Source organism: Salvia hispanica, chromosome 5 (genome assembly GCF_029641045.1).
Source record: "Salvia hispanica isolate PSC_SH4W2 chromosome 5, Shi_PSC_v1, whole genome shotgun sequence".
Lineage (NCBI taxonomy): Eukaryota > Viridiplantae > Streptophyta > Magnoliopsida > Lamiales > Lamiaceae > Salvia > Salvia hispanica.
Window position 1 is genome coordinate 5,769,927 of NC_142696.1, and position 144,179 is coordinate 5,914,105.

Here is a 144,179-nt window from a genome sequence, read left to right on the forward strand (position 1 = left end):
CTGTACTACAAATTAAACAAACTGCTTAAAATAGAAGTAGTACATGCTAATTTGTGTTCAATCATCCAAAACATAGTACCCAATGTAATTGATCTTGAATCAGGCGGCGGGACATCGGTGCTAATTAGTGTGAATTATTTGATACAGTAGAATAGTGCAAAAAATGATAAAAAGAAGAAGATTGTTATAAGAAGTAATAATAATATGATAAAAATATGATTCTTGAAGAGAGAGACTAGTAGTGGCGGACGTAGAAAAAAATTATGGCAGGGGCTGCATGATATACTTCTTCCATCTTGTTTCATACTCCGTACATTCTTTTTCGTTCGTCTAAGAAAAACTATATCATTTACCCTCTTTTATTATTTTTCATAATTGGACTCCATATTCTACTAACAGCCCTTATTACATTTTTATTAAAATTAATAGTATATGAAAATATGACTTAAATTTTTTCACTAACTTTTTTAACAGTTTTTCAAACCTAAACAAGAGTTAAAGTAAGATACATAAAATAATAAATCACGAATGGAGGGAATGATTTTTTAGTAATATACATATGAAAAAATATACGTAGACAGAATATTAAAATTTCAATTAATTAAATCAAAATTGTCTTACAATAACATTATAAATGATAATAAATATACTTACTTTGAGACAAACTTCAAATTATCCAAACTAAACACATCAAACTCTAAGAGCACTCCCAATGGGCTCGGCGTTAAACTCGGCGATTTTTCGCCGAAAATCGCCGAGTTTTCGCCGGCCAATGGGACGATTTCGGCGAATTCTCGGCGTTATTCCTCCCGAATTAACGCCAACCGGCGATCCATCGCCGAAACATAGCCGAATCATCGCCGCCCACTGTGGGCGCGATTCGGCGATGTTCGGCGATAATTTTTTTTTTTTTTTTTTTTTAAATGGCTATATCTATAATTCCACCACTATAAATACTTCCTCTTCCTCCTCCATTCATCACACACAATTCTCTCAATTTTTCAATCTCTTATCTCAATCTTCAATCTTCAAAATTATGAGCTCTAGTAGGAAAAATTCTCGAAAAAGTAAGGGTAAGGGCAAAGAGTCGAGTTCGAAAATTCCCAACACTGATGAAGCAAATGAGCAGTGGTTGAGCTCGTTGTTGTCGATGGGTTCTCCTCCCGGCCAATATCCATATGCGGGTCCGTCCCCATTGCAGACTCCTACGCCACGCAGACTTTCTCCGTACTTCCAGTCTGCCCTCAGCATGCCCTCTCCAGCCGACGATGTGTATCGCCCCCAGATAGTCACATCGTTGTTCGACACCCCTGGATCAACCCCAGGCGACGAAGAATCTCAGGCCGCGACGTACACAACGGATCCGACACTCAGCACGGACGACTACGAGGTGGAAGAAACGCCCTCCGAGCCGCCTTCCAGGAGCGGGAAGGGGAAGGCACCGGCGTCGACGGCTGCGACTGATACGGCTTCCGATGAGAAGCCGAAGCGGACAAGGACTACTTACACTCTCGAAGAGTCCGAGCTGATAGCCAACTGCTGGGCGGACACGACGCAAGACGCGGTGCGCAGCAACTACCGGACTGAGATCATGTTCTGGGCGCAGGTTACGGAGAAGTACACGACCAACAAGACTGCCTCGATGAAGGACCATGGCAGTGAGGCGATCCGCCGGCATTGGGAGCGCCTCATGAGGGACTGTGCCCATTTCAACGGTATATATTCTAACTTGATGACGAACATGACGAGTGGCCAGAACGAGCACATGGTCCGAGATGAGGCCATCCAGATGTATAGTGGCCAGTTCTTGTCGAAGGGCTTCAAGTATTGAAAAATCTATGATAGGCTGAAGGATCTCCCCAAATTCCGGACGGAGATGCACAGCGCGCTGCACGGGAAATCGGTGCGCTCGCGACTTAGCGGTGCAGAGAGTGAGGGCAGCGCGATCCCCATCGACTTGTCTGAGGATGGTCCGCACGACCGCCCTATGGGAGCGAAGAAGGCGAAGCGGAGGCGGAAGGGGAAGGGCACATCGTCAGATGCCCAGTCGGAATCCCCGTTCTTACAACAAGCCACGTTCTCTTCCAATGCCGCCACTCTGGCGCAGTTTTACATGCTGTACTTCACCGGCGGCGGCACCCCAGAAGAGAAGCAGTCCCTCTGGTCGACCATCCAAAATATGAAGATCAAGATGGGCCTCTCGCCGGACGCCCCTCCCTCTTAGTTTTTTAAATCCTTGTTTTTTATGGTTTTTTATTTGTAGTTTTTTTTTCCTCGTTGTATTATATTTTCCAATGATTAATACAACGACGAATTGTTCATTTATAAATCTATTTATTAAACACATTTGTAGGGAAAATTAAATAATATTAAAAATGATGATGTAAAAATGAAATGTTGAGTTAGGGAGAAATAAGGGAGAAACCATTGGAGCAGTTGGCTAAAAGTTGGCTAAAAATTGGGAATAAATTTTGGTGCTGATGTGGCGCTGATGTGGCAGGAGTTAGGGAGAAATAAGAGAGTTTTTAGCCGGACCATTGGGAGTGCTCTAATCCTAGCATTACAAACTCTAACCCAAACATAATAAACTTAAATCACAAAATTCTAACATTCAATCCACCATAATTTCTTTTATATTTTCATGCTTAATATATATAGTCCAGTAAATATTAAAATTTGTTAAAAAATTAAACTGAAAAGATGAAAAAAAAGAGTTAAAAGTTGAAAAGTCAAATACACACGCACTCTTTGAAAATTGTACTACATTTTTAAATTTTATTACGTATTGTACTATTTATTTCTTGGGAGTTGGGTCTTCTTCTTCCCCAAGGCTAAAACCATGACAGCTTATTTCTTCATTTGTCTTTGTATATTTTACAAGCTGAAATTCATTTCAGCCCCTTCCATCATTCAATCTCGAATAATTTAGCCTTTAATAGCACTGATTTAGGAAGGGTTGAAGACTGTATATTGAAATTTTTAAAAAATTTAACAATAGAAAATAAGAAAAAGAAAATTGTTGGCATGTGCTGAAACCCCTCCCCAGCTCTATGTGTGTCCGCCACTGGAGACTACTAGCTATTCTTTGCTCCTTATTCGCCTAGTAGTACAATTATTATACTACAAGTATTTAGATATAATAGGACATATGTTGAAAATTAATAATCTCTAGCTTGATATACATTGCTATGGAAGACTACTTTGTACCTCACCTAATCGAATTAAATTCAATTGAATTATATATGGAGCTTGCATTGCAATATTGCATGATGTTGTAACACATGCAACTAGATATTAACAATCTTCGGTTTACCCCCATTAATTAATTATAACGATAACCAAAACGGTTGATATATGTAGACGTATATCTCTCTTTTTTGTTACATACCTAACTCTTTTGTCTACACGTAGAAATCAGTAAATTAAATGCCCAAGTAGATTTAATTTATACAAAACAAATCAAATTCATGAGATATTCCTAGGAATTTAAGTAGCATCGTTTTATCGACATCGAGAATGTGTTTAGTTACTGGATTCAGTTCCATGGTTATATAACTAAAATTAATTCTTACTAATGGAATTGCAAGTACATATAAGTATAAAATTAGGTATTAATTTCGCACTTAATTTATTGCAGCAAGAAAAAGACGATTCTGTCGTCTTGGCGGCCCCCACACTCCGCCCGACATCATGTGACACTTAATTTATTATAACTCATAAGCTGGTCAAGTATCGCGTGATTTTCTTTGAACTTTGCCTTTTTATAAAAACTAGCATTCCTCACTTTGCCATGAGCGGAATCTCAGTGCTTGGATTTGGGTCCACGAAAGATACCAAACATTGCTGTATTAATAAATTTGTGTGTTGATCAAAATTGAACTATTACATAAATGCACGAGCATACGTTTTTGTGCATTCATATATTAAGCGAGTGTATTTCATTTTGATTAGCCCACATCTAGTGTGGTTTGAAAATTACTACACAAATAAGAATTTAAATACTAAGACACACATATAAATAAGAATTCTCAATGACACGCGTGATTTTCAGTTTAGCCAGAATAGTAACATACTTACATTAATTACGACCAGTGGCAAGTAATCCTCAAATAAATACTCACTTAGTCCCACAATAAGAGTTACGTTTGGCGTGGACACGAATTTTAAGAAATATAAATAATAGTGTGTTCAAAATGTTAATGGAATATGAGGTCCATTTTTTATATTGGTTTTATAATAGAATGTGAGACCTACTTATCATTTATGGTAAAAGTGAAATGTGACTCTTATTATGGGACAGGCCGAAATGATCAAATGTGACTTTTATTTGTGGGACGGAGGGAGAAATTAATTAAATTGAGTAAACTACAGTATTTATTAATGTCATAAAAGATCATAAAATAAAAGTATAAAACGTCAAAGAATCTTAACTTAAAGCCTAGGCATTTAAAGTAGGTCTCATAGCGTGTTACAACCTTCGTTATGGTGGAAGAATTTAAATGAGTACTAGTAAAATTTACATCACTTATTAATAATTTTATAGCTTAATCCCTAAATTGATTATTCTATAGGAGTATTTCTTATGTGAATGTGTTACGTCCCCCAATATATATTGTCTCCTCCAAATTCTATTTTGAGTGACTTAAATAATATGATTCCTTATGTTGTATATTAATGAGATCAATTAAATAAAGAAAATAAAAAATTAAAACAGTGAGCTATTAATTGCTATCAATTTACATAAGATGATATTAACCTCTTCTACAAAATACTTGCTAACAAATTTTTACTCTATTTGACTTCACACCGAAAACGAGTATTTGTAATTGCGAGACCAATTTGAAATTAAAATAGTAGACTTAAGAGCATACTCGTGTGTATCGGGGATTTGAGAGAGGAGAAGAGAAGAGAAATTGAGTTGAATATTTGCAGTTCTTTTAATATTTGACAGAGAAGAGAAGACGAGATTGAAGAATGTTTCGGGCCTTTCTTTTTTTTAAGCTAGTTGGGTTCAAATTTGGGCCCAACTATAACCAGCTATGGAATCATATTATTAATAAGCTCCGTGACTGCATTGATGCGCGACTAACATGGGTTGGGCTTCTGTGGGTGGCTGGGTGAAGTGGTTCTTATACTAGATGGACTACTAGTTTTGATGATTGATTTGTGATGTGAACTTTAGGAGTGGGATGATATGGTGCACAATTTTTGAAGTTAAATGTTAGCTCATTTAGAAAAAAAGAAAAGAAAAGGGTGCGGCTTCGTTATGTAGAGACAGATGAGTCCACATGTTGTTATGGCAAGGAATATTCACGATGTCAAATTGGCTGCTCCTGGTGGTGAGGGGGTGAATCGAAGTGCAATTTTAGTCGGGTTAAAAATTATAGGAATTATTATCATTTAAATCATACATTTGTTTAGATAAAAGTTCGAGCCTACTACGACCGTTAATTTGGGGGCAATCTTGGATTTACATAAACCCATTTGTCTAGCTCAAACCCATTTTGTTTTGGTTTCTCTACTAGCCTGAACATTTATGTAACAAAATGGTAAGTAGTATAATTAACTAGAGCTAATTACTAAATTGGACTTGTAGTGAGTTTAACTCGGGCTTCTAATAAGCATGGTTGAGTTTGGAAAGAATTCAATTGAAGCACGTAGCTCAAATCATTTTTTTTATTTGATCATAGATGTACCCAAATCTATTTTATTTCTCTAGTGGATCGATTTTAGGCCGATCTTTGTTCTGGACTGAGGTGGCTTGGGTCAACCCTATTTACTAAACAAATCTATATGTGGATATATATTATTCTCCACTACTCTCATTCACAAATAAAAAACAAGATATTTATAGGTTATATCAAATTCATTTACTTCTCGCCAATAAGATCATTTAATTGACAAAGACATGATATGGAAGTCTACAATAAATTTGACTTTAGTATCGGAAAATGCATGTAAAGAATAAATAAATAAACTTAAAAATATATAGCAACTATATTGGAATTATTTACAGCTTTTAAATTGATCTTCGATAACAATACTACATGTAGTCATGGTTTTAGGCATGAATTTTATACACGGATTAAGAATTTAATTTTCGATTTCATCATTTTTTGACAATTAATCCTTTTCTATAGAGTAATTAATAATTACTCCATATAATATACCTACATGCTTATATAAAATATAATGTACCCACATGATCATGATCATATGAACTGGTTTCGAGAACATAAATTTGCAGCTTGTCATCTAGCTACCTTTATTTAACATTGGTCAAATCGATTGATAAAAAATACTAAGTAGTCACTTAGACTTAAACTTTGAAATGACAATGGCATGAAAGTAATAATTAAGTTTCGTTACTAGGATATGTGTGTTTGTTTTAAAATATACCCACTTGAACAAAGTATTTTATATCCATGTTCACACAGCTGGTTTCAAATATAAAGTTAGCAGTTTACTAGCTACGTTTACATAAAATAAATACCTTGAGATTGATGGGTCAGGGTCAGGGTCATGGGTGGATAACTGGATATACTATCAATCTTTCTTTTTTGTTGCTAGACAGAAAAGTAATTTATGAATCAGTATTATACTAGTAATAACTAAATTTGCAATATATTATCTCCGTTCCATAGTAGTCGAGTCATTTTTTCATTTACGTTCCATAATAATAGAGTAATTTCTCGTTTTAGTAAAAATCAACACATTTCTTCTCATTTACTTTACTCCCTCTTACTTTATTCGCTCTTCAACTCTCTACCTTTTTCATTCCCTACTTTATTCTTCCTTTACTTAATACAATTTTTCTTAATCTTCGTGCTAAAAAAATGTCTCTACTATTACGGAACGGATGGAGTATGTAGGTAGCAAGGTTTTTTTCCGGAGAATTTAGTAGGCTTTCGCATGTATATATCAATCACATGGCAGGAATGGTTATTCTGTTTATCAACTACTATATTAAAATAAATGTAAGTTTTTGTTAAGCATTAATCGAATCAAATCAAACATATATATTAATAACTGAAATTTATTAACATCGTTTAGTTCTTTTCTATTCGACAAAAGATAAATTTATGTAAATAAGTCTCCTTATTTTTGATTAGATCGAATTGATTTTCTTTAACTGGTTTTATTTTTTAGAGACGTAATTTCATAGTTAACTTATCCTCAATGTATAGTTTAGGATATTATTTTCACACTACTACTTTAGGAAACAAATCATTAGTGTAGATTATGAATTAATTATGCCAATAGGAAACACGGAAATCGTAGAACTGCATATAGAAAATCTGATTTTCAAGAAAGATTAGTTATTATCTCTTTCTTAATTAATGTCTTCATTCATAGAAATGCGTGGCTGTTGTATTAAGGAAAGAAAGATTACTCGTTATCAGCTAAAATAGATATTCGATTAAAATGGATAAATCCCTTAATTTTCGAAAATATTAGTAATAGCAGTAGTATTTATGCGAAATGGTCTTCTAAACTTATCTGCTAGGCCAAAAACATTCAAAGTCAACCTGTTAACACATAACATTAATCTTTAAGCAAATAAAGACGCTACTCCGACAAGGACATGGGCCCACACTAAATTAGTTTGGACATTATCGGAAATTTATTACTCCTCTACAAAGAATATGCACAACATAGTCAACCGTTATCGGAATATAGCAATAAAATAGTGGAGATAAACAAATTAGCAAATTGAAGCTGTGATTTCGCTATTATAATTGACAAAACAGGCTGTCATTTCTTTCCAGTCCACTATATTAGGTTTGAAAAATCTTGATCTTTATCATTTAGAGAGTAGAGAGAGAGAGATGGCGGGTGGGGGAATAGTGGATTCAAAGGGCGGAGCCAGAGCTCATCTCTATGAGTATACCATCACTCCTTATTTCATCTTCGCTTGCATTGTTGGCTCCATGGGCGGCTCCTTGTTCGGCTACGATCTCGGTGTTTCTGGTAGCTTTTCTTTTCCCCTTATTTCATCAATTCTTAAGCATTCCTAAATCCTAATAATCGAGTTTGAAAATTGCAGGAGGAGTGACCTCCATGGATGACTTCTTGTTTGAATTCTTCCCCAAAGTATACAGAAGGAAGCAATTGCATCTCAAAGAAACAGATTACTGCAAATACGACAACCAGATTCTGACCCTCTTTACATCCTCACTCTACTTAGCCGCCTTAGTCTCTACATTCGGAGCCTCCCACGTCACCCGAAACAGAGGCCGCAGGGCCAGCATCATCTGCGGCTCCATCAGCTTCTTCTCCGGTGCAATCATGAACGCCGCCGCTCAGAACATCGCAATGCTCATCATCGGCCGCATCCTCCTCGGCTTCGGCATTGGCTTCGGCAATCAAGTCAGCAAACCAAACACTAGTTTTTTTGGGAATATCTCGTTTTATATGAGCAATTAAATTAATGATGTGAAAGCCTTATGCTGTGCAGGCAGTGCCGTTGTACCTTTCAGAGATGGCGCCTGCGAAGATACGGGGCGCCATCAACCAGCTCTTCCAGCTCACCACGTGCCTCGGGATCTTTGTGGCGAACTTTGTGAATTATGGAGTTGAAAGGATCCATCCGTGGGGGTGGAGGCTGTCTCTCGGGCTAGCAGCAGTGCCGGCCTTGCTCATGTTCGTGGGCGGGATTGTCCTCCCCGAGACTCCCAACAGCCTCGTTGAACAAGGCAGGTACGAGGAGGCGAGGAATGTGTTGGAGAAGGTAATCCATTAGAGGAGTGGCTCGTTAGACTTATATAGTGGTTTCAGTTCTTTGTTATAAGTATTTCAATTGGCAACAGGTGAGAGGCACTCCAAAGGTTGATGCGGAGTTCCAAGACCTGATTGACGCGAGCAATGCGGCTAAGGCTATAAAGCATCCTTTTCGGAACCTGTTGAGGAGGAAGAATAGGCCCCAGTTGGTCCTTGGTGCCATTGGTATACCGGCGTTTCAGCAGCTTACTGGGATGAACTCCATACTTTTCTACGCCCCCGTGTTCTTCCAGACCTTGGGTTTTGGCTCAAGCGTGGCTCTCTACTCTTCTGCCATCACCAGCGCCACGTTGGTCGTGGCCACTCTCATATCCATGGCCTTTGTTGACAAGTTTGGTCGACGAGCTTTCTTCTTGGAAGCTGGCTGTGAGCTCTTCCTATGCTCGGTATTCATTTCTTCTAACGTCACCAGTTCAGTCATTCTTTATACGTTTCTATTTTACGACTGAGCCATACAAGTGCAAAATATGATTGGTTTTGTAGGTTGCAATAGCCATTACTCTAGCACTGAAATTTGGAGAGAGAGAACAGCTGCCCAAAGGTATTGGGATCTTCCTGGTGGTGGTGATATGCATATTCGTGCTGGCCTACGGGCGATCATGGGGGCCGTTGGGGTGGTTGGTCCCTAGCGAGCTGTTCCCATTGGAGACGAGATCAGCGGGGCAGAGCATTGTGGTGTGTGTGAATATGCTCTTCACGGCGCTCATCGCTCAGTGCTTCCTGGCGGCGCTCTGCCATCTAAAATACGGCATCTTCTTACTATTCGCGGGCTTGATCTTCATCATGACATGCTTCATCTTCTTCTTGTTGCCGGAGACGAAGCAAGTCCCCATTGAAGAGATACATTTGCTATGGCAGAACCACCGCTTCTGGAAGAGATTCACAACCTGAAAAGAATATGGATAACCATTGATAATTAATGAATGTGTATTTACAATTTCATATAGATGTATGTTCACAGTTTGTTTGTCTCAGGAATTGTAAGCTTGCCTCACAAAAATCAGTGATTTTTTTTGTCATTCTCTACAACTTGTTTCTACACTTTTTGTACTTATGATGTATCGATGATATTGCCTTTATTAATCAACTACTCCTACAATACAGTTTTCAATCAGTGAACTCCTTTAACCTCTATGCACATTGCAGTGCTACTTTTTCAGAAGCGGTGGAATAAAGCATGCTTCTATTGTTCCTGAATTCATCAGGCCATCCACAACGTAAGGGGTGTGTAACGTGACCACGATTGGCCTAGTTCGTAGAGCCAGATTTGATATCGTTTATCATCCTAATTCCTACCGTTTATTCCCCTCCTATAAATTCTCAACTTCTTTCCCTACTTCATCAACATCTCAAAATTATTATCTTCTTCAAAATGTTCTAATTTCTTAACCTTTTACTTTTCAAATTCTACCATTCTAGTAATAATCTCATGTTTTGAAAACTAGCCTTTGCATATGCATAGTGGCCCCTCTTTGCCCACGCGATCAATGCATCGTCTTGACCCTTGTTTCGCCCTTTGCTTCGACCTCAGCCCCCAATCGAACCTCAGATATGAAGTTGCACTGGATGTTGAACATCAGTGTTCGCATTAGGAGATTTTCTCCAATGTTTGCGAAGTACACCGCACAGGAAGTCAGGGAACTATGCGAATATTCAAAGTCTACGTGTGTTAAAGCATTCACATTAATGATCACCACCAAATCTATCAGGATTCTTGGGCAACGAAATACCCTCAGCATTTAATAGGTCATAGTATCAATTAATATCGTATGCTCGATGTTATGTCAAAAATTATTAACAAACGATAATCACCGAAACCTCGTTTTTCAGTAAATAGCCAAGAAAGACTTATCTCACTATTTGAGCCTTCAGTGCTATACCACACCTAAGTTGTTCATTTTCTTAGGTAAATAAACTTTTGGATTGACATTGCAACCTTTCACGATAGATAGTCAAAGCTATCTAAGTCGTGAAAATTCTTTTTCTTCTGCAAGAACCGACTTAATTACCTACTCTGAACACCAATCATAACTAGACTACTTGCAGATGACTTAGATTTATTTACTTCTTATGCATTTCAATGTAAATTAAAACATCTCATATTACAAAAGCAAAATATATTATAACAAAATATAAAAGAACTATTACATGTACAAGGATTCGAATTTTGTGTTTATCAGTCCAAACAAGATGATGCCCACAAATCAATTATGGTAATTCAAACTCTGTAGTCTATACTATCTGATGCTGTAAGTTAGAAGAGGTTTATTAATCTCCATACGATATCTTGTCTAGATCTTTATACGATACTCCTATTATATTCGGTAATGATCTTATAAGCTCCAGTAGATGATTAACCCAAATAAGTTCTAATCTTAAGTTATGCTCTTTCATTTAGAAATTTGAGTACAAAAGTCAATATGTAGTCCTACCTCCCTCTCATTATATACGACACATTTTTTCTGGGCAATGGTTATATAAAAGAGTGAACAACAATTATGGAGTTATCTTGTTCATAGTTTCTGGACTTTAAAAATATCGTCAGTATTCCTTAGAATTTATTTTGAAATTGGTACTTTTGGCTATTTTTGATCCGAAAATACTCTTTGAGCATTTGGGCAATTTCATCTTTTCACATTTTAACTGTTTCAATATGATATTATTTCAATAATGTACTAAATCTGATATTTTAAAATTATCTTCTTCTTCCCTTTGACATCCTTCACTTTGTTTTTTTTTTTATAAATTTCAATATTAGATTTAATTTTATAAAATTAAATTTAAAATTTAGATTTTTAAAAAATTATTAGTTTATGTATTCTTTCTCGTCTTATAGCTATATATATAGAAATAAAACTATGTAGCCAACTCACACAAAACTCTTTTATAGTAATAAATACATAAATTAATAATTTTAATTAAAAATATTGGTATTTAAAAATCCAAATTTTAAATTTATTTTATAAAATTAAATCTAATATTGAAATAAAAAAAAAGTGAAGGATGTCAAGGGGAAGAAGAAAATAATTTTAAATTAATATCTAATTTAGTACATCATTGAAATAACATCATACTCCCTCCATCCCCAAAGAATATGCACTTTGGGTTGGTCACGAGTTTTTAATGCATAATTGATAAAGTAAGAGAAAGATAGAGAGAAAAAATAAATAAAGTATTGTTAGTGGAGAATGGGTCCCACCTCATTAGAGGGAAAAGAGTTCCAAAATTAGAAAGTACATATTCTTGTGGGACAAACTAAAAAGGAAAGAAGTGCATATTCTTGTGGGACGGAGGGAGTATTGAAAAAGTTAAAATGTGAAAAGACGAAATTACCCAAATGCTCACAAGTGCAGTTTTGGATCAAAAATAGCCAAAATGACCAATTTCGAAATAAACCCTTAGTCCAGGGACTACTGGCGATATTTTTAAAGTTCATGGACTATAGACAAGATAAGCCCATAGACCATGGACCATTTTTGTAGTAGTTCACTCTAAATAAAAAGATAATAAAATATAAGTGAGAAAAAGTATGAGAGCGGAAAGTAAGAGATAAAGGGTTGCTCTTTTGCCATAAAAGGAAATCTCTCATTTATCATGGGACGTGTAACGCCCCGCTTTTTCGAACACTAATTTTTGAGACGTGAAATTTTTTGCATTAAATGCTTTTAATGCTATGATATATGTGGATTAAATGATGAGTGATTTAGTGCAATATTCTTTGTGACCTAATTGCGATATGAAGTTGAGTTTGAGTTGAATAGTCAAACTTGTTGAATATGTGACGTGGCTATTGAATAGTCAACATTGTGGAAAATATGACGTGGCTGTGGGATGGTCAAAATCGTTGGAAAATGTGAAGTGGAGGTGGAAATTCGAATATGTGAATATTTTGATGCGGGGAAAATAATATTGGGGTGAATTATTTTCCTAAGGGATGAGTGGGAATTTAATAGGAGCATTATTTAATAAAGTGGAATTTTCGACCCCTCCTATTTATTGGAAAGAAATCCTATTTTTCTTGGATTTAATTATTGCTTGGGATAATTATCCGAATTAAATCCAAAGTCCGAATTTCGGCCCCTATGATTTCTTTAAGGAGATTTTCGAAAATCTCCTATATTATGGGAGAAGGGATTATTTTATTCTATTATTTGATCCCTTGTTTATTCTCTTCCATAAATAAATTCAAATATCCTAGCATATCTTGCCAATAGAAGAAGATCTTGTCATATCCTAATTAAATTAGGATTTTAATTAAATTCCTTCTAAGGAATTGAAAATCACGCCTACTTCTATATTTTTGGGGAGATTTATTATTTTTATTCTTGCTCCGTGATATTTTATTCTACTCTGTCAAATATCTAAATTAAATCATAGGCTAATTAAATAGCCTAAATTCCGAAAATCCCCTTTTTTCTCAACCTTTTTAACACCACTTCTCCCACCATATCTCTATAAATCTTGATTTATTTAATTATTGGATTATATCTTGCACTCTATAAATAAGAGTGAGAAATCAAACCCTAGCATCACACAAAAATCGCCCCCCCTACCTCACGTCGTCTCTCTCCCTCTCCCACTCTCTCAAATTTTTCTTCTACTTTCTCCATTAATTCTTTATCTTTTGGAGAAGAATTGAAGTTGCAATTCGAGAATTTGTTGAAGAAACAAGATCCTACTTGTTTCCTACCGATTGTTCTATTGAAAAGGTATTTTTATTTTGATCTTCTCTTCTTCTACCGATCAATCGGTGTTTTTGAGTCCACATGCATTTAGAATGAGTGAAGGGGAAATTAATCGATGAATTTGGGATGCATGTGTATGTGTGTGTGACCGTGTGTGTGTGGGTGTGCATGCCTCAGTAAGCGTGCGCATGCGTTGTGTGTGTGCGTGTGCGTGTGTTGTGTGTGGAAAACACTCATGCGTGTCACGATTTGATGATAAATCTGGAGTTGTTGTGTGAATAAAAACGATATGATAATCGTACTTTGATTTTGAATGGGAATATTGAAAATAATCGATGGGAAAAAGGGAAATGTGAGAACATGCATGATTTTGATCCATGATTGAGACTTATTTGAAATACATGAACTAAAGGTGATAGCTCGCATTCTCGGTGTGATAACAAGAAGAAGTACGTACTTGAAATTCGAAGGAAATCGAGGTGGGCTTTATTCTTAAACTCTCTCTTATGTTGCAAATATATGAAAGTGGAGCAATAAGGGTGGATTAAACTGTTATGCCATGCCTATGATTATTTTGGTTATTGTGTGTGTCTGATGCCTAGTTTGCGAGTGCGCTCCATTAGGCTATAGGGCTATATAAACGAATTCGGGTCTGAGTAGGGCCGCAAACCCTATTAGGCTAGTGTACACTGGAGATCGGGAGCCATCCTTGCTAGTCGGCCGGTCTCGTGGGCGAAAGTGTGGCCACACTTCGTCGCACCTTGATATTGTTGATTGATGAGAAAATGGGAGATATTGTTTGACTGGCCAGTCCATGAAATATTTTGTGATACTCGATGCTATCTTTTAAATTAAATGCTAAACCTCGAGTTCACTATGGTAAGGGTGGCATAACTATTAAAACGTTTTGGCATGAGTCTACTGAGTATGCTTAAAATACTCAGCCCTACATGTGTTTTACCTATGTGCAGGTTGAGCGGCGATGGGCGGTCGGTGGTGTTGAGACAGTTGAATCCAATAAAATGGATGTTTGGAACTTTAAGTGTAGACGTGTCTTCATACATGGCTCCGCTTTCTCTTGGATTGCTTCCGCTGAATATTTGGGAAAACTTATTATCTTTGGTTGTTTTGAACTTATTTCTTTGATTTGGAATGTTGGGAAATATTGCGTTTTGTTGGAGTTACAGTAAACCCTTGACTTTTGAGCTTAGCCTATGTTATCTATTAAATCTTGATTTTCGTGAGTAAGCCGTTGACTTATTGCCTTGATAGTTCATTAAACACTTGGTCAAATCTCTTTAAATGAAACCCTAGCCTATGTTCTTGTTGCATTTAAGTTCGCTTAGGTAGCATTCGCCGTATTTATTATACCCTAGAAATCCGGGCTGTTACAGTTGGTTTCCGCTCTGGAACCAAGAGTCTTTTGAATTGAAGTCTAAAAATGTGTAAATTGATTAAGTAATAATCGTCGAAGACTCAACACCACGACTCGTCTCCGCTCAACCATGAAGAATGAGGTAACCCGTATCTTTGAATATTGATTTGAATTATGAACTGTTGGAAGTTGAAGCGAATGGGAGTTGTTGTGATATTTGGAAATTTGTGTTGGAGTATAAAATGATGATTATGCATGCATGCGAAATTGCAGATTGTGATTATGCAAAACAAATGATGAATGTTGTTGAACGAATAAAATTCTATGGAAATTCTATACGATTTGTGATTTCGTGATTGTTCGATGAACAACGTTATGAGTTGAACTTGAGCATGCTATACTTAGTTGTAAATCGTGTTCCGAATGAGAATTTGTATGACGATATCGAACTTGGAGGCATAAAAACGCCGAATGCGAGGCGAACGACTTACGAGAACGAAATTACGAACTACCGTAATGCGAAAAAAAAAATATATATATATACAAGCCTTTTGCCTCGGAAATGAAATTCCGTTCATTCTTGATATGATATTACCTTCACACCTCCATCGCTCGACCCATATATATATATATATATATATATATATATATATCCATCATACTCTCAGCATCAATTGAAACCTCATACACTATTGATATTCTCTTCGATCCTTGTGCTGATGCTGAGATTTCTTTTGTAGATGCTTAACCGGTATTACGCACCGATGCGAGACCGTTACGTGAAGAACAAGGTTTTCCCTGTCGAGACCTACCAAGATTTTGAGTGGGATGGAAAGTCTTTTCTCCTAACCTACGTCACTGAATTCTACGATCGCTGGATGGATGCATACGCGTATGGGGGAGCTACCCATTACGCGGGGATCTCGAAATTGATCCACAGCCTGCCTTCTCCATGGAGTGAATGGACTGCTCAAGCTGCGTTACCGTTTACGTGGTTCGGTCCGCCCGAGTACAAGCCTCGAGGCGATATGATCGGCTTGATAGGAGTGCTACTCCCAGCCATGGCAGCTGCAAGGGATGGACCGCCGCTTAGTCCCCCAGCGCACAAGTATCCGCCGAGTCAGGCCCGTCGATGGAGATATCGTCATGATAAGGAGCCGCATGTTGATCGTGTCCCTACTAAACCAAGGCTTAGGACTCGTACGTCCAACCCGTTGGTCATAAATAGGAATGTGGAGGACATGCGTGCGATAACCCCTCCGCCCCCGGATGTTGGTGGATCAAGCGAGGACGAGGAACCTTACGAGGAAGGACACGATTTGGACATGGGAAATGTTGATGAGGATGAGGACCCCGAGGAGGATATGAATGATATTGACTAGGAGTGTCGGTCGTGGAAAACATTGTTTTGCTTCCCCTATATTTTTTGATTGTTTTGCTAAACTCTTGCCGTACCTTTCTATTTCTGCTCTTTTGATTTCTATTGATACTAAGACCTCATTGAGGCAATGTTTTTGATTAATATGCTATGGGGAGAATTTTTTTTATTACTCACTACCTTATGATGCAATGGATTTCCATATTGTTTCCCCATGCCATTGTGGAAAATTATCTATCACTATGTTATCATGCCATCATATTATCACACCACTCTCTTTGAATACCTTATTGCGCCCTATACTTGCCACTTAAATTGCATAATTGCCTCTTGATTACAATTACCTTGTTGATAAGGACCAATGATTCCTTTGATACCCTATGGCGCAACCGATTTTGAGATAATAATGCTTTGACACTACTTGTGAAACCCATCTATGTGACGAACTTTTGATACCTTGCGCTTGGCCATATACTCCAAAACAATTGTCCCATGCACCTTGTTATACCACGTGACTGTTGCTAGAATTTTAAGAATAATCCGTGTTTTGACAAATCAGAATGCTGCCGAGACGCCATAATCGTCAACCGACACCTCAGCCTTCGAGCGAGGAGAGTGTGATGCAGTCGATTCAGACACCGCCGCCTCCCCCACCCCCTGTTAATCGGGAAATAGTGAAGCTGTTCTTGGAGCAGAAACCACCTGTGTTTGATGGACTTGGAGAACCGGCCAAGGCCGAATCATGGATCCGCGCGATAGAGCGTATCTTCGCAATCTTGGGATGCAATGATAGGGAACGGATGAGTTGCGTTACTCACCAACTAACCGAGGCAGCCGACTTTTGGTGGGATACTAGAACGAAGACCCTGACGCGAGACCAAGTAGAAGCAATGACGTGGGAAGATTTCAAGACTGAATTGTACAACAAGTATGTGCCGAAGAGCTACCGGAAAGCAAAGACATCCGAGTTCCACAATCTGACTCAAGGACGTATGACTGTGACCGAGTACGATCGAGCGCTCAACAGCATGACCCGATACGCCCCTGATCAAGTCGACACTGACGAGAAGCTGTCTGACAAGTTCCGTGAGGGACTAAGGTCCGAGATAAAGATGTCGTTGGCCAGTCGAGGGAGACTCACCTACACTAAATCTTTGGCACTCACGTTGGATATTGAAGCAGCGATGCCTAGAGAGAGAGCCAAGGAGAACTCTACACCGTCCCTGCCCCCATCGCATCACTCCCGGGAGAAGAGGAAGTGGGAGGATGCTAGGACTTCCTTCGACGGAAAACGGCACCAGTCGAATCAGCATCGATCCCAGCACGGAGGAGGGCAACATACGTCTAGCCAGAGAGGAGACTATCGACCCAGGGCACCGCAGTGCAATGTGTGCTCTAAGTACCATTTCGGAGAATGCCGATATCAGAACGTCGTCAAGTGCTACACCTGCGGAGGAAACGGCCACTTCTCTAGGGAGTGTGCAAATAACAAGGTAGGATCGGGATCAAGGCAGAACGATCAAGGAACCCGTCAGCAATCGAGGGCACCGCAAAATGAATCAAGAGGAAATCGCGACCCATCGTCGTGGCAGCAACAACCTCACCGCCCAAGACTTTCTCCACAAGCTAGAGCGTTCGCACTGGAACAAAAGAAGCCGAAGAAAGAACAAGATGATCGTGAGAAAGGAAACTTGACAGGTATGGGCGAAATTCTCGATACCCCCGTTGTTGTGTTATTTGACACGGGCGCATCGCATTCATTTATATCTGAGCTATGTGTGCACACTTTGGGCTTGCCTACTAGCGAATCTGAACATAGAATGATGGTGTCCTCACCAGTAGGAGGAATGATAGAAATATCTAGAACATGCTCGAACATAGAAATTGTTATGGGAGAACTTAAGTTAGTCGCTCACGACCTGCAAGTTATGGCGATGAGAGATACCGACGTAATCCTAGGAATGGACTGGTTGGCCGCAAATTTCGCGACGATTCGTTGTAAAGAGATGCAAATATCTCTACAAGCTCCGGGAAAAGAACCTATCGTGTATCATGGGATCTCGATGAACCGGCGCACCGCGATAATCTCTGCGCTGCAAGCTACCTCGATGATGAGAAAGGGGCAACCTGCCTATCTTGTCTATCTTCGCGGAAATGAGAATGATGAAAGAAGAGTAGAAGACGTCGTTGTTGTGCGGGAATTTCCAGACGTTTTTCCCGAAGTGTTACCTGGACCGCCGCCAGATCGACAATTGGAGTTTACGGTTGATCTCGAGCCGGGAGCTGCACCCGTGTCCAAAGCACCATATCGAATGGCGTCTAAGGAGTTGGAGGAACTCAAGATACAAGGAGCTCATGGACCTAGGTTTTGTTAGGCCTAGTGTCTCACCATGGGGCACACCGGTACTTTTCGTAAAGAAGAAGGATAGGTAGATGAGGATGTGCATCGACTATAGGGAATTGAATAAATTGACTCTTAAGAACAAGTATCCACTACCGAGGATAAATGACCTGTTCGATCAACTTCGAGGAGCCGAAGTGTTTTCGAAGATGGACTTGAGGTCTGGATATCATCAACTAAGAGTTCGAAGGGAAGACAGACCGAAGACTGCGTTTCGTACAAGATATGGATACTATGAGTTTGTTGTGATGCCGTTCGGCCTAACGAATGCCCCAGCGGTATTCATGGATTTGATGAATCGAATATTCCACCCATACTTGGATAAATCCGTCCTAGTATTTATCGATGACGTTCTAGTCTACTCGAGGAACGAGAAGGAGCACGGGGAGCATCTACGAATCGCTTTGGAGACTTTGAGAAACGAAAAGCTCTACGCCAAATTCAGCAAGTGTGAATTTTGGCTGAAAGAAGTAAACTTTCTTGGACATATTGTATCGGCGGAAGGAATCAGAGTGGACCCCGCCAAAGTTGAAGCCGTGCAACAATGGAAGTCACCATCAACCCTAAACGAGATTCGGAGTTTCCTAGGCTTGACAGGATACTACCGAAGGTTTATAGAAGGGTTCTCTAAGATAGCGAGACCAATGACGCAACAAATTAAGAAGGGAGTCAAGGTGAATTGGACCCCAGAGCGTGAAGCAAGCTTTCAACTTTTGAAGGAGAAGTTGACCACCACGCCAGTTTTAGCTGTGCCAGAGTCTGGAGTAAACTACGTAGTCTACACCGATGCTTCGAAGGTTGGACTAGGATGTGTGTTGATGCAAAACAACAAGGTGATCGCATACGCGTCACGACAGTTAAGACCACACGAGTTGAACTACCCAACACACGATTTGGAGTTAGCAGCAGTAGTTCACGCCCTAAAGATTTGGAGGCATCATCTCTACGGAGTTCGATGTGAAATCTTTACGGACCACAAGAGCTTGAAATATTTCTTCGAGCAGAAGGACTTGAACATGAGACAACGAAGATGGCTCGAACTAGTGAAGGACTACGATTGTGGTATCAATTACCACCCCGGCAAAGCAAATGTGGTGGCAGATGCTTTGAGCCGAAAAGACCATTCGCAACTAGCTTTCCTGATGAAAGAGGAAAGTTTGATACGAGAGTTTAGTAAATTGCGATTGGAAGTGATAAGGGCACCTGAAACGAGGGAAGGACGAATCGCCATCTTGGTGGTGGAGCCAGACTTGAAAACAAGAATCGTTGCAGCGCAACGAATGGATGCGAAACTCGAAGAGATTCGAGTGGAAGTGAGAACGGGCAAATCGGGAAATTTTAGTGAGGAATCCGATAATGCTCTCATCTTTGAAGGAAGACTATGCGTGCCCGACAACGAGGAACTCAAGAACGAGATCATGAGTGAAGCTCATGAGACTCCATACACTGCTCACCCTGGAAGTACAAAGTGTTAGGTTTGGTATACTGAAAAGCATGTTTCGAGCAAGTTTCGCTCGAATAGAATCTTGCTTGTATACGTAAAACTCTATAATCCACTTTTAACCCGATTCGGTATTATTCGAGCAGTTTCGCACGAATAGAATCAGTATATTATTACATTGTGCTTGCTTGTGCATTTATAAGATGTTTTATAAACATTTAAATGTATAAGAAGCAAACAAAGTCTAAGTCTTTTGCTTAGTAGACTGGTTGTGGGCGTCGTCCACTTTAAGGTAACACAGTCGGTTCTATGCAATGCTTTGCAAAAGAAAAAGATGAATTTCACAACCCAGATAGGCTTAGACTACCTATCGTGAAAGGTTGCAATGTCAGTCCGATTATTTCTAAGCCTTTCTGAAATAAGATGACGTTGGTGTGGTATAGCACTGAATGGATCTAACAGCAAGACGTGTCTTTATGCTGTCTACTGAAAGACTAGGTCTTGATAAATAACTATTTCTTAATGTACATACGTTAGCATTGAGCATACGGCATTGATTATGCACTACTTTGACTTATCAAATGGTGTGAGTTTTTCGCAACCCAATAATCCTGATATATTGGGTAGTGGTGATTAATATCTTGCGGTGCTAGGATTGCTATTATGTTGAATCGTGCGCTAGGTGAGTCTCGTTTGATAATGTCCTCAAGAAGAGCTCGAACAAGGTTTTATTATTCAGAAAACTGGCCAGTTGGAGTTTTATCACTCTATGAATAATAAATAAGTGTTTCTTGCTAAGTCCACTCTTGGTATTAATAAGATATTAATTAATTAAGTCCATAGCAGACATTAATTAATTAATGGACATTTATATCTTAAGCGCGGGAAATAAATAATATAAATAATGGAAACCCGGATTACTTGTAATTTCGGATTTGGATGGGGAGAGTTCAATATTACTTCTGTAGTGGCTGCTCGTAATATTCCAATATAAGCTTGTATTAAATTGTGGGTTCAATTTAATTAGTAAAAAGCTAATTGGGCGAGCCCATATCCAAAATCTTCCATAGATCCCTGTCTGGGCCCAAAAGGAACTTAATATAAATAGGAGAATAAAGGAGACAGAATGATCACAATTTTTATTCCCAAAATTTTTGAAAATTTCGAAAATCTCCAGCTGTGGAGAATTTCGAATTATTCTCCTATTCCCAAAAGGATTTCTTCTGTCTTCTTTATTCGAGTCCTAGTATTTTGATAAGATCAGCCCACCCTGATATCGAGATACAGTTCAGGAACCAGTCAGAAGATCCGTGGTCTAGTATTGAAGATCATCACGTGGAGAAGGCGCGAGCAATCGACGATTCTTTGGAGAATCAAATCGGTAACTCTAAACCGTAGAATTCATGTTTTAGGATTTACTTTCTATAAGCATGAATTATTTGCGTTCTAGCATGCAATTATCTGTTTAACATGTGAATTGATTAATCGCATAATCGGTCAAATAGATCCGTGTCTGATTTATTTATTTGTACAAGTCTTCCGCTGTGCAAGGGGCACCAAGACTTGAAGAAGTCGTTTTGGTGGAATGGCATGAAGAAGGATATCGCGACATTTGTGGAGCGTTGCTTAGCCTGCCAACAGGTGAAGGCCTTACATCAACGCCCGTACGGAAAATTACAACCGTTGGAAATACCAGAGTGGAAGTGGGAGCACATCACCATGGATTTCGTGACGGCATTGCCAAAGACCCTCAAAGGAAACACCGCAATTTGGGTGATTGTAGACCGACTCACCAAATGTGCGCACTTCATACCGATTCCTATAACTCATGGATCGGACAGACTAGCTCGTATCTACATAAAAGAAATCGTGCGATTGCATGGAGTCCCAGTGACGATTACGTCTGATCGTGACCCGAAGTTCACTTCAAAATTTTGGATTAGTCTACAGCGCGAGCTTGGAACATGATTGAACTTTAGCACGGCGTTTCACCCGCAGTCCGATGGACAATCCGAGAGGACGATACAAACTCTCGAGGATATGCTAAGAGCCGTAGTGCTCGACCGAGGCGGAAGTTGGGAGACCGCACTACCGTTGATCGAATTCGCTTACAACAACAGTTTTCAAGCAACGATTAACATGGCGCCGTACGAAGCATTATATGGAAGAAAGTGTAGATCACCGCTTTACTGGGATGAATTTTGTGAGTGAAGGGTACTCGGACCCGACGCAGTCGAGGAGATGATTGAGATTGTTCGACAAATTCGTGTGAGAATGAAGGAAGCCCAGGACAGACAAAAGTCGTACGCTGATGTCCGACAGACAAGTCGGTGATAAAGTATTTCTCAAGGTATCCCCGTCGAAAGGGATAACGCGTTTTGGTGTTAAAGGAAAGTTGAAACCACGTTTTATCGGTCCTTATGAAATTCTTGAAGAAGTAGGACCCGTAGCCTATCGACTAGCTCTACCGCCAAACCTTGAGAATGTACACAACGTCTTTCATGTGTCGCAGTTGCGGAAGTACGTGTTCGATCCGAAACACGTGATTCACTATGAGGAAGTTGCTTTGAATCGGATTCGAGTTACGAGGAAGGACCTCAGATGATCTTGGACCGTAAAGTTCAAATCTTGAGGAACAAATCTATTGCTAGTGTAAAAGTACTTTGGAGAAACCACGAATACGAGGAAGCCACGTGGGAGCTCGAGGATAAGATAATGGAACTGTACCCGGAACTTTTTCCATGAAGTACCAAATTCCGGGACAAAATTTCTTTTAAGAGTGGTAGGATGTAACGCCCCGCTTTTTCGAACCCTAATTTTTGAGACGTGAAAATTTTTGCATTAAATGTTTTTAATGCTATGATATATGTGGATTAAATGATGAGTGATTTATTAAAATATTCTTTGTGACCTAATTGCGATATGGAGTTGAGTTTGAGTTGAATAGTCAAACTTGTTGAATATGTGACGTGGCTATTGAATAGTCAACATTGTGGAAAATATGACGTGGCCGTGGGATGGTCAAAGTCGTTGGAAAATGTGAAGTGGAGGTGGAAATTCGAATATGTGAATATTTTGATGCGGGGAAAATAATATTGGGGTGAATTATTTTCCTAAGGGATGAGTGAGAATTTAATAGAAGCATTATTTAATAAAGTGGAATTTTCGACCCCTCCTATTTATTGGAAAGAAATCCTATTTTTCTTGGATTTAATTATTGATTGGGATAATTATCCGAATTAAATCCAAAGTCCGAATTTCGGCCCCTATGATTTCTTTAAGGAGATTTTTGAAAATCTCCTATATTATGGGAGAAGGGATTATTTTATTCTATTATTTGATCCCTTGTTTATTCTCTTCCATAAATAAATTCAAATATCCTAGCATATCTTGTCAAACGAAGAAGATCTTGCCATATCCTAATTAAATTAGGATTTTAATTAAATTCCTTCTAAGGAATTGAAAATCACGCCTACTTCTATATTTTTGGGGAGATTTATTATTTTTATTCTTGCTCCGTGATATTTTATTCTACTCCGTCAAATATCTAAATTAAATCATAGGCTAAATAAATAGCCTAAATTTCGAAAATCCCCTTTTTCCACAACCTTCTTAACGCCACTTCTCCCACCATATCTCTATAAATCTTGATTTATTTAATTATTGGATTATATCTTGCACTCTATAAATAAGAGTGAGAAATCAAACCCTAGCACCACACAAAAATCGCCCCCCCTACCTCACGTCGTCTCTCTCCCTCTCCCACTCTCTCAAATTTTTCTTCTACTTTCTCCATTAATTCTTCATCTTTTGGAGAAGAATTGAAGTTGCAATTCGAGAATTTGTTGAAGAAACAAGATCCTACTTGTTTCCTACCGATTGTTCTATTGAAAATGTATTTTTATTTTGATCTTCTCTTCTTCTACCGATCAATCGATGTTTTTGAGTCCACATGCATTTAGAATGAGTGAAGGGGAAATTAATCGATGAATTTGGGATGCATGTGTATGTGTGTGTGACCGTGTGTGTGTGGGTGTGCATGCCTCAGTAAGCGTGCGCATGCGTTGTGTGTATGTGCGTTTGCGTGTGCGTGTGTTGTGTGTGGAAAACACTCATGCGTGTCACGATTTGATGATAAATCTGGAGTTGTTGTGTGAATAAAAACGATATAATAATCGTACTTTGATTTTGAATGGGAATATTGAAAATAATCGATGGGAAAAAGGGAAACGTGAGAACATGCATGATTTTGATCCATGATTGAGACTTATTTGAAATACATGAACTAAAGGTGATAGCTCGCGTTCTCGGTGTGAAAACAAGAAGAAGTACGTATTTGAAATCGAAGGAAATCGAGGTGGGCTTTATTCTAAACTCTCTCTTATGTTGCAAATTATGATATTGGAGCAATAAGGGTGGATTAAACTGTTATGCCATGCCTATGATTATTTTGGATATTGTGTGTGCCTGATGCCTAGATTGTGAGTACGCTCCATTAGGCTATAGGGCTATATAAACGAATTCAGGTCTGAGTAGGGCCGCAAACCCCAGGCTAGTGTACACTGGAGATCGGGAGCCGTCCTTGCTAGTCGGCCGGTCTCGTGGGCGAAAGTGTGGCCACACTTCGTCGCACCATATGAAATGTTGATTGATGAGAAAATGAGAGGTATTGTTTGACTGGCCAGTCCATGAAATATTTTTGTGATGCTCGATGTTATTATTTAATTAAATGCAAAAACTCGAGATCACTATGGTAAGGGTGGCATAACTATTAAAATGTTTTGGTATGAGTCCACTGAGTATGTTTAAAATACTCAGCCCTGCATGTGTTTTCCCTATATGCAGGTTGAGCGGCGATGGGCGGTCGGTGGTGTTGAGACAGTTGAATCCAATAAAATGGATGTTTGGAACTTTATGTGTAGTCGTGTCTTCATACATGGCTCCGCTTTCTCTTGGATTGCTTCCGCTGAATATTTGGGAAAACTTATTATCTTTGGTTGTTTTGAACTTATTTCTTTGATTTGGAATGTTGGGAAATATTGCGTTTTGTTGGAGTTACAGTAAACCCTTGACTTTTGAGCTTAGCCTATGTTATCTATTAAATCTTGATTTTCGTGAGTAAGCCGTTGACTTATTGCCTTGATAGTTCATTAAACACTTGGTCAAATCTCTTTAAATGAAACCCTAGCCTATGTTCTTGTTGCATTTAAGTTCACCTAGGTAGCAGTCGCCGTATTTATTATACTCTAAAAATCCGGGCTGTTACAGGACGGCCCAAAACAGAACACGTCTCACTTATAATGGAATGGAGGGAGTACTAAATATAAATTAAAAATATATTTTTTATTTACCTATTCAAGATAAATATATTTTTAAAAAATATAAAAAATTAATCAGTACTGGTATATACTTTTTCATATGGAGGTAATATACCTTTTCAAAATTGAAAACCGTATTACACCCATCCTTTTTATTGATAAAAGTATTACACCCTTCCTGTTGGAGAAAGAGTTTATATAAAATAAATAAATAAATTTGGTAGTTAATTCTCCTTGTCCCCCTATTTATCTCATTCCCTTATTTGTTAATTTAGAAATTTTTTACAAAATATATACTTCTATGTTAATAAACAACTAAGGCCACGTATCAAACTTACATCTAGTTAATACCCCGTTCAAAAAAAATAATCTTATTTTGTCATTTTGAGATATTAAAAAAATAGTTTATTTTTAAAAACGAAACTTTATCTCTCATACTTTACCCAATTTTTATCATCTCTTTTATATTTTACCTACTTTTCCTAACTATGTCTCTTATTTTATCTACTTTTTCTCTTTCTCTCTTATTTTACTACTTTCCTCCGTCCACGAAAAATAGGACACATTGTGAATGACACGGATTTTAATGTGGATTTGGTAAAGTAAGAGAGAAGGTAAAAAAGAAATATAATGTTAGTGGAATATGGGGTCCATATTATTAGTAGTACTAAGAGAGAAGGGGAAAAAAATAAGAGTGAAGTTGTTGAAAACTTTTTTTTAAGAGTGAACTACAAAATTGGCCTCTACGTATGACAAGTCGAACGCTAGAGGTACCCATATTTAAAAAAATGCATTGTAAGCCTCTACGTATGGGTATAATATCATTTCAAACCCTTTTTCACTATTTTGAGTCTTTTATACCCTTTTCCTCACTTTTAACTTAAATGAAATACCAAGGATGTTTTAGTCTTTCTCATTTTTATTACTATATACTATGTGTATTTTATATTAAAATATTATTTTCATTTAATCCATAAATATTATAAATTTAATTAGATTTATAAATTAAAATACTTATAAATAGTTATTATAAGAATGATTTATATTTTTATTTTATTTTAAACTAAACTAAAAATATAAATCATTCTTATAATAACTATTGTAAAGAAGTAAAATATTTTAGTTAAACTAAAATAAATCCTAATTTCTCAATTAGGTTAGTATTAAAATTAAATAGAAGATGTTTAACTAAAATATTAAACATATCCTAATATTTCGACAATCCATCTTCTATTTAGTTTAATTAAAATAAAAACATAAATCATTCTTATGATAACTATTGATAAGTATTTTAATTTATCAATCTAATTAAATTTACAATATTTATGGATTAAATGAAAATAATATTATAATAAAAAATAAAAAATACATAGTAATAATAATAAGAAAGACTAAAACATCCTTGGTATTTCATTTATGTTAAAAGTGAGGGGAAAAGGGTATAAAAGTCTTAAAATAGTGAAAAAGGGTCTGAAATGATATTATACCCATACGTAGAGGCTTACAATGCATTTTTTTAAACATGAGTATCTCTACGTTCGACTTGTCTTACGTAGAGGCCAATTTTGTAGTTCACTCTTTTTTTAAATGTGCTCTATTTTACGTAGACAAAGGAGTATTTTTATTGGATGAAGGGAGTATATATTTTTGTCTTATTTTGAAAAATTCCCAATTTCACATTAAATTTGCTCTTAACCAAGCGAGAATTTATATAAAAAGTTAATTATTCTTGCTCTTAACAAAAAGTTTTAACAAAGCGAGAATTTATATAAAAAGTTGCAAAAACTTAACCAAGCGAGAATTTATATAAAAAGTTAATTATTCTTGCTCTTAACAAAAAGTTTTAACAAAGCGAGAATTTATATAAAAAGTTAATGATGGTGCGAGAGATGGAATCAATCGAACAAACAATAAGATCAAATCGGAACAAGAAATCAGAAACTTTATTGATAAAGCAGTAAACCAATCTTGAAGAATCAAGAATACATTCTCTGTTCTAGGGTAGAAGTAAAAACTGAAATTGGGGAAAAAACAACGAAGCTGTAAAGCTTTTTAATGCTAGTCAACTAAAACAGTCAAAGACAAATCAACGGCTCAGATTAGATTGATCAATAGGCTTTGATCCAACGGTCCCTGAACACTCTTGGCTATTTCCAGTTGCATTTGACAGCCTACACTTCAAAACCCCATTTCTACTTACTCCTCCACACTCCAGCTGAATCTGCAGCACAGATGAATGGCCAATATAACAAATCTCCACCTTGGCCTTTCATCCCAAACTTCATTCCTTTCTGCATAACCCCACCAATCTCATGCACAGTTCAAATTTTTCCTTTGCTAGAGGCTTGGTGAGCATATCAGCAGGATTCTCTGTTGTATCAACCTTGAAGACTTCAACTCTTCCCTTTTCAATCTCTTCTCTGATGAAGTGATGCCGCACATCAATGTGCTTGCTCCTTTCATGAAAAACCTGGTGTTTGGCTAAGCTAATTGCACCATTATTGTCACAACCAATGGCTACTGATTTCTGCTCCACCCCAAACTCTGATGCAATTCCCTTAAGCCAAAAACTTTCTTTCACAGCCGCAGTTAATGCCATATACTCAGCCTCCGTTGTGGAGAGAGCCACTACACTCTGGAGGCTGGACTTCCAGCTCACTGCTCCACCAAAAAGTGTGAAGATATAACTGGATTGGGACTTCCGGTTGTCAAGATTGCCAGCATAGTCACTGTCACAGTATCCAACAAGAGCATCACCTTCCCATTCCTGATTTCCACTGAACAATATTCCATAATCTCCAGCTCCCTTCAAGTACTTGAGAGTCCATTTCAGAGCCAACCAATGTTGCTTTCCATGGTCTGCCATGAATCTACTAGTCACACTGATGGCTTGAGCTATGTCAGGTCTAGTTCCAATCATGGCATACATCACACTCCCCACTATATTAGCATACGGGATAACCTCCATTTCCTGCCTTTCCTGATCATTACTCGGCTTCTGCTGAACAGAGAGCTTGAAGTGCTGAGCAAGTGGTGTTCCAGCTGTCTTGACATCATCCATCTTGTATTTCTCAATTAGCCTTCTGATATAGTCAGCTTGATTGACCCAAATTTCCTTCTTTTCTCTGTTTCTTACAATATTCATGCCCAATATCCTATTGGCACTTCCAAGATCCTTCATGTCAAAAGCCGAACTCAAATCATCTTTCACTTTCTGCACCTCCTCTCTACATGCTCCTGCCACAAGTATGTCATCAACATATAACAGTAAGTATGCCACCACTTTTCCACCCTTCCTTTTGATGTACACGCATTCATCATACTTGGATCTTTTGAAACCATTCCTCAAAATATGCTCATCAAATTTCTTGTGCCATTGTCGGCTTGCCTGCTTCAAACCGTAGATACTCTTCTTCAGTAAGCACACTTTATGTTCTTCTCCAGCCTTCACAAAACCTTGAGGTTGTTGCATGTATATAGTCTCTTCTAAATCTCCATGTAAAAAGGCAGTTTTCACATCCAACTGCTCCAGTTCCCAATCCATTTTGGCCACAACTGCTAGGAGAATACGAATGGATGTGTGTTTCACCACTGGGGAGAAAACTTCTGTATAGTCTACACCTTCTTCTTGGGTAAATCCTCTGGCCACCAACCTGGCCTTGAATCTTATTTTCTTATCATCAGCAGATTCAATCTTTCTTTTAAAAATCCATTTACAGCTGACTATCTTCCTCCCCTCAACTTTATCCACAAGCACCCAAGTCCCATTTTTAATTAGGGACTCTATCTCCTCAATCATTGCCTTCAACCACAAATCCTTCTCTTTACAGTTCATTGCTGCATTGTAAGACTTAGGCTCTGAAAAGACCATCTGCTCAGCCACACATAAAGCAAAATATAGCAGTTCTGAATCAACATACCTTGCTGGTGGTTTCACACCCACTCTTCTAACTCTATCTCTTGCCAGCTGATAGTTCCTCAGATCATCTTGATTGCTAGTCTCAACCTCTCGATCATCATCATTCTCCATCCCCTCTTCTTCCTGCCCAGTTGACTCATGCTCCACCTCAATTCCAGAAGTAGACTCATGCTCCACCTCAATTCCAGAAGTAGACTTTTCCTGACTTTGCTGAGCATCTTCATTCACTGACTTGAATGGCATTTCTGATTCAGAGAAGATAACATCTCTACTGATGACAATCTTTTGCCTTCCCGGCTCAACGCACCAGAGCCTATAGCCTTTAACACCAGGCTGATACCCCAACATCACACACTTGACTGCCCTTGCATCCAATTTACTTTGCTTCAGATGTGCAAAGGCCTTACAGCCAAAAACTCTGAGATGAGAATAATTACCATAATCCCCATACCATCTATGATCAGGAGTATCACCTTCAATACTTGATGAAGGACACATATTCATAAGCTTCACTGCTGTGGCAGCAGCCTCAGCCCAGAACCTCTTCTCCATTCCAGAAGTGAATAACATGGACCTTACCTTCTCCAATATTGTTCTATTGGCTCTTTCTGCCACACCATTCTGTTGAGGGTTCATGGGAACCGTTCTATGCCTTTTGATTCCATTCTCATGGCAGAAACTTTCAAATTCCTTTGACAGGAACTCTAACCCATTATCTGTTCTTAAACATTTAAGCATACAACCCCTCTCATTCTTCATCAAGTTACACCATTCCTTGAATTTCATAAATGCCTCAGATTTCTCCTTTAACACATACAGCCAAATCTTTCTAGAATAATCATCTATAATTGTCATATAGTACCTTCCTCCTCCCACAGAATTCACTGGAGCAGGCCCCCATAAATCGCTATGAGCATAATCTAAAGGAGCCTGAGAGTTGTGTTTACCTCTAGGATATGGTAACTTCTTTGCCTTGGCCAATATGCACTCCTCACAAGACTGAGCATTCTTATCTCCTGCTCCAGCTATCAGCTGCTTCTTGATCAGTTGGTCTACACTACCAAAAGCTGGATGGCCTAACCTCAGATGCCACAATTTGATGGGGTCAGCCTTGACTGCATTTGATTCACCAGGCTTCACCACTGATGCATCTAGATAGTATCGGATTCCTCTTCTTTCCCCTCGGAGAATAACCTCCTTACCCTTGCTAACCTCCATCTTTCCACCAAAAGAGCAGAATGAACACCCTTTTGCTATCAAGAACCCCAAGTGAAATCAAATTTCTTTTAACCTCGGGGATGAATCTCACATCAGCAAGAACTATGATCGATCCATCAGCTAATCTCAGCCGGATATTTCCTACTGCTTCAATTTTACAGACCTGGTTGTTCCCCAGCACCACTGACCCAGTGGTCTCGGATAAGGATTCAAACCATGATTCATTGGAACTCATGTGAAAACTGCAACCGGAGTCAAGGATCCAAGAACTCTGCTCCATCTCTTCCATCACATTCAAGATATGAGAAGCCTCAGCTTCCTGGACACAATCAGAGCTATTCTTTCCCTGACTTGCTTCCTCAGCTTGCTTTCTCTTCCAAGCATAACAATCCCTTTTTAAGTGGCCTGGCTTCTTGCACCAGTGGCAAGACCTTGTTTCTTTTGAATCCTTCGAAGTTCCCTTTGGACCCTCATGATCCTTCTTGAAACTCTTCTTACTCTTGAATTTCTTGATGGTCAGACTTTCAGAGATTGGTTCCTGACCCTTAGCATTTCCTTTCTGTTGCTCCTTAGCTCTCAAAGCCGATTGAACTTCCAACAGAGTGATGGTGCCTTCTCTCCCGTACATGATGGCATCTCTCAAATGATCGTAGGATTTTGGTAAAGCATTAAGCAGCAAGATCGCCTTGTCCTCGTCACCGATCGTCACATCGATATTTTCAAGATCGTCAACGACCTTACCGAAATCCTCCAGCTGCTCAAGAATCCCCTTATCCTCCTGAAATTTGTAGGAGTACAAGCGTTGTTTCATGAGTAGCCGATTGGCGAGGGATTTTGTCAAATACAAACCCTCTAGTTTCTCCAAAATCCCAGCTGCCGTGGTCTCCTTAGCAACTTCCCTCAACACTTTATCACCAAGACACAAGACAACTGCGCTATGAGCTTTAGCAATTACCTCTGCCTTTTTCGCCACCTCCTTTTCGTCGGCGGCTTCCTTCTCCTCTTTCTCATCCGACTTACCCCCACCGGTTGACAGAGCATCTGATAGCCCTTGTTGAATCAACATCGCTCGCATCTTCATGCGCCAGAGAGCGAAGTCATTCTTTCCAGTAAATTTTTCAGCCTCAAAGCGAGACGCCATAGCTCGATCCAGATCCCCTACTTCTCAGCTCCAAAAAAACTCTCTTCCCACAGACGGCGCCACTTGATGGTGCGAGAGATGGAATCAATCGAACAAACAATAAGATCAAATCGGAACAAGAAATCAGAAACTTTATTGATAAAGCAGTAAACCAATCTTGAAGAATCAAGAATACATTCTCTGTTCTAGGGTAGAAGTAAAAACTGAAATTGGGGAAAAAACAACGAAGCTGTAAAGCTTTTTAATGCTAGTCAACTAAAACAGTCAAAGACAAATCAACGGCTCAGATTAGATTGATCAATAGGCTTTGATCCAACGGTCCCTGAACACTCTTGGCTATTTCCAGTTGCATTTGACAGCCTACACTTCAAAACCCCATTTCTACTTACTCCTCCACACTCCAGCTGAATCTGCAGCACAGATGAATGACCAATATAACAGTTAATTATTCTTTCTTGCTCTTAATAAAAAGTTTTAACAGTTAATTAGTAAAAATTGGTGAGATTATTAGTTAGAATTGCCCAAACATGCAATTATACGATCTGTTATTGAACATCAATGTTGCTCTTTGATATGCTAATTATTTTGTTTCCTTATATAAACCTCCTGCAGACAATCAGAATTCAGAGGTCTGTTCTCACTTCTCACATTCCAAAAGTCATCGTATGAAATAGTAAGAGAACGGTCAAACAATTTGCTCTATTTATCCCTGAATTTTCACTCCATTCATAAAATATTGTCCAAGTTTGATTCGGTGCGAGTTTTAAGAAATATGAAAAAAGTGAGTTGAAAAAGTTAGTGGAACAAGAGTCCCAAATTTATATATTACTCCCTCCGTCCCAGATTAAGAGTCACTTTTTGCCATAAAAGTCCGTCCCAGTTTAAGAGTCACTTTTAGAATTTCCCATATTTGGTCATATAATTTTACCCCATTCTTCATCAAAATTATATAAAAATGTCATTATCTATATTAAAATAAATCAAAACAAAAATAAAAAAGTCAAAAGGGGTACCTTCAACCAACTCTACCATCTCACTTCATTTATTACACACTCTATCATCTCACTTCATTTATTACATACTCCAACATCTCACTTCATTTATTACACACTTCAACTCTTTTTTAAAATCCGAGTCATAACAATAAGTGACTCCAAATGTGGGACGGGGGAGTAGTTTTATAATAGAAGGTGAGTGTAAAAAGTTAGTGGAAAGTAGAGTCCATTTACTAAAAATGGAAACAAACAAAGTGAACAAATTTTGATGAACATAACAAAATAACAAAACTAGACAACATTTTACGGACAGAGTGAGTATCTTCATTTCTAAGAGTCTAGATATTGAACCACTAGACCATTCATTTAGATTTTTGATAGGCTACTCTATTTACTTAATATTTGGTTTAAGATTTAAAAATGCCAGAGAAACTTGCGTGAACAATGCTATGAGGTGTTTGAATTGAATTGAAATTTATCTTTTATTTAGGTAAAAACACAATATTACGTAGATATGCTTTTTTTGGTTTTCTATTTCAATTTGTAGTGTTTGAATTAATAGTATGTTTGTCACGACCGCGCCTTGCTAAGGATAGCATTGCTCAGTTAATCATGACCCGGGGAGGGAATTAAGAAGAGGGGATAGAAAGGGGATGAAAGAATTAATGATAAGACACAAATATTTCTTCATAAGATGAGAGATGTTCACGAGACAACAAAGATCATGAGAATTTGAAAGAGTGTTTATCACAGATCACTCGTTACTGATCGTTTTTCCTATGACCCATCTACTACAAAATACTACGACAAAAGCACAGCGGAAGGAGTTGTAACCACATGGTCATGTGTATGAAGACACATGCCACGAAAATCCTACAAAAGAGATGAGACGACCTCCAACTCCACTCATCCACCATTTCATCACTTGCTCAACCTGCACATTTAGAAATACATGCAGGGCTGAGTACGGGGTACTCAGTGAACACATTGCCGAAAGATACACATATAAGAAAAAGTTATTATCGTGCCATCACAGTAACACACGGGGGTTTTCTTAAAGGCCCGAGCTTACTAAGTTCATTTTCATAAAGTTCGCTTGATCAAGCTAAGTTCATTCCATCAATCCGCCATATCTGATAGTTCATTGTGTGTCGGGAAGGTGGCCACCTTCCACGATCACATTGACCGGCCAACCCTTACGATGACTCACGGTCCATTCCTTTGTGTACACTAACTCGAATAGGATCCTGGTCCTATTGGAGCCGAATTCGTTCCATTCATTCATTCATTTGGCATCGCCAAGCAGATATGCATCATAAAACAAATAATTTATGGCACGATAACATTTTAAAATTAAAAAGTAAGTGCAATTTTATCAAACAAAAATCATTTCATATATTTGATAATTTTTATCCACACTTAATGTGTTGGATATAAAGCCCACCTCAAAGCTTCCAAGTAAAACTCTACAAAAGCTCGACCTTGGGTAATCAAACTCCGCGAACACGCCCTTCTTGAAAGAGTATAATGATTTAAATTAGTTTTTATGAACATACATAAGGTGCATGACATGAAATGATCCTACATGTAGTATGCGTCCTACGTTCGGGGTTCGATCAAGATAACTTCATTCCACTTAAAAAGTGGATTTATATTTCATAAGAGACCTTAAAATTTATTACTTGAGAGATGGTTCATTTAGCTCCTACATTCTTAACTTCACGAAATTAAGTAAGGAGGGAAAGATATTAATTAATCATAAGATTAATTATTTAAAAGCTTCAAACATTTCAAGAAATATTAATCCAAAATTAAGAGATAAGGTTCATTTTATTACTTATGCTTCAAAGCCCAAAATTCTCATTTCCTCTAAATTCTTTGGCCCAAGATAAACATAATTAAAAGACCATCTTGCAAATAAATAAATTACTTGGCCCAAAGGGGAGGCCCAAAGAAAGAAAAAAAACAAAAGGAACCCTAGAAGAACAAAAATCAGATTTCCTCTCCCCCCTTCTTTTCTTCTTCACAGCGGCGCCCCTCCCCCCTTCTCCTTCTCTCCTGCCCAGCCGGCCATGGCGTCGCCGGCGAGCGACGCCGGCCGGCCAGCCTGCCTCTCGTCTCTCTCTCAAAATCTCCATCCAACCGTTCCCTATCTCGCGGCTCCTCCCTCTCTCTCGGTCTCACTCTCGGTTTCTCTCTCTCTCTCTTCTACTCCGCCGGGTTCAGCCACGGCGCTGCCGGCGAGGGCGCCGACGCGTTTCCTCTCTCTCTCAGTCTCGCTTTCTCTCGGTCTCGCCTCAGCCGCCTTGGCGTCGCCAGCGAGCGACGCCGGCCGCCGGCCGTGTCTGCCTCCTCCTCTCCTCGTCGCCCGTTCACCTCCAACCTCCGCCGTCCAGGTACTTCTTCTTCTTCCCTCCTTCCCTTCATCCTTTCACCTCACACACTAAGTTTATGGACGTTCGAACATACACACATACTTCTTACTCTCGGTTTGATTTCAGGCGCCAATTCGCCCAGTGAGGGGAGAAGGGTGTAGCGGGGTTCCTTTCGGGGTAGCTGCGGCGTCGTGGGTGGCTGCCGGAGGCAGTAGCGATGGCGGTGGCTGTTGGGGACAGCAGCGGGGCGGCTGGCTGCCGGAGACAGCAGCGGGGCGGCGGTGGCTGCTCCGAGGGCAGCGAGGCGGGGGTGGCTGTTTTCGGTGGCTCGGTGTTTTCATGAACTCTAAAGAGCTAAGTCCACATTTTCATCTTATGCTCGATATTAACTTGGATGAGAGAGTTCGTGGTTTCAAGAATGACAACATGTTTTGGTGTTCAAGTCTATTGGTTTAAACATATGATAGCTAAGTTATTGTTTGAACCAAAGGAATTTAGGTATGTGCATAGATAGTCTTATGTTCAAGGTACCTAGTTCTTGTTTTAAAAAAAGTGAGCAATGTTTGGTCTATTGATATTGGTATGAGAAGGGAATGTTTGAATGAATCGCTATCATGGTGTGATCGAATTTAATCAATTGTGATGTAAAATCTAGAGAATTTAACATGGTGAAAGAAAGTTACCTTGAAGAAGTGGAGGTGGTGACAAGAGACTTTATTTCCTTTGCTTGAAACTTTCCAAATCCTCACTTGAATGAAATTTGATGGTGTAGTGTTTCTTTGTAGTGGAATAAAAGATTTCAAGGATGAGATGAGTGTAGTATTTATAGAAGAATTGATGCATAGGAAGAACATGGGTAAAAGCTTGATTCATGGAGGAATTATATTGCCCAATGGTTATGGACTTCTTGCCAAATGTGGTAAGTTGTCACTTCAATCATTTGTCATGCCAAAAATGGCAAGAATATTATGTCTTGTCGTCTAAAAAGGCGTGAGCCGTCGTTGGAGAACGTGAGCCGCCGTTGGATAAGCGTGTTTGATGTGATTTGATTTCGTCGATTGTCTCGTCTTGATTTAACGTGCTTCTTATCCATTCGTGTAGGTATCGGGGTTCAAGACGTGGCTATTGCGCAGGATCCGGAGAGCATGGAGAGTATTTATTTTTATTATTAACTCTATTCAAACGTTGAACTCGTGTACGAACCTTTATTTTGAACTCGGTCTTCACAAACGGACTTTTATTAGAGCAAACTTTATTTTGAAATATTACTATTTTTGTTTTCCACTCAAAATATACTTCACAATGATTAATCATAACGAGAAGTAATAATAATAAAAAAAAATTAGACGCGAAACCTATATATATATATATATAGATCGATGTTCTAAGCCTTAGGGTAAAAAGTCGGGGTGTTACATTCCTTCCCCCTTACAAAAATTTCGTCCCGAAATTGTAAGGGTGCACAAAAGAAATTGTAAGGGTCTATTCAAACAGTTCCGGGTATTTTTCTTTCATCTCGTCTTCCAGCTCCCATGTAGCTTCTTCGTATCCATGATGCTTCCACAAGACCTTGACTGAAGTGATAGATTTTGTCCTTAGTTGTTGCACCTTCCGGTCTAAGATTGCTTCTGGCTTCTCCTCGTAACTCAAGTCCGGGTTTAACATCATCTCTTCATGGTGGATCACATGTTTCGGGTCGTACACATATTTCCGCAGCTGCGAAACATGGAAGACGTTGTGCACGTTTCCGAAACTTGGTGGCAGCACCAGACGGTATGCAACAGGTCCAATTTCCTCCAGGATTTCGTAGGGGCCAATGAAACGAGGCCTAAGCTTCCCCTTCACTCCAAAACGTAGTATCCCTTTAGAAGGAGACACCTTCAAGAAGACTTTGTCTCCTACCTTGAACTGCAGGTCGGTCCGTCGAGCATCTGCATAGGACTTTTGTCTGTCTTGTGCTTCCTTGATTCTTCCTTTGATCTGCCGCACGATTTCAACCATTTCGTTGACTACTTCGGGGCCCAGCATCTTCCTTTCGCCAACCTCGTCCCAGTATAGTGGTGATCTGCACTTCCTCCCATATAGCGCTTCGTAGGGTGCCATATCAATGGTCGCCTGGTAGCTGTTGTTGTAGGCGAATTCTATCAAGGGTAGAATTGTCTCCCAACTTCCTTCCCTGTCAAGTATGACGGCTCGGAGCATATCCTCCAGCGTTTGGATCGTTCTTTCCGATTGCCCATCAGACTGTGGGTGGAACGCGGTACTGAAATTTAACTTCGTACCCAGTTCTTCTTGCAGGCTCCTCCAGAAATTTGAAGTGAATTTTGCATCTCGATCTGACGTGATTGAGGCTGGGATACCATGTAAGCGTACGATTTCTCGCACATAAAGTTGAGACAACTTTTCAGATCCATAAGTGATTGGAATTGGCAGGAAGTGGGCACTTTTAGTGAGGCGATCCACGATCACCCAGATGGCAGTGTTTCCTCGCTTGGTCCTTGGCAAGCCCGTCACAAAATCCATGGTTATGTGTTCCCATTTCCATTCAGGAATTTCTAAGGGTTGCAATTTCCCGTACGGTCGCTGATGTAGAGCCTTGACTTGTTGACAAGCCAAACATTTTTCCACGAATGATACTATACTTCTTTTTATGCCATCCCACCAAAATTTCCGCTTTAAGTCTTGATACATCTTGGTACTTCCAGGGTGTGCGGTGTAAGGTGTGTCATGAGCTTCGCTCAAGATCTCATCTCTCAGTTTCTCATCCTGGGGCACACACAGCCTCCCTCCGAAAGTGAGGGCGTTGTCCGCCTCCTCGTGATAGGTCTCATGTCCGTCAGTCCTCACCTTTGCTCGTATCTTTTCCAGATCTTCGTCCTGTCTCTGTGCAGCGATGATACGCTCCCTCAAATCTGGCTCCACCACTAGAGTAGCTATCCTTGCTTCTACCGTTTATGGGGCACTTATCATTTCCATGTTGAGCTTGCCAAATTCTCGTAGTAGTTTCTCCTCGTGGGTGAACATGGCTGTCAAGTGCTGAGTCCTTCGGCTTAGAGCATCGGCCACCACATTGGCCTTGCCGGGATGGTAGTTGATGCCGCAATCATAATCTTTCACTAGCTCTAACCATCTCCTCTGTCTCATGTTCAAGTCCTTTTGTTCGAAGAAATACTTGAGGCTTTTATGGTCCGTGAAAATCTCACACCGAACTCCGTAGAGATGGGGCCTCCAAATCTTTAGTGCGTGCACTACTGCGGCTAACTCCAAATCATGGGTAGGATAATTAAGCTCGTGCGGTCTGAGCTGTCGTGATGCATAAGCTATCACCCTGCCATTTTGCATGAGGACGCAGCCCAAACCACTTTTTGATGCGTCAGTGTACACCACATAGTCTATCGTTGGATCTGGGACGGCCAGAACTGGCGCGGTGGTCAATTTCTTCTTTAGTAACTCAAAACTTTCTGCATATTCTGGGGTCCACGAAACTTTGGTGCCCTTTTTGAGTTGTTGCGTCATCGGTCTTGCAATCTTTGAGAAGCCCTCGATGAATCTTCTATAATAACCTGCCAATCCCAGGAAGCTTCGTATCTCGTTGGGTGTTCCAGGAGGTTTCCAATTTTGCACGGCCTCCACCTTTGCTGGATCTACTTGAATTCCTTCGGCAGTCACCACATGACCGAGGAAATTCACCTCGTTGAGCCAAAATTCACACTTGCTGAATTTGGCGTATAGCTTCTCGGCCCTTAGCGTTTCCAGAGTGATCCGCAAGTGTTCTTCATGTTCCTCCTTGTCCTTTGAGTAGATGAGCACGTCGTCTATAAATACCAACACGAACTTGTCAAGATAGGGGTGGAAGACTCGATTCATGAGATCCATGAAACCGCAGGTGCATTTGTCAAGCCGAAGGGCATCACCACAAACTCGTAGTGGCCATACCGTGTTCGAAAAGCCGTCTTTGGAATGTCATCTTGTCGAATCTTCAGTTGGTGGTAGCCTGACTTTAAATCCATCTTTGAGAAGACACTAGCTCCTCGGAGCTGGTCGAACAAGTCATCAATTCTTGGCAACGGATATTTGTTCTTCAAAGTTAGCTTGTTCAACTCTCGGTAGTCAATGCACATTCTTAGCGTCCCATCTTTCTTCTTCACAAAAAGTACTGGTGCTCCCCACGGTGAGACACTGGGTCTGATGAAACCCAAGTCCATCAGTTCTTGAAGTTGCATCTTCAATTCCTCCAATTCCTTCGGGGCCATTCGGTATGGGGCTTTCGATACTGGCGCGGACCCGGGTTCGAGATTGATGGTGAATTCCAATTGCCTATCCGGGGGTAAACCAGGTAGATTGTCGGGAAACACATCTGGGAACTCTCGCACTATTTCTACATCTTCAATTTTCCTCTCTTCTTTTCTCTCTTCATTCAGGTAGACAAGATAGGCCGGGTGGCCTTTTCGTACAAGCGTTGCGGCTTGTAACGCGGAGATTATGGATTTCCGCTTACCCAAGGTAACCCCATGAAAGTTAGTGGCGTCCTTCTCGGGAGGGTGAAAAGAGATTTGTCGTTGGTTGCACAGGATAGTGGCATAGTTTTCAGCTAGCCAATCCATTCCAAGGATTATATCGACGTCGGACATGGGCATAACACTCAAGTTGTTGACTAATAACTGATGTCCTCCAAAAGAAACCTCTAGGTTTGAGCAGAAGCACTTAATTTCAATTATTCCTCCGACAGGCGAAGACACCCTAAGTATATGTTCAACTTGATTCGTTGGGATGTCTAAGGTATCTATGCAAGATGCTGATATGAAGGAGTGCGATGCACCAGTATCAAATAAGAGAATGACAGGTACACCGAGGAGCATAGCCATACCTGCCAGATTTCCTTGGTCCCCTTCCGGTTTCTTCTGTCTGAGAGCATAGGCACGGGCCTGTGATGGGAGACTCGGCCTCCGAGGATGCTGCTGCTTTGGTGGAGGAGGTAACTGTGGTGGTTGCCAAGGTTGCATCTGGATTGCTTGCAACTGTGTGCGCTGTGCTGGCTGGTTCGACCTTGCCCCTACTCCAGAAGTCTTGTTCGGACAGTTCCTAGTAAAGTGGCCATTCCTTCCACACACGAAGCAAATGTCTGTCCCTGATCTGCAGATTCCCATGTGCACCTTGTTGCATCTGGGGCATGGTCTCAGATTTGATTGATAGCCCCGAGTTGGATTTGGGGCATTTTGTCTTCCAACGTCATGGTGGTGAGATTGTGGTTGCCATTTTTGTTGTTGAGGACCTCGGGTACCTTCCCATTTGCGTTTTTCTTTGGACCCTTGGGGATGGTTTTGAGGAGGTACCGGAGCTACAGTCTGAGTGCTCCGTTCAGTGGGCATTGCCGCCTCTATATCCAAAGCTCGGCTCAGGGACTCCAGATAGGTCAATCCCCCGTTGCTAGCTAATGCCATCCTAATCTCGTGTCTCAGACCGGCACAAAATTTCTCCGCCATCCTTTCATCAGTGTCGACTTGTTCTGGAGCATATCGGGACATCTCGCAGAAAACCCTATTATACTCTGTTACTGACATCCTTCCCTGCTTAAGGTGATAGAATTCCACTTCCTTCTTCTTTCGGTAACTCTTAGGGATGTACTTATCATACATTTCTGCCTTGAACTGCTCCCAAGTTAAGCTTGCAATCTGGCCTGGGGTCATGGTCTTCTTACGTGCCTCCCACCAGAAATCGGCCGATCCGGCTAATTGGAAGGTCACGCATGTCATACGCTCTCCATCTGTGCATTGCAGGAAGTTGAATATCCGTTCCATTGCACGCACCCAAGTCTCAGCCTCGACCGGGTCGCCCAGTCCGTTAAAGCTTGGTGGATTCTGTCGGAGAAAGACTTCTTCAATCCTGCGTTCAATCCTCGGAATTTGCATAAGTGGTGGTGGGGGAGGTGAAGGTGGAGGCGGAGGTGGAGATGGAGGTGGTGGCGTAACTTCGCGCCAACCTTCATGATTTCCTTCGTCAATTTGGGGCATTCTTCCACCGCGCCCCCTTCCCCGTCCTCTAGGACGTCCTACCCTCCTAGGTGGCATTCTATAAACGAAATTATTATTATTGAGACAGTAAATAAATGAATAAATAAAAAACAAAACACGTGTTGGTCTCTTGTACATAATTTTAATTGAAGGCAACCAACAAGAGGCATAATAACATCACATATAAACAAGATACGATCGTAAGCATAAAACATCTTCATTTTTTTATATATATCAAGCCAAAATTGCCTCTAGAGAGGTCTTTTCGTACATAACTGATCCTCCTACACATCCTACGAAAGTCCCAAAATTCTACGCGATCGACAAAAGAAAAGCGTGAAACCGTAGGAAAGAACAGTTTTCACGTCACAAGGGGACTAGAGATAAACAACTAGCATCAAGACGGCCTCATAAAGGGTCCGTTGCTGATGATACATAACTAACACTACCCTACCAGTCGCCATCCGAGTCTAGAGAGCTCAGCCCAGAGCTTCCCTCAAAGTCATCGTCGCTGCTGATCGCAATCGGGTCATCCTCGGCTCCTCCTGGTAACATCCCTAGCATGGGAGGAGGCATTGCAGCATCTGGGACTGCCCAAACTTCGCGGCGTATCTCAGCCCTGATCTCCTCGTAGCGGTTCTGATAGTACTGGTACCAGTCCGTGTCCAACTCATCGGGGTGGGGTAGCTCGCCAGGCACCCCCAAGGACTGTCTGCGCTCAGAAGGACTCCTCATCTGCGGAGCTGCCTCATCATCTGCCGGATACTCTATCGGGTACTCATCTTCTTCTGGGGCAGCGATCATAGGGGCCTTGCCCCGCCATGTGGGGTCATGCTCCTGGCTGGGAAACTGGCGCACTCCCTGGGGTCGGTCGTAGCCCAGGGGCAAAACCATCTCCTGTCTGCGTGAAGGTCCTGCCTCGTGATCATACTGGCCCTGGGGCTCAGTAATAGGGAGGGTCGGAGTTTCCCACTGAGGTGGGGGCGGTGCTAAGATGTCTGGGGAGGCTGGCGGAACGTTCTGGTATCGCAAATACTGATCAATAATGGCACATAGGAAGCCTGGGAAGTCTCCCTCATCCTCTAGGGTGTCGGGCCGACGATGAATGAAATCATCTGCTAAGCTGGCTGTCCATATCTCCCAATCGTCAGGTAGTAGGGGAATCAGATGGCGTATGCCGTCAATCCCTGTGACGCCATGCTCGTGGGCTGTTTCCCACAACTCATAAAACCTGCATAAGACCCTCAATATGTGCACTCCAGGACGAGGACTGTAGGACTGATAGGCGAGTATCGCATTGTCAGCGATAGCCTGGGGTGTGACTTGCTTGCGAGCCGTCCGGCGTTGGTTCATCTACACATGGTGTTTTACCGAAACAATAAGTAAAGGAGAAAGTTGCTTAAGGATACACAACAATACTTCTTTTGGCGAAAAGCAAAGGGTGTACTTGGCCAAAGCCGCACGCATCGGGATAGGCGTTCATTATTAAGGGAATTTGTGTGTCGGGTTTGTAAGCGTAAGATCAATTTGTCATAATATAAGCATCGGGAAATGCTTTGTTAGAACGGAGGTATTTCGAATTCGTTCGTCAGGGCATAGGAGATTTTACGTATCTCTTTGTACTTCCACCATGAATCCCATAACATTGGCACAAAGATTACATCGCTCGGGAAAGCGAGAATCACAAATATACTTATTTCTTCTAAGTTCTCATTTCAGGGGTGCTCATTTTATCAGCTTGATTAATTTTTATTTTTTATTTTTTTTTAAGACATCTTACAAGAAGAATAAATTACCTTCATTCAGGTTGAGGGCGATAAAATTGGTGCTGAGTTGTGGTCGATCTCGCTAACTTAGTCTAGCGAATCAAGTCTAGACTTTTCTTTTCAAAGAATGACTCACGGTTACAGAGCAGAAAACCTAGGCTCTGATACCACTCTGTCACGACCGCGCCTTGCTAAGGATAGCATTGCTCAGTTAATCATGACCCGGGGAGGGAATTAAGAAGAGGGGATAGAAAGGGGATGAAAGAATTAATGATAAGACACAAATATTTCTTCATAAGATGAGTGATGTTCACGAGACAACAAAGATCATGAGAATTTGAAAGAGTGTTTATCACAGATCACTCGTTACTGATCGTTTTTCCTATGACCCATCTACTACAAAATACTACGACAAAAGCACAGCGGAAGGAGTTGTAACCACATGGTCATGTGTATGAAGACACATGCCACGAAAATCCTACAAAAGAGATGAGACGACCTCCAACTCCATTCAGCCACCATTTCATCACTTGCTCAACCTGCACATTTAGAAATACATGCAGGGCTGAGTACGGGGTACTCAGTGAACACATTGCCGAAAGATACACATATAAGAAAAAGTTATTATCGTGCCATCACAGTAACACACGGGGGTTTTCTTAAAGGCCCGAGCTTACTAAGTTCATTTTCATAAAGTTCGCTTGATCAAGCTAAGTTCATTCCATCAATCCGCCATATCTGATAGTTCATTGTGTGTCGGGAAGGTGGCCACCTTCCACGATCACATTGACCGGCCAACCCTTACGATGACTCACGGTCCATTCCTTTGTGTACACTAACTCGAATAGGATCTTGGTCCTATTGGAGCCGAATTCGTTCCATTCATTCATTAATTTGGCATCGCCAAGTAGATAGGCATCATAAAACAAATAATTTATGGCACGATAACATTTTAAAATAAAAAAGTAAGTGCAATTTTATCAAACAAAAATCATTTCATATATTTGATAATTTTTATCCACACTTAATGTGTTGGATATAAAGCCCACCTCAAAGCTTCCAAGTAAAACTCTACAAAAGCTCGACCTTGGGTAATCAAACTCCGCGAACACACCCTTCTCGAAAGAGTATAATGATTTAAATTAGTTTTTATGAACATACATAAGGTGCATGACATGAAATGATCCTACATGTAGTATGCGTCCTACGTTCGGGGTTCGATCAAGATAACTTCATTCCACTTAAAAAGTGGATTTCTATTTCATAAGAGACCTTAAAATTTATTACTTGAGAGATGGTTCATTTAGCTCCTACATTCTTAACTTCACGAAATTAAGTAAGGAGGGCAAGATATTAATTAATCATAAGATTAATTATTTAAAAGCTTCAAACATTTCAAGAAATATTAATCCAAAATTAAGAGATAAGGTTCATTTTATTACTTATGCTTCAAAGCCCAAAATTCTCATTTCCTCTAAATTCTTTGGCTCAAGATAAACATAATTAAAAGACCATCTTGCAAATAAATAAATTACTTGGCCCAAAGGGGAGGCCCAAAGAAAGAAAAAAAACAAAAGGAACCCTAGAAGAACAAAAATCAGATTTCCTCTCCCCCCTTCTTTTCTTCTTCACAGCGGCGCCCCTCCCCCCTTCTCCTTCTCTCCTGCCCAGCCGGCCATGGCGTCGCCGGCGAGCGACGCCGGCCGGCCAGCCTGCCTCTCGTCTCTCTCTCAAAATCTCCATCCAACCGTTCCCTATCTCGCGGCTCCTCCCTCTCTCTCGGTCTCACTCTCGGTTTCTCTCTCTCTCTCTTCTACTCCGCCGGGTTCAGCCACGGCGCTGCCGGCGAGGGCGCCGACGCGTTTCCTCTCTCTCTCAGTCTCGCTTTCTCTCGGTCTCGCCTCAGCCGCCTTGGCGTCGCCAGCGAGCGACGCCGGCCGCCGGCCGTGTCTGCCTCCTCCTCTCCTCGTCGCCCGTTCACCTCCAACCTCCGCCGTCCAGGTACTTCTTCTTCTTCCCTCCTTCCCTTCATCCTTTCACCTCACACACTAAGTTTATGGACGTTCGAACATACACACATACTTCTTACTCTCGGTTTGATTTCAGGCGCCAATTCGCCCAGTGAGGGGAGAAGGGTGTAGCGGGGTTCCTTTCGGGGTAGCTGCGGCGTCGTGGGTGGCTGCCGGAGGCAGTAGCGATGGCGGTGGCTGTTGGGGACAGCAGCGGGGCGGCTGGCTGCCGGAGACAGCAGCGGGGCGGCGGTGGCTGCTCCGAGGGCAGCGAGGCGGGGGTGGCTGTTTTCGGTGGCTCGGTGTTTTCATGAACTCTAAAGAGCTAAGTCCACATTTTCATCTTATGCTCGATATTAACTTGGATGAGAGAGTTCGTGGTTTCAAGAATGACAACATGTTTTGGTGTTCAAGTCTATTGGTTTAAACATATGATAGCTAAGTTATTGTTTGAACCAAAGGAATTTAGGTATGTGCATAGATAGTCTTATGTTCAAGGTACCTAGTTCTTGTTTTAAAAAAAGTGAGCAATGTTTGGTCTATTGATATTGGTATGAGAAGGGAATGTTTGAATGAATCGCTATCATGGTGTGATCGAATTTAATCAATTGTGATGTAAAATCTAGAGAATTTAACATGGTGAAAGAAAGTTACCTTGAAGAAGTGGAGGTGGTGACAAGAGACTTTATTTCCTTTGCTTGAAACTTTCCAAATCCTCACTTGAATGAAATTTGATGGTGTAGTGTTTCTTTGTAGTGGAATAAAAGATTTCAAGGATGAGATGAGTGTAGTATTTATAGAAGAATTGATGCATAGGAAGAACATGGGTAAAAGCTTGATTCATGGAGGAATTATATTGCCCAATGGTTATGGACTTCTTGCCAAATGTGGTAAGTTGTCACTTCAATCATTTGTCATGCCAAAAATGGCAAGAATATTATGTCTTGTCGTCTAAAAAAGGCGTGAGCCGTCGTTGGAGAACGTGAGCCGCCGTTGGATAAGCGTGTTTGATGTGATTTGATTTCGTCGATTGTCTCGTCTTGATTTAACGTGCTTCTTATCCATTCGTGTAGGTATCGGGGTTCAAGACGTGGCTATTGCGCAGGATCCGGAGAGCATGGAGAGTATTTATTTTTATTATTAACTCTATTCAAACGTTGAACTCGTGTACGAACATTTATTTTGAACTCGGTCTTCACAAACGGACTTTTATTAGAGCAAACTTTATTTTGAAATATTACTATTTTTGTTTTCCACTCAAAATATACTTCACAATGATTAATCATAACGAGAAGTAATAATAATAAAAAAAAATTAGACGCGAAACCTATATATATATATATATATATATATATATATATATATATAGATCGATGTTCTAAGCCTTAGGGTAAAAAGTCGGGGTGTTACAATGTTATCGATAGTCCTTAACAACATATGTTTGGTTTGTTATTTAGAGTGTCTTCGGTGGCGCCCCTCCCACTAGGACTTCCCACAAAATTGTTTGTCACGTCTTCACTAGCCCTTCCATTCCACTGCCACATCACTAGGACTTCCCACTAGGACTTCCCTCAATTATTCAATTTACGGACTTATAATTTACGGAATTAAAATATCGACACGGAATATGGGAAAATTCGCAAACTTCATTAAAAAAAGTACATAATTAAAAAAAAATTACATAATTTAAAAAAAAAACTTATATTATTTAAAAATACAATTACATAATACCCTCGGCTCTCACTCCTCCTCGTCCTCGTCCTCGTCGCCCGTGCCGCTGCCGCTGCCGCCTCCGACGTGCCCGCCCCCAATCTCGACGCTATAATCATCAATGGGTGGCATTCATAAATCGCGCCGACATTGATCGACCACATCCTTGCACAGCCTTTTGAACACATGATCGTGGGTGTTAAACCACTTACTCGTGCTCTGCATCAGGGTCTTTGTTAGCTAAGCGCGGGCAAGACAGTCATTACCTGGGTCTTCTGGGGCCTCCGATTCGACCTCGTAGGACCCGCTGCCGCTGCCGCTTCCCCTCACCATCTGCTGCGCAGCCTTTTGCCCCATCGGGCGACGACTACGGCGAGAGTCTGTTCGTGGTAGCAGGGCCACTTCCTCGGCTTCAGGGAGCTCGTGCGAACCAGCACTGCTGCTGTACTCACCGGAAGAGTTGATCTTCGTCCACTTCCAGCCCGAGTCGACAACCACAACAAACTTTTGTGATTCCCTGACCACGAGAAAGGCCTCCCATTGGTCAAACTCTTTGAACTTCAATTCTTTGTCGGGGTACAGGGCCAAGGCTCGTCTCTTCACATCATCCTCAGACATGCCGCTGGTTGCCATGCGCATGTTGTTTTGGTAGAGGGCGGCAAAACGACTGAGCTTAGGCCTCAACCGAAGCCACTGTTTCCGGCATTGCTCGGAAGTGCGAGGCTTCGCCCTAGACGGTTTGCATATGCGGTAGGCCTCACTAATGCGAAGCCACAATTGGTCAACATACTGGTTCGGCCCGACATAGGGATCCTCTACTACACCGACCCAGGCCTTCGCATGCGCGGAATTTTCCCACACGGTCCAGATCGTCCTCCTCTCCTCCGCCTCATCCTCACCCTCCTCCTCTGCCCCCGTGTTCGAGGAAGCGCTCGGGACATTGCCCTTGCCCCTACCTCCGCCCCTGGTCTTGCCCTTGCCTTTGCTCCTGCCCCTTGCAACAGGCTCCGCCTCATCGGGAGTCTCACGGATCGGCGATAGCCCCAACTCCGCTCCCATCTCCTCAAAAGAGAAAGTCTCGATGCCGGCATACTGAGTCTCCGGAACAGTACTAGGGGAATCGTCGGCCAACAAATCTATATGTGGACGATAGACAGATTCCCTAGGCGTCCTCGGGCTGTTGTGCTGCATCGACCCACCCACCGCCATATTTGGCGACGTACAACCCATCCCCACTGCTCCGGGCATCATCCCACCAACCCCCGCCATATTTGACGGCATACCGCCCATCCCCGCTGCCCCTGACATCATCCCACCCACCCCCGCCATATTTGACGGCGTACCGCCTATCCCCGCTGCCCCGGGCATCATCCCACCCATCTGACTCATCCACTGGAACATATTGTAGAACATTTGGGGAGTCAGCCCCGCCATCCCCGCCATCTGGGGATTCATCCCTGCAAATTGGGGATCCATCCCCGCAAAGTTTCCCTCTGTTCCGGTGGGAATCGTGGGTGTGTTTCCTCCGCTCGTGGTGGGGGAATTTCTATTGTACTCCATTGTAGTAGAAATAAAATTTTAGATTTAGAGACCAAACGAGGGCCACTCATTTTTCTTAATCTTATGGTTATGATTAATTTATAATTAATTTAATATTTTATTAAATAAAAACATTTTTTTTATTTTTATTTTATTTTTTAGATTTTATTTAATTTTTTTAAAAAAAATTTGAATTTTTTTTGAATTTTTTTTTAGTTTTTTTTTTAATTTTTTTTTATTCGATAAAAACTTGCTGGAGTAAATAATGAACTATATTCACTACATAATGAACTAAATGAATGTATGTTATGAACTTATTACTTCATTCAGTCATGCTATTACTTCATTCCGTTAGCTTATTACTTCATTTATTCATGCTATTACTTCATTCTATTAGTTTATTACTTCATTCTGTTAGTTTATTACTTCATTCAATCATGCTATTACTTTATTCCATTAGTTTATTACTTCATAATGTGTTATGACATAATTATCTTTCAGTTGGGTTTAGGGTTATTACTTCATTCTGTTAGTTTATTACTTCATTCAGTCATGTTATTGTTATGAGCTTATTACTTCATTCAGCCGTGCTATTACTTCATTCCGTTAGTTTATTACTTCATTTATTCATTCTATTACTTCATTCTGTTAGTTTATTACTTCATTCCGTTAGTTTATTACTTTATTCAGTCATGCTATTACTTCATTCCATTAGTTTATTACTTCATAATGTGTTATGACATAATTATCTTTCAGTTGGGTTTAGGGTTATTACTTCATTCCTTTAATTTATCACTTCATTCAATCATGTTATTACTTCATTCTATTTGTTTAGTACTTCATTCCGCTAGTTTATTACTTCATTCAATCATGTTATTACTTCATTCCGTTAGTTTATTACTTCATTCAGTTATGTTATTACTTCATTTCATTAGTTTACTACTTCATTTCATTAGTTTATTACTTCATTTTATTATTTTATTACTTCACAATATGTTATGACATAATAATCTTTCAGTTGAAGTAAATTCAGTATATAATGAATGCGAAAAATTACTTCATAACTTACATTCATTTAGTTCATTATGTAGTGAATATAGTTCATTATTTACTCCAGCAAGTTTTTATCGAACAAAAAAAAATTCTAAAAAATTTTTTTAATTTTTTTTTAAAATTTTTTTTTAAAAAAAATTAAAAATTTTAAAAAAATAAATTAAAAACGTTTTTATTTAATAAAATATTAAATTAATTCTAAATTAATCATAATCATAAGATAAAGAAAAATGAGTGGCTCAAATTTAGTCTCTAGTTCGGTCTTTAAGAAGGGTTCGACACTGATCACAATATAGAGAGTTGTGATCAATGTCGAACCAATTTTAAAGACCGAACTAGAGACCAAATCTGGGCCATTAGATCTAGTTTTTTTGATGAGATGTGCTGCTGTGAAAAAAATTTCTGCTTCATTACTAGCCCATTTTACTACATTGTATAGGTTTATTACTTCATTCTGTACATAATACCTTGAAACTACAACATGTTTTTACTTGCTTCCAGTAGGTTTTGAAATGATTCAACATATGCTTCATTCAAATTCATTGACGTGGGTTTTTGCTTGATTAACATTTAAAAATGCAATTTATTCAAGTGAGTTTATTACTTCATTCAGAAATGTTATTACTTCATTAGATAAGATTTTTACTTCATTCCAGTAGGACTTCAAATGCTTCTACACATACTTCATTCCAATAATTTATTACATTATTCCATGTGTTTATTAAACCATATTAGTGTCATGGCGGTGGTGATAGATATTGTAGAGAGAAAGAACGGCACGCGACGGCGAAACCACATTTACGTACTAGAATGAAGTAAAAGCCTACTAGAATGAAGTAAAAACCTACTAGAATGAAGTAATATATTCTGGACGAAGTTAAATCTTCGTAACATGTTAGCATGACTTATTTACCTTCGGATGAATTAAAATAGGCTCGTGATGAAGGCGAAAATAATTATAAATTTCTGTATCTTATCCATAAAAAACTAGATCTAAAAGCCCTAATTTGGTAGGGTTCGGTGGTTCGGTCTTTAAGAGTGGATTTGTGGATAATGGGACTCTATAGATATATATATATATATATATATATATATATATATATATATATATATATACATATATATATATAGGGTTGCGTTAGTGTGCTAACTAATTTACAGTAATAACTAATAACTTTCAATATTGTGCATTAAAATTATCAACACAAAGACATAATTATATCAATACAACATGTAAATTTAAAATGTCAACACAAAGACATAAGTTTATCAGCACAAGAAGATTGATAAATTTATGTCTTTGTGTTGATGTTTTTAATATACAAAATTGATATTACTTATTAGTTATTACCATAACTTAGTTAGTATTTGATCACACACCTATATATATATATATATATATATATATAGGGGTGCGTTAGGCTCCTTTGCACCCTAAGTGTCCTATTTCCTTCTTAATCTCAGCCCTTGGATCCTTGAATTGGATGGTTGTGATCAATGCATTATTAGTCTATAATGTTGCATTATTAGCCGCTGTGCATTATTAGAATGAAAATGTGCATTATTAGTCAATAATGTTGCATTATTAGCCGCTGTGCATTATTAGAATGAAAATGTGCATTATTAGTCTATAATGTTGCATTATTAGCCGCTGTGCATTATTAGAATGAAAATGTGCATTATTAAATGACACGTGACATTAATCTAACCGTCAGATGACAAAATCGTGGGGCTAGGATTAAGAAGGAAAAAGGACAAAAGATATGAAAAGTATTTGAATACATCCCTATATATATATATATATATATATATATATGGGAGTGCTCAAATCAATAACCCAATTTATGTCAAAGATCCATGCAAATCTCATCCATTCAATTTATTAATCTAATGTCCTGTATTTTGCCACGTGGAATTGCTGAAAATTATTAAAAATGTCAAAAAGGGCATATATGGGAGATTACATATTGGACGGTTATTTGCAATCCCTTAATTCTCTCATTATTCAGACTAGTACGTGATTTTAGTTTTAATCAACTTCAAGATTAGTTACCTTAATTAATTTATTCACATTATTATATATATTTCAAATACAGATCACAACATAGACATTCTTTCATTTACCATTTCTTATTGTATTAAAATGAATTCTACACTGATATTTTATACTGGTATCTTGGTATCCATTATTGGTCAACCAAGTATATAATTCCATATTACTAAGCTGTAACGACTTACATTATTGATAATGTAGATTTACATTATTTAAGATAACAAACTTTTATACATGACGAATATGTTATATTGTAACATAATCTGTTAAATAATGTAACATGTTCCACGAATAATGTCTACACAGAAAATAATATATACATTACAGTTGCAATACTAAACGGAGTACAAAATCTTGCTACATTGTTCATGTTCTCCTAAAATAGAGTACGTCATCCCTCTTTCGACGACCTCCGTCCCCTACATCCTCTACATCCATCTCCTCAAGGTAATCGTCAAAGTCATCTTCATAATCTACTCTTGTCCTCTACGACCCTGTTCAAAGTTTATAATAAAAGTGAGATTACAGTCGCATACTGAACAATGTACGTCATATATGTGTTAAAATAAAGACATTATGAAAATGAATAATGATACATCACAAAATGAATAATGTATCACACACCAATATGAAGACTTAAGTCGTTTACATTATTGCCGTAGAGAGCATACATTACAACATAATGAATCTGTTATAATGTACCCAATTGGGGTAAATAATGTAAATTATAAAACACTGATAATGTACACAACAATTCACAATAATGTAGTACAAACATGGCGACTAATGTATGCTGACTAAGCAATAATGTATACGACAACCATGAATAATGCAACAACAACTACTAATAATACAAACAATGAACATCAATAATGTACATAACCTTGCATAGTAATGAAATACGAACAAGAGAAATGAAGTATGCTACCGGTAACAAACGTATCTTTACCTTAAAAATCGATTCTTTTCACGAAAATTCTAGGAACCATCTTGGTAATGTAAACATAAAATTGGACAATTCTAAACGGGCATTTGAGTAACTAATGTATATCGGAGATGATTGAGAGAAACCCATGTCTAAATTACCTTAAACTGATCGAAAAATGGAGGCTTCAACTGAAAGTTTCAAGCCTACGAAACTCGGCGTAGCTTTTACCAAATTCACGTTTCTACCACAATTTCAGTCGCCGATGTTGATATAAGCTTCGTCTTCCACTTTTGCGCGATGGGTTGAGGTCTCCGTCTTCAGTGGATAAAATCGCCACAAACTAGGATTGAATATAGAGAGCAAAAGTGAGAAATTAGGTTTTCGTCGATTTGGGGTAAATGAGAGAGAGAAATTGAGAGAAATAGCAGATATATCGCACCTGCCGTTTTAAAATTGAATCCTAAATAAGATGTACCAATTATACCCCCATAATGTAACCAGAACTCCTAAATAATGTAACTCGGGGTATGATATATACTTTACATCTAATCCGTTCATCAAGTTAATCCTAAGGCTAGAAATACATTTGAACTTAACACTAAAGGGTCACTTGGACCCTAATGCTCCCCTATATATATATATATATATATATATATATAAATCGAACGTCCGAATGGGACGTCCGAGTGTCGCCACAACGGCGGACGTCCGCCCGCCCGTGGGGAGGACGGGCGAGCCCATGCGACGGTCGCGGGCGCCCTTCGGAGCCACTACGGCGGACGTCTAGTCGGACGTTGGCGACGTCCTACCGGGACGTCCGCCATTGGAGACACTCTTAAAGTCACATTATAGTAGGAAATTCCAAAACTACCCTCTAACTTTTTCTATATTTCTAAGACTGGAGGCTATATTAGTAAATTTTAGGTAATTTAAGATTGAAATAATATTACATAGATTATTATCATTGAATTATAATAAAATAACCATTTTCGGCCTTAATTCAAGGGGCCCTTGCCCATTGAACAGGCCACACAGAAAATTTGACCACCAAATCAAACGGATCATTATCTACCACTTCAAACACATCCAAGTGTATAAGACACCTCACTCACGTTTTTACCGAACTAGAATATATGAGATGGAATTTTTTAATAAAACTAGAATTAATTATTGTTTACATGACAAAAGGTTAACGGTTCTATTATACCGTAACACTAACAGAACTTTATTATTATTTAATAAAATTAAAGTTCATTGTTATTTACACTAGTATCACACCTGTGCTATGCACGGTTCATTTATTTTTTTCATAAATATGAAATATTTATTTGAAATAGATAACAATATTATTATATATGTCTAAAATTGTAAATATATTATAAACGTATACAACAATACATTTGATAAAAGTAGTAAATTTTATTAGTGTATAAATATTACTTATTCTTAATAAATCTATTTTATAAAAAATAATTATTTAATTTACTGATTCTGAATTCTGGTTGTGTCACTTTTTTTATTTTTGTCTTAAATAATATTTATTTTCATATGCAAAATGTCTATTTTTCATTATTATCACAAAATTTAAGAGTCTTCCATACATTATTTCTTAAGATAGATTCCAATGGCATTAAAGATCAAAACAAAAATTATAATATAATTGAACAATAGTTCTAACGTCACCAAAACGAAAAATCCTAAAGAATGTATAATTACCACTTCTCCTAATAAGATTTAAGATATTGTTTATCAAAAGCTATAATTTAAGATTGCACTGGTGAGACACTTCCTAGTCGAACTTTATTTCATTGCATTATAGTGACCCTATACACTAAAACCCCAAACCTTGAACCCTAAATCCTAAACTCTTAACTTTAAAATATATTTACCATGACCAACAAATGAGCCAAAGCTCAATAAAATTCTCCCTCCGTCCCAGTTCAATTTTACTTTGTTGATCACTTATTCTATTTTGAGGGTTTTAGATCTGTATTCGATATCTTACACTGATAATCCTTACTGATAATCCTTGGCTGATAGTAGAGGTTTTTTTTACCTGAATCTTGGCTGCAAATCTGTTTATATGCTCATTCAAAAAAGTGTTTTACTATATGGCTATGTGAACGGTAAACAAAAAAATGAATTTTGCTTGCATTCATCCAAGCATCTATTCACCCAATGGTATTATTTATTGCAGCCAGAAGTAGTGTTTTGTTGAAGGTAAACTTGTATTCTATCTAATCGAATAATTATGTTTCACAGGTGCTAGGAATGTAATCGAAGGAATGAAATACATATGTGAAGGCTCAAATAACTTATTATTAGATGTTTTATTATTTTTGAATTATACATAATTTAACATTAGTATAGTTGTTATTAATAATATTAAACCAAACAAATAATTAACTTAAATAATCATCTTTACTAATTTTTAAGTGAATCACAACTAATTTATAAATAATAGAAATTGTCAAACATGAATAATAGTGTATTTTTTAAAAAATAAAAAATCAAAACAAATTTGAATTTCTTAATTATAGTGTTTTGTTAAAACTAATTTGTTTTATATTTAACATTAAATGTAATTAAGGAAACTCAGAGTACAAATCTCTATTCTGAAATCTCTAATTACAAAACTACAGGCAATCCTCTCATTGTTATATTGATCAAGATTAATATGGACCATTCACAAAGTGTACAAAATCTCTATTAAAATTAATGATGGAGAATTGTTGTCTGATTAACAATTTAGCATCGATTATGATCAAATAATACATGTCCCTAATATCTAGACCTAAAAATTGCTTCAAATATTGCATATATAAATTGTTAATTTTAAAAAATAAAATATCCCTATAATATAGCCTTAAAAGATGCCTCTACCATTACATATATTTCCATGATGGAATCTATTCATATAATCAGCCACTAATTATACAATTATACACAGTTTATAATTCTAACTCATTTGTGCAATGTGGACGTTTGATAACTTTATTAGCCGATATATCCTAGCAAAAAAAGCTTTCATTCTCATCTTCTTCGTCAGATATTTACGTGGCTTTTTTTTCTGGACAACAAACATCTTCATACCCGAACTTTACTCGTCGACCGGCTCAATTAGTTACTTCTCTCCCTTTCTCTATTCAACAAACAAAGAAGCAATAGTGTAAATGAAATTTGCAACATATACGGGAACTCAATTATTTTGTAGAACAAAGTCAAATCAAATTTCTTATTTCCATTTCAGTAAATCATCCTTATACAAGTCAAATTTATAGAAAACGGGTAGCTTTTTGTATAGTTAGTGAATTTAATCCAATATTATTTGTTATAAATTTAATTGATAACAAATGAGTTACAAATTGTTTGACCTTTCACGTTATAATCTGCTAGTAATAAAAAAAAATTTGAATCAATTGATTTTATATTGCTGCTGCCGGTTTGTGTACAATTGCACCATAATGATGAAAACTTATTTTCTCTAATTAATATACAATCAATTGTAGTTATAGTAAAGGGTTTAGGAAACTATCGCTAAAGATTCAAATTCATTAATAAATCACAATTTTAATTAAATTATAAATTATTATTCAAAATGGCCATCCTTGTAAATATTAAATACGTATGCTGTATAAAACTATACTTTGCACGTTTGGGTACATAAAATATTTTTAGTAGATCCACAAAATATTTGTTGTATCCAAAAAGAAGATTAAAATCGTGGTGGGTTTACATTTAAATTATGGAATCATTCTAGTATATTGTTTGACGTTTGTAGTAAAATTATGATAATTGCACAAATTAATATTCTATTTAAATAAACTACTTTATTATTGGACTATTGAGTGGAAAACATTTTATTTTTCCAATAGTAACACATATTCACAATTAAAAATTTTTTGCAAGTGAATTAAATTAATGTCACACATGGTTCTAGATAAATTCTCCAAAGACTTTTCCACTTTTACTTTTCCTAATTATCAAAAAGTTAAAATTTAAAACTTTTTCGCTTTCTCAATTCTAATAAAAAATAGTACTAATAAATTTCGTAAAGATGAACATGTTTTAGGGATGTCCCAATTCTCTTAAAAATTGTTAGAAATATTAAAAATTCTTTAACCATCTACCGGCGATACTCTAATTATTACAATTAAAGAAAAAACAAAAGTAAGTGGAATAAAAATTATAATGAAAATAATAATAAAAAAACAAACTATAAGTAGAGTCGAGAAAAGCTCTCTTTCCGCAAGGTAAATTATGTTGTGCTAGTGCTCTCGATTTGACGTATTATTTCCAAAAATAAAAACGACTTTCTCCTACCATGTAGAAACACCGGCGATACTCTAACTATTACAATTAAAGAAACAACAACAGTAAGTGGAATAAAAATTACAATGAAAATAATAATAAAAAAACAAACTATAAGCAGAGTCGAGAAAAGCTCTCTTTCCGCAAGGTCAATTATGTTGTGCTAGTGCTCTCGATTTGACGTATTATTTCCAAAAATAAAAACGACTTTCTCCTAGCATGTAGAAACATTTCAAATCCGCTAGGCACCGAAAAAAATTGATGGAGCTCCGAGAATAAAGCAATATAGTGCTCTTAAACTACACACTAAAATGTAAAGAGCTTGAGAGATGAGGAGAAAAATGCTTTTATTCATGTGTAATCCATATACTATTCCAAGCCTTTTACAGGCACAAAATGATAATATAGAAAGACATGAAATTAAAACACCATAAACAATACAATTAAGACATTGGAGGTTATAAGAAGTGAAAAGCCAAAGGCTCCCATGATCACATTCCATTACTCACGCATTATATTTCAAATTTTCAATTGGGGATTCCTTTTTCATTTCATGAAAAGCATATTGATGGAGTATTTTAGTTTTAAACGTTTGAGTAAATGAGCTATAATTATTTGACCCTTTTAAATAATAAAGATAATTTTAATAGATAAATAAACCTTTTTAACTAAAATGTCATTATTTTAAATTTTTTATAAGATATATAGATATAGATAACAGAACAATAAATACACTTATTTTCCTAATGGTTGTAATATCCCCATTTTTCATTCATTATAAATAATGAATAACTTATAGGGATTGAGTGAAATTAAAACACTAAATAAACGTATTACTCATTTGGCAATATGTAGCATCCTTGACTCTCTAATGTGCATGGAATTGAAGTTTATGTTATATATAACTGAACGGGTAAGATGCACAATATTAATTATAAAATCAGGTTTAATTATATTATATTTTTAATTTCAAATGGCAGTATTGTAAATATCTCTAAAACTCCCCTTTTATATATGTATAGACAGATATAGATGAAATGGCCAGGTATTATATTTGTTGTTTGTAAACGTGTTTCAGTAATGAATATTAAGAGTCGCTTGTAAATGTTTGGGTTCATTTTTAATTATGTACAATAATAATGAGAATTCATGTTTTGTAATTAATATCCATGCATCGACAGAATCCAAAACAATATTGGAATGCATTAATAAAATTATAATTTTTCAACTAAAATGACATTTTCATAAATACCCCCAAAACTCACATTTCAAATCCGCTAGGCACCGAAAAATTGATGGAGCTCCGAGAATAAAGCAATATAGTGCTCTTAAACTACACACTAAAATGTAAAGAGCTTGAGAGATGAGGAGAAAAATGCTTTTATTGATGTGTAATCCATATACTATTCCAAGCCTTTTAGAGCATCTCCAATGGTGCATAGGCCAGCAATAGGCTAGCCATTCTCTCCCCTGCCACGTCAGCAATACTAAAAAATCCACCTGCCACATCAGATTTAGGCCAGCCATAGGCCAGCCGCAATAAAAATAATTCAAAATATACTACATTTACGGAATTAAAATTACGATTAAAATACGGAATTAAATTTACGACACATATACGGGAAAATTAATTCATTCCATTAATAAAAAGTACAAAGATTTAAAATAAAAAGTACATGATTTTTTTTTTAAAAAAAGGGCTTCAACACACGAGCCCCGCCACTCTCTACTCCTCATCGCCGTCGTCCTCGCCGCCGCCGCCGCCGCTGCCGCCGCCACCCGTGGTATCTGAGCCCACGTCGGAACCCGCTAGCCGTGCCCTCGCGATTTCCGAATCAACCCGCATGCTCTCGAGCATCTCGTGAAGAAACATCTTCTCCGTGGGGTTAGTGGCGGTCCTCCAATCTTGGAAGACCTTGTACATCTGATCCCGCGTATGGTTACGCGAATGGAGAGTGTACTCGAGTGGGGCGGGTGGGAGGGCGGAGGACTGGACCTCGCGGGGCGATAGGGGGGATCCGCCCCTCGCAGCCCGTTGCGCCCGCTTCTGTCCAACCGGGCGGGGGCGACCAGCAAATGAAGGAGGGGATGGAAACTCCTCAGCATCCGGAGGGAGGTCGTGGGATCCGCCGCTGTTGCCGCTATAGTTCAGCCTCTGCTTCTTCGGCCACCCAGCGTCGCACCCCGCCCGGAACTTCTCGGAGTTCTTCAGCAACAAAAAGCACTCCCAGAAGGTGAACTCCTTGTACGTCCCCGCCAAGGGGAACTGACTCTCGGCTATCCTCCGGGCGTCGTCCTCATTCTGCCACTACTGAGCTGACGGAGGGCGTTGGCGTACAAATTCGCAAAATGGCCCACCGCGGCCCTGATGCGCTCCCACCCCTTCCAGACCTCCTCCCCGCTGAAGTTCTTCCCGTGCGGGCAGTGCCTCCTATAGGCAGCTCTGATCTTCACCCACATGTTGACGACCCGCTGGTTGTTCGCAACCAGCGGATCGTCGCACACCTCCAACCATCCCGGCGTACTCATCCTCCGTCCACTTTCTTCGGCCAGGGGTGTCGTCAACAACGGGCTGCGACGACTCGCCGACCGCCTTGGCCTTCCCCCTCGTCTTCTTCTTCTTCGCCGCGGCCCGCCTCGCTGGAACGGGAGTGTCCGCATCCCCGAGATCGATCCTCGTATCATGCAATGACAGAAGGTCATCGCCAGTGAACTGCGTCTCCACTGGGGTCGACGTGTGAGACGAAGCCGTCAAAAAATCAAGCGAGGGACGATATACCGTATCCCCTCCCAATGACCCCTGCATCCCCCCCTGCATCCCGGGATGCATACCGTGCTGCATCCCACCCCTGCCACATCATCCCCATCATCTGCTGCTGCATCTGGGGCATAACCCCCCCCCCCCCCACCCGGGCGCTAACTGCCCGCCGCTCCCCTGCCCCCCGCCCAGCATCCCCCACGGCATATCCCCCTGGTTCCCCCCCTGCGCCCCACCCGGCGCACCGGCCATCATCCCCATCATCTGATTCCAAGGGATGTTAAACCCCGGGCCCATCTGCCCCCATCCAGATCCCACAGGTACCGTGGGAGTCTGAGATCCACTCGTCGCTGGACTGGACTCGTTGTTGTGATCCATCGCTCGATGATGCTCTTGTACAGAAAGTTAGAGAGCTAGCCGATCGGCCAGCTCGACGAATCGGCTAGCCGGTCGCTAGCCGACCATTGGAGATGGTCTTATAGGCACAAAATGAGAATATAGAAAGACATGAAATTAAAACCCCATAAACAATAAAATTAAGACAATGGAGGTTATAAGAAGTGAAAAGCCAAAGGCTCCCCATGATCACATTCCATTACTCACGCATTATATTTCAAATTTTCAATTGGGGATTCCTTTTTCATTTCATGAAAAGCATATTGATGGAGTATTTTAGTTTTAAACGTTTGTGTAAATGAGCTATAATTATTTGACTCTTTTAAATAATAAAGATAATTTTAATAGATAAATAAACTTTTTTTTAACTAAAATGTCATTATTTTAAATTTTTTATAAGATATATAGATATAGATAACAGAACAATAAATAAACTTATTTTACTAATGGTTGTAATATCCCCATTTTGTATTCATTATAAATAATGAATAACATTTATAGGGATTGAGTGAAATTAAAACACTAAATAAACGTATTACTCATTTGGGAATATGTAGCGTCTTTGACTCTCTAATATGCATGGAATTGAAGTTTATGTTATATATAATTGAATGAGTAAGATGCACAATATTATTTATAAAATCAGGTTTAATTAAATTATATTTTTAATTTCAAATGGCAGTAATATTGTAAATATCTCTAAAATTCCCCTGTATAGATAACAAAAAAGTTGACGAACAAATAATACCGTTAAATAAGAATTAATTGAGTGATATCATAAAACTAAAAGGATTTAATTATTAAACAAGTAAAATAGAGACGGACCTAATAAAATAAATAGTTATATTGAAAATTGAAATGATATAATATATTTAGCCATTTTTTCAATCATACTCCAAAGTATGGTCCCTAACACGGTAATGCATCTAAAACATAAAATAAGTAATAAGACATCAGAAAATTATGGCAAAAAGTTGTGGTCCAATCCATATAAATATTTTAAATTATACCTTAGTGAATATATCTTACATAAAAGATTTTGTGGCTGCGAATATAAGTTACCTGACATGTCTCTTTCAATTTTATTCATATACCTCGTCTTCATCTAAATTGTCATGTATTCGAATTGCTTTATCAAGTCTAATAGTGCGATGTCTCATTATATGTTCTTGTATATAAAGTGAATTACATGTATTTTTAAATGTATTTATAGATCATTGCACTAATCCATTTTATGTATGATTTTTTTTATAATTTTTGGTTCATAAGATTCTTATACCAATATATTTTATTTCATTAATACTTTTTACAAATTTTTATTTATTAGTAGGTCTTTATACTATTGCATTTTAATTTAAGTGATATTTATACTTTTATTTTTAATTTTATTGGATATTTAGTTAACAGTATTTAGAATTTAATTAATTTTTTCTTATGGAGTAATTAAATTTATTTATTTTTCTCTTATATGTTTTAAATTAATTTAGTTTCAATATCAACTCAAGATTATTGAAAATGATAAATTTTTAAGTTGAAAACAGACAGTATCAATAAATTTTCATTTTCCAGTCAATATTGCAACTGAAACACATGATTCCTATGTATAATGAGAGATGTGATCATATACAACTAAGATTTAAAATGATAACAGCAAACAAGGAGTATATGTCATTTAATTTTGAAATTCAGTGGTGTTTATTTATTTCACATATCAAATTATAAAACAGTTAATTCAAATCAAAAGGATAACTATTCCATTTAGCATAACATTACATATGGTTATTTTCTTATTTTTAGTCTTTGATTTGATCACAAAACCATTATGGAAATGATCATTATATGTAAAGAAATCACAAACCCACTTGCATATATACGTCTTTATATATGTAAACCCAAATGAACAGTTACGCCCAAAATATTTAATCCAGCCCAAGTTCAAAACTTCAAATCATTACAAACTAAATAATAAAATATAAACTCTTAATTGAATCAAACACAAACTTGTTCAAAAACACAAAAGAAGATACAATATATGGTATGTGTTGTGCAGTATCATAACTATTTTTAATTATTTTTACGTTTCACAATGACATTAGAGAAGGTTTTTAAATAAAAGGCGTCATTATTTTGATTACGTGCTAGGCAAATGCTAATATGCAATGACTTGCTCACCGAAGAATAGAACGAGTAAAGCCACACTTGAATAACTCGATTTGATTGACTCTGATTTAATCATCCCCAAAGTAATAATAATAGTATGATGTAAAGTTGCAAATAGATATATATCAATTATATAACAATTAAAAATATTAAGCATGTAACATGTTCATATGTTTTTTATTTGTTTCTGATAAATTTTAGCACGAATATAACTAGAGTCCATTTACTACTTAATCCTCCTATCAATTGTTAATCTCTTAATTACTAGTAACAAATGAAGAGGTATGAAGTTACTGTTTGTTTATATCTGGATTCTGGACGCCTACCGTTCCAACTTTTCTATTTATAGATTTTTGGACCGAAAATCCTAATGTTTAATTATTTATTAAACCGATTAATTTGTGCTGGTTTTTTCAAAGAATCGATGATTCTATCTTCTATTTCGTGATGATTCAAATTGCTGACTAATTAAATGAATGAGTAACGTCAGTATTAAATAAGTTGTGCTTCGTCTTCAAATCAATTTGAACCAATTCTACGGATACATTAAGAATTTATTTAGCCTTGAATATCATTCAACAACTCTGAATCTTATACCAAATTTTAAATAGGCTCCGATTATTGTTATCAATTAAAGACCTGCCAAAAATCTCAAATATGTCTAAACTAAACAATTGATAATATCCATTAAAATTCTGAACTATCACATATATATTGATTTTCGTTAGCGGAATGATGATGTGTATTTTACTATTTCCGGTTTTTTATATAATATAGATCAAGCAAGGTTGGATAAAACATCGTTGTTTTCCTAAATCAATATTGATAAAACAAACAAAAGATACACATCATCATTCTGTGACGAAAATCGTAACATAAGGTAGTCTATTTGTTACAAACTAAGTGGTCCAGGCAGGTCCTAGCCTAATTAATTGCATGAATCGTAAAAAGATAATGTTTATAAGATTTCTTAAATTCATAAAATAATACTCCGTCTGAATATTTTCTAGACTTTTTCCTCGATTCTATTGGGGACTTTCTTGGTGATTTGAATCCATAAAATTAAGTAGGTGAGAAGCAATTTTCAAATTTTAAAAAATAAAATAAACACTAGACACGGAAACAAGCAACAATATAATGAGCATTAAAACCTGCAAGGATTCCTATAATCAAGATGAGTAAAGCACAAAATGGCGCCATCCTTCTCAATCAAATAAAATACTTGATTACTAGCAGTATATAATTACATTATTTGCTAACATGGACAGGACGTGGTCTTATTTAATTGTTTTAACTAGTAATTTTACAAATGTACTTATTTGAACAGATAATATTGGGTTAGGTTTTGCATTCGCATCATCACCATTAGGATATTCAACACGCAACTTCTTGGAAGCAATCTCAGTTTATTTACTGTTTTTCCGTTTAATCATTCTCCTTTTCGTTTATATAGATTCTTATATTTAGTTTAGTTGCATTTTTTTTTCAAAAATTCAGTTCATGACAATGTCACAACTAGATTATATATATTTCATGATAAATCATTTTACGTTCACTCATGACTATTTTAATCTTAGACAAATCTTACATAGTTCATCTCACTATTTTTTGATCTTAGACCACCTTTGTGATTATAGATGAAGTTAATTACTTGTTTCCAATTAAATTAATCATATTTTATATATTTGGGAATATTTAATCATGATATCACCATGATGCATAATTTTGCAAGTAGATATCCTATAATTCGAGTTATCCGCATTAGACATATTAGATTCTTTGCCGCATCAATTGATTTAAATTGAAAGTTTTATTTTTAGGGGAAATCAATGGTTCTTTTACACTCGCATCTTTGTCTTAGACTCTTAGCCATATTTTAAATGAAAAATGATTTAGAGACATAATGTCTCCAAGCCATAATGCCATAATGAGGTTAAAATTGTAATCTTATATTATATTATATTTTTAATTAAATCTACACTTTTTTACATCTACCTTTTTGCCCTTCCATCTTAAATAAGGATGTGGTAGCTTAATTATGGAATATATATAAATGTGGAAGATATGATTTAAAATTAAAATATATACCTAAAGAAGTAGAATATTAGAGAAATGGGAGATTTATTCATATATGTTTTATTCAACGTAATGTTCCAAAACTAAGGAAATAAATGATGAGATTTGAACTTAATGAATAAATTATGAATCCATTTTATAAAAATACTAATCCTATATTATTTTCTTCTTTTTTCTTATATAAAATATTAGAGTTTTAAGCTCCATTCAGTATATCATTAAATAAAATAATAATAATAATAATAATAATAATAATAATAATAATAATAATAATAATAATAATAATAATAATAATAATAATAATAATAATAATAATAATAATAATAATAATAATAATAATTGACTTAATAGTTTTTATTTTAAGAATTTTGTAATTTTTATTATACTACTTCTTTCCTTTCCAAACTTTTAATTTATTTAAATTTTTTATTCTTAGAACATTGCAATCGAACTTTGATCAAATAAATAATTACAAGGCATTTTCTCTTTTGCTTTATAAATAGTTGAGTTATTAGCTCAATTCACTATATCTGAAATAAAATTAAGAAAATATGTATAATATATTAATACTAATTGGGTGTAGGTTTTTTTTATATCATACTTACTATTCTAAATTATTCAATTTTGAAAATTTAATTTATTCAAATTTTAATTTTTGGAAAATTATTGTCGAACCTTAGTCAAAATAAATATAATACTAATTGAATTTATTATTTTAATTTTATGTATTTTATAATATTAGTACTCTAGTTTGATTTTTGAGTATTTATTTTTATGTTATTCCTATGTAAAATATATAATATATTCTATTGAATTTCACCATTAGCTTTATTAGTCTTTATTATAGAAATTAGATCACCCCCTAATGATCTTGCTAATTGATTTTATCCAAAAATAGCGTTTGGTTATATTTGTCCACATATAAAATATAATTATGGCATAGAGACATAAGGGTATTGTGGCATGGAGACATTATGTCTCTAAATCACTACCCATTTTAAATTTCAAAAAGTTCTAAAACTGTGTGCTCAAGTTACATTTAGTTAATTAATTTACTGAACAAAAAGTGAAAATTGAATATTACCATCAAATACTCGGATTCGGTTTTGTCAGAACCAAAAGAGATATTCTCTAAAAACATGTCCTAGAATAAGTAATCTTGAAAATTGCTGTCTCTGATTTGCATATGTAATTATTAACTAAAAATGTAGTAATAAATAATTTAAACATAAGAAAAAAAAAAAAAAACAGGTTGGCAAAGATTGCTGCATAAGTTGCCCCTAATTTAATGCAATAATGTCGTCTTAACTGAATTTTAAAAAATGTAGCTTTGCCAGACTTGCATCTGAATTATTAAAATAAATTCTACTATAGCATGGTTGTTCACATAATCAAAACATGAAAACAGCTGTAAAAAATACCACCAATCTTTGGATTCGATTAATCCAACTGTAAAAGGTCTGAATCTCAAAATAATCCCCAAAGAGAGCAAAGTATCGAATCTAATTCCAGTTCCTTTCCTCTACATCAATATATTTTGAGGGGCCTCAACCCCACCATGTGGACTTTTTTCCATGTACAAAAATGCTACTTATATATTAAACCTGTCGAATATTTACGTCAGAAACAATTAAACTAAGCCAACATATCCCAGAAATATTTGTAAGCATAGAGATTCTTGATGAATTGAATTTGATCATATATTTAACCTTGATCCTTGAGACTGTGGAGCAATTCTCTCTCTATTTGCAAACCACTGGACCGTTTTTCTCGCGATAGGTAACCAAAGTCTTCTCGTTCTTTCGTCCTTGGCATTAATTTCTTCAACCTGCGGATCATTATTCCCTAAATCTTGGAATCTCGGATGAACCACGATTTCAGACATGGATCTCTTGTCGTTGGGATTGATCGAGCTCGAATCAAACCCTAATTTCGCCCTATTAGCACCCGACGACATGGCGGGAAAATTCCGGTGATCATCACACACTTCTTTATTGATTTCTCTCACCTTTCCCTCCAACGCTCTCTTCCTCTCCATCTCCTCCTTTATGCTCATGATCACCGTCTCCTCCGCCGTTTTCCTCTCCTCCACCGACGAGAATCTCGTCGCCTCCTCCTCCGTGACGACGTCGTTCATCAGTATCTCCGAGTTGAGGAACATGATGTCGGAGGAGCTAACATTGCTCCACCGGTTCTTGAGCACGGCTTCCGATACCACGATCTTGTGGTTGAACCGGTGCAGCGCCGCCGGCGACGGCGGCGATTCGCAGTCCATGCTCTCCGGTATCGGAACCTCCTCCTCCTCCTTCTTCCGGAAGCTTCCGCCAATGCAGAATCTCGAGGATCCATGTCGGCTCTCTTCTCTCTCCACGTAGAGCTCTAGATTGGATTCCTGCCGCTCTAGCTCCGGCGGCGGCGGCGGATTGGATAAGAATCGGAGGCTGGTGGAGAGGGGGAGGTGGGAGAGGTCGTCGGCGGTGACCTTGCGGCGGCAGAGGGGGCAGGTGGAGTGCTTCTCAAGCCACTTGTCGATGCAGTCGATGTGGAAACCGTGCTTGCATTTGGGGAGGAGGCGGAGGATGTCGACGTCCTCGAATCTAGCAAGGCAGACGGCGCATTCGAGGCCGTCGCGGGAGCCTCGGAGGGAGGAGAAGCGGAAGAAGGGGAGGGACTCGACGACGGTCTTGTCGACGCCCGAGACGAGTGAGCGGGAGCGGGGGAGGCCGTCGTGGATTTGGCGGGTGTTGGAATTGCTGTGGAAGGAGGCGGCGCGGTGGCAGAACTTGGCGTAGAGGAGGAGGATGAAGGTGAGGGAGAACATGACGGCGAGCATGCCGATGACGACGGCGAGGCTGGGCTGGAAGTTGTTGACGGAGGCCGGGGTGGTGGGGTCGGAGGGGTTTTGGGCGGTGGTGGTGAGGATCAAGGTGGGGAGGAGGAGCAAGAAGAGGATGATTTTCATGGCGTGATGGAGAAATGGGCAAATTTAGGCCATGAGGGTTTGATGCCAAAGAAAATACTTATCTTCTTTGGAGAAGAATCCAAATTACTTATGTGTGGGTGGTTTGACAATGGTTTTCTATGTCATACACTAATCTTTTTTTTATATGCCTGCTCTAAATAATATGTAAATCTTGTGTACTTAATACACGTATTTATACGTATGTATACAGTTGGTTCCTCGTCTTTTTGACAGACGGATATGCATCCATTTTGGATAGATATAAAACACAATAGTGTAGTTCCTAATTAGTTTTAAATAATTAATTAAGAGCTATGTGATTCATCAAATGGTTGAATGTGGGACAGGTCTCTCGTTATAGGCTTGGGTATGAGTTGACTTAATAATTAAGTTAGACTTATTATATACTAGAATGTTTATATTGACATATCATATTACAACAATGCAATAAAGAGCGGTAATTATATCGGTCGTTATAAATATATACTACTACTTATAAATTTAATATAATTTTGTTTGTAAATTAATGAGGAAAGAATAAAGGAAGAGCATGAAAAAGTAAAGATGATATTGTATTCATTTTATAAATAATTTCAATTTTAATGGGACAATCTAAAAATAAAAAACTTCCATTTTTAATGCAACAGGGGGAATACTGCATTATAACAACACGTCTAACTTCATCATCCATATTGTAGTATGATATTATCCAGTTGAGTATACAATATTGTATATTATTCTATATCTACAAACAGATTAATTACCTATTTTACTTTATTCTTACTGCATAAAATAATTTTATATCTGTAATATGGCATAGGCGGTTGATCGTCCTAATCAATATTGTTTACAAATGAATCTTTAAAGATAGTATTTCCTCAGTTCTACACTAAGTAAACCATTTTCCTTTTTGGAATGTCACGCTCTAAATGATGTAAATTTCTAAAAATAGCAACATCATTCTCTCTATTTTTTCCTCTTTCTTAATTTATTTGCTCCACTTAACTAACAAAACAACACTACACAAAATCTTATGCCGATTTAGAAATGATATAACTTAGAGTGAGACGGATTGAGTATAGATATAAAATCAAAGTATTGACGGAAGTTTAAAGCAAATACTCCCTCCGTCCCACTTTAGCAGTCTCATTGACTTTTTCTGCCCTGTTTTTGTAAAACTGATAAAAAATAGTTAAAGTGGAGAAATGGTAAAGTAAGAGAGACAATAATGTAGATAAGAATCTTCTCTATATTATTCTTTCTCTTAATTTACCATTTCTCATCTTTAACTATTTTTTATTATTTTTACAAAAAGAGGGCAGAAAAGTTAATGGGACTGCTAAAGCGGAACAGAGGGAGTAATTCATTAATAAAGATAGAAAAAAGTTAGAACGCATAGTCCTTATTATGTGCATTTGTCGAACGCGTAACATGAGCACGCATCACGGCTATTTAAAAATCTTTGGCCCGTTGCAATGTCGAAACACGACCGACTGAAAATCTACGTTCATTGTTTGATTAAGAATACATCAATAATTGCGTCATATTTTATGATATTTTAGTTTTACATTTTTTTTGGTGATTACATGTAATCAATCGAGTTGACTTGCATGAAAACAGTCTGTCATCATCCAAATATACAATTATCCCTAACCTGCCTAATAATAAGAGTCGTAAGTAGGATTTAAATTGATGTGTACTTCTTCAATGCGATCATTTAATTCCTACATTACTCAGGTTAGTTGCAGTGTGCATCCTATCTAATCTATGTTTCTTAACTAATTAGTACCACTATAATTAATTAAATCAATTATTATTTATATAATTAAATTAATGAACAATCTTCCCTTTGTTTGGGATATATTCTTAATTTAATGAACGATCTTCCTTTGTTTGGGTATATAAAACTTGTATATATAGTGTGCTCGATAAATATCTTTACGTATAATTTTTAAATTATTCGATAAACAAAATTATATTTGTTGAAAAAAAATATTATTTTGAGTTGAACAATATATTTTAAGGTCTCTAAGATTGTAGAAAATTATATTGTTCAATCTAAAACAATATTGTTTCATTGCAAATTACAGATAGAGTAGATTTCATTTTGAAAATGTTGTCGTTAAGTTTGTTGGACTTTTTTTCGTGTAGGCAAATTCCGGCCGCCACATTAGTTATGTTAATGTTAGGATAACGTTAAATAAGTGAAAATAATTGATGTATTTTATTTCATGCAAATTTAGAATTCGTTCGTATTTGTATATTTTATGACAATTTTCAAATATAGCAAATTTGTTGCGACTCAACAAAATTGCAATATGGACTACAATACAATAGTACGCTGTCATGCAGTCGTGAGAGTAATTTTGGGCTTCACAATAAACAATGGTTGCTGAAATCACTAGTTGGCTTACTCGGTTCATTGAATTTTCCCACTTAAATTATTAAAATTATATTAAATATTCAACCTAAATAAATAATTCGATTTTATGAGTTAGATTAGTACTATATTTTACTCGACACTAAATGAGTCCATTTTATATATATACTCCATCAAAATTCAAAGGTTACTATTTGATTAATTAAGTTGGGTCATTGGTGACTTGGTGTGAATTCATGCATGTTGGAGTCCATATTCCAAGAAAGAGAAACAACTATTTGTCCAAACCAAGAGACTTAAAGTTTCAGAGTTTTATATTTGATATTATGATACATATATAAAATAGGAGACGTGAGCATTAGTAGCAGCCCACCCTGAATAACAAAACTGGCCGTGTTGAATTTTGCAAGTAGGAATACTTAATAAATTATGCAGTTTGTGACAAAATACTAAATTAGAAAGCATACGTATGATGTCTATTTTGGGAGGAATTTGTTAGACATTCAAACCCATTGGCCGGCATGCTTCCCTCAACAAGCACATGCAATTGTATTTCCAATATTCCAAAACTCAATTAACCAATTAGGGTGATGATACACACATGACTTTCATCATGCGCGTTACAATATGAATTATGCTTTTCGAAATTATAAAATATAATTTTGGAGTATTAATTTTTGCATGGTTTACCATTATATTATCACACATGTATAATATTATTATTATTATTTTCATGCACCGTAAAAGATCACATAACTATTTCCACTATAAACAAAACATGCATAAAGGTCATGATATATCAGATTGATTCCTATCATATATAGTCATAAGAATCCGTTTCCAAATCGTCCACAAATGACGAAATTAACTTTTTTTTCAGGCGACAAGATGCGTGATGTCCAGACAGACGTGCCCTCAGCCGAATGCCTTCGGGCGTAACTTGCGTTCAAAGACTCGATGGTTCACGGGATTCTGCAATTCACATAATGAGCAAATTAAGTTGACTTTATTTATTAGCACGTATGAATTTCATTACACTTATTTATTGTATAAATTTTGTTTGGGTAATTAGTGTTATGGGATGTGATCAAATTCAAGCTCAAAATATTGTACAAACTTCAAACTATGATCTGCACCGTTAGAAAATGTCAACAGATGATAAAATAGCAGCAACAAAAGATGTCAACACGGTATCAATGGCTGATGTTGTGTTGCAATTGTATTGAAATTGTTTGTTGCTACTCCCTCCGTCTCACTTTAGCAGTCCCGGTTTACCATTTTTGGGTGTCCCATTTTAGGAGTCCCGGTTGAAATATTCCATAAATGGTATTAGGCCCCACATTCCACTAACCTTTTTCCACTCACATTTTAATATAAAATTAATATAAAAAAATAGGACCCATATTCCACTATCTTTTTTCACCAACTTTCCTTTACATTTCTTAATACCCGTGCCGAACTCAACCGGGACTCTTAAAGTGGGACGGAGGGAGTATTATTTTGTCATCTGTTGAAATTTTTAACGGTCCAGATTATAATTTGAAGTTTTTACAATATAGAGTTTGCATTTTATCACCGTCTGTAGTGTTATGGAGTAGTATAAACTTTGATCAATAACTCACATATTATCCTTATCATTAAATGCTAATTTCAGGTACCCATATGCTCTAGGTGTAAAAGTGGTTTATATATACAACAATTTGCATTGGTGATGTTAGGCCTGATTTTTCCTTAAATACATTTATTCCCAAATATTATTTCGAAAAATATTATTTCGAAAATTGAAATGTGAGACTATAATACTCTGTATTAACTACTGCATAATTTTTGTGTATATTTTCTAGGCTCACGGGATGACGGCCCACTAGTGGGGAAAATGGGCTATTTTTATGAGGTCATTAACGGGCATATTGGAAACGTGAGATGGTAAAGGAGTCGGCCTTTTATGGAACCTTTTGACCTTTTACCTAGAACTTGAAGGCTATATTTTCTAAAGTACCTTTCCCTAATTTATAAATAAGTGTACAATTTAAAATTGATAAATATAGTTAAAAAGTATTCTTCTCTTTAGTTTCTTCTTGGAATAGTATTTGTAGCTTTGCTTTCTCAATTCTTGAAATCTCATCAAGTTAGTTAATGTCTAGCAAGTTTGTAGGTGCTTCTACATATTTAGGGGAAATCGTTTTATCTTTTGGAACTAAATGTCAATTAAAAAGCATTAACAGGGTATGTAATTTGTCTTACGGAAAGAGAACTTTCCTCAGCTTGATTTATATTTAGTACGGTTTGTTTTGTTATTTTTGTTATAGTTTTCATTTCACTTATTGTTGTTTGTGCTCTTCCATTGAAGTAATAATTCGACTCGAGAACCGTTTCTAAACGACTTGAAAATTTTCTCATATTTCTAATATAGCAGGACTATGAGAAGAAATAATAAGACATGTCAACTAAGCCTAAAATCCGTCGACTGGCCTTAATAACCCGATAATTTATATGGTTGGTATTCCGAAACCTTATAATATGATTAGTCTGCACTCAATTAGAACTTGAACAGAATCTGATGGGTAGGGTCGTTGGGTTGGCTCTAGCAGCCTCTAGGTGCATCTACTACCCTAATTTTCTACCTTAAGTTATGATTAATTAATTTTTAACATATCAATATTAACCATAACATATTATTATACGATAAATCATTCCAACAACTGAAGATTTACCAAATATCATTCTTATCCAATGTCATTTTTCAAATTTTATATTTGTAATAACTAATCGTATTTGACTCTATATTGGACTTATGATGGTTATCCTTAATTTTCATATATATATTTATAGGTATATTTATATTTTATATATATAAATAATTTAGAATGAAAAATGCATTAGGATACTTAAAAAAATTGATCCTCACCCGTCATTAGTAGATGTCACACCTTTTTTTTAGTTTATCTCATAAAAGATACTATTATCACATTTTTTTAGGAAAAAATTCTCCTTCACATTTATTTAAATATATTACTATTTCCTTTTTCACTTATCACACAAAATAATATCTCCTAAATTTATATGTCATTATCCAAGTGAATCATCTGTTATGAAATATAGAGAATAGTTTTTAATGATTAGCTTATTAGGCTAGCCCAAGATCTCAATGTTTAGAGGATTAGGTAAATTTCTAACTTGAATAGTTTGCACTAATCTGAAATCTGTTGGACCGACTCAATTGACATTCCTAAACATAATAGTAATTTGATTTATGAGCTCATTTTCAATTAGAGTGATTTTATTATCTTATTATCTTTAACTAAACAGTAAATCTAAAAAGGATAATCATATAAAAATCAAACAAAATCTTTCGCAACTTAAATTATTTTTATTGGAATAAGAGATTTTAGTTTTAGGTTGTCATGAACAACTCTAAAAATACTCTTTGATTATGAATCATATTTTTATATATTTAAATAATTTTAACCAATATTTATGAGTTAATTTTAATAAGTTTTTTGTCTGTACTTTATAAATAACAATTTGATACATAGGTCGTGCGATGGATAGGATACTGGGATCCTAGTAAATATAAAAATACAAGAAAAGAAACATGAAAATTGATAAAATTAGCATAGCCAAACTCAAAGCATCTAGAATAAAAGAGTGAATTTTTTTTATCCGCTATATTAAAATGAATTTGTTGGAAAACCGAGAAAATGATGTAATTTTATTTGATATTCCATCATTTCCTAACGATTTGTTGAAAAAAAGGAAAAGAAACGGTATATCCTCAAAACGCAGAGTGGAGCTTCTTTCATTTGATAAAATTTGTTGTTTTCTTCGTCTTCCTTCCCTCACTCTCTCCCCTACTGATTTCGACCTAGATATGGCCAGGATTGTTCCCATGGCATCATCAATTAAACCCTCGCTCACCTCCCTCAAATTCTCTCCCACTGCTCGCTTCGCTCTTCCTCGCTCCTCCCCTACTTTATGCCGTAATAAGGTCGCTTCGTTGCACCTATCCAGTGGTACGTTTCGTTGATTCTCCACCCCTAATTTATGCACTTTATTTCCTATTTACGAGACTCGTTCTCATGCTCCGAATTTATGTGAATTTCTGTGTATTTGGATTGATAGTAGTCATAATCTGTACAATGAAGATAGTGTATTTGGTTAATCGAGTTTTTGTGCGTCGATTTGAAGGAGCAGTTTTGGATAGGAAAGTGGTTGCTGTTGTTGTGCCAACAATCTGGGGAGGATTACGTTTCTTGTCGTGTTTAGGAGAGAAAAGGAATGGTCTAACTTTATAAATTTGTTTGTAATATCAGTTGCTAAAATATCAGAGGCAGCCAGTGAGGGAACAATTGGGGTATTTATTGACCGGAGGAATACCCTACATCTTTTGCTACTTAACTGGCTCGCTGGTAGGCATATTTTAGTTTCTTCTAACTCATGTTTTTTCTTTTCCTTTTTTTGGTTTCTAGTATACCTATCTCTTTAAGAGATGAAACATATCAGTACCAAGATTTTTTTGTCTGGAGTAAATGCAAACCGGGCCGATTAATATTATTTGACAGAGAAAATTTCAAACATAAAATTAATGCCTGGAACTGTCCTGATTGCTTTTCTTAACTCTTAGCACTGGCCATCAATATCACAGCATCATCAATCATTCAATCCTGATTTAATTCTGTGATGTTGGTAACTGGAAAAACGGATGACTTATGTGTTGATCTCTATGCTTGTCCAGTAATTCCACAGCTGCATCCTTTTGGGCTTAAAACATCTAAGCTGTTCAAAGAAGATATATCTAGCAGATCAGTAATCGTTGCAGGAAATACAAATACGACCCAAGCAAGCACTGCTACTACACAGGAAAATGTTTTAGAGTGGGTTAAACAGGACAAGAGGAGAATGCTTCATGTTGTTTACCGTGTGGGCGACTTGGACAGGACAATAAAGTATATTTATTTTATATAGCATTTGATAGGCTGTTCATCTTGCCTTAGTATAATTACATGTTTGGCCACAGATTCTACACAGAGTGTCTTGGGATGAAACTGCTGCGAAAGCGAGATATACCAGAAGAAAGATATACCAATGCATTTCTTGGATATGGGCCTGAAGATTCTCACTTCGTGATTGAACTCACTTACAGTAAGAAATTGCCAGTATTTCTGAATTAGTCTTCTACTGACATCAGGATTGCTTGCCTGGATACATAAGCTTTGAACTTTGGCTCTACACACACAGCACACTGTTATATATTGTTCACAGTGCTGACTTATATATTTGTTGATATTTCAGACTATGGGGTTGACAAATATGATATCGGCAGTGGTTTTGGCCATTTTGGGATTGCAGTGGAGGATGTAAGCTCTCACACAATTTATGTTACCATGCTGCATACTCCCTCCGTCCCAAGATATTAGACCCCTTTCTTTTGGGCACAGGAATTTAGGAGAAGTTGTTTAGTGGTGTAAGTGGAGTTGGTAATAAAGTAAATTTTTTCCATAAATAGAAATGGGTCAAGTATGTTGGGACACCCCAAAATGGTATATGAGTCTAATATCTTGGGACGGAGGGAGTATTATTTTGGAAATTACCAATAATTGTTGCACTGCATTCTTGAGTAAAAGTATAAAAGTAGAAAGGCTACCAAATATATGTTACCATTTATATTATCTTCTAAACTAGTATTTGTCACATAAGGTGACTCTTAAGATTTCTCATAGATATTCTAAATTTCGTTGTCGATTACTGCATACAAGTTTTGATAGTTATTTCAAGAAATTACAAGATTATTTCATAATAGCATTGGATATGCAGGTAGCAAAAACTGTAGACTTGGTAAAAGCCAAAGGTGGTAAAGTAACAAGAGAACCCGGGCCCGTCAAAGGTGGGAAAACAGTGATAGCATTTATAGAAGATCCTGATGGTTACAAGTTTGAGCTTTTGGAGAGGGGTCCCACACCCGAGCCATTATGTCAAGTTATGCTTAGAGTAGGAGATCTCGATCGTGCTATTGAATTCTATGAGAAGGTATACATTTTTATGTCTTCTTGTTCAGTATAAATTCATGATAGTGTTTCATCTTTCCTGACACCTCTGCAAAATCATTAATTCGAGCCACAATTTAACAGGCTTATGGCATGGAGCTTCTTCGCAAGAGAGACAATCCTGAATACAAGGTAAAATTGAGTTTCTTGTTAGATCCAGCTGGTAGTACATGCAATTTAATTATTAATGTTGTATTGGAATACAGCTTTCTTTGTATGTAAAACTTCATGATTGTTATTTTCATTCTCTTTAAGTTCCAAGGCCAGTGTGCTGATGCAGAGAACTAAAAAAGAACATGTTAGGCAATTTTCAGTCAATAAAAAATTGTTGAGGGCTATAAAAAATAGCCACTGTACCATCTCTTTGATCTGATTCAATGCTTGCTTTGAATCATGTCACGCCAGTCTCATCTTTAAAATCATACGTGTACAATGATGTGTGCTCAGTATAGTTTACTGTCCTTGCAGTATACAATTGCAATGCTGGGGTATGGTCCTGAAGATAAAAATGCTGTGATGGAGTTGACATACAATTATGGTGTTACTGAATATGACAAAGGCAACGCTTATGCTCAGGTTATCTCTCCTCTGATTCTTGATCTTATGCAACCGTTACTTTGTTATAACTAAAAAGACAACGTTTTAATATCTGCGTGACTATATCTTGCAGATAGCTATAGGGACAGATGATGTTTACAAAACTGCTGAAGCGGTTAAGCTATCCGGTGGAAAAGTTACCAGAGAACCTGGGCCTTTACCTGGTATCAACACCAAGATTACTGCATGTCTGGATCCTGATGGTTGGAAGACGGTATGGTCCTTGCACATGGAGTTTATCAATTTTTGTCTGGCTTAATTATTTATAATGGTCTTGTGAATCTTTGCAGGTTTTTGTTGATAACATTGATTTTATCAAGGAGCTGGAGTGAGCTATTTGTACACAATTTACAATTCCAGCCAATAGGAGAAAAGCGTCAGACCAATATTTCCAAGTTCATCGGCTCAAAATGATGTGGCGGTAAAACATCTATTGGGTTCGGTTTCGTAGAATAAGTTATGTGGCTTCTCGAGTCATAGGATTAGGAGCTGAAGAAGGCCACCAGAATCAGAAAATTTATAATATCCCCTATCGATGCATTCTGCAAAACTCAGACAGTAATATATTGTCCATTATAGTTCATCTCTCTGTCCATCACATGAAAAGATTTCTAGTTTTTTACTGAATAATTGTCCATATATTTAGGTGAATCAATCATCTTCTTCCAAATTTCTTGTTCTTTCCAGTAATATCAAACAGATAGTGGTGTATTGTTCATTCACCTAGAAGGAGTTTCCTTAGCTTAAGAATTAGAGGCTTCTTGAAGTGGTGATGATGATCAATTGTAAAGCATGTATGAAAGTGGTCTATTTTCTAATCCAATTATCTAGATTAGTTTTTAGATTAAGAATCGATCTAGAATCATGAACCTAACACATATTACTATATATTACATACAGTTTTATTATATCATGGAATTTTTGAAAGAAACAGGATGTTAAGTAACACCTTCATATGACACTCCAAGAGGAATATATTATGCTCGATTCTATAATGTCAAACAAAAGAGACCCGTTGATAATCAATATTAAGTGGAATGTGGAAAATATCTCATTGTTTAACAAAATGAGTGTGAATTTTGAAATATTCAAAGAATCTTGATATTTTTTTAAACTGCATTTAAGCTTATTTTTACTTCACTCATATTCCAATAAAATGATGACGTGCGACTCAGTTGGTAAAACGTCTCCTCTTTAACTAATAGATCAGGAGAGACCTCCTAATTATAAAATACATATGCCTATCTTGATTGAAATATAAATGCACATTTTATATATATGGAGTATTTTTTTAAAAAGGTATACAAAATACTCGTCTCATTTTAGGAATCTCAATTGAGTCCAACCCAGGTTTTAAAAAATATAAATGAAAGTTGGCAAAAAATAAATACTAATGAGTCCTATTTAAGAAATAATATTTGAGTTGAATGCGATTTTATTACCATTTATGAAATATTTTAGCTAAGACTCTTAATATGGGATAAATTAATATAGAAAATTGGGACTCCTAAAGTGAAATAAAGGGAGTAATCGTTTTAATTGTAATGACTACTAATTAATTTCATGATTTTGAAATTATAATAAAAATTATAACTTTCAATTTTCTTTTATAATGATTAAAATTGAAAAATCGATATGGCACAAAACCGTATCAGTTTAGGTAAATTGGTATCGTTTTAATCTATACTAAAAAAATAAAATGTCAATCATATTTTTTCCATTAACATCGATTTATTCAAAACAATAATATCCCTGTCCCATCTCTCTAACTTTATCGTCTTCTTAATCTCATAATTTTTTTTTTGGACGGAGGGAGTATTGTTTTATTGTCACATCACTAGTATTTTATTTTTGATCGGGACAATTACTAAGAGCATCCACAATAGCGGACATCCCGGCGGACGTCCGACCGGCGAGCGGCTCGTCCGTCGGGGATGTCCACTATTGGGGCGGACGAACTGATAAGGATCCAAGTTGATTGTGATCCAATAATCCAAGATTAATACCCATTGATTATGTTTGATCTAACAATATTTTTGTGAAATGGTTTTCAACTGAACACAAAAACACAAAATAAAAGAAGGATAGGGTGGATCTAGCCTTCAAAAACTAGATCCAAAAAGATTTGATGGAGAGGAAAGAAATGAAGAAAGTGAATTTGATATTAGCTAAATCCATTGATGGAGAAAACACTCTAAGCAAACTTCAACATACAAGATTTAACTAATGGCTCCACTACTCAAAGGAATTCACAAGCCCTTTGATGCATATCTATACTTGATCATACTTGAACTAGCAATTGATGAAAACCATACTTGAACTAGCAATTGAGGAACAAACAACCTAGAAAACTAGGAATTAGATAAAACCCCCAGAGGGGAAACTCTATCAAGAGAGAACAAAGCTCACAAGCTAAAAATTCAACAATCCCCCCTCAAAAAATGATGAAAAAGAGTATTTATAGTTAAGGCATCGGACAAAACGCCCGCACAGGCGTTTGCCCCGTCTCATTTCCCTGGTCGGGCGAATTCTTTGTACTCGCACGCGGCTTTAGTAAATCGGTCATAACTTCCTCCTCCGGACTCCGATTGGAGCGTGTAAGATACTCACGCGAAGCTCTCTCAAAGAGGAAGACATTGGTGGCCTTCCCAAAGCGTTTGGACATCATGTCGATAGGCTGATCGCTGGTTGAATCCAGCTGCCATTGTAAACTTTGACGCACGGCTTCCATGATCGTATCACGAACGGCTGACGGACATCCGGGACGGACGAGAGGTTGTCCGTGGTCATGCATAGACGTCCGTCGGGTCGTCCGTCCTCTTGTCCGCTATTGTGGTCAGGCGATGGACGTCTCGGCGAACGAGAGCATTTTTCGATTTTTAAATTTTTTTTTCTTTTAAAACTCTATATATATGGCTCGTTGCACTTCATTTCATTTGCACCACTTGTATTAACGTGAGTCTTATATTCCACTAATTTTTTCAACTTACTATTCTTTACATTTCTTAAGTCCATAATAAGAGTGATTTCTATTATGGGACGGAGGGAGTATTTATCTAGAACAATAAATATTTAGTCAAATATTAATTGTGTTTATAATATGGGTATTAAAGTGAAAAGTGAGCATAGATAACATAATACTGGTAACGCTTCTTCCTCTCCTCTCTTGTGCAACGCTGAATGATTGCCATAATGCAACCAAAGTCATTTCCCATTTTTTCAAAATTAATGGGGGATATTAATTTTCTATGATATTATCCAAGGTTTATAGTTGTATATATCGGTTGCTAAATTTTATCTTGTTTTGAAATGAATAGGTAATCACATTTTTATATTAGAGCATTCACAATAGGGGTGTCGTCTCGCCGCCGTGCAGATGGCACTTGACGATCGCCGCAGGGAAGGGCAGGGCTAGACTCTGCTCGGTGCCCACTCGGCGGTCGGACGATGCCTATCGTACGCCAAGCAGCCGCCGAACGCGATATTTAAATTTTTTTTTATTTCACCACTCATTGGACTTCATTATTCACACCTCTTATTTTTTTAATAAAGTATGCTTGAGTGTTTGCTATGTGTTTTTACTCCGTTTTTGTTGTTTTAATATTTGATAAACACTATCGATTAGAATTAAATTAGAGATCTATTGGAAAGGCTGAGTTAGCTGTTGGAGGACTGAGATAGAATAATAATGTGACAGGAGGAATGTTGAGGCTCTGAGATAAGATGATAATGTGGTAGGAGGAATTTTTGGAAGGACTCTCCTTTCTCTTTCAGCATTTATAAAATCCATACCGTATCCTGCTGCAGGAGGCCGACCATTGTAGCACTATTTTGTACTCCTAGTAGTACTTGAATAGCACTTTTCCGTTTTACACTGTTTTCCCGTTCCAACATAATTGCAGGATACACAATCCTGAAATTTGAATCATGTTTGGAACATCAATTAGAATCCCACCAATATACAACTATCTTTACATTTAGCAATGACAAAAACAGAGGGGACCTCCTTTCGCCACAATCAATAATACTATGTCGAACAAGAAATGACCAAGAATTCACATACTCATCAGCTAAATGTGCAATGACATCCTAGTTGCATGAATGTGCGTAATGAGAGCATAGTTTGCTCACTTGAAATAACCATGAAAGTAGACAAGATTACATCAAAACAGACTCAGTTGTATGTTTGGATCAAATCCAACTATCCCATTCAGTGATATCCAACCGGCGCTGGCAATCCATTCAACTCCTTTCCTTGATAGTGAATATCCTGCAACAAGCATACCATAACTTGTTAGCTAACATATGAGACACCAATTAAAACATGTTATCACAAAATTTTACAGCCACTTACAGATGCATAGTGATTGACATCGCGGTGGTGAGCCTCATCGGCCCTAACAACAACCACAACATCACGAAGAGTAGCATCCGGGTTGAGGCGCCAATAGTCAATGGCAATAGCAGGAGCAGGAACATTCTCAATGTTTCCCTTGTCAAGCTCTTTCAAAAACTCAGTGTAGGAGTGGATCGCTTCTTCCTCCAAGTACCCAACGATGCGATGACTAAGCTTTGGGGAGACCAGATAAGAGACAAAATAGGCGTTGAAGAAGACGCCCTGGACGGCAAACACCAAGGCACGCTCGTACCAACGGGGCTTAGCCACCTCCATGAAGGTCATCAGATGCATCCGCTCATTCTCGGCTTCCTCAAGAAGGGCCTTGATCCATCCACCACTGTGCTCAAACCGCCGCAGGGACTTGCAGTGCAGCAGCATCCCTCCCACCATGCCGGGAACGGCTGCTACCGTCTCAAGCATCATAGCACGGCATCCATATCTCCTCTGTGATGAATTTCAGATAAAAAGAAAAAAGGTTAATGTAACCAGTCTATAAAGGTTGGAACGTTGACGGCTATGGTGAAAAATATGATCTCTAAATTTGGTCATTTGTAAGAGATATAATCCAGCAATTTGAAAAAGCTAAACAATTTATTTCAATAAATTTTCTTTAACTTAAACAGTTTGATTTCGTAAATTGATTTCAATACTACCAAAAAACTATATCAAGACGAAACATACGTACGTTTCAAAGATCCAAGTACACTAATAAATAAAATAATTGATTATATGATTAATAGTAACAGATGCAAGCAACTTAAATTAAACAAATCTAATTTAATATCAAAATATTTCAATACATTGCGTACTAAATTAAGAGCAACCCATACCCCTTCCCGTACTTCAACCAACCATACCTCTCACAACACGCCTACAACCCCATATCTCTCCCCATACATCTACTCCAACAACTTTAATTTTAGTACTTTTTTAGTTATCAATCAGTTTATAAAATTAAATAACACTATAAATAACAAAATCACTACATTAAAACTTGTAAAACTATTCCAAGAAAAACCATATGCTCTCTATTTTAATCTCAAGACGTCAAAATAAAATCATACGCAATATAGAGCTAAAATAATAAAAAATACCTGAAAAAATATATCAGTAGGAAATCTGAGCGCCTTGACAGTCCAATAGGCCACCTTGTCGAGAAACGTGACCGGCGCGTGATGCTTTTCCAGATCTATTTTCAAATCAGCATTGTACGTCTCCCATGGCTGAATCAAAGCAATTTACATCATCAATTAAATGTTCGAATCAGAAAACAACACTATCAGTATAAAATTACCATAAAGCAGCTCCATCTCCACTCCGATCCATCTTCTTTGGTAATCTTCGGGCGCTCAACACCCCAATAGCTGACAATACCTTTGTTATCATTCCCACCGCCGCCGGAAGGGGCAGAGTTTCCAGCAGATCCGCCGTTCACCTTCTCCTCCTGTTGCTGATTCTCACCCAGCACCACCGTACTGGCGTTGCGCGATCCTGTATTAGTGGAGAACCTCATCCACTTCTCGACCACAGACTTGGAAGTACTAGGGAAGAAAGTGATGGAGCCTCCACGAACGGAGGTCCTAACCGATGAAGCACAACCTGTAGCGCTGCCACGCGCGATGGCAGTCGAGAAGTAGCGCGGCAGCGCCGATCGCGCCGCCTTGGTTGCGCTACGGCTCATCATCATTTTGTTTTAGGTTTAGGTTTAGGATTAAGTAGCGAAATTTGGGGTTTTGGAGGATAGCTTATTGATCAAGTTTTTTCTGTGATTTTTCTGGTGTGAGTTTGTGGCTCCAGAAGGTGGCATATATAGTATAGGGGTATAGTGGTAATTCACGTAATGCGGTTATCCAACTTGTTTGGAGGCGGTGGTCTATTTCCATTTTTGACCTTTTCATGAATTAATTGTAAATTAATTAATTTGGAGCATTCTGGAGAGAAGTATTTAAAAGACGAAAACGGGCTTGAATGGCAAAATTTTGCACATATCCCAAGGCACATCCACTTCAAACAAACTTGTATTCCGTCAGTTCGCTCATAGTTGAATCATTTATCCATTTTGAGAAGTTCTCTTATAGTTGAGTCATTTTCATATATAGTAGTATCCTTCCGTCCCACTTTTTTATACTCCATTAATTTTCATGGTTGAGTCATTTTCATATATAGTAGTATCCCTCCGTTCCACTTTAAGAGTCTCAATTGAGTTCGGAACGAATTTTAAGAAATGTAAAAGAAAGTTGATGAAAAAAAATAGTGGAATGTAGGTCCTATTTTTTTATATTAATTTTATAATAAAATGTTAGTGGAAAAAGGTTAGTGGAATGTGGAGCCTAATACCATTTATGGAATATTCCAACCGAGACTCCTAAAGTGGGACACCTAAAAATGGTAAATCGGGACTCCTAAAGTGAGACGGAGGGAGTAATTTTTTCCCAATTCTTACTTTACTCTCTCTACTTTATTCACTTTCTATTTTATTCACTCTCCTTCTTTTTTTACCTTTTTTTAATCTATTTATGTAACACATTTAATATTCCGTTGAAAAGTTTCGCCTCAACTATGAGGGAATGGTTGGAGTACTTAATTATCGATTAAATTTTTTAATTATAAATAACATTATTAAGTCTATGATTATTTATCTATCGTAATTGCATTTATAAATAAATAGATGAACCTTGCGCGCATCTGAATAACTGAATCGAGTCTCATTAAAAATTAGGATGACCTATAGCTGGGGAGGGTAATTTGGAGAAGAAAATATTTCCATGCTTGGACGTAAGCCGGTAAAGGGCAATATTGGAATTTTGTTATCTTTATAGTCAGCAAAGCAAATCAAATTACAAAAGTATATTTCTTGGAGAACAAGTCGATGAGAAATTTCCGTAGGGACCACGCAATTTGGATAGGTGCACCCAAAATCAATTCATTTAACCGCCTCCTAATTAATGTTCCTTTTTTATCGCAGAATTCCAATTAAACTTGAATAATTGCTTCAAATATCAGAAACCAAAAGTTTATATCAATGTTGATCACGTTTATATCAATGTTGCCAATATAAATGCGACGCCAAGCACAGAGAAAAAAGAAAAGGGCTTGGCATGATAAAATACAATGGATATTAACCGGTAATTCATCAAATCTTAATACTATTAATTAAGTTTAGTTAAAAGTTATTTACTATTGAATAAGTATTCCCTCCTTAAATGTGTGATATTTGATAGTGTTTTAAGAAATTATTTAATTTTAAATTTACTCTCTCTTTATTTTTTATCATTTTCCTTTCTACTTAATTTTTCCATTACTTAACTTATTAAATTTTTTCTTAAAACTAGTGTCGAAAAGAAATGCTTCTACTACAGAGGGACGAAGAGAGTAATAAAACAATTACTATTTTTTATATATTACTTATAATAATATATGAATGAGACAAATTAGTATAATACTCCCTCTGTCTGCAAATAAGAGTCTCATTTCTTAGAAGCACGAATTTTAAGAAATGTTAAGAAAATTGGATGGAAAAAAAATAGTGAAATATGAGTGTCACTTGTCGGAATGGATCACCTACCACAATTCCTGTATATATTAGTTTTAAATGATTTGTGAATGAAATGAGTTTGTAGAATGTGGGGTCTTTTATGGTTTTATGGTCAACCGAGACTCCTATTCGCAGATGGACCGAAATGAAAAAACGAGACTCTTATTTGCAGATGGAGAGAGAGAGAGTATGAGATTCACCTATAAAAAATACTCCATCCGTCCCACGTTACTTGAGGCGTTTTATTTTGACATGAGATTTAAGAAAGTTGTGTATAGTGAGTTAAGTAAAGTAGAGGAGATAATAAAGTAAGAAAAAGAAAAGAGAGTAAAGTAAAAATAAGAGTAAAGTAGATCAGTTACTTTGTTTCGTTTTTAGCTAAAAAAGAAATGACTAAAGTAATTTGGGATAATTCAAAATGGAATATGACTCAAGTAACTTGAGACGGAGGGAGTACTACGAATGAAATGGAACATTGATGGACATAAAAAATTTTAAAAAAAATAAAAAATAAAAAGAAAGAAAATATAGAAACTTATTGAGTGGTAGAAAGAATACATTGGTATAAAAAATGATGTGTCTTGTATACTATTCATCAATCATTATTTTTGGTTCTAGATCAAAATTTATTTGGGAAATTATGCATTCAAATAAACATATTTATTAATGGAACTTGATACACATGCTATATTACTAGTCGAACACAGATAAATTGGATTATTCTAGGTGCCTATATATGAGAGCAATAAAAACCTTAAAATAATATTATAGGATAGTCTACTTTTTTTACTTTGATAGATTGATTAATTCGGACTGATTTAATCATTTAACTCTTTTAACAATATGTTCATATAATCATGTTTTATTATTTTTCTATAATATGTTAATCATGTTTTTAGATTCCATTCACTAATCTTTCACCCCTGCTTAGTTATACAGTAGGCTATTAATTTATTTTTAAACCGGGTCTCAGAATGGGAGTATGTTTGAATTCGTCGAGAATCAGAATCAGCGCGATATTGCACGTGAATAAAAATTCAAAATCCAAAATATCGAGCCATGACAAGAATCGGACCTCGTCACGACCAAAATGGGAATAACCAATAACCGCACAGAACAAGACAGGCCTAGTACTTAATTTAACATTTTTGGGGCAATATTTTCTATTTATGAAGGCCTACCAAAAGTGGCCTAAACATATAATGACATGGGCTGCGTGTGATTCGCCTTAACCGGACCCAAAAACGAATTCATATACGATTAATTTTGAAAACGTCAAATTCATCTTTTCTTTTTTATTTGGCAGAATAGGTTAATTATACATTGGAATTTACAATTCTCTTTCTATGTTACAATTTCAACTATCCAACTACTTTAACAATATATGTTCCCAATAAATAGGAGGGTTGAAAGGTGAAAATGCGTTACCCATGCATGGCAACTTTAGTAGCTTTAGACATTAATATGAATTTAGGACACGCACATATCTAATTAATAATGTATGTATAACATGTGATGTTGTTCCCGACATGAAATTTTGGGAGACAAAAAGGTGATGTCGGAGGAAGAATTAGGCACAATTACATTGTTTTGAGACATCTCCGATTTTTCCTCCAAATTTTATCTACTTCACAGTTCACACACATGTATATTGCGTTTTCCACCGAGATTGTATCATTGGTCTCAACAGTATCCCCTAATATCCAACTTTTAGGTATATTATACATATATGTAGATAAAAATATAACATGTGAGAAGAAAAAAAATCAAGAGGGTTAAAGTTGAACTGAAAATAAATTTATTTTAATTATAGTACTAGTACTAGTACTTATTTGATTGGTGCTTATTCTTATATAGTCTGAGAAAAACGTACTTCTAATTTGATTTTAGAGATCCAATGATATTTTAAGTTTCTCTACATTTAATCACTTGTTGGAGAAATTGTACATTTATAATATGTTGATCACGTCTTTTACACTCTACTCACTAACAATTCACCTCTGCTTGGAAGTAGTATAGTAGGCTACAGATTAATTTCTAAACCGGGTGAACGATCACCTCTTAGACTACAATCTCACATGCTTCTACCCCTTAAGGTTATCAATCTACGCTATACTCACAAATCCAAGTTAAAGAGACATCGAATATCAGGCAATTACTGTAATAAGCGGTGTACATCCACAAACACACTCTCCCTCCGTCCCATAAAAATATACGCACTTTCCATTTCTGTCCGTCCCACAAAAATATGTGCATTCCATATTTGAAAAGTTATCCCAATTTATTACTCTTATACAATAACTTATTTACAACTTATACCACCATTACACACCACTAATAATATAGGTCTCACTATCCACTAATACCATTAATTTTAACTACTATTCTCATCCTCTATCTTATTTTACCAATTTCGTCTTAATTCTCGTGTCATATCAATTGCCTATATTTTTATGGGACGAGGGGAGTATTAAGATACGCACAATAGACATGAATTCAATAACGCAAGAAAACCCAATGATTCAATAATTGGAAACACGTTTAAGCAAACCCTACTATAAATTATGAACAATTAGAAGATCTAGCCACTCATGATTGTTAAAAAGATGCAATCAGTAACTGTAAATACCATAGTGGAAGCCAAAAGTCCTTCTCTAATTCAGGTTTAGGTCTTATTTATACTTGGAACGCCGATGCATGGGCTGTGGATCTAACAAGGGTAGAATGTGCTCTAAAACTGAGTGTAGCACGATTTCACCCGACCGTGTGGCTTTAAGAGCCACTTTCACCCGACCGTGTATCCCTTACGAAAATATGGACTGTTGAAGTGGACTTGGCTAGGTAGCATTTGATGTCTATTCTACCCGACTGAGTGGCTTAATTTGTGATCCACTCTCACCCGGCCGGGTCCAGCTCCCTAGAATGCTTGCTCGATTTCACCTAAATGGGTGAACTTTAGGACCAATCATACTCGGCCGAGTCCATCTCTCTGGAGCCTATCCACCTTTACCCGATCGGGTAGTTTTATGAGCCACTCTCACTCGGTTGATACCTACACTTTGGACACGTTATGCTTCACCTGATCGGGTGGTGTTTGACGACAATCTCACCCTGGCCGGGTGACTTCCTCTGGAGTGTGATTTTCTCCTTTTCCTGGTTCTAATTTTGTAAAAGGGTGGCATAGTTTAAATAAAATTATACTACTTCCATCATCCCTTAAAAATGAGCACGTTGGAATGACACGGGTGCTAATGCAAAATTGATAAAATAATGGAGAGATAGAAAGAAATAATAATTGAATATTATTAGAGAATAATAGGTTTCTTAAAATAGAATTGACTAATTTTAAGGGACGAACAAAGTCAGCAAACATAATCTATTTTTTGGGGGGGGGGGGGGGGTGAAATTCATGCAAGTCATAAATTTCTTTAATTTCTGCTCATCGAAATCCATATTTAAATATTATTATTGCCTTTAATTTGTCACGGGGTTGAGTTTTTCTCTTTATAATTTCGCGTGGTTAAGCATATGCTATAGGGCATAATTATGGATCAAACTTGAAATTATTTGACATCTTGTTGATCACTACTAGCCTGAACTATATTTAATAATGCCAATTTCTGAAAAGTGAAAAGGAAAATCAATAGTACTGCTGTAGAATATGATATCATAGATTTAAATAAGCAGAAATTATTATATTATATGTGGATTTATCCTAGTTTCTGTGTGTTTTCCTCAGACAAGAGGAATGTGAAAAAGGTATCTAATCTTTGTTTTTCCCTTTGTCCTCCAACAAGCAAAAGAGAATACATATACATAGATGTAAGGATATGGGAATATTTTGTGATCCAATAATACCAGAAAAGCTTCCCAGATCACATATGATTGCATTTATTTTTCTGAGAATATATCCAGGCATTTAATAGACATGCACAAAAGTCTATATGAATTCATGCAAGTACAAAAAATCAGTATTTCTAAGGCTGTATTCTAGTGACACATAGCTAAAACAAAATTATTTTAAAGCTAGAGAAGAAAATTGACAAACTTCATTTCATTATAAGAGGTTATCAATTCCAATCACATAGCAATCTGTCAAACTGTAATCAAATACACAATGTTTGTCTTAAACTTGTGCATATAGTTGCTATTTGGATTTATAAGGATGGGTGCATCTTCCAACTTACAGGCGAAAATCCACATACGCTATAAGTTTCATTAGACGAAATTCACAACGATAGTTTGAGCTCCAAATCTATCTCTTGTGAGCTACTCGAGTCTGACTTCTGACTACTCGAACCATCTCTCATATTGTGGGAGCTCTACATCAATCAAAACATAGTGAAACATGATCAGAATTTCCACCTTTATCTCACAAATTATGTTTAAAAACTTGTTTAATTTTGATTGTTACCTGAGCAGGCGGTTCGAAGAAGGATCTAGTCATGCTGGGCTCAACAAAATTATGACTTCCATAGCCTGCATTGCCCTGATGCCATCTGATTTCAATCCAAGAAAAATGAAACTAATGAGAACAAAATATTTCATTAGTGATTAGACTATCCCATGTTTGGAATATATCCAATTTATGAAAAGAAATTAAGAATCTTTATGCAAATTACCTTGCAACATTGTTGGGTTGAGAATCCCCATATGCAAGATTTGCCCTATCTAAATCTGGCAATCCCATCTGAAAATAATGGTCAAGTAATTAGCATCTTTGAACAGTTGCGAATGTGATTAAAACAAAAAAAATCAAATTATTGTGATTCAACACCAAGATATTACCATAGCTTCTACAATCTTCACCGCTAACAGAAATCAAATTGTTGAATATTAAGTCATCTACAATATTCTAGGGTTTACAAACTCAAACGAAAATAGTGGCTAATTAACATTTACAAATTTACCATAATAACAAAAAAAAAATCAAAATCTTCATCATCCAAAAAACTACACCGATCTACAAATTTCTCAATTAAATTATGTACTAATCAAACAAGTCTTACCATGACTCCATGGTGGCCCTGGAAGCCATAAGGAGGCGACGACGACGAATACGAGAACGACGACGAAGAATGAGCTGTTTGCAGCCTCACATCCTCCTGCACAGTTCCAGCCATGAAATTATAGAAATATACACATAGATCAGTTGAAAAAAAATCAAAAGAAATAAACAAACCTGAGTGAAATTAGAAGCATAAGGAAGAGAAGGCAAATATGTGCATCCGAGTTGACTGTGTAACCTAATCTTCTCAAGCTGCGCAACCCCAAGCCCCCTCTGCGGCTGCTTAGGCTTATCGGAGCCGCTCTTCTTCCCTTTCCTCGACGACGATGATGAAGACGACGACGACATCCCCCTATCGCTGCCGCCGAAGTAATTGTGCTCGCCGAAGTAGTTGCTTCCCATTTTCCGATGGAAAAAATTAGGGATTTGATTTGTTGTTTGCAGTGAGATGAGATGAGATCTTCTGAATTAGCCTTTTAAGCTGTTAACACTTTGCGGTCACTAATAATTGCATCGCTGGATCTGATTGTGTGTAGATTTTGTGTGATTCATTCTGTTTATATACTATGCTTCTATTTTTATTATTACTATTATTTTTCTTTTTTTTAAAAAAATAGTGTGAGCTCGTTTTGACAACTTCCATTATTATTATAGTATTGCTTAGAGAGAAAAGGTATGGTGTTTGAAAGGGATTGTCTTCTGATTGCAACTCATTTATTTTATGCACACAATATTTTCCCAAGATTTCTAACCTAACCCACGCGCTTCTGCACCACGTTCTTCACAAAGATTTTATTATTTAATTGGACACTGTGTTTATTTTTTAAATATATCTTTGGGCAGTTTCATGGCTAAATCCCGAATCATTTACATGTTATATGATCATGAAATTAATGTAGTAATATTTATAGGTAAAAGAGAAGGAGGTAATAACATGTAGTAGTATACTTTCTTTTCCCTTTTTCCCAATCCTTTTTTAGGGAAAATTAAAGTTACAATATATTAGTAGATCCAACATTATTATGACATTTAGATTGCAGAAAATCCTGCAGGAAATTCAATGTTTGGGGATTGTCACTAAAGGTGAAAGATTTCCTCGTCTTCATAACCATAGATATCAATTGGAGAAAGAAAGATTTTATTACATATATATGATTGGCCGAATCATTTACATATTAATGCCACATATCTGCAAAAAAAATATTCTTTATGGTATCTTTGTAAGCTTCAAGAATTAACTTATGGGCCTTAGAGTTTACGTCATAAAAATATAATAGATCGATGATAATATTATAAATAAAATAAATTAAATAAAACTATATATAGTTGCCATGCACCAAATCTAATCGAGCTGTTCCACGCATGATTTGTGGGACATATTATATGAGTTGTGTTGTGTGGTGGAAAGTGCGAGAGAGAATCATCCTCTTATTATTTTGTTAAAACATGTGAACTCCCACGCAATTACAAAAGCTATAAATCCATCAAATACAATCCATAACGCTGTCGTGTCAATTGTTTTATTATTACTTGGCAGCTATGTTTTATTTATTTTGTTATTTTAAATTTAAGATTTGCTATATTTGCACAATTGCACAGGCACATAATGTTAAAAGATTCAACATTTCATATATGTTACGGCCAAAAGAATCCTAACACTTTCTCAATATGAAGCATCCCATTAATTTGGTTTTTAAGTTTAGGGATTTGACTTTAACTCTATCGGATTTAGTATGATTTATCATTTATCATTAATATTCTACGATAATTTAAAAGTGAATTTGTAATTGTTTGTGAAAATTAACTTGATTTTTATAATAACTAGTATCACACCCAGTGCAATGCACGGATTAATTTAATTTTATCAAAAGCAAATTCATATTTTCAATTAATTACTTAAAATCAAATACAACTATAGTTTATCTAAAAATTAAAAATCACAAATGTGAAAACCAATTCAAGTAACCAAGCGCATACATAGATAGATTTAAGATAATTGTATGGAATTTGCATTATTTATAAAATTATGCAAAGCTTCCAATGACAATTTTCTTTATCTCTTCCACAAAACAATAATCACAATTTTATATTTTATTGATGGAACATATACACTTGAATACCATTCACACAAAAAAACAATAACTAATAATTGTCAATAATAAGGAGTCACTAAAATAGAAAGATGGATTAGTTAAGTGTGTGGGACATAAAAAAAAAAGTTTATATGATGACAATAACATATTAGTTCATAAGTTTTGGGGAAAAAAATATAAGCAAGGAATCACAAGTTTAATCGACCTCATAGATACAAATTAAAATTTACAAAAACAATCACTCAATCTCTCTCATGATTTGGAAAAAAATATATTGCTTATAACAACTGTCCATGTTAATTATTTCCAAAGCTAAGCCTAACACTTAGCTCTAATCTCAAGCCTAAAAATAGTTAAAAATTAATTAAATAAAAGAAACTTAACCAAATATAAATAAAATGTTACATCTTCTTCTCCACTCATAATATGTTCCGTTATTCTGCAATCTACTTCTGTTTCAGCTTCCACCTCAATCCTGCTTCCTACTTATTTTCGGTCAATTGACAATTCGATATTAAATTTTATTACCTCAGAAGGCATATTATATTAATATTTAGATCTATAGTTGAAATAAATACTAAAATATTGACATCTCAATTCTCAAAATAAACTACAAATCTCATACTTACATAAAAAGATTTTAATATCATGCGTAAACAATTGTCTTCAACGCCTCATGCGTAAACAATTTTATGTAGTGTACATAATTCCTGCAATTATATAGAAAATGAGAGTTAATAATCAAATCTATCCAATCATATGTATAGAAGACTATCGAATAAAGCTTATTGAAAGATGAAACTAAAGAATATAGTGTACTCTATTTGAAATCTAGGGACAAATCCCATAGAAATAGAAAATAGTGATTGAGTGGAAGTATAGCATATGTGTAGATATTTATAGTTCAAGAAAAAAACGTTTCACATCCTCCATTTATAATAATTTTAAATTTTTTATTATATTTAACGTAATAACATAATGATTGTAATTTAATTATTTTTAATGTATATAAAACATATACGTTACTAATAAGAGTGAGTATAGTTTTTATATGGAGTATTAAATTGAAAGAGTCTATAGATCATTTTATTGTAGCGCTTATGAAGGTAACGTGGCATGATGTGAGAAAAGTTACAATTTTTCATTAAATCTATTAAAATATAGCATTAATTTTCAAACAAATAATTAATAAATGGCATCAATTTTGGGATGGAAAACGGCCTCGTCAATATTTACATACAAGATTATCTATAAAAATATATGTATACACAAACGCACAACCATGAGTGTAACGCGCCTTAGCCGTTAATTTATGATAATCTTCTTTGACTAAGTTTATAGCCTAAATTATTTCATGATATTCATTAGTTTCTACAAATATCTATATTCCCAAAAGTTCAAAATATTTAAATTTATGCCCAAAACTAATAAATAATTTAATATTAAGGCCAAAACTCGCATTTTATATATGTATAAATTAGCTAGATTCGCTATGCATGATATTAATAATGTAGTTAAATAATATATAGAAATTAAATTAAATTATAGAACACCATAATTATGAGGTTGTTCGGTTTGCAAGATTATCTCATGACTAAATATATAGTATTGTGTTTGGTTCATGAGATGAATCTCAGGACTTAATCCTATATAGATAAACATGTGATAATTAGTCATACTCACCCAACTCTAATTAAAATAATCTCACAACTTAATTATAGATGGATTATCATATGATAGATAATTAATTGTGACAACCAAACGACACCTATGTATGAAAAATATTATGCTACATACATCTGTGAAAGTGTACACTACTATCGTTTAATGTACATTTAATATTATTTTTTTTATTTTATACATTTAATTTAATTTAACACATTAAAACTTGAAAGTGCTCATATGTTTATGGGACAGACGAAAATGAAAATAAAAATATTTTTTTGGGACGAATGGAGTATTAAGAATATATAAATATATACAATTGCAAATTACTCTATAAGAAAGAATTAAATAAATATGAGATTTGATACACGAATATCGTCAAGTAAAGTGATATCGGAGAAAAAGAGAAGTGATGACATGTAGAGTGTTAGAGAAATGCAATTTTTGTATGTTTAGTTGTTAATGTCCTTAGACTGCGGGTCAAATGAAATAGGGTTTCTCGAAGAAGCCTTAGAACCACTGCCTCTCAATAGCGAAGAGCGATCGCCAGCCACCGTCAGGCTCCTTCCAAAATTGGCACGAACCTCCGCCCGATTCCACGGGGATGTTCTCCTTGAGACGTGAATAAAACCTATGTCAGGCAAGGCACAATGATGCACTGCAAGGCTCATGTGAGTAAGAAGACGTACACAAGAAACAAATTATAATGTATATCATCCGTCCCACTGTAAACGACTTGTATTCATTTTTGTGTCGTCCCAGCTAAAATGAGTCATTTTCTTTTTAGCAAAATATAATAGCGTAATTACCTTCTCTTATTTTACTCTATCTCCTATTTTATTTTCTCTTCATTTTTCTATTTTATTCTCTATCCTACTCTAGTTGCTATCCACTTAACTCTGTAAACATCATTTTCTTAAATCTCGTGCCCAAAAAAAACGTCTCGCTTATGGCGAACGAAGGGGTACAATTCTCTGCATTAGAATTTTAATTCTCATATTTGATTCGTAATCATATGTATATTCTCATATATCCGAACACTTGTAGGATATTATCTCAGTCTCAAGCTATTTAAATCATATTTCATTGTAGTCTATTCTAAGTTATTTGAGTCATTTTTTATAAATAAAAAAAAACTTTAATCTCTCTTGTACTTTATTTTTTTCATTTTTACTTTATTCTTTCCGTAATTAAATTTTACTAGTTTTATAAATATCATGCTAAAAAATATTCTAAGCAATTGTGTATATATGAACAAACACCATGTTAGAATCTCAATCACCAATAATAGTCTGTACATGAGGATATAATCATTTGAATGTTGGAAACAAAACGCTGATGATAGAAAGCGAAAGTATTTACTTTTTGTTAAACAAGTCTAATTATTGAATAGCTCTATTAATTGGTCCACTAACTATTGCGAAAATTAGTTGATTACTAAATTAATGGAGATAATGAGACTGTAATCCAGAGAAGGTTCGATGAATCTCACAATTTTTAATTCTTATTTTCGTTGAAATGTTGACGTGTACAATGATGCAAAAGCGACATTTGTAACATCTAAGCAACAAATTTGTGATATTGACATATCCTACAGTTTCCATGCCCCTATATATAAAAATTTTAGTACGGCTGCCTCCTTTATCCTTGCTTTATTTTACCAAAACGTATATCACATGAACTATACTTAAATAAAATTAAAAATACAGTAATTATCATTAAAACCACGAAATTGATCTACGACCCCGTCTAAATCGCAATACATAAATTATACCCCATTTAATCTTTTTTATTCGTATAAACATCTAATAATAGTCTTTTACTCTTTTTATTACAACTAATTAATTTTGCAAGAACCATGAGCGAAACATGCAAATTTCTACGTAAATTTACATTTTTAGTTTAATTAGTACTCCATAAAAACAAAATGAAGCTCTAGTGTTACATACATGACATATGCATTCACATGTTTTAGTACAATAACGTGTCAATTTACTTAAATAATATTCTAAAAAATTTGGAATCAAATCTTGCACTTTGAATCATAAACACGAAGGGTGAACGTGTGTAAGTAAGACTATAAATTGATGTTCAGGTAAAGTTTCTTACCAAACTAATTTTCCTACATTCACACACACACAATATTAAAATACTTCCGAAAAAAAATAAAATTAGCTGTTTTAGAGTGAGCCCAAATCAACTAATCTGAAAACCCAGTTAGTCAAGTTCAAATTTGACGTCCCTTGCAATTACTCCTATATAGTTACAATTAATCAGTGTACTAATTTAGCAACATAAATGAAGACTTAAAAATGACTACTAAAGTCGAATTGAGTGAATAAAATACAAAAGCCAAAGGCAAAAGCTTTTTAGTTATATAGTATTATAAAATTAGCAAAGGCAGAGAAGGAAACAAGGGATTATGTTGGATGAAAATCTGTTTAAGATAAAAGATTCGCACATATGCATTTGTATACATATGATGTGTGAAGAATATCTACTGTAGATTGTGGGCACATGCTACAGTGCTACCCCCAAAATGTAAGCAATTAAACCAATCTTTCAAAGGATGCTGGCGCCTAATTATTTATTTATTTATTTATTAAATGTATGTGTACGCACCCACATGGGTGTGTGACACCAAATCAACCTTAATCTCATAATTTATTGCATAATACGAGATTCTTGTGTTGGTGAGTACATTGGTCGCACAAAAAGACTATAAAAGATTGGCCGAGCTCTGTGGCCTAGGATCACATTATTGTTTCCCAACTTTTTATTAAACAATCATACATCCAAGATTCTTCTAAAAGATTGATCACTCCTATTATAATTAGCAGCATGATTGTGGTTGTTTACTTCATTACTTAATTCTATTTTTGTGATTTTGGAAGATATTAAAGTACATACTTACTCTTTTTTTAATACTACTAGTTTGTAGTATTAGATTATTAGGTTTGTTATAGTTTAACTATGGGCATGAGTTTTGAATTTGTATGAGTATTAGATAGAGAAACTGAAATTCTTTTTAACATTTTTGGAATCTTATGCCAATTTCCAATTCAGGCTACTTAGATTAGGCCAAAAGTATAATCACTCCAAATATATGTTATATTCTATGAGAAGATTTTGCTGAAATGTTATTTCTCATAATTTATCTTTTTTTTATAAGACAAAGAGTGTCATAAAATGTTCTTTTCTGAATTTTTTTTAGAATGAAAATAGACAAAGTTTACTAATGATGTACTTACCTAATCTGTGACTTATGTTTCTGTAAGATATTTGGTTGTGTTTTGGGCCTAGGAGTTTTTCACGGGCTTGGAAGAAAATACAGCGGACCAAACATTTATTGAGATTTTTGCTTATTTAATTATCGTTATCACAATCTCAGTTTGGAAGTTATGAATGAGCATTATGATGGATCATAAAAGTATTTTAGTTAATTATACTGATTTAATAATTATTTTTCAATTTACTATCTCGTGTCCAACTAAATTATCTTATTTCAACTTTAACCTTTTTGGTAATTTTAAATAGAAAAATTTACATGGTATTCTAATTGTCATATAAATAAAATAATTAAACAAATCATATAAAATTATAAATAATATAAAATGAAGATATAGCATTATTTAAAAATAAATTAAAAATTATAATCTACCCGTCCAAAAAAATAGTATATTTTGGGACGACAAGAGTTTTAACATGAATTTGGTAAAGTAGGAGAGAGAAATATATAAAAGGAGTAAAGTAAAAGAGAGAAATAAAAAATGTGGGTAAAAATAGGAGAGAGAAAGAGAAAAAATGGATGAAGTATTGTTGGTGGAGAATGAGTCTCACCTCATTAGAGAGAAATTTTTTTTTTAAATAGAAATTTTTTATTTTAAATGATGGATTAAGATGAAAATAATTTCTAATTTTAAAAGAGTGAGTAGTAATAAATGGGGAAAAACTTTCCAATTTTTGTATGAGTATAATTTTGGCTGACGAAATAAAATGAAAAGATAAGACTATTATTTATGAACTGTCAGAGGAAACAATTAGTTTCATCACTCATTAACCATTTTAATCAACTCAATTTTTAGTTACAAAAAGGTTCATAAAAATCACGACTCAGATTTTGATATTGTTTCCATTAGTTACTCATTTACATCAAATCAATTAATAAATTAAAGCTTGAATCAATATATTTTCCGTGTTGGTTCAACACCTCATCCTTTAAGCATGAAGTTATAGAGTTGATTTCGGCCCATGTGAATGAATCAAACAATTTTGGTCAGTCTCCTACTATTTAATGTGCTGACCGTTAGAAAGAAGGACTAGTCTCCTCAAGATGTCGGCATGAAAGATACCTTAGCAAACAAAATAAAATTGAAGCTTGAACATGACTCTTTTAGGCCATCAACGTTAAGGCTTATTGTAACTCTAAATTTTTTGGTCGTCAGAGAAACAACTGCGAGCGTGGTAGTCTGCTCGGTTCTGCGACTGTTTTCCATGCCTTATTGCACTGCCTTTTCAGCCACGATTCGCAACACTTATTTTATTTTTTAATTATATTTCACACTTTTTCCTCTATAAATATTACTGTCCCACTATCCCCTCATTTCACTCTTTTTTATTCTACGTTCTTTCTTTACACTCCACAAAAATGAATCAGGGTGGTCTCCCAATGAATCTTGACGGTTCTCCAATGTAGCCTGGCGATCACCTAATGTTTCCCAGTGTTCCCCTAATGAGAGCCACGACTCCAATTGATCAAAATGTCTGCTACACAATTTGCCATTCAGTGGGATGATATACCAACGATTCTGATTCGTGGAATCCTCAAGAGGGGTATCGGCCAATAATAGTCTCTGAAATTGGTACCCCGGGAACACAAGGCCCCAACACCGGTGTTACCAACCTACTCGATGATTACGAGATTTCGGACATGGAGCCCCTTCTAGAGGTGAATACTGGTTCATGCACAAAGGGATAAGGAGAAGTTTGACATGGTTGGAGAAAAGAAGTACACCTTGGAGGAAATGATCGTGATGGCTAAGTGCTACGGTTAACATTTCCAAGGATCCGGTGAGATATCTGCCACATGGCTTTCAAAACGTTCTATGACGATGAAAAACATGAGATCAAGTACTATGACGTCTACGTTATAGTTAATAATCACCTAAAGTTCATGTCGGGTTACGTGTGTGGTGGCCTGAAGAGGACAAAGTCAACGCTCACGACAACTACACCAGCAGTAAGGGTGATGCCGACGTCTTACACATTCATATAGAGGAGAGTTTTGGCACACAGATACCAACAAGAAGTCGTTCTATGAGCCAAAAAGCTGCACAGAGAAAGCTCTATGCGATCGGTTGACCGAGCCAGACCAAGCGGAGGGCATGGACCCAACATGAAGGCAATTACCGTTGCATCGATGGCGCGGACGTTGAAGTCCACAATGAAACTATATAGATATGATGAAGACAAGGAAGAGCGTCAAATGCACTACGACTTGATCTAGATACTTTGCGCTGAGTTGAGACTTTGGCCGTTTGACGTGTTATTTTCTAAATTGTAGTTTTATTTTAAAAGTACTTCTATTTTCTCATTTTGTAATTTTATATTTTCTAATTTGAAAATATAAAAAAATTAAAAAATTGGTTAGATAAATTGTGGCAGAAAATAAAACTGTTTTATTATGTTGCCATATTGTTGCTGATTTTTTGTTGCATTTTGCTTATAGTTTTCTTAGTGGAGTTCATGTTCTAGAGGCTCTGCCGAGGATTTGAGTAGTTGGTTGCTTCATGATAGAATAGGCATTCCTTACCTTCGTTAGTTTTCTTTCGTCCTCAGCATAGCCCGTTTATGAGACCAAAAAAAATGTTTGGAAATTACCTTTATATATTCGTCTGAATTTAACTCGTAATGTAAATATGAAACTGTAAAACTCAAACAACTGGAAAAAAAATACAGTTATTTGAAAATTGAAGATAAGGATTCAAAGCTCACCGTTCGTTTCCAGCTTCCGTTACCCGTCCATTTTCACAGCATAATTAGTGTGAAGTGAAGCCACTGATATTGCCTTCACTTTCAAGGGCTTAATTCGTGAAAGCCCTTTTGCGTTTGGGTAATTCTCCTCTTTCATTCATTAAATCATTCTCTGATTCTCTTTGTTCACACACAATTTCCGTTCTTCATGCTCGATTTCCAGCTCTTCCTTCTGGATATGAGTTCGACATTTTGGAGACTTCCATTCATTTTTCTTTTCATCAACTTGAACTTTGATTGTCTTGGTTATTGGGAATTGTGGTACTTTTAAGCACCCTGATTTTGTGTTCTATTTTGAATACTTTTAGTTAGATGGAAGGATTACTGTTGTTTAATGTTTATTTTGACAGGATAAGAGGGGAAATGAGTGTAGATATAGATAGTAGCCATATTCTAACTTTTATTAGCTTCTTAAAGTTTGAATGCAGGGAAAAAGAGGCTTTGTTCTGCTCATACTCTTGCTTGCTTTATGAATGTTAATTACTCCTGATAATTGTTTGTATACCACTGCATTGGGCTACTTTTCTGCAGTGGAAATGCGGTTGTTTTGCTGGATTTTAATCCAGAGTAGAACTTCTGTAATGGTCTTTTTTAACTCTACTTCCGGTGTGCCAGGTGATGAAATTGGAGAATGAGTGTTTTCACCGGTGATCATTCCCTTGTGCACTGCAACATGGCTTCTTTAACCCCGAGCTCCACCAACATTTCACTTACTCAAGCTGTTTCCCTCACAACTAACAAAAGCAACATCTTGTCCAGACCTAGCATCCTGCGCAATGTTAACAAACATAAATTGACAGCGCAGCGACATGCACTACCTCTCTCAACATCGATCAGATTGTTTCCCCAATTTCATATTGGGTGTGTTCTGAAGCCTAAGCATAGGACTCTTGCAGTATATGCTTCTGGTACAGATGTTGCTGTGGAGGAGGCAGATTTTTCTTTAGCAGATAGCGAAGCCTCAGTGAGTGCCACAAATGCTGCAGAAACCGGTGGAGAGTCAGCTGTTGCACCTGAAACCAGTCCTATTAAGTCTCAACGTTCAAGACCTTCTAGAAAGAGTGACATGCCGCCTGTGAAGAATGAGGAACTTATTGCAGGAGCAACGTTTACTGGAAAAGTCCGATCAATCCAGCCATTTGGTGCTTTTGTTGACTTTGGCGCTTTTACTGATGGGCTTGTTCATGTTTCTCAGTTGAGTGATAGCTATGTGAAGGATGTTGCTAATATAGTTTCTGTTGGACAAGAGGTGACAGTAAGATTAGTTGAAGCGAATTTGGAAACGGGGCGAATATCCCTGAGCATGCGTTCTGACAGCTCTAGCAGGGTTCAACAACAAAGAGAATCTCCAGATGGAAATGATAAATCCAGACCTCCTAGAAGGATGAGTCAAAATTCCAATCAGAGAAGAGACGAGCCAAAGAAATTCTCAAAGTTCGTCAAAGGCCAAGATCTGGAGGGAACTGTCAAAAATCTAACTAGAGCTGGTGCTTTTATTTCTCTTCCTGAGGATGAGGAAGGATTCCTGCCTCAATCCGAGGAAAACGATGAGGGGTTTGGGAGCATTATGGGTTTTACTTCATTGGAAGTAGGGCAAGAAGTCAGTGTCCGAGTTTTGCGTATTTCTAGAGGACAGGTAACATTAACTATGAAAAAGGATGAAGATGTTAAACAGTTGGATTCGAAGCTAACCCAAGGCACGGTACATACAGCAACTAACCCTTTTGTTCTAGCTTTCCGTAGCAATGAATCTATTGCTACCTTTTTAGATGAAAGAGAAAGTGAGAAGCAACAAGCTGAGGAAGCAGAGGAAATCTCAAAGGATGCCGATGACATGGTAGCCAGCATAACAGAGGACACTTCAGCCATAGAAAAAAAATCCGAAGACTCTGAAACTAAAGATGACGAGGTCAGAGTTATTGAAGAAGTTCAGGCCAGCTCTGTTTTAGTTGGCGATGATGGAAGCCCGCAAACTGAAGACCAAGAAACCAATTCTTTAACTGAAGCTGAAGAGAGTAATGATGGTGACGTATCTGGAGGGATAGCTGATATTTCTTCCCAGATTGTTGAAAACGCTATTGAAAGTTTGGTTGATAATGCAACTTCAGAAGATGAGTTAGCTGTGGATCCTGGATCTGTTGCTGCAACTGAAAGGGATATAGAACAGCAACAATCTGGAGAATCAACTAATCAGACCAGACCTGGTGTCACTGGCGAAGAAACACCAAAAGCAGCTGATGATGTAATAGCAGAAGTTGAAGAGAAGAGTGAAGAAGCAGACAGCTCTACCATCACACAAGATAATGAAGTTACTGCAGCCATCAATCCTGTGGAAAGTGACAGCTTAAGTGCAGAAACTGAGTCTGGGGATATTGAAGCCAAACCTGCAGGTTTGTAGTCAAATCCTTATATAGTTCGGATCGAAGGACTGGAAAGTGGAAATCTTTTCCATCTCAACAATAAGTTTATACTGTTATTTTCTTCTTGCAGAAAGTCCTGTCACCATTAGTGACAATCTTGGAGTCGATATAGCTGTGAATGGTGAAGAAAACCAAACTTCTGCTGATCCTCAGCCAAACGGTGATGCCTCAAATTCAATCGAACAAAGCAGCAACGAATCGCCTAAAGAAACAGTTGTAAAAGGTTGGTGTTTTTGCCTTTTCTAAATTATCTTGTATATATACACGTGTTGCTGATACGGGTGGAACTTGGAAGGTGTACAAGCGTGGCAATAGGGAGGTTGTTTGGCCCTCAAATCGTGGATGAAGAAATCAAGAAGAGAGAGGAGGGGAGAAAAGAAGATTTGGCAGTATTAGTTTAATCAGTGATTCAGTTCCTATTCCTTGCTAGTTTGTTCTTTTAGTTCCTATTTCTTTTGCTTTAAGCTTCTATAAATAATGAGAACCGGATGATGATAGATCATCTTGGAAATTAGTAGTATTTGGACGAGGAGTTTTCGTTGGCCTCCTGTGTGAGGAATTACTTTTCCTTTCTCAGCTTCTCAATATTTTCCCATTGAATAAATAGGTTCCTGCTTTCACTTCAAATAGTTAAATTGCTCTTATTATCAATCATCAACTTATTAGGAGTTTATTTCTCCTCGATCCCAGAAGAAGAGCATTTCTCGTGCTCTGTTTCTATCCGACACCCTTTCCTCTTATCAGTTGCCAAACCAAACTTTTTCCTGTCAATATCAATTGTAGTTTTATTTCCATATATGCCTGTATACTAGTGGTAAAACATCTCACAAAACAACAGCCTCGTTAGCTTTTCGTAACTCTCTGAGGTGAGAACACACAACTAATTTGTGTCTCGGGGTCTTTCTGGTCAGATTAAATAAGTGTATTTGTAGAATGATGGTGATGTGTGTCCATCGTGCTTATAACTATGCTATGTGAACATTTAAATTTAATTATATGGATACAGTAAAAATTTGTTGAATGATGACCAAACTACCTTAAACTTCATAACCTTCCTTTTCTGTAGTACTTCTTGAAGGTGAACATCAAATTTATATCATTGTGGTCTTTCATTGAATTTCTTATTATTTATCTTGTTCTGCTGGAGTGCAGCTGCTGTATCACCAGCTCTTGTGAAGCAGTTGCGGGAGGAAACAGGAGCAGGAATGATGGACTGTAAAAGAGCCCTTTCCGAGGCTGAAGGAGATATTGAAAAAGCCTACGAGTACCTCCTTAAGAAAGGTTTAGCTAGTGCTGATAAGAAAGCCAGTAGGGCTACAGCTGAAGGAAGAATTGGTTCATATATCCATGATAGCAGGATTGGTGTCCTCATAGAGGTGAACTGTGAGACAGATTTTGTCGCTCGAGGTGACATTTTCAGAGAACTGGTTGAAGACTTGGCCATGCAAGTGGCCGCATGCCCTCAAGTACAGTATCTTAGCCCAGAAGATGTTTCACAAGAGTTTGTTGATAAGAAAAAGAAACAGAAATGCAGAAGGAAGATCTACTGTTGAAGCCAGAGCAAATTAGATCCAAAATTGTCGAGGGGCGCATAAGGAAGAGGTTGGAAGAGCTTGCCTTACTGGAACAGCCGTTTATCAAGGATGATAAAGTAGTGGTTAAGGACTGGGTGAAGCAGACCATTGCAACGATTGGAGAAAATATAAAAGTCAAGAGGTTTATACGCTACAACCTCGGAGAAGGTTTAGAAAAGAAAAGCCAGAACTTTGCTGCAGAGGTTGCTGCCCAGACTGCGGCTAAACCAGTTTCAACATCTACAAACCAGGAGCCTGCTGCTTCTGAGACCAAAGAAACCGTACAGGAGTAAGTATATGATCTTTCATAGCATTTATTTGTGCAAATTGATGCGTATTTATTGATAACAATGACTAAAAATACTGGACATGCAGTAAAGATGTGAGAGCAGATTTTAGGCTGCTGAGTTTTAGCTCTAATCTCACTAATTAGTTGCTCTAATGTTACTTTCGCCTGCTTGGATGTTCATAGTGTTGAATGATCTTGCTATGTGTTTATCTTTTGTCCTCATCTTCTACAAGTATCTATTTCTTCTTATGCAATAAGCTAATATGGTTTGTTGGCTACTTTAAGGACTCCAAAAGCTGCAGTTTCTGCTGCGCTGGTTAAACAATTACGCGAGGAAACTGGAGCTGGAATGATGGACTGCAAAAAAGCTCTCTCAGAAACTGGGGGAGACCTTGAGAAGGCACATGAGTATCTGAGGAAGAAGGGGCTTGCAGCAGCCGACAAAAAATCAAGCCGAATTGCTGCTGAAGGGAGAATCGGATCCTATATTCATGATTCCCGCATTGGAGTTCTGTTTGAAGTTAATTGTGAAACCGACTTTGTGGGTAGGAGCGAAAACTTCAAAGAATTGGTTGAAGATCTGGCGATGCAAGTTGTGGCCTCCCGGCAGGTGCAGTACGTATCAGTTGAAGATGTCCCGGAAAGTGTTGTTACCAAAGAGAGAGAGCTGGAGATGCAGAGGGAGGATCTTCAGTCGAAGCCCGAGAGCATAAGAGAGAAGATTGTTGATGGAAGAATCGCAAAGAGGCTCGGAGAGCTGGCTCTTCTGGAGCAACCTTACATCAAGAACGATACGATGCTCGTGAAGGACCTGGTGAAGCAAACTGTTGCTGCACTGGGGGAGAACATCAAAGTCAGGAGGTTTGCCCGTTTCACACTTGGGGAGACACGTGATGCAGTAGTCGAAGAGCAGGCCTGAGATGCGGTGGGGAAACTCCACTCTGATTACAGAGAGTGAGACCTGTAAATTTTGATCTGTGGAGCTGTTGAGTTCTCTCAGTAGAGTTATCTCTACACTGCAGGTATTTTACTTGATTCTTTTTGTTAGAACAAAACGCAGTTGCAAATGTCGAAACTTCGAGGGAGAAGGGTTTGCGCTCGCATTTCATTATTTCTGTGACCAATCTTGATTCTTAACAACATTGTAATAAACGACAAAATTGCAATTTAATTGATATCCATATCCAAATTAGGGATCAATCCCCTAAAACTTTATTACAAATGTTCCAAGAGCGTTATTGTTTCGTGGACCATATGTTCACTGAAAACACAATTATACATAAAGATATTCTAAATTGTGGTTTAGGATACTAATTAATTGAAGGTTGCAAGCACGTGCAACATTACGTTTCCCACCTAATCTAAACTAAAAAAATGCATATCATCATCATGAACAGTCAAGCTCATGAAATTTAAGATGGAGCCCAATAATCAGCTCCATTCTCACTCCCAAAATCTAGTGTGCATGATAATGGAACCAAGCACAGCCCCCTACTCTTTAAATCCTTCTTCGCCTCTTCTTCACATTTCTAATTAACACCATCAAATATAATATTAATTTCATTAGCATGTAAGAAAAATATTTTGTTGGTATGTATAAAATACCTCTTGGGTGATGTTTCCTGATCCAGTGGCCAAGTACGGTTGGCTAAGGGCCTGCATATTTCAAGGGGGGATTTCATCGACATACAAAAAAAGAATTTTCTTCTTGGAAATAACATAAAAAAAATTTCATGAAATTAAGTGCAACAAAAGGTCACCTCAATTTGACGTTGAAGGAATCTAATGTATCCAATTGCTTCCAACAACACTGAAGCTGTGTCAGTCTGCAATAAGATTTATAGAATGAATTCCTTTAATTTACAAACAAAATATACGAAGCTTGACATCATATAGTACTATTCATGAAAGTGATATGGAGTATATGTTCACTTTAACCCTAATTTTCGAGGACACAAAATTCTATCAAATGATCTTTCACATAATTATGATAAAATAAGAAAATTAACTCTAATTGTGGGGCCAATAAATATTTAGTATGTTGAATTTATTTACCTTGCCGAAAGGGGAGACGAGCTGGTGAAGGGCTGTAATCCTGTCTCCCAGTTTTTCCTTTCTCACCTATTTTAAAATCAAATCAAGGTCTCAACTTAGAGAAATCAGCAAAATAAGTAATAGAATTATTAGCTCAACATCACATCTAAAAACATTTCTCTTTCTATGTGGGACTATATGCTTAACACCAGCAAGGAGAATATGCATATATTGAGAAACGACAAACAAGAAAGGACAACTTTATTATGACATAAAATGAAAAACTTGATCATAAATTAAAAAAGCTGCCAACAAAAAAAATAAAGTGGGTGACTCTAAACTTGACTTGATTTTGAGTTACCTTGATGCCAGATTGGGTTGAATTAGTTGTTGGATTCATCTTCGATTTCTTGGCAGCTCCACTCTTGCACTTCATCAAAATCTAATTACCAATCATATAAAAATCCAAGTTATGATTAATTTGATATTTTTACAATTCCGTCACAAAACTATAATATAGCTCCATAATTTAAATAATTTCACATTGATGATTTATCTTACCTCGGATGATTTGGGAGGCCTGAATTCAAGATTTCCGACGTAGGTCGCCTGTTGCTCCATAGTCTTATCATCTTCTCCGGAAAACCCTCTGCACATTTAATCAAATCAAAGAAATTCAGCATGTGAATTTAACCTAATTTTTACAAGGGTTTTGAAAATAAATAATAGTAGCAATTTTTTCATATAATTAATCAACATTTTGGAATATTAATATGCATGACACCCTCCAATTTTTTCCATGCATCAAGAAGTGAGAGAGAGAGTTACAACTTACAAGACTAGTTGGCTCCATGAGTGTGGAAACTCCTGAGAGGCAGGGCACGAGAGAGGCGGTGGCGCGGGTGATTGGTGAGGCTGAGGGGTATGATTTTGCAGCAAAGGGTGGCCGTTAGTGGTGAACCAGTTGTTGGCGCCGGTGGCCACCATTTGCTGCACCGGAAGAATCCCTTCATTCATCTCTCTTTCACTAAAGATAAAATCAAAAGTATTCAAATGGCTTAATTTGCTTTCTACTCTCTATTTTACTCACTAGAGAAAGACCTTTTATTTTGTCTTTTCACTTTCGCTTTAAGCCCCCTTTTTTTCTTCTTTGAAGCTCTTGAGAATGGACTTGTACAAACTTCTACTCTCTTGATCTCCTAATGCAAAAGTTGTTACAACTAATTTTAAAATGTAAACTATATAGAATGAGAATATTAAGATGGAATAGTATAAAATAATAAAATATTGTAAGATGTAAAATGGTTTGAGAAGCTTTATCTTTCTAACCTGGCTTTTTGGCCCCTCTTTCCTATTGGTATCCTTTTAGGTATTCTTTCTTCCTTTTATGTCCTTTTCTACTCACTTTAGCCTTTCAACTCCGAGTTAAAGTTGGGAAATGGGAGGCCTATTTTGGTAAAAGATTCTTTATATATACACTGTACAAAAATGACTTTATTGCATTGCATGTATCGGATCAAGGGTCACAATTATGCAGTCACTTGGGGAATATTGATTTGTATGCTCATTGATGTTGTAATCTTTAATTTGCACTACCACTTCATTTTGAATTTTGAATCGATTACTTTCACACACATATGTAGAAAAAAAAAAAAGTGAGTAGGAACCCTATGTACGTATACTACGTTAAGAAACTTGAAATTCCCTAAAAATTGTAAGAAAAGTTTGTGCTCGCTAAGTGCTTGCAAAAAAGCCATATTTCCAAGTAAATCAGTACTTGCAAATGAGCGTTTGTTTTGGAGTGCGGCCTTAATTTGAAGTCCATGAGAGGCAAAAATTTTATTTAATTTTAATTTTTACGAGTATAGTTAATTTCATTGTGATTTTCAGAATAATCAAGCCCAAAATTAAGTACTATGGAGTACATAATAAGTGACAAAATGTTGTTGATGTTGTCGAAAAGAATATTTGTTGTTTGGCTTTGGAATTAAATAACAGTTTAAACCGTATCGCATACCTACTATTTTGTCTAGAGTATATAAGTACAAAATTGCATGTTTAAGTTTGTTATTATGCTTTGCAATACTAATAAATAACTTGAATTATATTTGATTAATTTTACATGTAATGTAGTGTATAACAAAGATTTCCAAAATTTATAGTTGATTTCTCTTTTATTTAATTCTTTAATATAATAGGTTTTTATCTCTTAGTATGATTTAATAATAGAATACTGTAGTATTTGATTAATTGTTTCATATATATTATTATATTTATTATATACATTTTTGTTTATCATTTTTAAATGATAATATTATTTCTAATTTTATTTAATTAATTACAATATAAAGCAATGTTTTGGAAATATCTCATCAATCCTCATGAAAAACACCAAAGTTTGAGTAAGTATTGATGTTTTTAAATATTTCAACCAAAGTTTGAGAATTCATAAGTATTGATATTTTTAAATATTTCAACCAAAGTTTGAGTGATCAACAAAGTAAAATTGAATTGGGGCGGAAAGAGAATTTTATTGATATTTGGCTCATTTGTTGGTCATGATGAGTATATTTTAAAGTTAAGGGTTTAGGATTTAGGTTTCAAGGCTTGGGTTTTTAGTGAATAGGGTCACTATATTGCAATGAAATGAAGCTCGACTAGGAAGTGTCTCACCAGTGCAATCTTAAATTATTGCAACGTAAACTTGCCCCTGCAATTATAACTTAACGGCTAATTCATATTTTCACAGAATTAAAATTCTTTTTAATTTTAAGTCTGATATTTAAATGTCAATATAGTTTATTAAAATGATAACACAAATATGTGTTGAAATTTTAACGTGATCGTATTGACATTTTTAAGAAAAATTAGCATTTAAACACACTTTCTTGTGGCCATGTGGGGTTAATGTGATCGGAAAAGTATAATCCAAAGTAAGAGGATGTCGAATATTCTTTTGTTTATCATTTCACAAACTTTATTTCGCATAATGAAATAAATATTAAGAAATTAAAATGACCCGTGTATCGCACGGGCGTGTAATTTTTCTGTTTTATTTTATTTATTTATTTATTTTATCATTTGAATTTGTATGATCAGATCGTAGTTTCCTACTACTCATATGACAAACGCTTCTCTTATATCGTAGTTTCCTACTGTTGTTGATAGCGATGTTCATTAAGTTAGATGATACGTATCTTTTCTATTCTATAAAATACCATCTTTGTTAATTCAGTTTAGAAAAGAAGCAAATTTTTCTATATGTACAATAAAAGAGGAGTTTTGGGGAAAATAATAGAAATGCTCTTGAAATTGTTTAAATACATATTAGAACTTATATAAAATACTTAAATACAAATTGTAGCCGTTTCTTTTTCGAGTGAAGAATACATGTTGACATTCAACTAAATATGGTATCTATCCGGAGGTACAAAATATTCCATCCGTCCTTCTTTAGTAGAGGCGTTTCTTTTAGGCACGAAATTTAAAAAATTGTATTAAAAATGAGTTAAGTGAATAAAAAATAAAGTAGGAAAGGGAAAAGGTAGAGAGATGGAGAGGGAATAAAATAAGAGAGAGTAAAGTAAAAGAGAAGAAAAGTGAGTGTTTTTTGCCAAAATAGGAAATGACTTAGCTACAGTGGGACGGCCAAAAAAGGATTACGACTCAGCTAAGAGGGACATAGGGGAGTAATTCTTATAGATTATTATTGTTGTTTTTTTTTTTTTTTAAATTTAATAGTACTCCCTCAGTCCCAGAAGAATATGAACTCTTTCCTTTTTAATTCGTTCCACAATAATATGCACCTTCTAATTTCAAAATTATTTTCTCACTGATGAGTGGGGTCCATTCTCCACTAACAATACCTTAATTACTTTTTCTCTCTACATCTCTCTTACTTTACCAAATTTGCATTAAAACCGTGTCGAACCCAAAGTGCATATTCTTTGGGGACGGAAGGAGTATCAATGCATATATATTTGAATTTGTTAATTTCACTATTAAAAAGTACTACTTCCGTCCCATATATCACATTTTGTCATTTTGATCTGTTCTACAATAAAAATCATATTTGCATGTGAAACACTTACCGAAATATACGTTAAAATTTGTAAGTGAAACTCTTAGAGAATAAATTCCAATTTAAGTTCGACAATTTTACTCTTATATTTCTATTTATTGATTTATTAAATATTAGTAATATTTGGAGTAATTTCTAATTTGCATTAGGTTCTGCAAGGTATCAAAGAATTGGGGCTATGGAATTGGAATTGGGGGCTTAAATATCAAATCCGATGTTTGCTACCGCACAATATCTGAATTTAGAATTAAATTATAATTCCATTTTCACAATTTGAATTCATATCAAAAGTAGGAAATTAGAATTCCAAACAATTATAAAATTAGATATTTTCACACACTACGTAAACAAAACACACACAATGCACACAGTCATACACAATCACACAACACACACAGTCATACACAATCTCTCTCACACACACACACGCACACACATATACATGGGTGTGATCAATTGCTAACTCACTTCTTAGTTGCTAACTGCAACTAATTTAAGACCATATGAATTAAGAGATCTAATGATCTATAATTTGTCATGTGTAATTTCGTTTTTCATATTTTAATATTAAAAAGATAAGTTTAACTACCACATGTAGGGTTTTGAATCGCAGTGTCAATATAGTGTATTAAAGATATCTACACAATGCATTGGATATGTCAACACAATTTAATAATTGTACACATATTATATTAACATATTGTGTTATCTATATTGATATTAAGTTGGCCGTCGAAAATATGAAAAATTACGATATTCTTTTTCAAATATTGATACCGGAACATATGCATTTAAGATTTCATTGGAATCATTATCAAATTATTTTTAATTTGATTTATGTTGTGTGAAAAAATAATTTAAATTGAGATATTTATAATAATTTAAGATTTTGAGATATTTTTTAAAAGTTAATTATACCTAACTTTTTGTAAATTGACATTAATACCCCAATTGACATTTTTTTACAATGTATTTATATTCGTGGTTGTATGCATATACTGTATCTGCATACAACCACGAATATAAATACTAATATTTGAGATTTATGCAAAATAAAACATAAACATCAAGAAATTTTAAAGCATGTTTTAGAAATTTAAATATATATTTTTAGTGAATTTGAAGTTTCTAATTTATATATCTATTATTATGTTGATAAAAATTTAATATATAATTTATATATTTAATATATAAAATTGAAAGTTATGTTTTTAGTAATCTATATTATAAAATAACCAATGAAGTGTCGAATTAGAGTCAAACAAATAGAACGATAGAAATTTTATCGGGTTTTCGGGCCAGCCAATCGGGTTTTCGGGTCTTGCCCTAACGGGTTGTAGGTTAATCGGGTGCGGGCTAATCGGGCTGTAATTTTATCGGGCTAGAAATTTTCAGCCCTAACCCTGTAAATTTGGCGGGCTATTCGGGCCGGCCCATGGATTGCGGGCTACATTGACATCCCTACATATACATATGCAAAGTTACACACACAGTGGCGGACGACGGGATTTTGATACTGGGGGTCCAAATTCCTAGTACTTCTTTCGTCCACAAAATAATAGTTATATCTTTCCATTTTCGTCCGTCCACCAAAATTAGTGTCATACTAAAAATGGAAAGTCATTCCTAATTTATACCTACTTTACCTATTACGAATTAAAACTCGTGTCGTCCACTAATGAAAATATTTTTTACATATGTGAGGAATGTTAACAATTGTTGTACTCCATATTTTTTGTCAAAGACATCATAAACAGTCCAACAAGTACATTATAAAGCTACTACAAGATAGAGATGGATGGTGAAAGATAAATAATTTAAGAACTATCAATATAATTAAGTTAAAGATACATTACTTTATAATTTTACGTCATAAACAGTCCAACAAGTACATTATAGAGCTACGAGATAGAGATTATGATGAAAGATAAACAATTTAAGAATTACCAATATAAATTTAAGATATATTACTTTATAATTTTACAATAACAATATTTATATAAATACACAAGTTTACATAAAATTACTAGTGTCACACTTCAACCCTTATGACGTATGCACTTACTATAAATAAATTCAAGATTTTACATAAATAATCCACGTGCCAAGTAAATGAAATGCGCATTTTATATAATTTCAAAAACCAATATTTATCAAGTACATACTTCAAAACATTCTGAACAATAGTGGGACCCTCTCGCCACTCTATGTACTACAAATTTATCTACATGCAAAAATGATGAGGAGGAGAAGGTTGCCAAAACGCGTCAGCCGCCGACCCTTATAATAACTGTAACTCACATCAACCCACGCATCATTGATATCTTATTCCTGAAAAATATTAGTGGTTTATATGAGCCACAACTCAGTGCATATAAACCTTACCTTTAATTTCACACACAAATATCAAACACATTCTTTCACCAAAATATATCACCAAAAATAATAAATATCATAAATAATTTAATATTCGTATGCATATGCCTCTATGATCCTTTTAATATTCTGTGACTGAACAAGCCTGGTATCTGCCCGGGATTTCCATTGTATACGACCTGCAGGTTCCTTTTTATTTATTTGACCTTTCCACGAAGGCCCCTCTTTGATTTGACCTTTCCACGAAGGCCCCTCTTTGCATATTTTCTTTGACCCGTAGGTCCATTATCATTGTATATGACCCGTAGGTCTTTTGTCATTGTATATCAGATCCAGAGCAAGACAATCACATATCCTCTTTAATCTCATGACTCGAATAATTCCAATACCATACATCAAACATATCCATTGCACCAATTACATATCTATATAATCCATCAATAACTTCAATACTATAGATAAACATATTCATTGCACAAATCACATATCCATCATTCACAACATCAATATCAAATATTCCACACATAACCATTTCAGGCTCACATCATATAATTCAAATATTTACTCCAATTTAACACATAGCAATCCATCACATAATATATGTAAAATTAAAAGTATAATTTATACATACATGATCACGATGGATAAACTACTCAAAAGCTCGATCTCTTTTCTTTGTTTACCACTCTCATATATAGTTCTTACTTCTAAACCCTAAATATTCTTCTCCTACTATTTCCTTTTTTTTTTCTTTCCTAACTCTCGTTCTTTTTATATCTATATACCGTACCTTCCTCAAATTCCTCCTTTTCCATTCTTATGAAAAAAAGAGTATATATTCCATAGTCCTAATATACATCAAATTGCAAAACTAGGTGACTCACTTCTATTTGTTATATATATTTCTAAGGAAGACACGTATAATAGAAGAACTAAAAACGTGTAATTTTTTTAAACACTTGAGCTACAAACTAATACATAAAAATACTCATTTGCTATACCACGTACGTATGCATATTTGTTTAATATTATAACCTTAGTCTATCCAAAACAAAATATATAACTATTTATATATGTAGAGTACGTATATGAATAGTGCTATGTAATCCAATTTAGACATGCACACTTTACAATACATGCATACACTTTTATATTAATTATTTAATGTATATAAAAGAAATTTATAGTTATATAGAATATATATTTATCTATTAAAAAAGATTCTCGTGTTCCGAAACTATCTACTTATTCGACTATAATATTGAGTCATCATAACAACAAATATATCCTCTACGACACACTTAATCTCTCTGTAGTAAAAAATGACAATTTAATATGCAATGACAATATAATATGATAATATGCAAAATAATGCATGTTTCAGGTTAGGGATGTCACAATTCTTCCCCTCTTTAAGAATTTTGTCCTCAAAATTCATTTCTTTCTAACATTTGTATAATTCTCTCCGACTTACCATCTTTCTGATGGTGAAAAACATTACTAAAAATATAACCATGTCTCCATAGATAGTATGCGGATCTCTGCTAGACATAAAAGATAGAATACCATATAATCGTGCTGCATCTTTCGCGTACTTTTCAACTAAATAATATAACAAAGAAATCCAACATATAGGTAAGAAATGTGCTAAGTTGGTCAGTTTCTCTACAATCGTCCAAATAATATCATACGACCCAATATAACGAGGACTCATCTTACGGTTTTTTTTGCTCGAATCGCATGACTCATTTCAGAGGTGAAACTCACAAAAAGACTTTATCAAGACTGAGATAGTAAATCGCGGATCTCTGTCAATATATAAGATACTAGAATACCATATAACCGTTCCTGCAGATAATGATACCAAATCTTAAAAGCAAAATAATGGCGCTAATAATAGATTTTGAACAGAATAAGAAACTCCATATACTTGCGATTGTTACGACGCATAAGCAATAAACTTTCCATTAAGTGAAAAGATAACCAAATCCATGTTTCAGCGCATCACTATAAATAACATAATATCTTGTACCTGCGGAGATAACCAAAATAGGTGACATATTCAAACGATGCTTCCACTCATTAAAACTCTTTTGATATGCTTCACTCCATATAAAAGAAGAATTATGTCGTACTAACTTCATTATCAATTGAATAACCATTTTCAGTTGAAAACCAGTTCAATCTTTTGTAGATCCACTTCTATTCTATGACCTGACACCACGTGTCCCAACAATACCACATGTTCTAGCAAAAACTCACATTTACTCAACCTTGCAATAATCTGTTTACCTCCCATAACTTGTAATACTGACTGCAAGTGATTAACATGCTCATCTGTACTTCATGAATATAACAGTAAGTCAATAGAAATAATCACTAACTGATCCAGGAATAGTTGAGAGAATTTGTTCATCAATGCCATAAATAATTGTAGATGCAATAGTTTATTCGAAAGGCATAACCAAAACTCATAATGGTCGTACTGAGTTCAAAATGGTGTCTCTGCAATATTCTCTTTAGCTATCTTCAACCGATGAGATCTTGATCGAAAATCAATACTCGAAAACAGTTGCATACCTTGAAATTGATCAAATAAGCCTTCTATTCTCGTTAATAGATATTTATTCTTCATTGTCACTCGATTTGACTTCTAATGGTATATATAATGTCGCAGTGTATCATCTTTCTTCTTCAAAAATAATATTGGTGCTCTTCAAGGTAAAACATTAAGTCATACATATCTCTGACAACTCCTGTATCTGTTTCTTCAACTCTTGAAACTCTAATAAAGACGGTTGATAAAGAAAAATAAATGTTGTGCTCAATAGAGAAATATGTCTCCTGATAAGATGAAAATCCAGATAAATCTGCACTTCCAATAAATCAAAACGCCGATCTAGATAATATAAGAAAACCTGGAGCAATATATTGATTACCGTAAAATATCACTCGATCCCATCTCGATGATTATATTACCGTTTCTTTTACTTGACAGGCTACCTTGGTTCGATGAAGTGAAAACCAATCAATGCCCATAATAATATCAAAACTTGTGTATGAATAAGAGAATCAATATCCGCTGGCAGGTCAACTGAATTAACTCGCAACACCTTCTCTAGAAAACCGTGTATATTGAAATAATGTCAGCTCATAATCAACAAACATAGTTCCTTGATTAAAGACAAAACATTCTCTGCTTCTTATCACAATACACTTCTTTGCATATATTTAGCATTGAGTTCTCTGGAAAAATAGTCTGAACTGAATACAAGAATACCAGAGGTTGTATCATAGCTTGTGGGACTGTTTCCCACCAAGAGTAACTCTATATCAAAACCTTCTTCTGACATATAACTCATCTGATTGAACACCGGTTCTATCACTTTTAACTATATCCCAACCTCAGTCAGATTAGTCCCATAAAATCAACAACTTCTTCTATTCCGAGCTCTTTAAATTTTCTACCTATTTACCTCATCATTGGTCCATGTACTCTTTGTTCTAAAAGTCTGAGTAATCCCCATTTGATGCAACATGTATATGAAATACACTCTATAATTAATGGACAATGTAGGGCGGCTAACCCTTCTCTCCTCGGTGACAAATGTTCATGATAATTCAAATGCATGTGCAACTTATAACTAATATGTATTGTATGACATTTATGAATGTCATGCCCCAGCGGGATTCTATCCCCGCTCTGATACCACCTAAACTTGTCACACTTCAACCCTTATGACGTATGCACTTACTATAAATAAATTCAAGATTTACATAAATAATCCACGTGCCAAGTAAATGAAATGCGCATTTTATATAATTTCAAAAACCAATATTTATCAAGTACATATTTCAAAACATTCTGAACAATAGTGGGACCCTCTCGCCACTCTATGTACTACACATTTATCTACATGCAAAAATGATGAGGAGGAGAAGGTTGCCAAAACGCGTCAGCCGCCGACCCTTATAATAATTGTAACTCACATCAACCCACGCATCATTGATATCTTATTCCTGAAAAATATTCGTGGTTTATATGAGCCACAACTCAGTGCATATAAACCTTACCTTTAATTTCACACACAAATATCAAACACATTCTTTCACCAAAATATATCACCAGAAATAATAAATATCATAAATAATTTAATATTCATATGCATATGCCTCTATGATCCTTTTAATATTCTGTGACTGAACAAGCCTGTTATCTGCCCGGGATTTCCATTGTATACGACCTGCAGGTTCCTTTTTATTTATTTGACCTTTCCACGAAGGCCCCTCTTTGATTTGACCTTTCCACGAATGCCCCTCTTTGCATATTTTCTTTGACCCGTAGGTCCATTATCATTGTATATGACCCGTAGGTCTTTTGTCATTGTATATCAGATCCAGAGCAAGACAGTCACATATCCTCTTTAATCTCATGACTCGAATAATTCCAATACCATACATCAAACATATCCATTGCACCAATTACATATCCATATAATCCATCAATAACTTCAAAACTATAGATAAACATATTCATTGCACAAATCACATATCCATCATTCACAACATCAATATCAAATACTCCACACATAACCATTTCAGGCTCACATCATATAATTCAAATATTTACTCCAATTTAACACATAGCAATCCATCACATAATATATGTAAAATTAAAAGTATGATTTATACATACATGATCACAATGGATAAACTACTCAAAAGCTCGATCTCTTTTCTTTGTTTACCACTCTCATATATAGTTCTTACTTCTAAACCCTAAATATTCTTCTCCTGCTATTTCCTTTTTTTTTTTTTCTCTCCTAACTCTCGTTCTTTTAATATCTATATACCGTACCTTCCTCAAATTCCTCCTTTTCCATTCTTATGAAAAAAAAGAGTATATATTCTATAGTCCTAATATACATCAAATTGCAAAACTAGGTGACTCACTTCTATTTGTTATATATATTTCTAAGGAAGACACGTATAATAGAAGAACTAAAAACGTGTAATTTTTTTAAACACTTGAGCTACAAACTAATACATAAAAATACTCATTTGCTATACCACGTACGTATGCATATTTGTTTAATATTATAACCTTACTCTATCCAAAACAAAATATATAACTATTTATATATGTAGAGTACGTATATGAATAGTGCTATGTAATCCAATTTAGACATGCACACTTTACAATACATGCATACACTTTTATATTAATTATTTAATGTATAAAAAAGAAATTTATAGTTATATAGAATATATATTTATCTATTAAAAAAGATTCTCGTGTTCCGAAACTATCTACTTATTCGACTATAATATTGAGTCATCATAACAACAAATATATCCTCTACGACACACTTAATCTCTTTGTAGTAAAAAATGACAATTTAATATGCAATGACAATATAATATGATAATATGCAAAATAATGCATGTTTCGGGTTAGGGATGTCACAACTAGGGTGAGAAAATAAAAAAATATACTATAAATAAATTAATTAGTATTTAATGAATTAACTATGAGAATCATAAAAATAAATTGATTAATAGAGAAGAAAAATCTAAAAGAAGGCCACATTATAAAAAAAAGACTGCTAGAAGTAGTCGATCCCAAGTCCATTGGTTCCCAGATAGCTCAACTAACCGAGTAAGGATGGATTTATATTATTTTTCATGCATATGTTGTAACGCCCCACTTTTTCAAACCCTAATTTTTGGATTATAAATTTTTTGCATTAAATGCCTTAAATGCTATGATATGTGGATTATGTGATGAGTAATTAATTGCATAGTGTCTCTGTGACCTAATTGCGTATGAGAATTGAGACTGAGTTGAATAGTCAACTTGTTGAAATGTTGACGTGGCTATTGAATAGTCAAAGATGGGAAAATATGACGTGGCCGTTGAAAGGTCAATGCGTTGAGAAAAAGAAGAGAAAGTGAAGAAATGATTGATTGGGTGTGAATATTTGATGTGGAGAAATAAAATTATGGGTGAATTATTTTCCTAAGGGATGAGTGGAGAACTAAATAGGAGCATTATTAAATCATGTGGAATTTTCGGCCATTATCATATTTTGGAGAAGAAATCCTACTTTTCTTGGATTTAATTATTTGTTTGGGAGAATTATCCAAATTAAATCCAAAGTCCGATTATTCCTTATTTGTTTGTGGGATTTTCGACCCCTATTACTATTGGAGGAGAAATAATATTATTCTTGGATTTAATTATTTGATTGGGATGATTATCCAAATTAAATCCAAAGTCCAAATACTCTATAATTCCTACATGGAATTTTCGAACTCCACCTTTGATTTTCTATGAGATTTTCGAAAATTTCATATATTGTGGGAGAATGGATTATTTATTTATTTGATCCTTTATTTATTCTACTCCATGAATAAATATAAATATGCTAGAATATCCTACCATATCTTGCCAAATCTAAGAAGATATTGCATATCCTAATTAAATTAGGATTTGAAATTCAAATCCCTTGGAAGAGTTGAAAAAGTCACGCCACTTTTGGCTATTATTGGGGAGTATTTTATTTTATTCTTGCTGCGTGATATATTATTCTACTCCGTGAAATATTTGAATTTAAATTATAGGCTAATTAAAAGCCTATAACTTTCGAAATCCCCATGTTTCTCAACCAAGTTAACGCCAATCTCCTCAAATCTCTCCATATCTTCTCAAATCTCTAATTTATTTAATTAGAGATATTATTATTTGACACTCTATAAATATAAGAGAGAGATCAAACCCTAGCACACCAAAAACCGGCGCCCCACTCTCCCAAGAATTTCGAAATTCTCTCCCCACTCTCTCCAAGTTTTCTTCAAGTTTTCTTTAAGATTTCTTCATCAATTGAGAAGAATTCAAGTGAAATTCAAGAGATTATTGAAGAATCAAGATTAATTCCTTATTTCTACCGTTCGTTCTTTTGGAAAAGGTACTTTAATTATTGATCTCCTCTTCTTCTACTGATTAATCGGTGTTCTTGAGTCCACATGCATTTAGATTGAGGGAATGGGAAATTAATCGGTGAATTTTGGGATGCATGGATGTGTGTGTGTATATGACCGTGTGTGTGCGTGTGTGCGCACGCCTCGGCGTGCGTGCACAAGTGTGGTGTTCGTGTGCGTGTGTTGTGTGTGTGGAACACTCATGCGTGACACGATTTAATGGTGAAATTGGAATTGTTATTTGAATAAAAATGATATGCTAATCATACTTTGTTTTTGTTTGATGATATTGAAAATAATCGATGGGAAAAAAAGGGAAATATGGGAGACATGCATGATTTGAAATCAATGATTGAAACTGATTTGTGATACGCCTAATTTAAAGGTGATACTTCGCGCTCTCAGCGTGATAAACGAGGAGAAGAGAATACTTGCGAGATAAGCCGACGAGGTGGGCTTTCTTTTAAAATAAGGACATTGTCCTAAACTGATATTGATGAGAATGAGATATGTGTTATCATGCCTTGATTTGTTTTGTCGTGCCTATCCCTCGTGGCTATGCCACTATTGATTTAATCGAATTCGGATCCTTGTAGAGCCGCAAACTCTACTTGGGTTAGTGTACACCAATGTTAGACCGAGAGTCAGCGTACGGGTTGGCCGGTCTAGTGACCTGGATTGCGGCCGCATTCCTTGTCATGTAGAATGAGGATATGGTAAACGTCGATGAGAAAAATGGTTGCGCGACCGTGATATTTGATAAAGGAATATTTTGGTGCCTCGGGTCTTTCTAAAGTTAAAACCCCGATGGACACTTGAAAATGGCATGATAATTACTAATGTTGATAAAACTGTTTTCGGCATGAGTCCACTGAGTATGTTTATAGTACTCAGCCCTGCATGTGTTTTCCCTATGTGCAGGTTGAGCGGTGGCGATCGGGCGGCGGTGTTGAGTAGGAAATAATAAGATGATCTGTTGGTACTATAAGTGTCGTTGTGTCTCCATACATAGCCTCACTTCTCTCTTGATCGCTTCCGCTATTTTATGAAAAATTGTTATCTTTTGGTTGGGATGAATACTTTTATTTCGTGGGAATATTTTGGTTATGAAACAGTTGGAACTATTTTGGAAACTCTGATGAGCATTTATTGCGATAGCCTTTTATTGGATTTCTTTGCTAAGGCATTATTCTTCTTCTACTTAATTGTTCATTTAATGCTTTGGTTAAATCCCTTTTTAAATGGAACCCTAGCCTATGATCTTTGATGCATTTAAGTCCGCCTAGTTAACGATCGCCGCATTTATTATACCCTAGATGGGCGGGTCGTTACATATGTATAATATAGTAACACCAAAAATTGATGGGGAATCCTTAGAACCCCATCATACAACATAGGCCCGCCTCTGCACACACACATACACATAAGCAAACACACACAGACGCACAAATGCATGCACAAAGTTACACACACACTTACACACACAACACAAGCAAACACACACAGCCGCACGCATCCATTTACACACACCCACTCACATCCTCATACACATACACACATACAGTTACACACACTCACACAATTACACATAGTCACACTCTCACCCACATACGTATACAAAGTTAAACACACAAACAAACACACACAGACGCGCACACACATTTACACATACAAACACACTCACACACTCACACACAGTTACACACACTCACATATGCACACACTCACATATGCACACACAGTCACACACATACATACACACACAGTCACACACACTCACACGCACATACAGTTACACACAGAAACACACACTACACATACTATGTGAGTGTGTGTGCATAATTTATATAAATACAATTTCCTATAATTTTAGCAAACAAAAGATTTGGAATTCAATTCCAATTCCATGCACCGAGATCCCTAATGGCTTTTGCTATGAATCAAATTTAACATGGGAAAGAAGCGCTTAGAGAATTAAGATATGCCAATTTAATATTCCATTTAATTATTGCTCACATATTTATGATAGATGTACTTTTAATGTCCCACAAATAATCTAATTAATTTAAACTTTATAATACTACTCCCTCCGTCCCGCTTTAGCAGTCCCATTGACTTTTCTGCACTCATTTTGTAAAAATGATAATAAATAGTTAAAGTGGAGAAATAATAAAGTAAAAAAGAGAATAATGTAGATAAAACTATTCTCTATATTTTTCTTTTTTTTACTTTATTATTTTACCACTTTAACTATTTATTATCATTTTTACAAAACGAGTGCAGAAAAGTCAACGGGACTGCTAAAGCGGGACGGAGGGAGTAACATATACGGAAGGTTTTAGAACTACTAATTACATCTAAGATAATTAAAATGACTCTTAAAACTCTTTCACTTCCATTTCTCTTAATTACCATAAGAATAAATAAAACATTTAATTTCACTAATTTTATTAAAAACTTATAATGGCAATCTTATTATTTGTTTCAAATTTCAATTTTGTATATGTGTATATATTATTGCAGTGAAATAGATAATCAAATTAAACTATAATTTATACTCCCTCCATCCCACAATAAGATTTGAAACTCCTAAAAACTTCTAAGACTCTCAAGATGTCTCCACTCTCAATTAACAGTCCCGTTTTAAGGGAAGCTAATTACTGTGTCAACTAAGCTCTTCTAACTCGCCAACCTCCTCTTACGATTATGTAGCAAGTCAATAGATCATCACAGAATGTGTCACTCAAACGTAAAGCGATTATCCAACACTTAAGAATAGAAACGAAGTAAAGAACAAAACATATATTAAATAAATAAGAACTGTATAACTAAAGTCGCTACTAACACATTCCTAGAATTCTATGAATTTAGTTACACATGATTGAATAATCTAAAGACATAGTAGTTTTTAGGGGAAACAATAAAAACATAAGAACTAAAGTAATAAAACCCAAAGGTTGAATCCTTGTAGAACTCTTGCACTTGATGAACTAAGTAGAACTATCAAAATATTATTCTCTAGAATTATGCAACCAAAAAAAGATCCTTAATGATGAAGTTTGAGGGGGTATTTATAGCCCAACTTTCGTGTACCATAATTATGGTAAATATTGAGCACAATATGGTAAATCTTGGGGAGAAAGTAGGTCAAATCTGTGTACCGTATTTTTCCAGCAGTCCGCTGCACATTGGCCAGCGGTCACTGTATAATGTTCCGTAGCTTTTGTCTCTTGATCAGCGGTCAGCGGTCGCTGGCAATCATCCCGTAGCTACTGGATCTCATGGAGCGGTCGCTGCGCACACTCCAACGATCATTGGGCGTGTTCCTCTCTTTATTACTACCCTTTCAGTCATTCTATACGTTTATGCATCAATCATATTCTTCTTTCTTCTCTCTTTTCACTAAAATATGGTATTGCCAATGAAATTTCTTGTGTAGTCAATTCTTTTATCATTTGCTTAGTTATTACTAGCATATCATATGTGTTTGATTTTTATAACGTCTTGGAGAGGGAGGATTTCTAATGAGATCCAAGATGTTATTAAAATCAAAGGTTTTGATATGCTAATAATAGTTATGCAAATGATCAAAAAGAATTAACCATGCAAGAAATTTCATTGGCAATCCCATATTTTAGGATAAGGGAGAAGTAGGAAGAACGATTAATGAAACTTATAGAGAATGATTGAACTGACATGGAATCTTGGCAATCCCATAATATGATCAGTCTTAATTGTCATGAAACTCTCGACCAACTCTAAACAAATTCATAAACAAAAATTAATTTTAATTAAGTTAGTTTTTAACCTAAAATTTCAGTTTGATAAATATTCCGAAAACCCCACATAACTTATTTATGGGAAAACTTGATATTTTAACTTTTAATCAATCATATAAGTAACTCGTTAAATCAAACACTAGCATATTTATCAATTTTCTTATATAATTAAAATCCTGTGTCATACTAGGTAAGAATCATCTTTTCTAGGAAGGTGGAAGTACAAAATGTTGGTCTACATATATAATTGTCAGTTATTAATATCGAAAATTACAATACTTATGTAAAATGTGCACGTTTAAAATTTTATTGTATTTAAATATTACTCTATAGGGGAGCAGCACTACACTCCCTATACACTTAGACTTATAACATCCTACTGATAAGGCGTTAGATATATAGATGTGGGGTTGTGATTTCATCAACTGAGATTGCATTTTTTAGCATTTTCATTGCACTAAAGGGTAAAGTAGTCAGTTCATGTATTTAACGCACGCTCTTCTAATTTGATGAGCGAAATTTGAGTGGGCACTCAATTACACCATCTTTCCACTCTCTTCAACTTCCTTCAAATCTTTACAGTCTCTTTCCAATCGAATCAACTTCTCATTCCGCCGCTTTCAACTCCAAAAACCTCCAAAAACACATTCCCAATTGAAAACCCTAACCCAATCCCGGCGCTCACCACAGTTCCGGCAACAGCAAAGTCCAACGCTTCTATCAACACAACGTAAACCGCGTCCATCAACCGACCAACAATTCGAAAAATATCCAAAAGACGAGAGATTTCGAACACCACAGAGCCTAACGTTGAAGAATCGTCGCGAATTGGTAATTTTCTGATTGGCCCGGTTCTTGTTTCGTGAAGTTATGTTTGTTGATTTCAATTGCTTAATCTGTTTAATTTCGTTTTCGTGTGTGTTTAGATGTCCACAATTTTGGTGTTTTTGCATAGTATTGTTTTTGATTTGCTTATTGCGATGGATTTGTTGCTTAATTCTTCTTGTAGTTGCTTTATTCCGTGATAAATATTTGTTTTTGGAATAATATTTTTTTGCGAAAATTATTTGCTTAATCATGTCGGAATGTTGCTTAATTTGTCTTTAACTATGCATAAATGTGATTAATTCTTGTTTTGTTTGCTTAATTTAGTGTAAAATGTGCTTATTGTTGTGTAATATTTGAAATCTTGCATTTTGGGTGACAAAAATTGCTTATTTGCACTAAATTGTGCTTACATTTGAGGCGAAACTTTTCGGCACGGAGTTTTAAAAATAAATATCGAGTGTGTTAAATAAATAGATAAAAAAGTAAGAGAGAGGAAAAGGTAGAGAGAATAAAGTATAAAGTGAATAAAGTAGAGAGAATAAAGTAAGAGAGAGTAAAGTAAGAAAGAGAAAAAAGTTACCATATAAGGAAATGAATCAACTATGAAGAAACTTCCCGAAATGGTAAAATGACTCAACTATGGTGAAACAGAGGGAGTACATATTTAGGTATGTGCTCCCTCTATACAATGTTTACTTTGTTGAACAGTTTGCTTATTCTGGTTGAGAATGTGACATCCCTAGCCCGAAACCTGCATTATTTTGCATATTATCATATTATATTATCATGACATATTTTATTGTCGTTTATACTACAGAGATATGAGTGTGTCATAGAGAATATATTTATGGTTATGATCGACTTAGTATAGTCGAATATATAGATAGTTTTGATTCACGAGAATTTTAAATATGAATGTGTATATATTTTATAATTAAATTAGTATATATATGCCATAATTATTTAAATGTGTGTGTGCGCATGTACTAACGTAAATGAGTGCATGGAATTGTGGAAGTATTTTGTGCATTAATTATATATATATACACGTTCTTATACATATAGGCACAAAATTAAATATGACTAATCTCCTAATTACTAACTCTATTTATATATTTGAATTTTGACTATTAAATGATTTTTGTAAACTCATGTTGGAGGACACGTAGCACCACCTGTACTTAGGATTGCCACTTGGAGTAATAACATTCCAAATTGTTGGTTTAAGTCGGCTAGTGCAATGTGAACATTTGTATACAATTATATATTTTTATACGCAAAAAACTTTTAGAAAAAGAGATATTAGAAGGGGTTAGAAGGGGTTAGCTGAAGAAAAGAAAAAAGTAAGGAAATATTTTGGGCAAATAGGTGAGAAGTTTATTTAATCTCAATTTATACAATACACTTTGATTTTTAATCATGTGTATGATTTCGACTTTTTTTTAGTCATGCGTATGATTGCATCTATATATTTGATGTATATATATTTTTGGTTATATGTAGATAGTAGTTAAATAAATTATTTTCTCCAATTAAATCTTGCTTTTATAATTTATAGGATCAAGGGTTATAAATTATAACTCGGATTCAGGGATTCAGTAAGTTTTCCTATCATAATCAGGTGTGTATAAATCACATTTTTAATTTTACATGTATTATGTGGTTAATTGCTATGTGTTGACTTAGAGTGAATATTTGGACTATATGATACGAATATGATATAGTTATGTGTTATTTGATATTGACTGTGAAAGATGATATGAATATGTAATTTGTGCAATGAATATATATCATATATTATAATAGTATTATTGGATGAAATATGCTAGAAATATGTACTTGATGCAATTGATATGTTTTCACATGGTTTGGAATTATTTGAATCATTGAATTAAAGAGGATCTGTGACAATCATTCCCTCGGTCTGATATCAATGGCAATGGACCTACGGGTCATATACAATGGCAATGGACATACGGGTCATATATACAATGACAATGGACCTTCGGGTCATATATATGTATACAATGACAATGAGACCTACGGGTCATATATACAATGACAATGGACCTTCAGGTCATATATATATGTACAATGGCAATGAGACCTTCGGGTTAGATACAATGGAATCCCGGACAGATGTCAGGCTTGATCTGTCACAGAATAATAAACTAAACATAGTGGCATATGCATATCTATATGGAATCATCTTTTATTTTGTTGAACATATTTCATATATATATATATATATATATATATTGGTTAAAGAATATAATTGATTGTTTGGGCTGTGGAATTAAAGGTAAGATTTATATACACTGAGTTGTGGCTCATATAAACCACTAATATTTTTTAGGAATAAGATATCAATGATGCGTGGGTTGATGTGAGTTACAGTTATTATAAGGGTCGGCGGCTGACACATTTTGGCAACCTTCTCCTCCTCATCGTTTTTGCATGTAGATAAATGTACAATAAATAGAGTGGTGAGAGGGTCCCACTACTGTTCATAATATTTTGAATATGTACTTGATAAAAGAGTGGTTTTTGAAATTTTATAATATGTGTGCTTCTGAAAATTTGAATTTATTTTTGATAAGTGCATAAGTCATAAGAGTTGGGGTGTGACAGAGAAGATGCTTATTTTCTTGTTAAATGTGCTTATTTTTGTTTTCTGGTTTGTGTATTGAATTTTTTTGGTTGGTGCTATTAGAAGTGTTGCTTTTTCTGTATAGAAGATTGCTTACTTTGTTCTTACCTCTGCTTAATTTGGCTATTAAAATTTTGCTCAAGCTATTCGAAATATTGCTTAAGTATTGAGATACTTTGCTTACTTCCAAAAAAAGCCTCATATCTTGTTCTGAATCGATTTTTTTTGTGCACCTTTAGTTCACAAAAGGAAAGAATCCAGCTGCTAGCGACGCTGAACAATTGCAGCATTTTGAGAACGAAATAAAATCACTCCATTTCAGGAGTTCTCCTAAATATTTTAGTTATTCGAAATGTTGCTTACTTTGTTGGACAATATGCTTAATTTAATCTATTGTTGTTTCATTTGTTTAAGAATTTGCTCAATTTTGCACTTATATTGTGAAAAATTTGCTTATTTTGTACAAAAGAATGCTTATTTTGTGCTAAACTATGCTTATTCTGGGTACGCCAAGTTTCTTATTGCTTATTATGGACATTGCTTAATTTGTTGAATTTTTTACTTATTCTATTCGAGACCGTGCTTAGTTATTGAGATACTCTGCTTACTGGCTCAAGAGTTTTTTTTACACCTGTAGTTAACAAGTGACGGAAAGGAAAGAATCCAACTGATGAAGCAACTGATCCCAATGCTGGATAGATTCAGCCTATTGGAAAGGAAATGAAATCACTTCATTTCAGGAGTTCTTCGGAACATTTTAGTGGTCTAACTGCTAAACTTAATTCGAAGTAGAGGAATAGAGTCCGAGGGATGGGATTCGAACAACTGTTGCATTTCTCATTGACCAACATTTTTGTGTTACAATGTCAGTTACTATCAATGCAATTTTTAACTTTTTGTGCTGCAATCGTTTGATTTTTGTGCTGCAAGTTTTTTATTATGAAAATATATTACACAAGAAATGCCTTATCGCAATAACTGCAACGCACTTCAAAACGCGATGCAACATTGTGATCAAGAAACGCAAATGTTATACACGCACAATCGCAATCATTGCAACATACTTCAAAACACGATGCAACATGTTTAATGAGAATTTTTTTAGTGCAAAACGAACTTATGTGTAATGCAAATTACAGATTCTAATAATACAAATATTAAAATATAAATGTGTATGTATTTTACGATATAATAATGAACGCTACAAAATTTTGGCCAACAAATATTATTACAAACATTAAAATACATTAGTTATAACACTTTTCGTAATGGATGAATTATGAATAGCGGAATTTTAGGAAGTGGAAGAACCGAGTAAAATATCAAATACCAAATATAACCTTGAACCATATATTTAGTCTAGTTTTGATTGACACATATCGATGACATGACATTATCCTGACCATTTGTTTCAGAAATCGAATGGATTAAATTGGTGGGATGATATTAATTAAAAATGTGTTATTTTTGAAGTACTTCCCTTACTCCGTATATGAAATTTTTAAAGATTTAATTTGTGGTTTGAAATTGAGAGTAATTCTATTGTGCAAACAGAACTTGTTATTCTATTGCTTATTTTTGATCGTGTTGGAAATTTTAAAAGGAATTTTAATAAAACATGTGTTACAAGTCCATGCGTGGCGCAAATCACAAAAAATTCACAGCCATTTCATGTTATAAACAATATGAAATTGTGAGTGTTGACTTTAGAGATGTAACTCAGAATAGTTTTACTCCAAAGTTTCTGGACATGTCTAGTATTATTACATATAATCAAAGTATTAGCAAAATATGAAACTATAATTCCAAGAGTGGCTATCAACAAAAGCTCCACAGTCCAAACAACAAATCCCACATGGCAACACCCACCATTCTGGACAGTTCACGAATTCAACCAAAATCCACTAGAAACATCTCATTCAAATTCTCGTTAATTAGTTAAACTCTGCACAAACTCTTCCCTCCAAAATCGTTCAAACCAAACCAAACCAAAAATTAACCTCTGTTTCATTTCATCCATTCAAGTAAAATGTCCCCTGCTGTTGCCGTGTCGGCTTCTTACATCCCCATTTGCAAGCTCCCCATCGACGATCACAGAGACACGAATCCTGCCCCAAAACTCATCAAATTCAGCCGGCGAAAACTAATGACCACTTCCACCGGGCTCACGCTGATCGCAGCGCCGGGGAGAGCAGTCGCGGAGCCAGAAAGCCCGAGCCAGGCCGCATCTAGCCGTATGTCCTACTCTAGATTCCTCGAATATTTAGACCAAGATGTTGTCAAAAAAGTCGATTTATATCAGAACGGGACAGTCGCAATCGCCGAGATATTCAATCCCGCGATGAACAAAATCCAGCGAGTCAAAATCCAGCTCCCCGGATTGCCCAAAGAGCACCTCCGAAAGCTCAAGGAGAAGAACGTGGACTTCGCAGCCCACCCTGTTGAGACGAGCGTCGCAGACGCCATTCTTGATCTGTTAAGCAACTTAGCTCTTCCATTGATTCTGTTAGGAACTTTCCTTTTAACAAGGCCACCTTCGAACATTCGCGGTGGTGGGCCTAACTTGCCGTTTGGGCTTGGGAGGAGCAAGGCTAAATTTGAGATGGAGCCGAATACAGGAATCACATTCGATGATGTGGCGGGAGTCGATGAAGCAAAGATGGAATTCGAAGAGATTGTCGAGTTTTTAAGGACTCCTGAGAAATTTGGTGCGGTGGGTGCGAGGATACCGAAAGGGGTGCTGTTAACCGGCCCTCCGGGTACAGGGAAGACGCTGCTGGCGAAGGCTATTGCAGGGGAGGCTGGGGTTCCCTTCTTCTCGCTTTCGGGGTCAGAGTTTATTGAGATGTTTGTTGGCGTTGGAGCTTCGAGGGTGAGGGACTTGTTCAATAAAGCCAAGGCTAATTCACCTTGCATCGTGTTTATTGATGAGGTGGATGCCGTTGGGAGGCAGAGAGGGACGGGGATTGGCGGGGGCAACGATGAGAGGGAGCAGACGCTTAACCAACTCCTCACTGAGATGGATGGTTTTAGTGGAAACAGTGGCGTGATCGTCATTGCTGCTACGAATAGGCCTGATGTTCTTGATTCTGCTCTGCTTAGAGCAGGAAGGTTTGATAGGCAGGTTAGGTTTTCGAATTAGGATATTTGTTTGATGATTTGTCCATTTTCTGCTCATTGTTTGTTTGTTTTCAGGTGAGCGTAGGGTTGCCAGATGTTAGAGGGAGGGAGGAAATTCTGGAGGTTCATAGCAAGGGCAAGAGGTTGGAGAGAGATGTTGATTTAGGTGGTGTTGCAATGAGAACTCCGGGTTTCAGCGGTGCGGATCTTGCGAATTTGATGAACGAGGCCGCCATTCTTGCTGGCCGGAGAGGGAAAGGAGCGATTGGTTTGAAGGAGATCGATGACTCAATAGACCGTATAGTAGCAGGAATGGAAGGAACCGCCATGACCGATGGGAAAACCAAGATCTTGGTCGCGTATCACGAGATTGGCCACGCAGTCTGCGCGTGAGTACATTATATAACCCTCCCCCTCATAAGGTCTTTAAAGCGTTGAGTGGCCATTTCTAAAACTTTGAGATATTAATTTCTTGTGTTGTGACTTATGACAATGGCAGAACCCTAACTCCGGGACATGATCCCATGCAGAAGGTGACATTGATCCCTCGAGGGCAAGCGCGTGGCCTAACATGGTTCATTACCGCAGATGATCCCACCTTGGTATCTAAGAAGCAATTGTTCGCTAGAATTGTGGGAGGCTTAGGAGGCCGAGCAGCGGAGGAGGTTATCTTCGGGGAGCCCGAGATCACAACTGGTGCAGCTGGAGACTTGCAGCAAGTAACACAAGTAGCCAGACAGGTAAAACAATTTCAATCTAATTCATGTATCTAAGCCGTATGATTAGAAATGAGACAAAACTTATATACTCACCCCTTAAAAGACCTAAAAACTTATATACGAGACAAAATCATTACTGAAGAGATTTTTAACAATGATTATTAATTTTGTGAGTACATTCAGATGGTTATAGCATATGGAATGTCTGAAATTGGGCCATGGACATTGATCGAGCCGGGCGTGCAGAGCAGTGATGTGGTGATGAGGATGCTAGCGAGGAATCAGATGTCGGAGAAACTAGCAGAAGACATCGACGAGTCTGTGAGGCGGATAATAGAGAGTGCATATGAGATTGCAAAGAACCATATAAGGAACAACAGGGAGGCTATTGATAAGATGGTAGAGGTTTTGTTGGAGAGAGAGACTCTCAGTGGAGATGAGTTTAGAGCACTTCTATCTGAATTCACTGATATCCCTTCAGAAAATGTTAACATAAAACCAATCAGAGAGTTGATCGAGACTTGAGCATAGAAAGTTTTAGATTCCAGTTGTAATCAGCTATGTAAGTATGTCTTTGAACTTAGAAGATAAAGAACCTGTCAAATCTAGCATTATCTTTTCTGTGACATCAATTCGGGTAATAATTCTTTTCCATCTCCTCTTCCTTACAAAATCTCTCACGCATATACAGAAAGGCGCACAAACAGAAAGCTAATGAGCTACAAACTATAACTTACCAGAAATAAATACGCAAGTATTCAAATGTTAGATCTAATAGAAATACGATAGTATAAAAAATTATAGTACTACTATATCAATCTCAATGCATACATACATGTGATTTATTTCGATTTTCTACCACGAATACCACCTATCATGATAATTTAAATAATTTTAGGTAACTGATATTACCTCCATACCATAAAAATACACAATCATTCTATTTTCGTGCGACCCATAAATTAGGTTACCTTTTTTTGGTAATTTTTTCTCTAATAAGGTAAGTTATTCTTCACTGATAACTTTTTCTTTCTATCTTTCTCCTTACTTTACCAATTACTCCCTCCGTCTCCCAAATTTTGTCATAGTTTACTATTTCGGTCCGGCCCCCAAATTTTGACACACTTCACTTTTTACAATTTTTGATAGTAAACCTCATATTCCACTAACTCATTCATACTCACATTTTATTATAAAACTAATACTTTAAAAGTAGGACCCACATCCCACCAACTTTTTCAACTCACTTTCCATTACATTTCTTAAAACCCGTGCGGGGTCAAACCGTGTCAAAATTTGGAGGATGGAGGGAGTATAAGTTAAAACTCGTACTATCTCAAAAGTGTCTATATTTATGGGACGAAGGGAGTAGGTGATTTGTTTAAAATCATCTATATAATTTTGTTTTGTACATTTTTAATTGTCGAAAGATGTACTCCCTTCGTCCCAAGGAAGATGACCCATTTCTTGGACGGCACAGAGTTTATGCAGTTTTGTTTTGTGTGTTAAATGCATAGAGTAAAGTAAGAGAGAGAATATAGTAGAGATAAAGGTGTTTTCATTTATAGTAATAGATCATCTTGGATGGATCAAACCAAAAAGAAAAGTGGGTCATCTTTAGTGGGACAGAGAGAGTAACTTATTCACTAAGTGTTTGGTCTACAGGGCCAAAATAACTTACCTCGCGATAGTCATATGTACTATCTGTCACAAAGACCATTGATCGCGGTCACGTTATAATGTTTTATTGTCAATGGATATAAATCCCCCATACAGTCTTATGGAAAGAATAAATCCACAGTCAATAGTCGAATGTGTATAAGAGGGTCGAATTACAACTATGACGAGGATGACTTCTATGGCATTTTAAAAGAGGTTGTGGAGGTGGAATATTGCGCAAGAGCAATAAAGAAATTTTTCTTGTTCAACAATGTATGGTATAATCCGGCTCCACCTCCACGCGATGGTACAATTATTTATCCGAAGTACAAAATTACAGAAGTAAATATTCTGAAGGAGTACCCAAAATATGACCCCTTCATCTCAAGTTTATTTAATACCTTTCCTGTCACGACCGCACTTTGTCTAGGATAGCAAAACCGGGAAACCGTGACCAGGGGTGGGGAATAAGAGGAGGGAAATAGAAAGGGGATAATAATGACGAAATATTCACTTAGAAATAAAAATAAAGGGAAGACAATATCAGATTAACTTTTAATGACAAGAACTTGAATGGAAATCTTACTATTCAATAAATAATTATCAGAGTATAGAAGAACAATACGCAGCGGAATGAACACGGTCACATGTATGGAGACATACACCGTCGAGAGCCTATACTTAAAATAAAAGAAAAATCATAACTCTGATCAGCATTCTCCACTGTCACTGCTCAACCTGCACATTTAGAAATATATGCAGGGCTGAGTATAAAAATACTCAGTGAACACATTGCCAAAATATATACATACATAAAATGAAAATATTGTCATGCCATCATAGTAACACTCGAAAGTTTTCTCTTAAAAGGCCCGAGCTTACTAAATTCTTTGTGAGCTAAAGTTTGACTGATAAGTCTAAGTTCTTTTTGAAATTCTGCCATATCTGAACACCAAGTGCCGTAGAGATGGTGCTCTTCCACGGTCACCTACATCTTTCTCCAGCCGGGGAGGTGGCCACCTCCCAACGGCCTTCACTATATCATCTTTGTGCCGTGGAAGGTGGTCACCTTCCACGGTCACCTGTACACTAATCCGAGTAGGAACACCATCCTCACTCAGACCTGAATTCGATTCTTAAGTTCCAACCAAACAGATAGGCTCCATACACATAAAACAAATCATTTATGGCAAGACAACACCATTTGCATAACTAAATATTATCTCAAAATATTTGACATTTTATCCACATTAGTATGTAGGATAGAAAAGTTCACCTCTATTGCTTTCCAAGAATTTTAAAAATCACTCTCCAATTCTCAACATGACTTTCCTCGCAGGTCTCCCTTTTTTAAAAAATAGAATAGCAAGCTAAATTTAGTTTTGAGAAAGATAGTAACTTGATGACATGCATTCTTTTTCTGCTCCTATCTTCTTAAGTCTTATGATAATTAAATTGAAGGATTTTATTATTAAGAGAATTAACTTATCAATGAAATTGTTTATTCTTGTCGGGGTTCTCTTTGATCATTTTGAAAATATTTCACATTTTATTTTCATAATTTAAATTCCACACTAGCTTATCAATCTGAAATTATTTAACTCTAATATTTAATTACAAGGGAAAATAAATTATTTTAACTCAAAAATTTAATTCGGTACTAGCTCAAGGGATTGTTTTGTATCTACTGACAGTCTGACATTAAAAGCATCATTACTTAATTAATGTGGTTATAAAACAATCCAGTACTTAATTAATGAGGTAATTAGGCTCCAATAATTTCCTTTCATCCCTTGTCCAAATAATTTTGAGTTGGACTCTTAGTTTTAATTTCAATGCAAGGAAGCAAATCCCTAGTCCAACCCGGAGGCCCAAAAAGAAAGAGCTAGACCTAAGACCCTTCTTCTTCCCCCTCACTTTTCTTCACCCGAACCCTCGTTTTGGAGAGAGATGGTATTCCCTCTCTCTAAACCTCTCGCCGTCAGCCGCCGGCGACACCTCTTCCTCCGGCGATCATTCACCTTCGATCACTTCTTTCTATCAACCTCTTTCCCCTTCTCTCTTGCAACGCCTACCACCACCACCACACCTCTCGCTCGCAGAGCCGCTTGCATGCGGCAGTTGAGCCCATCGCCGTCGCTCTCTCTCCCACAGCGCTCTCTCGCTGTTTTTACGGCACAAGTGATATCTCTCCCTTCCCGACGTCGTCACACGGTGCGTGCGGTGGTTGCTGCGGATGCGTGACAGCAGTGACCATCGTCGCCTCCTCTCTCAGCCCAGCTTCGCGCCGCCTCCAAGGATGTCTCCGGGGAGTTTAAATCCTTCTCTACACCCTTTCTTTTGTATTTTCATATTGCTTTATGTATATATTTAGATATTTTGGCTTTTTCTTTCGTAGACTTGTATCGATTGTGTGACTACCTTCTTCCTCTGGAGTAGAATCTTAGCTTTCCAACTATCTAATTGTTATAGTCGTAGGTCTTGTTTCATGATTCTGGGATAACTTATGTTGATTATTTTGAAAGCTAATTGTTTGATGGAAGATTTGTTCTTAATTTCTTCTCTTAATTGAGGAAACTTCTAAATTCCTATATTCCTATTATGATGCACATGATAGCAAGAATTGATTTCTCTATTTACTTACTTGGGAATGAAAGTCTTGGTTCCTTAGCTTCCAAAACAGTTGGGAGTGAACGTTTTTTTGGTGATAGGGTGGAAGAAGAAGAAAAATAAATTGAACTGCATATGACATGCAATCTTCCTTAGTAAGTCACATGGGTACAGCTCATTGTTTCAATACGTCGCATGATTTTGAGTAGTACACCAAAGTGTATAATTGAGGATTAGGGGAAAGATTACATATTTTCTCTCTCCTAATAAAGAATGACAAAGATCAGGGGAAAGATTACATATTTTCTCTCTCATAATAAAGAATGGAAATTAAGTAGAGAATGAATCTCTCTATCTCTCTCATTTTCTTCAAGGGTCTTAGGAGATTTTCGGAGTTACGTGTTAGGATTGACAACCCTAATATTAGTAATCAACGTTTGCATCGCATGAACATAAACTAGGTGACTCGTCCTATCAAAGTAATAATTGTGCTAGAGTTTTGTTGTTTGGAAATTGTATAACCATAACTTTGAGCGCATATCCCTGGAATTCCCCTTATCTCTATCGTTTATCTTTGTGTTTTATATGCATTAAGTTGTTATTTGCTTTCAATTGTTTTCAGTTTTCAAAAGTTTCCAAAATCTTTCGGTTCTCCAGATAGTAATTGAGCGTGTTCGATATCCGGTACTGACCTTTGGCTATACTATTTCTATTCTGTATACTTGCAGGTAGGGATGTCAGTCGGGCCAGCCCACCGGGTTCCGGGCCAACCCTATTCGGGTTGCGGGCCAATCGGATACGGGCTAATCGCACTGTAATTTTTTTCGGGTTATAAAAGTTCAACCCTAACCCTAAAAGCTCGGGTTTCGGGCTAGCCCAGCGGGCTAATCGGTTTGCTACCGATAAAATTAACATGCGTTCATCCAATAAATAATGGTGAAAATTAGTTATATTTATAAAATGTAAAATATTTAATTATGATAAATTTGAGATATAGGCTTAAACTCAAACATAAACATGATCAAATACTAATATTTGAGATTTATGCAAAATAAAATATAAACATCAAGAAATTTTAAAGCATGTTTTAGAAATTTAAATATATCTTTTAGTGAATTTGAAGTTTCTAATTTATATATCTATTATTATATTAATAAAAATTTAATATATAATTTATATATTTAATATCTAAAATTGAAAGTTATTTTTTTAGTAATTTATATTATAAAATAACCAATGAAGTGTCGAATTAGAGCCAAACAAATAGAATGATAGAAATTTTATCGGGTTTTCTGACTAGCCCATCGGGTTTTTGGGTCTGGCCCTGACGGGTTGCAGGTTAATCGGGTGTGGGCTAATCAGGCTGTAATTTTATCGGGTTAGAAATTTTCAGCCCTAACCCTGTAAATTTGGCGAGCTATTCGGGCCGGCCCACGGGTTGCGGGCTACATTGACATCCCTACTTGCAGATATTAATAGTGCTAAAAAATAGTGCATCAATTGTATCTACTTTTTCTCCACGTTTCTTTTACTTTACCACAATAGGACTGCCGCGGCGGCCGCCGTGTCGCGCAGTTGCGCCACAAAGGTCGCGCCGCGGTGGTCCTTCGACAACCGAGGACACATCGGAGGCGGGTGGGAGGGTGTAGATCGTGCGGCGGAGCCGCGGCAGTCTATTGTGCACCGCTAGACACCGCGGTACGAATATCCTAATTTTTTTTTCTTAATTTATTTCTATAAATTAAACCTCTTCCTCATTTTTTACTTCACACATCTACACTATAAACCCACAACCATATTTTCATATTTCTAGAGTCTGCACAATGCAAAGCCACGACACTGATTCCCCCGGCACCAAAGAATCACACTACCCGAGCAGCGGGAGCACATATCCATGCAGTGGGACTCAAGTCTCAACTGCCGGCAGCAACACCGCGCTGCTATCGACGTGAGCGGCTTAGCTGGATATGGGGCTTGGGGGTATAGGGTGCCCCTCCACCCCAGATGTGGGGTCCTCCTTCCAACCAGAGGACTTAGGGTCGACCCGAATCGGCATTTGGGGACTACCAGCCCAACATGGATGCAGTAAACAATCTAGTGATTGATACCACTACTCCTCTGCCCCACCCCCAATCCCTCGCTGATTTTGATTCGTTAACATTTGAGCATATGTGTATCCGTCTAACGCAGTGGGAGAACCTGTACCGCCCTCGTCATCGACACCGGTACATGGACGCGTGCAGACGCATGTGCCGAATCGGAGAGCAGGTGGGAGACGCGGTGCCTAATCAATGCAGGAGTCCATTGCTGTGGCAAAGGAGTGCAGTGGCGGACGCAGGATTTTGACGGTGGGGGATCTAAACCAGGGTTCCTAATACTATTGGTATCTTTTAGCGCCGGCAAATTAGAGCATCAATTATAAACGTTAGACATATATTAAGGTGATTATTAGTAGATGCAAAGAAAACATAAAAGAAAAGAAAAGAAAAAACCTTGTTGAATAAGAGAGTTTTAAAAAGATAATAAAAATAAATATAAATTATTGAAGAAAAGAAAGATTTGAATTGAATTCTAAATTGTAGCAATGTAAAATGTAAAAAAAAGAAAGAAATATAAATAAGAAAGCATGAAATAGAAAATAGAAAAATGAATGTTAAATGTAAGGTAAAATTTTGTAATTGCTCTTATAGTGAGAATTTAATTCTCAAACAAAGAAAACTACATAATAAAAAAGGAAGAGTATAATAAAAAGGGTAAACTGCCTTTAAAATCGCCAACTTTCACAAAAGGTTGGTATTTCCCGTGAACTTTAAAAGTTGCACGAAAAATCGCAAACTTTGCTCCGTGTGCTAATTTCCCGGGTCGGGTATTCCGGCTAAGTAGAGTGCTGACGTGTGTAAGTGTCTGACGTGGATGATGTTGTGGATGCTGATGTGTGTAATGACATGGATTTTAAAATTTATATTTTTAAAATCATATTTTAAAATACAAAATCCCCAAATTGCTTAAACACATCTAACCCTAAAATAGAATCACACGGTTTCTTCTGCACAGTGCGGCGATGCGAGCTCTTCCCCGACAACGACCGTGACGGCGACGGCGACCGCAACATCCGATGGCGCCGGCGACTCCGTAAGTTCCGCACTCCGTAACCTCCGCTGCTCAATTTTTTGTTGATTTTGTGTAGGAAGAATTTTGGTTTCATTAATTTATGTTATTTGTCCCAATCCTTAAAAAAGTAGTGGAGAGTTTGAGAATTCGAGGGTGTTTTATAATGAATTTTGGTAAATTCGAGAGTTTGAAAAAAGTAAACTTCATGTGCTTTTTTTTATTTATGTACTTTTCTGTTAATTGCAAATTGGCTTCAAGTAGTAGTGCTCAATGATTTGGCCATTCGATGTCATTTTACTATTTCTCCTGGAAAAGCTTAGTATCTTGGTATGCCTAGTTTGTTTTTCTTAATGCTATCACTTGAATTATTTGAAAGGGTGGATAGAGATAAGGATAATTAATTTGTTTTTCAAAGTTGGTTAGTGTGAAAAAGAATCATGAAAAAAAAATAGAAAAAGCAATCTGCTTTGTTAAAGCACCATTTGTGATTTGTGTTTAGATTGGCTCCACCGAATGTATGTGCAGTCTTAATAGTGCTGCTTTAGTAAATAATATTATATGCTACCATACGTCTAAACCTGGCTTTTTAAAATAAGATTTAGAATAAGATTTGAATTCAATGGTTTTTACTGAATATGAATTCACAAAAAATGTGAACTCAAAGTTGAAATTTGGAATTTGAATTTGTGCAGGGACGATGTTTTTGGCCTATATATTCATCATGGAGGACATTTCAGGCCAAATGGAAAGTTTCATAAATATATTGGTGGTAAGTGATCTAGACCCAGATAGATTTGGGTATTTTGACTTAGTTGAAGAATTGAATAAAATAGGAATTGACACATGGGGTAGACTCACCTTTGTGAATCCTATGTCAGCAACCCATGTGGATATAAAAAGTGATATGGAGGTGATGGAGATGTTATCTGCTACTCTAAGAGATAGTTTTAACATAATGTGTAGTATATATGTTGTTGATGGGAGAAAGTCTACTGAAGGCATGGGTAGTGAACATGTGGGAGAGAACGTGGTGAAAAAGGCTGAAACTGTGAGTAGCAAGAGTGTGGTTGAAAAGAGCAACTTTGAGTCTGCCAAAAAAATTAGAACTTCCACTTCTATGAGCAAGAGTAAGAGTGTGATTGAAAAAAGTGTGGAGAAAGATGTGATTGAATCAATGGAGAAGAGTGTTGTTGAAAGTGTTAGTAAGAATGTTGCTATATCTTCTGATAGAAGTGGCATTGAGAGGGTGGCTAAGTCTACTGAGAAGCAAGGTAGTGAGAGGATAGTTAAGTCTACTAAGAGGCGAGCTAGTCAGAGGGTAGTTAAGTGTACTGAGGGAGCTAGATCAGCTAATGAGGTTTTTGGGGAAGATTATGAAAGTTCAAGTGATGACAGTTTTATACTATCAAGTGATGAGGAGACTGATGATGAAATGGAAGCCGATGAACTAGAGAGGATGAAGAATATGAGGAATGCCGAAGGAAGATGAAAGAGAGAAAGAAGCCCATTGTAATAACTGATGAGATGTTCCACGGTATACTCAATGGAGGACAAAGGATTGAGTATGTGTCTGAATATGAAAATTTTGAAGAGGATGATATTTATTCTGACTCCACTGACTTTGAAGATGAAGGGAGACAAACTAAGCAGCGACATGCCAAAGTGATGTATGATCCAACATGTGATCATAAGCTTCTTACATTCAGTACTGGTATGGGATTTATTGATGGACACAGGCTAGAGACGCACTGGCAGATAATGCAGTGTTGAATGGATGGCAAATTCATTTTAAAAGAGCAAGTAAGGAGGAACTTCAAGCAGGTTTCCAGAGTCCTTGTGAATGGATGATATCTGGGAGTAAAGTGAGCAAAACTGGTGTATTTTTAATTAAAAATCAAGAAGGGGTTCACACTTGTCCTAGGGCTATGAGGAATAAAATTGCTACATCAAATTGGATTGCTAGAAAATACTTTCTTGTCTTCAAGCTTAAACCAAATATGAGTTATAAAGACTTAGGTAGGGATTTGATGCAGAGGTATGCTGTTGAGGCTACAAGGTGGAAGTTATACCATTCTAGACGAAAAGCTATTGATTTGTTGACAGGATCTGTTGAAGATCATTATGCCAAGTTGAGCAGCTATGTACTAGAGTTGAGTAGAGCTGACAAAGAAGGCAGGTTTGAGCTACATGTGGAAGTAGGTGCTGTGTTCAAGGCAATGTACATTGGATTTAGTGGGTTGCGAAGAGGTTTCAAGGAGGGGTGTATGAGGGTGATTGGACTAGATGGGGCTTTCTTGAAGACTTACCTAGGTGGCATTTTGTTATCTGCATTAGGAATTGTTGGGAATAATCAAATGTATCCCATAGCTTGGGAAATAGTTGAAGTTGAGAACGAGGTTTGCTGAACTTGGTTTATTAACATTTTAGTGCAAGAGCAGAACTGGGTGAAGGAGTTGGAATTACTATAATTAGTGATCAACAAAAGGTATAGACTAAACTGACACTTTACTTGTGCATTCACTAAATACTTAGATTAAAACATACATGAATATTTATTATTGTAGGGGCTTGGGGCTTGAGAATGCGGTCAAGGAGCTTATCCCATTAGTTGAGCATAGAAATTGTGCCAGACACATATATGCCAATTGGAAGAAAGTCCACAAAGGTCCTAAACTGAAGCAGCTTTTTTGGAAGTTGGTTAGAAGCACATACAGGCAGGAGTATGACTTGGCATGCAAGGAATTAGAGAGTGAGGATGGACAAGAACCCAAGCAAATTCTGTAAGTCATTCCTCACCACAACACAATGCTCTTATTCTATTTTGAACAATGTATGTGAGTGTTTCAATGCGTACATTTTGGAGGCTAGAAATAAACACATAATAGAAATGCTTGAGGAGATAAGAACAACGTTTATGGAGAGGTTGTATAGAAAGGCTGTCGAGATTTCATCTGCTGGGAGTAGTTCAACCGTTTGTCCAAAAAAAAAAAAAAAATCAATGCAATGGTATATGAGAGCAGAAACTGTACGACAATACCTGCATTAGGGGGAAATTTCGAAGTTACTCACTTCGATGACAGATTTGTAGTGACTCCTTCAAAAAGACACTGTGGTTGTAGAAAGTGGGATATAACGGGCATCCCACATTTGCATGGTATTGCTTAGGGGTGGCAAATCGTGCGTGTTGTGTCGTTACCGTGTCGACACGATAACAACAAACACGAACACGCCACTCTTTAAGAAAACTCCAAACACGAACACGAACACGACCCGCTACCCTCAGACACGAACACGACACTAACCCATTAACGACACGAACCACTTCGGGTCAATATGATACGATAACAACACATATATGACACAACACAATAACGACACTATAATAATAATATTATAATATATTAATATTATTTTTAATATGAAATTTTAAATTTTAAATTTTTTAAAATAAATAAAAATAAAAATAATATTATAATATACTTAATGTAACAACCCCCCTTCCTAGGGTATAATAAATACGACGACTGCTACCAAAAGGACTTAAAAGCACCAAGCATCAGCTAGGTTTTCATTAAAAGAGATTTGACCAAAGTATTTAAAGGAAACTATCAGAGCAATAAGTCAACGGCTTAACCTAGAAGCCTCAATAAATAAAGGAAGATACCATAGGCTATGATAAAAAAAATATCAAGGTTCGACATAATTCCAACGAAAACCACAACATGTATCAATCTTCTTAAACCAAAGGGAAACAAGTTCAAAACGACCAAAGCTACTAAAGAGTTTCAAAAGTTAAGCGGAAAACGACCAAGAGAAAGGGCAGTTATGTATGAAGACACAACTACGCTTGAAGTTCAAATTATTCATCTTAATTAATTAATATGCTCAACACCCGCCACCGCTTGTCGTCGTTCAACCTGCACATAAGGAAAACACATGCAGGGCTGAGTATTTTGAAATACTCAGTGAACTCGTTGCCAAAACGTTTTATAAGTTATGCCACCCTTACCATAGTGAACTCGAGGTTTTACAGTTATCAAAATAAATATTCTACGAGTATCACAAAAATATTTTTCATAGACTGGCCAGTCAAACAATCTCCCCACTTTTCTCATCAATTTCCACAATCACAACATTTCCATGGTGCGACGAAAGTGTGGCCACACTTTTCGCCCACGAGACCGTCCGACTAGCAAGGACGACTCCCGATCCCACCGTGTACACAACCTGGTAGGGTTTGCGGCCCTACTCATACCCGAATTCGTTTAAACATATCCATAGCCCTATAGCCCAATGGAGCGAACTCACAAACTAGGCATCAGGCGCACAATATCACAACAAAACAGTAATAGGCATGGCATAACAGTTAAACTACCCTTATCTCTCCACATACATAAATTTACAACATAAAAGAGTTTAAGAATAAAGCCCACCTCGACTGCACAGATTTCAAGTATGTTCTTTCCCTTGTTATCCTGCTTCGCAACCGAGGTTTCACCTTTTAATCACATAGGCATATATCACAAATCAGATTCAACACAAACTCCTAACTCATGCATGTCTCAACGCTTTCCCTTTTCCCATCGATTTATCTTAACATCATCTATCAAAGTCATGTTCATCACATAAGTTCCATTCGCATCTCAACTCTAGATCTAACATCAACATATGTCACACATGAGTGTTTTGCCAACACACACACCACACAACACACACACGCACACACTCGCAACACACACACACGCCACACACGACGCACACATGCATACATATATTCCATATCCCCTTTATCCCACTTTCACTCAAACAAGATGCATGAGGGTTCAAGAATATCGATTAATCGGTTAGATGAAGAAGAATTAATATAAGAATACCTTTTTGAGAAAAACGAACGGTAGAAACGAAGTAAAGACTTGGTTCTTCAAAAATCTTGAGGCTCAAACTCTATTTCTTCTCAAAGGATGGAGGATTATTGGAGAAAAGTAGAAGAAAATTGAGAAAGTGAGAAGAGAGGGAGAGGCTGAGAGTTTGGGGTGGGGGGCGAAATTTGTGATGGCTAGGGTTAGGGGTTTCTCTTATTTATAGTGCTCAATAAAATCTTTAGGTAAATAGAATAGAATATTTGGTAAGATTTGATTCTCTACAATTAAAATAAATATTGTGGAGTAGGGAGGAAGAAATAATAAAACAAAGTGAGCTAGGGTTTAAGCATGGGAATTTTCGAAAACTGTGGCTTTTAATTAGCTAAGATTTCGTTTTGTATATTTTACGGAGTAGAATAAAATATCATGGAGCAAAATAAAAATAAGAATTCTCCCAACTAGGGATTGGAAATAGGCGTGTAGTGTGCCTTTTACATAAGGAATGGATTTTTAATATTAACTAAAATAAGATATGGCAAGATCTCTTGAGGTATGGAAAGATTTGGTAGAATATTTAAATTCTAGGTATGGAAGGAAATCAAATAAGGGATCAATAAAAATAAAAAATAAATTCTCCCTTCCCAAAGATAGGTGATTTTTGAAAATCACCTTAATAATAATATGGTTCGATTTTTCCCATTAAGAAATAGGGAAATAATTGGGTTTTGGATTTAATTTGGATAAATATCCCAAGAATTAAATTAAATCCGGAAAAATAGAATTCCCTCTCCAAAGAGTCAAGGGGTTCGAAAATCTCAAGAATTAGGTGGCTAGTATTTATGGAAATTTTCCCTAATATTCTCACTCACCCTTAACCAAATAATTCACCTCATAATTTAATTAATCACATGCCACATCACATAATCAACAAGTTTGACTTTTCAAACTTCCAACGCAACCCTAGACTCGACTCGGTCATAGCAACTCATGCAATAAATTCGTTCATCAATTAATTCACGTCTCCCACGTCATCAATAAAAATTTTAGGGCTCTACAATTAGGGTTCGAAAATCTGGGGTGTTACACTTAATGTGTAACACGAACACGACACGAACACGACACGAAATAATATTACTCCCTCCGTCCCCCATTAGGAGTAACACTTTGACCGGGCACGGGTTTTAAGAAATGTAAAGAAAAGTTAGTTGAAAAATTTATTGGAATGTGGGACCCACTTTTTTATATTGATTTTATAATAAAATGTGAGTGAAATGAGTTAGTGGAATGTGAGACCTACTTACCATTTATGGTTAAAATGAAGTGCTACTCTTAATTGGGGACGGACCAAAATGAAAATTAGTAACTCTTATTCGGGGACGGAGGGAGTATAATATACTTAACGTGTAACACGAACACGACACGAAATTTTCGTGTCATTATCGTGTCGACACGATAAGGACACGAACCCAATAAGCTTTGACACATACCCATTAATTTCGTGCGGGTTCGTGTCGTGTTATCGTGTCGTGCCAAATATTGCCAGCCATAGTATTGCCGCTATTAACTTTCTGAAGGAGGATGTCGATGAATATGTCAACCAATACTTTTCAGTGAGCAAGTATAAGTTGGCTTATGGGTATGGCTTGCCAGCTGTGAATGGGGAGATCCTATGGCCTGTTGCTGAAGGTTATCCCGTCACCCCACCACCTGTGAGAAAGATGCCTGGTAGACCTAAGAAAGTTAGGAGGAGGGACCCATTTGAGAAGGATCCGGACAGACCAAACATGCTAAGGAAGATATGTGTGATGACTTGCCAAAACTGTTTCCAAGAAGGCCATAACTCTAGGACCTGCAAGAATGAGACTGTTCGTCTGCCAGAGCAACCAAAGGTCGGTTTTTGTTTGACTTTAATACATTGATTTGTGTTTTGTTCTAATATATTGTGAACTGATTTAAATTTTATCAGTCAAAACGGGGGAGGCCTCGCAAGACGCCACATAGTGGCACCACCACGGTTCGACGGAAGGGTAGAGGAAGAGAGCGTGCTGGAGCTGGACCTAGTGCAGCAAACCCGGATGGAGTAGTCACTACTCAACAAAGTACAACCTAGTCATGAAGATGTTCTTTGTTTGGGTTTGTTCATTTTGAGTTATTTGGCTTGTTTTGGTGACAATTTGAGACATTTGGTGTGTTTTGTTGACATTTTGAGCTATTTGGCTTGTTGGTTACAATTTGAGACATTTGGAGATATTTGGTGTGTTTTATTGATATTTTGAGCTATTTGGCTTGTTAGTGACAATTTGAGACATTTGGAGATATTTGGTGTGTTTTGTTTTGTTTACATTTTGAGCTATTTGGTTTGTCTTGGTAATAATTTGAGACATTTGGAGATATTTGCCTATCAACTGCCACTTTGCAAGTTCAGTTTGTTGGTCAAGAATACAAGAAGTTAAACATCTGCCTCAGTTATGCAGATTATATTATTTTTTTCTTTCCTCATTCTGAACTAAAATATCAACTTAATGCAATAAAACGTCTACAAGCTAAGTAATTTCTGAAGCACCAAAACTAGT

The 144,179-nt window shown here is 36.3% G+C and overlaps 9 protein-coding genes, 2 long non-coding RNA genes and 2 pseudogenes across 14 annotated transcripts; 8 read left to right on the plus strand and 5 right to left on the minus strand.

The window, feature by feature from the left end:
* The first annotated feature begins 7,767 nt into the window (after nt 1-7,767).
* LOC125190563 (sugar transport protein 14-like) lies at nt 7,768-9,800 on the plus strand (annotated as a pseudogene). The gene is made up of 5 exons (XR_016130232.1): nt 7,768-7,971; nt 8,048-8,370; nt 8,459-8,731; nt 8,811-9,167; nt 9,265-9,800. The product of XR_016130232.1 is annotated as a sugar transport protein 14-like (transcript).
* Nucleotides 9,801-15,581: 5,781 nt separating this feature from the next.
* LOC148924257 (uncharacterized) lies at nt 15,582-16,223 on the plus strand. Its single transcript, XM_089059030.1, has one exon. It carries the CDS (start codon nt 15,582-15,584, stop codon nt 16,221-16,223), a length of 642 nt encoding a protein of 213 aa, XP_088915156.1.
* An 18,476-nt stretch (nt 16,224-34,699) lies between these two features.
* Nucleotides 34,700-36,295, plus strand: LOC125191382 (uncharacterized). Its single transcript, XR_016130157.1, has 3 exons — nt 34,700-35,048; nt 35,154-35,946; nt 36,129-36,295. It is a non-coding gene; the product is annotated as an uncharacterized LOC125191382 (long non-coding RNA).
* Nucleotides 36,296-39,405: 3,110 nt separating this feature from the next.
* Nucleotides 39,406-41,038, minus strand: LOC148924258 (uncharacterized). Its single transcript, XM_089059031.1, has 3 exons — nt 40,968-41,038; nt 39,482-40,922; nt 39,406-39,438 (listed from the first exon to the last, which is right to left on the minus strand). The coding sequence occupies exons 1-3, from the start codon at nt 41,036-41,038 to the stop codon at nt 39,406-39,408; spliced, it is 1,545 nt and encodes a 514-aa protein (XP_088915157.1).
* Nucleotides 41,039-44,456: 3,418 nt separating this feature from the next.
* Nucleotides 44,457-46,053, plus strand: LOC125197886 (uncharacterized). The gene is made up of 3 exons (XR_007172268.2): nt 44,457-44,805; nt 44,911-45,703; nt 45,887-46,053. It is a non-coding gene; the product is annotated as an uncharacterized LOC125197886 (long non-coding RNA).
* A 19,090-nt stretch (nt 46,054-65,143) lies between these two features.
* On the minus strand, nt 65,144-66,924 carry LOC125186023 (E3 ubiquitin-protein ligase ATL42-like). The gene has a single exon (XM_089058147.1). The coding sequence runs from the start codon at nt 66,757-66,759 to the stop codon at nt 65,494-65,496; it is 1,266 nt and encodes a 421-aa protein (XP_088914273.1). The 5' UTR covers nt 66,760-66,924; the 3' UTR covers nt 65,144-65,493.
* A 5,961-nt stretch (nt 66,925-72,885) lies between these two features.
* LOC125201573 (putative lactoylglutathione lyase, chloroplastic) lies at nt 72,886-76,363 on the plus strand. Of its 2 annotated transcripts, XM_048099745.2 has the most exons (10): nt 72,886-73,152; nt 73,453-73,548; nt 73,875-74,085; nt 74,157-74,281; nt 74,432-74,496; nt 74,954-75,166; nt 75,268-75,315; nt 75,652-75,759; nt 75,854-75,994; nt 76,071-76,363. In XM_048099745.2, the coding sequence occupies exons 1-10, from the start codon at nt 73,011-73,013 to the stop codon at nt 76,110-76,112; spliced, it is 1,191 nt and encodes a 396-aa protein (XP_047955702.1). In that variant the 5' UTR covers nt 72,886-73,010; the 3' UTR covers nt 76,113-76,363. The 2 variants fall into 2 exon arrangements, with proteins under 2 accessions (XP_047955702.1, XP_047955703.1); XM_048099746.2 differs by lacking the exon at nt 73,453-73,548 and having other exon boundaries at nt 72,887-73,152.
* A 3,360-nt stretch (nt 76,364-79,723) lies between these two features.
* On the minus strand, nt 79,724-81,949 carry LOC125188954 (ubiquinol oxidase 2, mitochondrial-like). Its single transcript, XM_048086117.2, has 4 exons — nt 81,474-81,949; nt 81,274-81,402; nt 80,135-80,623; nt 79,724-80,050 (listed from the first exon to the last, which is right to left on the minus strand). Exons 1-4 carry the CDS (start codon nt 81,864-81,866, stop codon nt 79,991-79,993), a joined length of 1,071 nt encoding a protein of 356 aa, XP_047942074.1. The 5' UTR covers nt 81,867-81,949; the 3' UTR covers nt 79,724-79,990.
* A 5,792-nt stretch (nt 81,950-87,741) lies between these two features.
* LOC125202354 (protein SPEAR3-like) lies at nt 87,742-89,272 on the minus strand. The gene is made up of 5 exons (XM_048100734.2): nt 88,897-89,272; nt 88,724-88,819; nt 88,337-88,404; nt 88,129-88,213; nt 87,742-88,036 (listed from the first exon to the last, which is right to left on the minus strand). The coding sequence occupies exons 1-5, from the start codon at nt 89,122-89,124 to the stop codon at nt 87,944-87,946; spliced, it is 570 nt and encodes a 189-aa protein (XP_047956691.1). The 5' UTR covers nt 89,125-89,272; the 3' UTR covers nt 87,742-87,943.
* Nucleotides 89,273-98,441: 9,169 nt separating this feature from the next.
* On the plus strand, nt 98,442-103,907 carry LOC125205539 (polyprotein of EF-Ts, chloroplastic-like). The gene is given in 6 exon segments (XM_089058423.1): nt 98,442-98,592; nt 99,129-100,903; nt 101,004-101,156; nt 102,086-102,442; nt 102,445-102,796; nt 103,082-103,907. Coding segments are annotated over 5 exon segments (3,255 nt in total). The 5' UTR covers nt 98,442-98,592; nt 99,129-99,144; the 3' UTR covers nt 103,716-103,907.
* Nucleotides 103,908-103,956: 49 nt separating this feature from the next.
* Nucleotides 103,957-106,042, minus strand: LOC125205548 (transcription factor bHLH68-like). Of its 2 annotated transcripts, XM_089058424.1 has the most exons (8): nt 105,932-106,036; nt 105,666-105,857; nt 105,392-105,479; nt 105,192-105,272; nt 104,852-104,917; nt 104,557-104,622; nt 104,402-104,452; nt 103,957-104,325 (listed from the first exon to the last, which is right to left on the minus strand). In XM_089058424.1, exons 2-8 carry the CDS (start codon nt 105,845-105,847, stop codon nt 104,209-104,211), a joined length of 651 nt encoding a protein of 216 aa, XP_088914550.1. In that variant the 5' UTR covers nt 105,848-105,857; nt 105,932-106,036; the 3' UTR covers nt 103,957-104,208. The 2 variants fall into 2 exon arrangements, with proteins under 2 accessions (XP_088914550.1, XP_047960528.1); XM_048104571.2 differs by having other exon boundaries at nt 105,666-106,042.
* Nucleotides 106,043-127,554: 21,512 nt separating this feature from the next.
* LOC125196349 (ATP-dependent zinc metalloprotease FTSH 6, chloroplastic-like) lies at nt 127,555-129,889 on the plus strand. Its single transcript, XM_048094845.2, has 4 exons — nt 127,555-128,649; nt 128,721-129,034; nt 129,145-129,385; nt 129,548-129,889. The coding sequence occupies exons 1-4, from the start codon at nt 127,555-127,557 to the stop codon at nt 129,887-129,889; spliced, it is 1,992 nt and encodes a 663-aa protein (XP_047950802.2).
* Nucleotides 129,890-138,229: 8,340 nt separating this feature from the next.
* Nucleotides 138,230-143,716, plus strand: LOC148924259 (uncharacterized; annotated as a pseudogene).
* The last annotated feature ends 463 nt before the right edge of the window (nt 143,717-144,179 follow it).

Bases quoted from the DNA above. Each gene is read 5' to 3' on its own strand.
- LOC125205548 (XM_048104571.2), bottom strand. From the start codon at position 105,847: ATGAATGAAGGGATTCTTCCGGTGCAGCAAATGGTGGCCACCGGCGCC. The intron at 105,480-105,665 runs GTAAGTTGTAAC...TTAAATGTGCAG, and splicing joins TCATGGAGCCAACTAGTCTT to AGGGTTTTCCGGAGAAGATG. The intron at 104,453-104,556 runs GTGACCTTTTGT...TGAAATATGCAG, and splicing joins TCCTTCAACGTCAAATTGAG to GCCCTTAGCCAACCGTACTT.
- LOC148924258 (XM_089059031.1), bottom strand. From the start codon at position 41,038: ATGCCCCAAATTGACGAAGGAAATCATGAAGGTTGGCGCGAAGTTACG. The intron at 40,923-40,967 runs GCCTCCACCTTC...GCAAATTCCGAG, and splicing joins CCACCTCCATCTCCACCTCC to GATTGAACGCAGGATTGAAG. The intron at 39,439-39,481 runs GTACGAAAAGGC...ACCTGAATGAAG, and splicing joins CGTTACAAGCCGCAACGCTT to AGAGAAAAGAAGAGAGGAAA.
- LOC125186023 (XM_089058147.1), bottom strand. From the start codon at position 66,759: ATGAAAATCATCCTCTTCTTGCTCCTCCTCCCCACCTTGATCCTCACC.
- LOC148924257 (XM_089059030.1), top strand. From the start codon at position 15,582: ATGCTTAACCGGTATTACGCACCGATGCGAGACCGTTACGTGAAGAAC.
- LOC125202354 (XM_048100734.2), bottom strand. From the start codon at position 89,124: ATGGGAAGCAACTACTTCGGCGAGCACAATTACTTCGGCGGCAGCGAT. The intron at 88,214-88,336 runs GTAATTTGCATA...GATTGAAATCAG, and splicing joins CAACCCAACAATGTTGCAAG to ATGGCATCAGGGCAATGCAG. The intron at 88,037-88,128 runs GTAACAATCAAA...TGATTGATGTAG, and splicing joins TCTTCGAACCGCCTGCTCAG to AGCTCCCACAATATGAGAGA.
- LOC125188954 (XM_048086117.2), bottom strand. From the start codon at position 81,866: ATGATGATGAGCCGTAGCGCAACCAAGGCGGCGCGATCGGCGCTGCCG. The intron at 81,403-81,473 runs GTAATTTTATAC...GCTTTGATTCAG, and splicing joins GGAGATGGAGCTGCTTTATG to CCATGGGAGACGTACAATGC. The intron at 80,051-80,134 runs GTAAGTGGCTGT...TGCTTGTTGCAG, and splicing joins ATGTCAATCACTATGCATCT to GATATTCACTATCAAGGAAA.
- LOC125201573 (XM_048099745.2), top strand. From the start codon at position 73,011: ATGGCCAGGATTGTTCCCATGGCATCATCAATTAAACCCTCGCTCACC. The intron at 73,549-73,874 runs GTAGGCATATTT...ATGCTTGTCCAG, and splicing joins GCTACTTAACTGGCTCGCTG to TAATTCCACAGCTGCATCCT. The intron at 74,086-74,156 runs GTATATTTATTT...GTTTGGCCACAG, and splicing joins GACTTGGACAGGACAATAAA to ATTCTACACAGAGTGTCTTG.
- LOC125196349 (XM_048094845.2), top strand. From the start codon at position 127,555: ATGTCCCCTGCTGTTGCCGTGTCGGCTTCTTACATCCCCATTTGCAAG. The intron at 128,650-128,720 runs GTTAGGTTTTCG...GTTTGTTTTCAG, and splicing joins CAGGAAGGTTTGATAGGCAG to GTGAGCGTAGGGTTGCCAGA. The intron at 129,386-129,547 runs GTAAAACAATTT...GAGTACATTCAG, and splicing joins TAACACAAGTAGCCAGACAG to ATGGTTATAGCATATGGAAT.